The following is a 144,179-nucleotide window of genomic DNA, read 5'->3' on the forward strand; positions in this document are numbered from 1 at the left end:
CAAACTAGCTATGCAGAATACAGGAAGAGGGGGAGGAGGATGAGGAGGAGGGGGGAGAGAGAGAGAGAGGTGTAGTGCTGAGTGGTCTTGACGGAAGGTTAAGCCCTCTAAGATGGAGGTCCAGCCCTAGCAACTGTCCAGTCCAGCCCCCCGAGGGGAGGGGTCAGGGAGGGTAAAGTCCTTTAAAGGACACATGGATGTCAAAGCCTCGGGGGGGATGCTGTGCGGGAAAGGAACATGATAATGTTTCATCTAACAAGTCTTCTTCAGAATCCTGTCACTCAGGCTGAGGGCCGGACAGTTAGCTGAACCGTCTGGGCACCCAGGCTGCTGAGCCAGCCTGACGGTGTGCCACGGGTTCGACTTCCGATCCTGATGGCCTTTGCCGCGTGTCTCTCCCCCCCCCCCCATCTCTCTCTCCCCATTTCCTGTCAGATTACTTATATATATATATCAATAAAGGCAGAAAAAGCCAAAAAATATATATCTGAAAGAAAGAAAGAAAGAAAGAAAGAAAGAAAGAAAGAAAGAAAGAAAGGGCTGACTGAGAGACATGCCAATGCATCTCAGACCAACAGTATAGTTGGAGGTGTGAGTTATAAGTGAGATGAGGAGGACAAAAATGAACAATGTAGTAGGCTATGTTTCCTGTGATCAACAACCCACCACACCAATCCTCCTACCCATAGCCCTAATGGGGATGAACTTCCTTAATTGGGCGATTTGATTCCGGTTCAATAGTTTGGCCTGATATCAATCCTATAAACTGAGAACTGACCAACTGTCTCTATACCTAAAACACAGGGCAACAGTTATCCAGTTGTACACAAGGCAGACTCATTCATGAAGGTGTTGCTTTACGTCGTTAAAAAAATGCAAGTCATCCATCCAGATCATGTAAGTTGATATTATTTTCTTCAGGGAAAGAAAATATTTCTTTAAATTCATCTGTGGAGCAAAGAAGCTCCCCGTTCTTAAATAATAATGGAGCCTATTGCTCCACCATGTGGTCATGTTGCACAGTACAACTCCTGTCTGCAGGTCTTCTAAATGTTTCTATGTTAGTGGTTCTCAAACTATTACATGTCAAGGAGCCCCCAAATGAAAATGATATGTAATTCACCACTGACCCCCATCTGAAAATATGTTGTACCCCCCCCCAGAATCAAAGATATGAGCTAAAACATTCACTCTGAAAGCAATTAGCAATCGCTAGTGTGGTTGCCTCTTGCAATATACATTTGATCAGACTTTATATAAGTAAAAAGTTGCTGATGTTATATGTCATAATAATGGAAAATACCATATAGGCTACTGTAGACCAGGAGTTTTCAACTGATTTTGAGCCAGGGACTACCATCCTGACGAGGACTCGAAAGAAAGAAAGAAAGAAAGAAAGAAAGAAAGAAAGAAAGAAAGAAAGAAAGAAAGAAAGAAAGAAAGAAAGAAACAAACTGTAAATTCACATCAGCGTTCAATTCCAGAGCCAGAAACAGTTACTGAACATGTTTCCTTGCCACCCAGTCATTGGGTCCTAAAATGACAGTAATAGTACACCAGCTAGAATGAATCACACTAGTATACAACTATACACACAGCAACAACAACAACAACAAGCAGCAGCAATGAAGCAAAAAACAAAGTTCCTACCTTGAGCCATCTTCTACTTGACTTCATCAGTTGTGCAGGCCTAGTAAGACCCTAAGTGATTAAGGGTCAAACTTTGGAACCCATGGATAGAGAGATAGCCTCCGGCTCTCTCTTTTGTTCATGATGAGTCCTCCCGCGGTTGGCACCGACCAGCCTCATTCTCCTGGCTGCCATCTTCTGAATCTAGAGTTGCATTACCCTCCATTGACTCCCCACTCATCTTTTTTGGTTTGCGATCTGCTTGTCTTAAACGACGTTAAACTCACCAACATTGCAGCTGTAGTACAAGCTTGAATTATCCTCTTTCAATCTGCCGAGCTTGTTTTTCATAAAAATCCACCGTAGACATGTTATGAGTTACTTTCTGTCAAGACATCCTCTGCAAGTGATTATTTTTCCAAGTGCTGGAGTTTGGAAGCACTCGTCGTACGTCACTGAACGGCCCTGCGTGCCACCTGTTTCGAATTTGCACATAATGCAGGAGGCAGCAGCGCGACCCGTTAACAAAAACGAGTGCTTCCAAACTGCAACACTTAAAAAAAGAATCACTTGCAGAGGATGTCTTGACAGAAAGTAGCTCATAAGTTCTCTACGGTGGATTTTTATGAAAAACAAGCTCGGCAGATTGAAAGAGGACAATTCAAGCTTGGACTACAGCTGCAATGTTGGTGAGTTTAACGTCGTTTAAGACAAGCAGATCGTAAACCAAAAAAGATGAGTGGGGAGTCAATGGAGGGTATTGCAACTCTAAAAAAAATCTAGAGTTGCAAATTGCGGCTACTTCTCACTCAACCTTGGATGTTTATAGTAGCCTACTGCACATAGCGTTCTGAATGTCTGATGTAGTGCAGTCAGTGGTCAGGGATTTAGGGCAGGCCAGGCTCTATAGGGCCCAGCAGCATTCACGGCATGTCACAGGAGAATGGACTCATAGGGCTGAGAAGAAGCCGAGCTTGGTGGTCTGGGCAGGTGCAGTTGATAAAGCAGCCCATAAACTTGTCTACTAGCTCAGGCCTGGAGTATGCCACTCGGAGGGCCTGCTTCAAACCCTCAATCTTACATTCTGCATCGGTGGAGGCCGGGACTCTGGCAATTATCCATACTTTCAATCACCTCACCAAATTCATCCGCTGGGTCCATTGTGGTTGATTGGTTCTGTCACGGTGCCGGGCAGAGAAGGTGTAGGACCCATGAAGTGCAGACAGTAGCAGCGGAGGCAGAATTCAGGTGCAATTAAGATCCAGGTTGTATTAACAAATGGTGGGATAAAGTAGACCGGTCCTTAAGCAGTTACTATTATTATTACATTACTTGTAAGAGTGTGCATCCTAGCTGTGCTCAAGCAAGGTCACAGAAAGATTTCTGAAAAAGTAGAGACGTCAGAATTCTCCAGGCATGTGCTTAAGGGGCGCCCCGACCAACGGACTGATATATGATCGAATCTAATTTGTGATGTAACAGGTCGTATTTGCTTTCATCTATGATACTAAATACTACAGCATGCAGAGGAGAAGTCATAACAAAACCATCTAAATACTACAACATGCAGAGGAGAAGTCATAACAGAACCATCTAAATACTACAACTTGCAGAGGAGAAGTCATAACAGAACCATCTAAATACTACAACATGCAGAGGAGAAGTCATAACAGAACCATCTAAATACTACAACTTGCAGAGTAGAAGTCATAACAGAACCATCTAAATACTACAGCATGCAGAGGAGAAGTCATAACAGAGCCATCTAAACACTACAACATGCAGAGGAGAAGTCATAACAGAACCATCTAAATACTACAGCATGCAGAGGAGAAGTCATAACAGAACCATCTAAACACTACAACATGCAGAGGAGAAGTCATAACAGAACCATCTAAACACTACAACATGCAGAGGAGAAGTCATAACAGAACCATCTAAACACTACAGCATGCAGAGGAGAAGTCATAACAGAACCATCTAAATACTACAGCATGCAGAGGAGAAGTCATAACAGATATGTCTTTGCTGTTCATATGCATATCACATGGACCATTCATTTTGGGATAAGTATCCCGGGCAATCATTAAAATATGCCAGTTCTTATTATTCCATGACTTATGTTTACAGCCTGTTTATTGGACTATCAGATAACTCTCGAACGATAACGACGCATCACAATGCAACGGAACAGGCACGAGGAAACACAAGAAACTAATCATCGGATATATGCAAGCTCAAAAACAGGACTGAACACAGCGACAACGAATCAACAGAGAACGGAACACACAAGGGCATATAGATAGACAAGGGATAGACACAGGTGATCACCACTGATAATCAACACTGGGATAGGCTGGGGAACTAAGGGGACACAGGTGGAAACACTGGCAATCACAGGACTAGTGAGACAACACAGGAACAGAACTACAGGGGCAGAAAGGAAGGCACAAAACAAGACTACAAAATAAAGGTTCACAGTGTAAAGCAAAACTGCAACTACGAAACAAAGAAAATACATAGTCCAAAATCACAGAAACACAAAGAAGTAAAACACTAACTAACTAAAAACAAAGGAACACATGAAAATCCAAAACATGTCACGGAACATGACAATTTTATGCTACTTGTAACAAAGTTATTTTTTAATCAATTAAAAAAAACAAAATTACATGCATACAAAAAGTACATATATTGTGGCTTGAGTAAAAGTACGTTTTGAGCCCTGGTTAACCCATTAAAACCGGCAAAGTATATCTGTGTCATAAATAGATTACAAAAATATATATATATATAGCACAGCTCGACACAAAGAACTACTGATTTACAAGGCTGAGTAGTGTCAAGCCAAGAACACATAGAGTAAAACTACTACAGGCACTATGGCCAACTGCTAGTTTTAATAACACTAGACCTGGGGCCTATTTCACGAAACTTGGATTAACTAATCCAGGATTTAGGCCAAAACCAGGCTTTTTAAATCCTGATCTTTACAGCCTGGTTTATTCCGTTCCACTAAAGCCAAGCGAGGCTCAGAATTGGTGGATTTGGCGAGCCGGGATCAGCAAGCCTGGCTTAATAGACAGTCTGGCTTTTTGTCTCTAGACCCCTTATGTGGATCACAGATTTACTGATCCTTCTTCTTCATGCGGTATTATGGCAGTTTGCATCCTTAATAGTTGCATTACAGCCACCTTCTGTATATCTCATTATCTTTACTAATCTATTCAAGACTTACTGATACAAGGACTTAAGCTTCTAAAATAAATACTGCTGCTGTAATTAAAGAGAGAACATACTCTCAATAGTGGATAGACTGAATGATTAACTACCCCAAAAATATAGTTTACATTTTACCACTACTATTAACTTAAAACAGAATTCTTAATATTGTAAGCATAATGATATTGTCGCATTGTGATATTTGGCCATAACTCCCTCCTCTGAGGGAGCTACCTTTGGGGAAGGGGGTTGTTGTCCAGACAGGTCCGGGTCATGGGTTCATGTAGCATGCCAAAGTTTGTGCTATTGCCATTGAGAATGCATTGGGCGTTTAAGTTAAATAACTCAGAAACTACAAAACATTTCAAAGTAAAAGGTTCCAGCATGTGTCTCCACAGTAAGCTGAATTTTACAAAGTGTGAATGGAGTTTCTAGGTGAAAGTGATTTTTTTAAGTGCCACTATCTGCCTATAAATGTCTCAAATTTGAAAGCACTATATTTCTAAAACGATGAAACATTTCAAAGATTCCTTTTCAGGCACACATGTCCACCGTAGGATGAACCTAAATAGGTTTGAATGGGGTTTCTAGGTGTAAGTATGTAGGACTAGTAGTGGGTGAAACGTTACAATGGTAATATGTTGTAAAACAATGAGTAATGGTAATATTTAGTGGTTTTCACTTTTACAAAAAAAAAAATATATATAATAATATAATATAATATAATATAATATAATATAATATAATAATTCTTCTTAACCGTGCACTTGCACGACAGCAAACCTATTCATGGGGAACATTCACCAAAAGCAGCTGATCTACAAGCTCACAAGCTGTCATGATGTTGTGCAGCCGATATATTTTGGTTATTTGATTTTATATAGTGCTTAAATTAGTCCTTTAATGCAGACCGATACAAATATAAACCCATAATAATTGAATAAATCTGGAAAACATCATTGGTTTGTGATCAGTTTGACTGCTTAATGAACAGTAAAGACATCAGGATTAGGTTAAACCAGGCTGTTAGCCTGGTCCGGAGCAGGCTAAGTCCAAAGCATTAGTTTCCATGGTAACTTATGTAGCATCACTTTCATGAAACCGAATCAAGCCTCAACATATCCAGGTTAACTGGTTAAATTAATCTGGCAAGATCAACCAGCTTTCATGAAACCGGTTAAGCACTGATCCAGGATATATTAAGCCAGGATATGTGTTAAAGCCCGGCTTAATCTCTAATCCAAGTTTCGTGAAATAGGCCCCTGTACGTGCCCGTCGGCTACCGGCCTACTTGAGAACGATGCAACTTGGGAACCTAATAATACCCGTTGTCAACTTGTCATAGCACCCGTTTTAACTGTCTGTCTGTGTCCCACATGGAGATCTCTGTATCTGCCTGTCTGTCTGTGTCCCACATGGAGATCTCTGTATCTGCCTGTGTGTGAAGAGGGCCAACTGACTGACTGTGAAAAGTGGACTGGTTAAGTAGGCTAATAGGTGTGGGGTTGCCACATTGGCTGAGGCAGAGGCTGGACATTGCGCAGGTGAGGGGATTTAGGCTGATTAGGCCCACTGGCAGAGCCTGAGCAGAGCCTTTTTGTGGTGGTTCTGGAGAACCGTGGGTCCGACCGACTCGAGTCCGGGCACTGCACTCCCTGTGGGGGTGTGGAACGTGTGTGTTGAATATGAAGTCGGTGGGGCAAACGGTTCTCGAGTAACGTGCATTACTGTACACACACGCAGACACGCATGCACGCAAAATAGCCAATCTACAAGCTCAAAATGGGCAGTAATGGGACGCGTTGTGAGCTTGTAGATTGGCTATTTTCAAAGTATAAAATGGGATTAAAGTGGTAAAAATGTTCCATATTTTGCTGTGGACTGCCTGGAACTTCCTCAAGGACCCCTTGAGGTCCCCAGACCACACTTTAAGCATCATGCAGAAGGCGCTGTTTTTCCTTTATGTTTTCAGATTACACTTAAGAACAAAAGAGTGCTCCACAGTGTGCGTAGATTCTGTTCTTACCTACGAACAAATCACATTTGAGAAAACATTCTAAACTCGTCTTAGACCCACAATCTGGCAGAATGTGGGTCTAAGAACAGAATTTACTTTGCCGTTGCCGCATGAGGCCCATTGCACCTGCACTTGCATAAACAAAAAAACAATCACAATAAGTAAATAAAAATAAAACAAAACATTATTTTGTGTATATAATCCTTTGGTTTTCAGTTCTGTTTCCTTTCCTCTTAGATACTGGTCTGTATGCATTCATGTTTGTGTCCCATACTGAACGAAACCGTTCTGCGTACCTCTAACAATATACGCAAGTCTTTGCAGTCCAATACAATTCAAAATGTCCTGTTGCCTCATAATGTTGGAGCGTCTGTAGAAAGTTCTTTGGATATATTCCAAGTATACAGAGTTTCGCATTTAGAGAAACGTATAGTTCTAAACATTTCTGACAGACACGTTAGAACTTCATTCCAAAATATTTGTATCTTAGGACACTCCCACATACAATGAAATAGAGTATCTTTCTCTGTTAAACATTTAGTACAAACATCTGGAATACCTTTCTCTGTTAAACATTTAGTACAAACATCTGGAATACTAGCCAGTCAGCAGACATAATGATGAAGTAGCCTACATTCTCATTAACCATTTATATTGAAGTAGTTTGAAACTTGTGTTTATTGTCTATTTATGTTCTTTTAAACATGCCTGTTTCCACTCTGTCATCAATGTCTTCTTGGATGTCTAGTTTCCAAGCATATCATTTGTCAGTACTGTAATCAACTGTGAATCCTATAGTTCAAAACAAGCTCGTAAATTACAAAATATAGAACTAAATACTATTCTACTATACTATTGTCACATGCCAACTACATGTTATTGTTCCTAATGTACACTTTTGTACCTCTGTGATTATTCCAAAGCAGTTTAACTGTACCAATCATTTATAATAAAATATTGAAATATTTGATTATCCCAATCCACTTCAATGCAAATAGCTAAAAAAAAAAAAAAAACGAAACAAATTGTTATCACATACAAACTACATGTTATTGTTCCTAATGTACACATGTATCTCTGTGATTATTTCCAAGTTGTTTAACTGTGCCAATAATAATATTGAAGTATTTGATTATCCCCACAATAAGTGCAACCTCGTGCTTCTCGCCCTCAGGGCATCTTACTGCTTACTATTATAAAAATAAATGGGGGTAGGGGGTTGTAGAATTCATTGATCTCAAGTAGGTTAATAATACACTGTGTGTGTGTGTGTGTGTGTGTGTGTGTGTGTGTGTGTGTGTGTGTGTGTGTGTGTGTGTGTGTGTGCGTGTGTGTGTGTGTGCGTGTGTGCGTGTGTGCGTGTCTATTTCTGTGGTTGCAGCTATGTGTGTCTGTCTTTAGGAATGAGACCAGACTATATTACACCCCAGCTATAGTGGTCCCTCCCTCAGACACTGTGCAACAGCTGATGTCACTGCTGCTTAAACTTTAAAAAACACACACACACACACACACACACACACACACACACACACACACACACACACAACTAGGCCACACCCACACTACAACCTGACCCCCCCCCCCCCCCCCCACCATGTGTCTCTAGAGAGCAGGGCAAGGCAGCAGAGTAAGGGACTTCCACACACACCTTCTGGTCCCTGAGACGCATACGGCCACCAGCCTCCTGCAGCCTCAGAGCTTGGCCCCTATAAAGGGGGGGTCGCTCACCCTGCTCGCGGACCATGGAGCTTCCCTGTCTGCCCGCCGAGACCGCCAGCACCGCCAGCAGCTCCGCGACATCCACGGACGCCCTGTACGACAACTACTGCCCACCTTTCGCCCCCCACCACCACAACACCAGGGGGGGGCAACGGGAGAGGGACCACCCGTCGTGCCTCCTCGCTGCAACCGGACCCCTCCCTGCGACACCCTGCGACAACCCCGGGGCGGCTGCCGCCGCTGGCCGGGCCCCAACTGGGCCTGAGGTTCCCACCACAGTGCAGGGCCAGGGGCCCGGTGGGGGGCCCGGTGGGGGGAGAGGAGCAGGACCTGGCTTCTGGCCAGATCACAGCTACTGCAGCTGGGGAGGAGGAGGAGGCCTGGGAACCATGCAGGGCTGCTGGGATGCAGAGCTACGGATAAACAGAAGGGGAGGGGGGCGGATAGATGGAGGACTACAGGGGAGAGAGAGGAGCGCCCCCAGCCCGTCGCCGCAAAGCGACAAGCACCAGAGCGCTCTGTCCGTCTATGACAACCTCCACGACGCTAGCATCGTCACCCCAGACGACCTGGACGAGGAGGAGGAGGAGGAGGAGGAGGAGGGCATCGCCATGGAAACATGCAGCTTCCAGGAGGATGGTACGCGGCGGCGTCATCATGTCACGGGTCACATGCAGCAGATGATGACGATGACGACGGTGGAGGCCGAGGACGGGGCGGCCAGCGGAGGAGAGAGCAGCACGTGGTCGTCCTGTGAGATCCTCCTGGGAGGAGAGAGCGCTGACAGGACGCAGGAGGAAGTGGTCCCAGAGCAGAAGATCCCAGAGCCGGACAACATGGAGGTTCCTCCGAGTCCTAGGCTATCTCACCACCTCCCGTCGACATCAGCAGCAGCCGGTCCTCCTCCTCCTCCTCCTCCTCCTCAAGCGGGGCCCTTACCGCCGTCGGCCCCCCACCACCCAGAGGAGCTCCCCGTGCCCAGGGTCCCTCCTCCCGTGCCCTTGGCCGACCCCTTGTCCAGCGCCCTCCGCAGCATACTCACCAGCCTCACGCAGCAGATCGGCAGGCAGAGGGAGGATTATGAGATACGAATATATAGGTAATAATGTTCGTTTCGCATGCTGCATGCCCCTCCAACCCAAACGCACGCACGCACGCACACGCACAGTAAACAACATCCTGTGGCCTGTCTTGGCAAGCTTGAGAGTTGTTGAGTTTATAATAACGAGTGTGGACGTGGTAACACAAACTGATTCACCTGAACCAATTCACATGATCATAAGAGTATAACTAAAATGAATTGGACAGCCAACTATAGTGCTGCACGATTCTTGCTCAAATTTAGGCATTGAGATTGTGTATAGGTGTCCAGGAATCTATAGATCTCTGAATTTTTTTCGATTAATTGTGCAGCACTAAAACAGCATAAATGTAACTACAAGAGCAAAAGGGTGAGAGGCATACTATGGTCCGACGGAGCAGTGGTTCGACATGCGTCCGCACCTCGGTCTAGCGCCTGCTCCCGTGCTTGCGGTTATGGTTAGGTTAGGGTTTGAGGTGGGTTGTCGTTTTTCGGACCAATGACTAGTCGGACCAAACACATGCACCCATGTGCGTGTGTTCTATTGATAGGTAACCTGAACATCTAGTTTCAGGTCCTGAGTGAGTCTTGGATTGATCTAGGTCAGTGTTTCCCAAACGCTGGGTGACTGGGTCGGTAGTACCCATGTTAAGGTTGCGACACATTTTTCTGTCAAAAACTTTATACATTTTCAAAAATCAAAACAAATACCTTTATAAAGAAAGTAGTGAAAATAGCATACCTACAAGCTCACAACAGTAAACCAATAGTTATAGGGTTAAAAGGATTGGCTATGTCCACTATATTTGGGTCCTGGGGAGACAAACATTTTCTCTTTTGAGTAACTAAAATGTTTTGGTCAAATCACTGATCATCCATCTAACCCAGCGTCTAGTTGATGAAGCTGTACAACCCTATTGATACTATAGGAAAACCTCCAGTTTAGTGAGACTGTAGTTATGTGCCCTGAGATATTCTGTGTTGACCCCAAACATCCTGTTTAATTCTCTGCTCAGAGAGCCATGGGATTCTGTACAGTTTCCTGTCACTGTCAGTGTTTTACATGCTTGTACAACTTGTCTTGTTATATAATATATCGTTACTGAAGAAACCTCATTACTCCATTTTTGAGGTTTTTGATTTTTGTGGCATAAATCAATGCTATATTGAACACCCTTTATTATTGAACAAATGTGTTGTTTTGAAAATATTTAACCAATGGAAAGTAGTGAAAAAGTGCTTTGGACAAAACACCATTGGACCCTCAAAATGTCTGCTAAAGCAACCAACTCCACCTCTCCCCCTCTCATGGAAGTCATGACACCAACTTTGATGAGGCTGTATTGCTTTGTTTTCAAAATACAAGGTTTTCTTAAAAATATATATTTTTCATTTCCTGAAAAATGAACATTTTGGAGTTATGAGGTTTCCTCCCGACAGCAGAGATGTTGTAAATAGCAGTGGATTCCCATACTGTAGGTTCATATGATTTTTAATTTGGCTTATTTTATCTTGCGTTGCACTTGCAGTCAACAGATCCCTGTATCTGTTGACTGTCCGTTATGGGGCGTGTCCTATTCATGTATTTAAAACACATCGTCAAACTGTTTACAAAGTTTGTCTTACACTGGTTAAAGGACCACTTCACCACTTTTCAACCTATCTTCATATAATTGGTTTTAAGTTAACTGCCTATAACGATGATATCACTGGTGGACGCGGTTTCTCTACTGCCCACAGGCAGCCCTCCTATATGAGACACAGACTGAGTAGAAAAACATTGTGGTATTTTATCATGAACATTAGTGAGGACCAATTAAATGAAGATAGGTTGAAAAGTGGTCCTTGGGGTGGGTTAGGGTTTAGGATAAGTGGTTTTCTTGGTAAGAAACGAGCACGGTCCGAGAGGGGCTGACCTATAGAAATAGTTCCTCTGAGCAGCGTTGGAAATAAGAGCTAAATAAAGGTGCAATGCCGCTGACCTCGACGAACACATACCACACTTATTACTGATATAGATAGAGAGCAAGTCTCCTTCAAAGGTCATGCACTGCTCTGGACCAGGTTGGTATACTGTAGTACAGTGTGTGTGTGTGTGTGTGTGTGTGCGTGTGCGTGCGTGCGTGCATGTGTGTATGCATCGGTGTGAAAAGCCTAGTCTGGTTGCTGAATGCGTTTATTCAAAATGTTAGTCAGTCAACAGATTTCCCATGCAGACACTTATTTATACCCCACAGAGTATCTGCGGTGCACACATGCTCCACTTGCTGGTTTTCATGCGGCGCTGTACACAATCTGGCAGATCAGACTCCTTCCTCGCCAAGGACTCTGCCTAGATTCCTATCCAAGCCTCAGTCAGTCACCACAATGAAAAACAATTAAAATAAATAGTTAAAAAAATAGCAAGAAGAAATAAAAAGGAAAATAAAAAAAAGAAAGAAATCCAAGCATATCCGAAAAGAAGTGAGAAGAAGTAAAAACTCTCCCACCCCCTCTATAACTGTAATTACTCGCTGGATTCTGTGCCAGTTAAGCTGCTCTTCAAGAGTAATACTAGTATACCTATAAACATATGTACACCCATATACTTACACACACATGCATCCATATTATACATATCCAAAAATTGTCTATTCTATTGTCTATATTCGTTGGTCTGCTGGGCTGGCATGCTCAACCAAAACCCTATGACATGACCCAAAATTAAAACTCCCCAAATGACATATGTACAATTAATGCAACCAAGGGCATAGCACTCCCTTACCGTACGATATGATGCACACGCACACCTGAGACCTGACTTACACCCCCCAACTATGCACCATGCATGGACGAGTCGGAGCAGTGGCGTGCACAGATAGACACTAGGGGGTGCTAGAGCACCCCCTGCCCTTTTGGCAATTTTGCTCTTAACATTTGACATTGATCAAATCTTGATAGAAAACGCTTCTACTTTGGGGCACGGTGGCAGAGTTGGTAGTGCTGTCGCCTCACAGCTAGAAGGTCCTGGGTTCGATTCCCGCTCGGGACACTGTGGGTGCTGGCGGCGTGTTTCCTCCTCCGCGTCATCAGTGCCCATACCCGAAGGCGGGGTTGGCGAAAGGGCCTTTTCGTTTGCATGTTCTCCCCGTGTCCCCTAGGGTAGATACCCTCACAAAAACATGCAGTAATCCTGGTCTCTAAACTGCCTCCCCCTGGCCAGCCGGGGCGCCTGATGGAGGGGAAAGGAACTGGTTGGAATAACGTGTTCCTTCCACGCGCTACGTCCAACCAGGGAAACTCCCCCCCTGTCAGGTGTAAAGGAGCAACTTGGACACTCAGGCATGAAGGAAGCATGAGTTAAGTCCGTTGCTCTCCCCAGGTTGGTGGAGGGTGTGTAGAGCCCAGGATCACATTAGATGATTGACACAGGGGTGAAAAATGGGTTACAAAATCGTGGGATAAAAAATATATAAAAAAAAAAAAGAAAACGCTTCTACTATATTATTTAGGCCCCCCACAATCTAAAGCTATGTCAGTGGTTCTTCGATAAAAAAAAGAAATAGCAGACCTACAAGCTCGTAGCGCGCCACTCGGTGGCGCGCTATGAGCTTGTAGATCTGCTATTTTTCAATAGCTAAAGCACCAAAATGCGCTGCACAAGGTGCCCTTTTTTTCACTTGAGCACCTGCCCCTCTAAATGTCTGTGCACGCCACTGAGTCGGAGAGTGCATTGAAAGGGCTATAATTATCGTATATTAATGGAACTGAGGGGATAGTGTGAGGATAGAAAGAAATTCGACTAAAATGAGAATGACATTTATCAGCTCTGTACGTGACTGCATGGTGCCCGCTGGTCTAGTGGTCCAGTTCTGTACGTGACTGCATGGTGCCCGCTGGTCTAGTGGTCCAGTTCTGTACGTGACTGCATGGTGCTCTCTGGTCTAGTGGTCCAGGCGCATGGCACATTATAGGCTCTGGGCATGACAGCACGTCGTGTGTTCGAGTCCCGTTCATGACGACCTTTGCTGCATACTGTATCTCTATCTCGCCCCATATCCCTCTCTTTCCTGTCATTCTTTACTTGGATATATCAATAATAATAAAGGCAGAAAAGCAAAAAAAAAAAAAAAAACTGTTCTGGGCACAATGTGTTTTCCTTTTCATTGTATTGATATCAAATACGTGTATGCCCCTAATGCATTGTTTTCTTTCTGACCTGCATGTTTAGATGGGCCATATCTTACGCCACTTACCCCACTTATCTCTAAACTTATTTGCCATTTTTTTACTATTTTGAAAAACCCTTTAAAATCTCCATCTTCCATGGTTACTGACTCGGCGCTCTACAGCCAGGCACCGGTCTATAGTCTATCTATAAATGCACGTCTGTGGCCCTTGCCCAGGCTCCGGACCCGGCCCAAATTAGCCAATTATTGATCACACCTGATCACCCCTAGATCTCCATATATGGAGCTGGCCTGTTCTGACATCACAATGTTGTTGTGACATCTGCATTGACTGCATATTTGGGCATATGCCTGACAAAGAACACAATATATGCGGTACATGTTATGATGTTAAGGGTGGGAACCCCTTTTGGTGTTAGCATTATGTTATGCTTTAGCTATTGAAAAATAGCAGATCTACAAGCTCATAGCGTGCCACGAGCTTGTAGGTCTGCTATTTTTGAAAAATCGAAGAACCACTGACATAGAAACATAGCTTTTTCAGAAAACTGTCAGGATGTACAAGACATTTTTGTCTCCACCAGGCCGAAGGCATGGAGGGAGAGTATGTTTTGCACTCCGTCCGTCCGTCCGTGTGTCCGTGAGCAGCTAATCTCCGGCACCGTTAACCCGGTCGATGCCAAATTTTGCACACACACTCCCTGGATGCCAACGATGAACCTCTGCCCCAAAATTTCCAGAACGGCCTGTTATAGCGCCACCAGGAGGCCGCTTTGTGCAAAACAAGTTTTTGCACAGTACACCTACAGATTTTGTCCAAACATCGCGCAAATTGGTACACAGTCTCTCTAGTTCACATCTGGCTTTTAGAGCGCCACCAGGAGGCCGACTTTTGTAAAACACATTTTTGGATATTACTCCTCCGGATTTTGTCCAAAAATCCCGCAAATCGTTACACAGTATCTCCATAGTCATGTGCTCAAGATGGATGTGTCTGATATTTCATATTCCATCCTAATTGGCTAACATTGGCTTTCAAATTTTGCAGGATTGGCCTGTTTTGATCAAAAAGCCTCAAATCATGAACGCAGCATGCAATTTGACGTGAAATCTTTCACGCACTTTCCTACTAGGCTGAGGAATATAGCCCACCCATTTCACATTGGCCTGTTATAGCGCCACCAACAGGTGGATTGTGCATGTGTGCGATCAACACGGATCTGCACCATTTCCCATATTCCATTCCCATATTCCATTGGCAAAGATTGGAACAAACAAACAAAAAACATGTTTATATTACTCCTAAACATTCCTATCCTCCTGGTGGAGACCTGTGCCCAGAAGGTTATAATCTGATCTCAGGCCAGAATGGGTTAAAACTAACATAGAATACCCAAGGATTTACAGTACATTCTAGCGTCCTCACCAGTCCCCTCTCCTGTGTCGTCCTGAAGCCTGGAGCAGAGGAACGAGGAGCTGCTGATGGAGGTGGTGGGCCTGCGGGCCAACCTGGCCCAGCAGAAGCGCTGGTACCAGGCCGTCCAGGCCCGGATCGAAGAGTCCGAGGAGGCCCGGGCCACGGCGGAGCTGCACAACGCCGCGCTGCAGAGGGAGCTGGAGCAGGTCTTTGACACGTTCGGAGAACTCAACAGCGAAGCCATGAAGACCGAGTCCATCGTCAGGAGCTTCTGACTTAACCTGACTCTGCCAGATGGGGGCGGTATTGAGTAACCATGTTCCGCTGTGAAACAAATGTGTGTAGCAAGCTTCTTGGATCTGGCAGCGTCAGGTTACTTCTGAGTGTGTGTGGACATTAGGGGTGCAACGATATAGTAACTTAAAAAAAAAAAAATTCAAGAATCTAAGTGTATCGAAATGTTACCGGCAACATACTGTATCGTGTCGTTTGACTTTGTATCGTATCGTTTTGCAATGCAAATGATCTGTGTCAAATCGTTTTGCAATGCAAATAAACCGCGTCGAATCGTTTTGCAATGCAAATAATCAATTGTATCAAATACTATCAATACTAAGTACTTGTATTTAGCAATTTTAAGAAGAAAAAAGAAAAAGAGGGATTTAATTACTTATCCATTCAATATTGCTATACTTACCGTAGTCTATCGATACATTATGTGTATTCTCTGTGCTCATGTCAAGGTATGGCTTTGTCCATAATGTGTTCAAATATAATGTCTATGTATTTGCCAGAGAATCACTGTGTTTACTTATTTATATCCATCCATATTCATACATTTTCATTGCTAAATAGTTACTGTATCGATTCTAAATCATTGAATCGTGTGGCCATAATGAACCAATATCATACCATCAACCATGTATCACGATACGTATCGTATCGCTGTTAAACTGTATCGTTGCACCCCTAGTGGACATGGTATGAAGTGCAAAGATAATAGAACGTTCAACGGTCTAATTAGGGCTAGAGATGATTTGGACATTGGAATTAAAGAGCTATTTGCTGGCATTTTGTGTAGGCCTGTTTTTACATAACCAACTTCTTTTCCATTTGTAAATTACCCAATCTGTGTCCACTTTAATGATGCTTTATACAACTTATGTGAAATCTATGAACCAGTATTATTAATACATGCAAATAAAACTAATCCTTGGAGATGTCCACTTTATTTCTTGAGGAAGGGCAATAAATGAAGACCAAATGTCATTACGGTCATTGCAATCGGATGGGACACATTTTTTAAAATGACATAACAAACGGGAACAATTAACCGAACAAAATAGAGATGTACGGCGTACAGACAATGAAGCCCTGAGCACACCAATGCTCAGTCCTTATCTGACAGGATTTCAGGAGGCCAGCGGTGGTGGCCTGCCTCTCTGGTCATTTAAGGCATGATTGGATGAATAAGGTTGCCATGGTTTTGTTAAAAAAAAAAAAGCAAAACATAAAAACACGGTGCTTAAAGTCCTCATTTTGACTCCATAGTGTCGTTTTTCCATTATGTCCATCACACTATGCAATCCATCTGCCCAGAGGCAGAAGATCCACTTCTTCATCACGATTCACGGGACCACACTCTGCTGCATCATGGGGCCCACACTCTGCTGCATCATGGGGCCCACACTCTGCTGCATCATGAGGCCCACACTCTGCTGCATCACAGGCCCACACTCTGCTGCATCATGGGGCCCACACTCTGCTGCATTACAGGCCCACACTCTGCTGCATTACAGGCCCACACTCTGCTGCATCATGGGGCCCACACTCTGCTGCATCATGGGGCCCACACTCTGCTGCATCACAGGCCCACACTCTGCTGCATCACAGGCCCACACTCTGCTGCATCATGGGGCCCACACTCTGCTGCATCATGGGGCCCACACTCTGCTGCATCACAGGCCCACACTCTGCTGCATCATGGGGCCCACACTCTGCTGCATCATGGGTCCCACACTCTGCTGCATCATGGGGCCCACACTCTGCTGCATCACAGGCCCACACTCTGCTGCATCATGGGGCCCACACTCTGCTGCATCATGGGGCCCACACTCTGGTGCATTACAGGCCCACACTCTGGTCTGGTGCATCACAGGCCCACACTCTGGTCTGCTGCATCACAGGCCCACACTCTGGTCTGCTGCATCATGGGGCCCACACTCTGCTGCATCACAGGCCCACACTCTGCTGCATCACAGGCCCACACTCTGCTGCATCACAGGCCCACACTCTGCTGCATCACAGGCCCACACTCTGCTGCATCACAGGCCCACACTCTGCTGCATCATGGGGCCCACACTCTGCTGCATCATGGGGCCCACACTCTGCTGCATCACAGGCCCACACTCTGCTGCATCATGGGGCCCACACTCTGCTGCATCATGGGGCCCACACTCTGCTGCATCACAGGCCCACACTCTGCTGCATCATGGGGCCCACACTCTGCTGCATCACAGGCCCACACTCTGCTGCATCATGGGGCCCACACTCTGCTGCATCACAGGCCCACACTCTGCTGCATCACAGGCCCATACTCTCCACCGCTCTCCGCACTGCTTTGCCTTTTACAATCAGGGCAACTGCTGCTGTCTTTAGAACAAACAATTCAAGGAGAAAATGAGGGAGAAAGAGCTGCACTTTGATAAACCATCACACACACACACACACGCGCACACTCGCACGCACACACACACACACACACACACACACACACACACAAGAAAACAAAACAAATAGGCTTTCAGAACGGAGAACACAGCACTGAAGTTGAAGGAAAATAATTGACCTGAACGGAGGTTCACTTTACAACAAGAACGGCCCTAAAAAGGTGTCAGAAAGATCATTTTATGCCACCATGCAAGTTAAAAGTCATTACCAATATGTTTTACTGCCTGTAGATGTGATTGGAGTCTTAATCTCGTTGTTCCAGCACGTCTAATGGAATGGTTTCAGAGTAATAGCAGCCCATATGCATGTCAATGAAATATACGTTGAACCTTGATTTTCATGGGCTTCAATAAAACATCATTAATTAATCGTGTGCAACACTTTGCAAAATAAAATAAAATAAAAACGAAAAAAATAAATACAATTACATGGATCCATTTCCTCCCCCACAATGTACAGGATTATGATGTTAATAATACACATTGATAGTACCGTATGTCTGTCACATGGGGGTGATTGCATGATATTGTGATTCTACGCTACGGGTACACTGGATTTCCAAAGAAAAACACATGTACTGTGATTTTTTTCTTTTTCTTTTCCGCGATTAAAGGGACACTTCACCCTTTTTGCAAAAAAATATATGTTAATGACGTTTAGAAGCTTTAGATCACTTTCCTGGGGGTATTTATGTGTGTAATATGTGGTTTTAGTTATTTTAGATTGTAGCAGTGAGCCTGTTTTCTCTGATGTCATGGACACTGGTCTCACTACCTTCCTGGACTACAATTCCCATAATTCTTTGGTGCACTGCTCCTCCTTGTGGATAGGGGGAGAGCTGTCTTACTGAGACAACATGTAGTCCAGGAAGGAAGTGAGCCCAGTGTCCATGACATCAGAGACAACAGGCTCACTGCTACAATCTAAAATATCTAAAACCACATATTACACACATAAATACCCCCAGGAAAGTGTTCTAAAGCTTCTAAACGTCATTAACATATATTTTTTTGCAAAAAGGGTGAAGTGTCCCTTTAAAGGGGTTCTACTTACTTACACTATGGGCATCTGACCGACATCATGCCTGTAGTTTACATACAGTACATTATTACAGGGAATAAAAATGGTAACACTGCCGAAACCACGGCTTTCTATAGCTGTCGGGAGTAAAAGCTCAAAGACACTCAAGCCATTCATTAAAAAAAGAACACTGTCACAACTCAGGGGGAGCCTCACAATACAGCTAGCTTAAAAAGAAAATACTCTTGGATTAGTGATGAGGATTGTTGATTGTTGACATAGTCAAAATTTTGAGTAAAATTAATTTCATTTATTCGTAGTCATATTTTTTCAGTCATCTGAAATGTCTTAGTCTAGTTTTAGTTGACTAAATATCATGGTCGACTACAAATTCAGTTGATTCAGTCGTCTAAAATATATTTTGGCGGGCCTTGGTGGCGTCACCACTACACTTGTCACTACACTTGGTTGCATGCTGAAAATAGCCGATCTACAACCTCTGAAAATAGCAGATCTACAAGCTCACAACGTGTCGTACTGCGACGTGTTGTGAGCTTGTAGATCTGCTATTTTCAGAGCACAACACCCCGAGCGCAACCATAAACATTAAAAGACTTATAGTTCTACTGGATCTCTTCCCCACTAGTCCCTCCCTAACATTTTTAGTCTAGTTATCGTTTGTTGACTAAATTGGCAGATACATTTTTAGTCTCAGTTTTAGTCATCATAAGCTTACCATTTAAGCTTGGTTTTTATTTAGTTTTCGTCAGTGAAAATAGGTAGTCAAGGGGTCAGCCAACGAGGTCGGTCAAAGTGTAAGCTGTATTTGTTCAGGTTTGCTGTAACATGCAAAAAAGCCAGAATTAATCCAACGCGGGTGTAGACTCCTACTCCTGATAATTTGAGAAAGTAAAATGGATGAATACTGTGCATTTCAGTATACTTGATCAAGGTGGAGAATCTCCACGGAGGTGATAATATAAGAGCAATAAACCGATATTAAACCTTTGAGTTGACATAACAGTCAGTGACACGTGCACGGTACATAACAAGAGGACCACGCGCAAACAAACAAAAATAGAAAAATAGACCTATCTGTTGACGTTGGCAGGGGAAGACGCAACAACACTAATGACCCCAATGACCGAGAGAGAGAGAAATAAAAGATGGCCATCTGCTGTTGAATGGAAAATGACGGAAGAGAAACGAGCCTAATTTATACTACTACTACTTTAGCGTATAAATGAAGCGACAGTGGGACAGACAGACAGACAGACAGACAGACAGACAGACAGACAGACAGACAGACAGACAGGCGTTCATTGGCTCTCGTCCAGGGCTCCGGTCAGCGTGTCGATGCTGCTGCTGTCCGTATCGGAGGCCAGCGTCTGCTCCGTGGACATGGACGAGATGTCATTGGCCGAGGACGACTGGGAGGCGGAGCCAGACACCGCATCTGTCAATCAAACAATCACGATCAGACTGGGAGGCCGAGCCAGACACCGCATCTGTCAATCAAACAATCACGATCAGACTGGGAGGCCGAGCCAGACACCGCATCCGTCAATCAAACAATCACGATCAGACTGGGAGGCGGAGCCAGACACCGCATCCGTCAATCAAACAATTACAATCAGACTGGGAGGCGGAGCCAGACACCGCATATGTCAATCAAACAATCAAATTCAAACTGGGATCCTGAACCGGACACCGCAACCGTCACAAAATATGAAATATGAAAACTTTAGTTACTTTGTAGATTTAGATTATTATTAAAAAACATACATTAACCACTTCAGTCCTCTATATACATTTTGGCCGACCTACAAGCTCTCAATGCGTCACGATGCGACACATTGTGAGGTTTTCAAATTATTTTTATACATTTGAAAACCTATGAAATTCTGCACAATGTCTTAAAAGTAAGGGCCGATTCATACTCCTATTTTAGAGCCGAATAAAAGTCGGTTCGGCGCTGTAGAGCCTAATGTGACGTCATTTGAGGTTCGGGGGGGGGGGGGGGGGCGGGTATACCGTCCTAAAGTCGTCTCTTCGGTGCTACTGAAAATCTCTGACGAGACGAAATCATTTCGCCGAAACAGCGATAAAATAGGAGTATGAATCGGCCCTCAAAGTGTTGCTTTTACTTTTGGTACTTTAAGTACACTTTGATGACAATACTTGTGTACTTTTTTACCCAAGTACATTTGTAATTCTGGACTTTTACTTGTAACAAAGTATGTCTACATTTGCAGTACGGATACTTTTATTTAAGTAAAAAGAAAAATGTGATTACTACACCTGAACAGTCCTCTTTCATCACTCCATTCTTGCTCCTCTCCTCCCAGTCAATCAACTCTTCATAAATGAGTTCTGTGGAGTCAAAAGGTGTTCAGAGTCATCAGTGCAATGGTCTCTAATTAAGACAGTGTCTACTGTCTAGTATTGCTGTCTCAATGTCTAATAACCTTTTTCTTGTTGTCCAATAACCTTTGTTTAAATATATCCATATATAGACATTGCCCGGTAAAACTTAAAGATTTAGGAAATCCTCTATAGAGGGTATGCACGTGATCGTCATCATTCCCGGAGGTTATGCCGGAACGCTGACGGAGTGGTAAAAACAACCTACTCTCTGGCCTCGACAGCCCACATCCACACAGGAAACGGATCGTATTAAACGTTAAAAGACCTTAAACTGAGTCACTTTGCTACTCACTTTTCCACTCACTTTATGCATGTGCATACCCTCTATAGAGCGTCGCAGTCCCGCCCCGTTTCAGAACAACGAGTGGCCCAGGAAATGATTCTCCATTCATTTTCTCCATAGGCTTTTCAAAAAGTATTTATATAAAGACGGTTACGCCGCGGACAAAGCCAACTCGAGTCGTGACAACTCATGACAACAAACACAATATTTTGGACCAAACAAATAATTATAAAGAAGAAAAACAACCTGCCGTTTCTTTCTTCTTTCTAATTATTTGTTCGGCCCAAAAAATGGTGTTTGTTGTCATGATTTGTCACGACAAGAGTTGACTTTGTCCGCGGCGTAAACGTCTTTAAATAAATACTTTTTGAAATGTCTATGAGGAAAATGAACGGAGAATCATTTCTCGGGCCCTGGTAGGGGGTGGGACTGCGACGCTCTATAGCCATTATAGCTACAAGACTTTCTTTCATACTGTATGTTGTGTGAACATACTGTACAGTATAGTCATAGTGCAAACTGAAATTATTTCTCTGCATTCCATTCCTCCAGCAGAGGGCGCTGTGGCCTACCTTTCCATTGCTCAATGCTGTGCTCCCTCTCCTCCAGCTGTTTGTCTGAGATCTGGGGAGGAGGCTGGGAGATAAACACAAGGTCATGTCATTATGAAGAACTTGTGGAGACATTCCCCACCATAGATATCAAAATGAATAGATGCTTCATTGGAGCGACGGGTCTCCATTGAAGGCAGGGAGGAAGTGGTGCTGAAGGAAATTGGCTGAAGGCATGCTGCATTGCATTGTAGTCTTTTGTATCGTAGTCTTTTGTATTTTTCTGTATTTTAATCTGCTTAATCAATGACCCCCCCCCCCCGAACTGTCTGAAATGGCGCGGCCCACTTACTGCGTCCGCCTCCCCGGGGTCGTACCACACGTGGATGTAGGGGTGGTTGAGGGCCTCCTCCACGGAGATGCGGCTCTCCGGGTCGATCACCAGCATCTTGGACAGCAGGTCTCGTGCTTGGCCCGCTGGGATCATGGCAAACAAATAGTTAATCCATTTTGGGTGTTTTAAGCATTCTGTTCTACTTTAGCTATTGAAAAATAGCAGATCTACAAGCTCATAGTGGCGCGCTATGAGCTTGTAGGTCTGCTATTTTTGAAAAGTCGTGAAAATGTGGCACAAATCTTTGAATATATATTTCAGAGCGAACATTTTTAACTAAAATATTGACTTCTGGGGGATCCCTGGAACAACATATTTTGAGATGGGGGTCCGTGGCCCAATAGAGATAATTCTGGGGGTCGTTCTCTTCCTTCAGTGGTTGAGCACCACTGACATAAAAACATGAATATTTTAGGATTTAAAAGCCTTTTTTTATCGACCTCAGTCCAAAATGGGTAAACAGATGAGGTGTGTTTGTATAGCATTAATACAGGGATGTCACGATTACACATTTAAGTTGATTCATAAGTTGACAATTGATTAAAGCTGCTATATAAGCAATAATATGTCAAAATGTTAATGTATTAAATTAAACTTTTGGTATTCAGACAGCCAGCAATGGGTAGAACGCTCCCCAAAAACATTTAGTCTCTGTGACGCATCTATAGGGGCCGCAATCTGCGTTCAAAGATTGTCCTAGAAGCTTGTTATTGGTCGATTTTCCTGTCTGCTTCCGGATTGGTTAGTCATTGCGACCGGGGTTTTTTTGGACCAATGACAAAGCTTCTAGGATTGATTCTAGGATCTAGATTGCGGCCCCCTAGATGTGTCACAGAGACTACATTGTTGGCTGTCTGAATACCAACAAAAAAAGAAAGTTGTTAAAATGTTGACATATTGCTTATAGCAGCTTTAATTGTCACAGGAATACAGCACCAAAGTCCTGACGTAACTCGCTCATCCCTTCGATTCCCCTGGTTCGCGGAAGTAATTTCTCTATGGAGAATAACATGGGGTGATCTTAATATCGTCTACTATAAGCGTTGTGGTCCAAAAATAAACAAGCTGTCTCTGCGTTATTGTCAGGGAGGTGTCTCTGTATCGTTTGCAACAGTCAGTCACTCATATATGATACAGTCTGCTTCTAGCGAAAATCTAACTAATTCAGCAGCAGTAACATTAGCGTTTTCTCTCAGTCAGTTGATTCTTCATATCCATATGAGTGAAACAGCCGGGATGACATGTTTATTTTTCAAACACAGTTCTTATATGAAGCAATCTAAAAATCCTCCTATGGCGATTTCAATGCAACTAAAAAAATACATGAACCTGGGGACTGACGCCCTCTACTGAAAGTGACGTCAGACTTCGGTGCTCTATAATTGTGATTATTAGCAATTTAAATTTTGGCATTGGAAATCGGAATGTTATGAATAGAAATGACATTTCTGTTTGCCTTTTAGTCTTCGTTATTACAAATAACTGAAATATACCAATAAGTTACTGGCATTACTGGCCTGTATGCCTATACAACATAATACTTCATCAGAGCTGGAAATAACAAAGCTTTTGTCCTTTGACAGAAATGTACAAATTATGTTCATGTATGCATTTTTGTCCTTTGACAAAACACTTGTGGTCCCCGGACCACTGGTTGAAAACCACTGTTATAAAGCACTACGACATATATCATCATAATGAATGAAAGCTTCCATAATACCGTTATTATTATTATTATTATTGAGTTTATATTTACTCTTGATCCTGTCGTGTTCCGAGTCGGAGGGGAAGGCCCAGTCGGGGAAGAGCTCAGCGAAGTTGACCCCGGGATACTGTGGTTTGTTCATCACGTAGTTCCTCACCGTCTCCATGAGGCGGTTCATAAACTCCAGATTAGGCGTTCCCAACACCTCAATGACTTTATTCCACTGGTCGATGTCTGGACGCACGCTTGTTGTCAAGGCCCAACAACACACATGAAATCAAGGCAAAGGCATTAAGTAATACAAAAAGGTGTGACTCATCTACCCACACCATAGTTTTATTGGGGTTACGTTTAGGAATAAGGTTAGGCTTAAAGGTATATTCAGTGTTTTCATTTAATGTTTTGGTGTGATAATCCTCCCTACTATAGAGTGTGCTGACCATATAAGGAGTTCCTCCCTGTCCCCAGTTAACCCCTGGGGTCAAAAAAACCCTGTAGGTTTCGTTTTTGGCTTAGTCCAGACTTAATGACACGCATGTTGTCTTTCTACTGAACCACGCACACACACACACACACACACACACACACACACACACACACACACACACACACACACACACAACATTAACAGATGCAAACGTTTCCAGTAGTCAAACATGTACATCTTTAAAAATCTGCCATTTTTCTATTGTATTAATAAGCTAAAATGCTATGACGAACAAGACGTTTGCATGCCCAAATTATGTTTTGTACCATGAAAAAAAAGAAAACAGAAATACAGTTACTCGGCTGTTAGAAACCGTGTGTTACAGAAACAAACAGCTGCGGTGCAAGTAGTCCGTTCTCAAAATAAAGCTCTTTCTAAACGGTGAGGTGCCGACGGACAGAGCCAGGTGAAATAACCAATATAAATGCAAATGATGCAAAAAGAAGCATGAGTTCAAGTCCGTTGCTCTCCCCTTGTCCCCCATATATGGGGACTAGGTTGGTCTCCCCTTGTCCCCCATATATGGGGACTAGGTTGGTGGAGGGTGTGTAGAGCCCAGGATCACATTAGATGATTGACACAGGGGTGAAAAATGGGTTACAGAATCGTGGGATAAAAAAATTAAGTAAAATAAATGCAAATGACTCGAGTCACTCCAATGGGATATAATCCCCTCTATCCATCAAGGTGCTAAATAGATACACATTCACAGAGGCCCTCGATGCCTCATGTTCAAGGTGCTAAATAGATACCCATTCACAGAGGCCCTCATTGCCTCATGTTCAAGGTGCTAAATAGATACCCATTCACAGAGGCCCTCGATGCCTCATGTTCAAGGTGCTAAATAGATACCCATTCACAGAGGCCCTCGATGCCTCGTGTTAAATAGATACCCATTCACAGAGGCCCTCGATGCCTCGTGTTCAAATCTGGGTTCATAGAACCGTATTCAATAGATACGACACTGATGGAGCTGTACAATAAGACTGCTGAGCAGTGATGGAAAGTAACCAAGTACCTGTACTCACGTACTGTACTTAACCCATTTAGGCCTGACGTCGAAATAATTAAAAAAAAGTCTTCTGAAAGAATATATGTTCAAAGATTTGTGCCGCATTTTCACGATTTTTTCAAAAATAGCAGACCTACAAGCTCGTAGCGAGCTTGTAGATCTGCTATTTTTCAATAGTTAAAACACCAAAAGGGGTTCCCGTACAGAATGGGTTAAAGTACAATTTTGAGGTATTTTACTTTACAATTTCAAATACCTTTTATATAGTACCTTTACTCCACTACAAAAGCTTGAACAGTTTAGTTACTACCGGTAGTTACTTTGTCAGCCACTTAATTATGGCCATTTGAAAATGTGTCGCGTGTAGATCTTCTATTTTCAAAAGATATTTATGTTTTTATTCATCCTGCATAATGAAAATGCCTTCTAAATCCTGACCTAAGTTTTAAATCCTGACCCAATTTTAAATGTTGCTATATACTGCAAAGTAAAAAGTAAGCCTTGCCGAGCCTCATGGATATCTCCTCTCCCGTTTCTGTAGCGTGAGGCAGCTACAGTGGTTGAACACCCCCTGGACATGACGCTAGTATGTGAGGACCTTGCCCTACAGCAGTACGCCATCGGCAAGCTGAGTCATCGCAGAACAGTTGCAGCAACATCGAACCCCCAACCTCCCAGTCCCAGGGTGGACACTCCAACCACAAGGCCACTGAGCTGGTCGATTATATACTGTACAGTGTACTGTACATAGCCTCAACCACCCTACAAGAGGGGTTACAGTCTTGAAGAAAGGGGTTCCCGTCCCAAATGGGTTAAATACATTTTAATACCAATCCTTTTGTAATTTACAGTAAGTAAACAGACAGACAGACACTCAGTGCAAGGATACGATCCGTTCCCTGGAATATGACGGCACCCTTCACCATTTCTCCCATGATGCACCCCACCGACCAGATGTCCACTGAGAACAGAGAGAACACACACACACACACACACACACACACACACACACCCTCACACACACACACACACACACACACACACACACACACACACACACACACACACACACACACACACACACACACACACAGTACAAAAAGTCTTCAGAGGAATCAAACATGATCTGTGAGACATGAAGACAGACACAATGGTGGGAACACCTCATGCTTTTACAGTGAATGACAATAAGACAAACCTGGTAATAGTGGATGTGTACCTCCATGTGTACCTCCACAGGTGTATTTAGTTTTCTCTCACTGATAAGACGCTGCTTATCAGTGTGTGACTGTGTGTGTGTGTGTGTGTTTGTGTGGTGTGTGTGTGTGTGTGTGTGTGTGTGTGTGTGTGTGTGCGCGCGGTACAGTAAAATGCAAGTGTGAATGTTAGCGTTTGCTAAACTACTAGTACCCGCTTCCCTCTATCTCGGTTTCATTGATTAAAACAAGTCATCGCTTTTGCACGAAGGCCCCCAAAACACTTCCCCAAACACTTTATCTGTAGGCAGCACCCACAGGCGTGTCACACAGCGTGACAGGAAGGTAGCTTTGACAGCTGTTACGGTGGTGTTTGTTGTTGTTATATCATATAAGTGTCCTGTTCTACGCTGCAGTCTGCTGGGGAGGCACGTGTGATGTACACGGCTGAACAAACTGGTGAAGAAGGCTGGCTCAGTACTGGGGGAGAGGCCGGACTCACTGGAGTCTGTACTGGGGGAGAGGACGGACTCACTGGAGTCTGTTGTGGAGAGAGAGATGCACACACAATAAGATGTGTGCCATAATGGACAATGTGAGTCATCCTCTCCACAAAACCTTTGGCAGAGCAGAAAAGGGGTCGCAAGAACCTGTTTCGTTCTGTGACATCAGGCTCTTTAACTCGCTAGCTTTTAGTTTTTAGTTATTTATGGGTCTACGTGCGAAATATCTAGTGACACCTTTTAAATTGTTTTTAATGCTTGTTCATAATAGATTTTTAATATATTTGTCTTTCTTTTTAACCCGTGCCCCCCCTTTTTGTTCTGTATTTTTAACCTTATTGTATGCCTGTATGAGCTGTGGGACCATCTGAATTTCCCCTCGGGGATCAATAAAGTATCTATCTATCTATCTATCTATCTATCTATCGGGACACTGCCAGAACTCTGCCATTGCCCACGGAGGCTTGGATCGCTGTCCTCTCATACTGAGTCACCCGAGTCACCTACAACTAATTCTTTTTGTTATGCCAAGACGGCCGATATGGCACATTGTTGTTTTTTTAATGTTTTTTTTGTGGCTTTCGCCTTTACTTCATATTTTTTATGGAGGTACAGACAGTAGGCTGACAGGAAATGGGGGAGAGAGATGGGGGGAAGACATGCAGTAAGTAAAGGCCGTCAGGATCGGGAGTCGAACCCGCGGCACACTGCCAGACTGGATTTACCAGCCAAGGTGCCTGGACCGCTGAGCCACGGCCCAGGCCAGATATGGCACATTGTTTGATCAACTTTAGAAAAAACAGGACAGGATTTTAGAACACCAACGATTTATCAGGGCCAATGTTTTTTTTACTCTCAAATTATGACAGGTAATTCCTGCTGTCAAAATATGACCCCCCCAGTCAAAAAACACTTTGTTTGAAATATCCTACCCTAGGGGACAGGAGGAGAACATGCCAACTCCACACAGAAAGATCCCTTTTGCCAACCCCGCCTATAGGGTATGGGCACTGATGACACGGAGGAGGAGAGAACACGCCCCCCACAGCGCTCCCAGCGGGAATCAAACATTCTATAGCGGGATCGTCGTTCCTTACCGTTCTCCTTGTACTTCATGCCCAGAATGACCTCCGGAGCTCGGTAGTATCTGGTCACCACGTAGGGCGTCATCATGAAGTTCGTGCACGCCGTCCGGGCCAGGCCGAAGTCCAGGATCTTTAACGTGCAGTCCGACTTCACCACGATGTTACTGGGCTTCAGGTCCTGGAAGCCAGGGGGAGAAGATGACTTTACATCTAGTTAGTTTAGCCCATTTTGGGGCGGGAACCCCTTTTGGTGTTGTATGTTATGCATACACCACAGAGTGGCGTGCTACGAGCTTGTAGGTCTGCTATTTCTTTTTTTATCGAAGAACCACTGACATAGAAACACAGCTTTTTCAGAAAACTGTCAGGATGTAGAAGACTTTTTTTTTAATCTGATCTCAGGTCAGAATGGGGTAGATTATGTTAGAATGAATGAAGCCCTCATATCCCATAGGCAGCAGGGGTCCTTGTCCAGGGACTGTAATCCCATAAGAGGGCACTTTTGGACAAGAATAACGAAAATAGCAGATCTACAAGCTCTCAATAGTAGATGAGCTATTTTCGGGGCGCAACCCAGCACTCTTTAGCTAGTGGATGTGCGGTGTGTATGACACGGATTTCTAAACATATTTGTTCAGCGCAAAATGCTGCGTTCAAGTTCAGGAGACTTCGGGGGGGGGGGGAGCAATTCTTCTGAATGGAAAGGAGTGGCATTTTGCATTTCTTTCACCATGTAGTAAAATGCTGCATTTGTGGTCTGGAGAGGGCAGTTGTTTTACAGACGGACGGGTAAAAGGACAGGGGCTGAAGCCCCCTTTGGACGTCTGTGTGTGCACGTCAAGCCCCCAGTAAGGATGTCCAACGTTGAAGCTGCCACTACCTACTGGCCAAATGTGGAATTGCAGCACTTTCATGGAGGTGGACGGACGTTCATGACGTCACGTGTGTCAGCCCCGGACCTCAAAATTGAGGTCATCGACTAGGCTAGGCTAAACTTCCGCTCGCTCGAGCCACTGAGCGCTCCGGTTCGGTCTCTATCCTTTTATTAGTCTATGGTGCACGTCCCCGTCCTTGTCTCACCCTGTGGATGATGCCCCTGACGCTGTCTCACGTCCCTGACCCTGTCTCACGTCCCTGACCCTGTCTCACGTCCCTGACCCTGTCTCACGTCCCTGACCCTGTCTCACGTCCCTGACCCTGTCTCACGTCCCTGACCCTGTCTCACGTCCCTGACCCTGTCTCACGTCCCTGACCCTGTCTCACGTCCCTGACCCTGTCTCACGTCCCTGACCCTGTCTCACGTCCCTGACCCTGTCTCACGTCCCTGACCCTGTCTCACGTCCCTGACGCCGTCTCTCTCACCCTGTGGATGATGCCCATGACCCTGTCTCACGTCCCTGACCCTGTCTCACGTCCCTGACGCCGTCTCTCTCACCCTGTGGATGATGCCCATGACCCTGTCTCACGTCCCTGACCCTGTCTCACGTCCCTGACGCCGTCTCTCTCACCCTGTGGATGATGCCCATGACCCTGTCTCACGTCCCTGACGCCGTCTCTCTCACCCTGTGGATGATGCCCCTGCCCCCGTCTCACGTCCCTGACCCCGTCTCTCTCACCCTGTGGATGATGCCCATGACCCTGTCTCACGTCCCTGACCCCGTCTCTCTCACCCTGTGGATGATGCCGGCAGAGTGCAGGTGTCTGATCCCACAGAGGATCTGGTAGAGCAGGTAGGACATCCTCTCATGGTCCAGGTCCATGTGGATCACCTGGCACAGACTGGCGTCCATCAGCTCCATCACCAGATATCTGGAGGAGAGGTAGACAACCACAGTTACATCATGTTCCATCAGCTCCATCACCAGATATCTGGAGGAGTAGACAACCACAGTTACATCATGTTCCATCAGCTCCATCACCAGATATCTGGAGAGGTAGACAACCACAGTTACATCATGCAGAAACATACATGTTTTTGTTATCATGTCCATGAAAGATTTAATAAATGTATTTACAAGATGTATTTATATCAGTCTTAACAAGCCACGGAAGTCCCCTAACCTCATATCAGTCTTAACCGGCCTGTAAGTCCCCTAACCTCATATCAGACTTAACCGGCCACGTAAGTCCCCTAACCTCATATCAGTCTTAACCAGCCACAGAAGTCCCCTAACCTCATATCAGTCTTAACCGGCCATGTAAGTCCCCTAACCTCATATCAGTCTTAACCGGCCACGTAAGTCCCCTAACCTCATATCAGTCTTAACCAGCCACAGAAGTCCCCTAACCTCATATCAGTCTTAACCGGCCACGTAAGTCCCCTAACCTCATATAGGTCTTAACCAGCCACGGAAGTCCCCTAACCTCATATCAGTCTTAACCGGCCACGTAAGTCCCCTAACCTCATATCAGTCTTAACCGGCCACGTAAGTCCCCTAACCTCATATCAGTCTTAACCAGCCACGTAAGTCCCCTAACCTCATATCAGTCTTAACCGGCCACGTAAGTCCCCTAACCTCATATCAGTCTTAACCGGCCACGCAAGTCCCCTAACCTCATATCAGTCTTAACCGGCCACGCAAGTCCCCTAACCTCATATCAGTCTTAACCGGCCACGTAAGTCCCCTAACCTCATATCAGTCTTAACCGGCCACGTAAGTCCCCTAACCTCATATCAGTCTTAACCGGCCACGGAAGTCCCCAAAACCTCATATCAGTCTTAACCAGCCACGGAAGTCCCCTAACCTCATATCAGTCCTAACCGGCCACGTAAGTCCCCTAACCTCATATCAGTCTTAACCGGCCACGTAAGTCCCCTAACCTCATATCAGTCTTAACCAGCCACGTAAGTCCCCTAACCTCATATCAGTCTTAACCGGCCACGTAAGTCCCCTAACCTCATATCAGTCTTAACCGGCCACGTAAGTCCCCTAACCTCATATCAGTCTTAACCGGCCACGCAAGTCCCCTAACCTCATATCAGTCTTAACCGGCCACGTAAGTCCCCTAACCTCATATCAGTCTTAACCGGCCACGTAAGTCCCCTAACCTCATATCAGTCTTAACCGGCTACGGAAGTCCCCAAAACCTCATATCAGTCTTAACCGGCCACGTAAGTCCCCTAACCTCATATCAGTCTTAACCAGCCACGTAAGTCCCCTAACCTCATATCAGTCTTAACCGGCCACGTAAAGTCCCCTAACCTCATATCAGTCTTAACCAGCCACGTCAAGTTGGTTTCTTCACTTCTGTGTGTCCTAATCGCAGCCAGTAGGCTCCAGGCGAGCCTGACGGCTCGATTGCATCCGAGTGATAAGTGACCTACTGGTGATGATGGGTTGATAGCATTGGAAGCCGGTGCACAGGGAGTCAGGGACACATTACTGCTACTCACAGGGAGTCAGGGACACATTACTGCTACTCACAGGGAGTCAGGGACACATTACTGCTACTCACAGGGAGTCAGGGACACATTACTGCTACTCACAGGGAGTCAGGGACACATTACTGCTACTCTCAGGGAGTCAGGGACACATTACTGCTACTCACAGGGAGACAGGGACACATTACTGCTACTCACAGGGAGTCAGGGACACATTACTGCTACTCACAGGGAGTCAGGGACACATTACTGCTACTCACAGGGAGTCAGGGACACATTACTGCTACTCACAGGGAGTCAGGGACACATTACTGCTACTCACAGGGAGTCAGGGACACATTACTGCTACTCACAGGGAGTCAGGGACACATTACTGCTACTCACAGGGAGTCAGGGACACATTACTGCTACTCACAGGGAGTCACAGGGACACATTACTGCTACTCACAGGGAGTCAGGGACACATTACTGCTACTCACAGGGAGTCAGGGACACATTACTGCTACTCACAGGGAGTCAGGGACACATTACTGCTACTCACAGGGAGTCAGGGACACATTACTGCTACTCACAGGGAGTCAGGGACACATTACTGCTACTCACAGGGAGTCAGGGACACATTACTGCTACTCACAGGGAGTCAGGGACACATTACTGCTACTCACAGGGAGTCACAGGGACACATTACTGCTACTCACAGGGAGTCAGGGACACATTACTGCTACTCACAGGGAGTCAGGGACACATTACTGCTACTCACAGGGAGTCAGGGACACATTACTGCTACTCACAGGGAGTCAGGACACATTACTGCTACTCACAGGGAGTCAGGGTCACATTACTGCTACTCACAGGGAGTCAGGGACACATTACTGCTACTCACAGGGAGTCAGGGACACATTACTGCTACTCACAGGGAGTCAGGGACACATTACTGCTACTCACAGGGAGTCAGAGACACATTACTGCTACTCACAGGGAGTCAGGGACACATTACTGCTACTCACAGGGAGTCAGGGACACATTACTGCTACTCACAGGGAGTCAGGGACACATTACTGCTACTCACAGGGAGTCAGGGACACATTACTGCTACTCACAGGGAGTCAGGGACACATTACTGCTACTCACAGGGAGTCAGGGACACATTACTGCTACTCACAGGGAGTCAGGGACACATTACTGCTACTCACAGGGAGTCAGGGACACATTACTGCTACTCACAGGGAGTCAGGGACACATTACTGCTACTCTCAGGGAGTCAGGGACACATTACTGCTACTCACAGGGAGTCAGGGACACATTACTGCTACTCACAGGGAGTCAGGGACACATTACTGCTACTCACAGGGAGTCAGGGACACATTACTGCTACTCACAGGGAGTCACAGGGACACATTACTGCTACTCACAGGGAGTCAGGGACACATTACTGCTACTCACAGGTCCTGGAACTCTTCCAGAGACTTCTGGGGCGTGAAGACATTGATGAGACGGATGATCTGGGGGGGGCAGAGAGAGCGACAGACCATTAGTCCACGACGGAGAGGCAGCAGACTGTGGGGTGAAAGCGAAGTGGCCTGCAGGGTTCTGGAAATCATATTTGAAATGCGACAAGCTGAAACTCTCTCCTTCCTCAAATCAGCCCCATCCATTTGTCTATTTTAACCCATTTTGGCCTGACCTCGAAATTTAAATCTAAATTTAAATCTGCTAAATCCGAGAAAAATAGCAGACCTACAAGCTCATAGCGCGCCACTCGGTGGCGCGCTATGAGCTTGTAGGTCTGCTATTTTTCAATAACATAATGTATGTAACCATCAAAAGGGGTTCCCGCTCAAAATGGGTTAATAAACCTTTGTTTTCACGACTAAAAGGAGTAAGTTGGCCAGGATATTGAGATAATTATTTTATGATTGTTACTGTATGTCATTGTCCCCTACATTGTCTTCAGAATCACCTTGTGTAACGTTTGTTTTTGACTTATGGTTGCGTTCACTGTCAAATGTCTGTCTAAGTAATTGAGATGAGACACATATCTGCTTTCTTATCTTGAAGTCTTGTATTCAGTGCTGCCAGATGTACGAAAATTATCATATTTGTTACGATACTTTTAACCTCTGTACGGTGTAGGATCAATAATTCCAAAAAGGCCCAACATTTATCACCATATCACAAAAGAAAGTGTGAATTTACTAAATAACCTGGCTGCTGATTTGGGATTCAAAATAAATCAGGAAATCAGTCAATCTGACCCTAGATTTGCACTTAATTAAAAACACTGGTCTTTCCAGTCCAGTTTCAGGCTTTTATTTGTGTAAGATCCAGGAAGTTGCCTCTGCTTCCACGCAGCATACTGTACGTGATGCATTCTTGTCTCGTAGGAGTCTCAAACATGGTTTTCTCTAACACTAAATAATGATTATTTTCAGTGAAATTAGATATTTTGTAATCTCTGGATCCCCTTGCAAACGAGATGATTCATCTCAAGGGGCTATTCCCAATAAATCATTTCCATATATATTTAAATGTGAGATTTCTCTTTTTTTTTTGGGCTGTGTACGATAGTTGTCTTTCAAATATGACAAGTTTTAAGCCTCCGCTACGATGATTCGACGTTTCCCAATGCCTTAAACAAGCAGAAAAGGCTCCTTACGTTTTTGTGGTTGACACATTTGAGCAGCACCAGCTCCCTGTAGGCCCGCTTAGCATGCGTCTGGTTCTGAAATGGCCGACACAGCTTTTTCACCGCCACCGGTATACCTAGAACGGAATCTAGAGCGGAACTGGAGGGGAGGGGCACGGGGACACAGACAGACAGACAGACAGACAGACAGACAGACAGAGAGACAGACAGACAGACAGACAGACAGACAGACAGACAGACAGACAGACAGACAGACAGAGGGGAGAGGCACGGGGACACAGACAGACAGACAGACAGACAGACAGACAGACAGACAGACAGACAGACAGACAGACAGACAGACAGACAGACAGACAGACAGACAGACAGACAGACAGACAGACAGACAGACAGACAGACAGACAGACAGACAGACAGACAGACAGACAGACAGACAGACAGACAGACAGACAGACAGACAGACAGACAGACAGACAGACAGACAGACAGACAGACAGACAGACAGACAGACAGACAGACAGACAGACAGACAGACAGACAGACAGACAGACAGACAGACAGACAGACAGACAGACAGACAGACAGACAGACAGACAGACAGACAGACAGACAGACAGACAGACAGACAGACAGACAGACAGACAGACAGACAGACAGACAGACAGACAGACAGACAGACAGACAGACAGACAGACAGACAGACAGACAGACAGACAGACAGACAGACAGACAGACAGACAGACAGACAGACAGACAGACAGACAGACAGACAGACAGACAGACAGACAGACAGACAGACAGACAGACAGACAGACAGACAGACAGACAGACAGACAGACAGACAGACAGACAGACAGACAGACAGACAGACAGACAGACAGACAGACAGACAGACAGACAGACAGACAGACAGACAGACAGACAGACAGACAGACAGACAGACAGACAGACAGACAGACAGACAGACAGACAGACAGACAGACAGACAGACAGACAGACAGACAGACAGACAGACAGACAGACAGACAGACAGACAGACAGACAGACAGACAGACAGACAGACAGACAGACAGACAGACAGACAGACAGACAGACAGACAGACAGACAGACAGACAGACAGACAGACAGACAGACAGACAGACAGACAGACAGACAGACAGACAGACAGACAGACAGACAGACAGACAGACAGACAGACAGACAGACAGACAGACAGACAGACAGACAGACAGACAGACAGACAGACAGACAGACAGACAGACAGACAGACAGACAGAGGGGAGAGGCATGAGGACACAGACAGACAGACAGAGAGGGGACAGGCATGAGGACACAGACAGACAGACAGACAGACAGACAGACAGACAGACAGAGAGAGGGGAGAGGCATGAGGACACAGACAGACAGAGAGACAGACAGACAGACAGACAGAGAGAGGGGAGAGGCACGGGGACACACACAGACAGACAGAGAGAGAGACAGAGAGAGAGACAGACAGACAGACAGACAGACAGACAGACAGACAGACAGACAGACAGACAGACAGACAGACAGACAGACAGACAGACAGACAGACAGACAGACAGACAGACAGACAGACAGACAGACAGACAGACAGACAGACAGACAGAGAGGGGGGAGAGGCACGGGGACACACACAGACAGACAGACAGAGAGAGAGACAGACAGACAGACAGACAGACAGACAGACAGACAGACAGACAGACAGACAGACAGACAGACAGACAGACAGACAGACAGACAGACAGACAGACAGACAGACAGACAGACAGACAGACAGACAGACAGACAGACAGACAGACAGACAGACAGACAGACAGACAGACAGACAGACAGACAGACAGACAGACAGACAGACAGACAGACAGACAGACAGAGAGGGGGGAGAGGCAACGGGGACACAGACAGACAGACAGACAGACAGACAGACAGACAGACAGACAGACAGAGAGACAGACAGACAGACAGACAGACAGACAGACAGACAGACAGACAGAGAGACAGAGAGACAGACAGAGAGAGAGGGGAGAGGAAACCGGGCGACATGATAAGATAATGAGGAGGAAAATAGATCCACATCCTATAGCTAGCTCTGGTTTATGCGTTTTATCTTTTAAAAAAGGAGGGTCTTTCTTCATGTACAGAAGGAGAAGCTGAGCGAGGGTTGCATGTTATAACGCTGGGCTATAGGATGAATTCCTAGTGTTTATGTGTAGCCCCTGGAGGTGTTGCACAACAGGCAATAACATACTGTACCCGCTGCATGCGGTGATGTCATCAGATGCACTGCAGCAGCATGCACTCAAACCCCATAGAAACCTACAGTCGATAAGATTCACAAGTAGTACAATGGTTTTAGCCACTCGGATAGCATTTGGATGCAGGGGGATTTTGGGAAGAAACTTCCTACAATTAAATCAGTGTGGACTTGTGGAACAACGTGATTGACAGAAAAGTACCTGGCTGGGCCAACTGGTCAAAGACTCATAGTCTGTCTGGTAAAATGTCGGAATAAATGCCTATTTTGTCAGAAAATGTAAAGCGCCTTGGCATTGACCTTGAAGTCGGTGACAACAGAAGCACTGAATTGCTCTCCTCAAACATGTACTGTATATATCCTTTTTTCAACAACTTTTCCAGAATATTTAACCCAGTTTCCAGGCCTTCCAGGCCTTGGTATCTGCCCTGGGGTCTCCTCCCAGTGCGACATGCCTCGAGGACCTCCCTGGGGAGATGCCCGAGAGGCATCCTAACCAGCCTAAGCTGGCTCTTTTCCAGGCGGAGAAGCAGCGACTCTACTCCGAGTCTCTCTCGGGTCACTGAACTTCTCACCCTATCTCTAAGGGAGATGCCAGCCACCCGTCGAAGAAAACTCATTTCGGCCGCTTGTATACTATTGTTTCTGTCATGACCTAGCCTGGTTTCCAGCCCATAGACGCCGCCCACTCGACTGAGCTGAAATCTTTTTTTTCCAGGAACTTTGATAAATTCCAAACCTTTTACCAGTAGTGTTTTTTTTTTTTCAAATTTCAAAATATTTCCAGGAATTTCATGTCCTTTCATGTTCGTGTCTACTTGTACTGTAAAGGCCTATTCGTAGTCTGGATTTTCGGTGGTGAGGTGACCACCGCTCCGGTGGTCACCTCACCACCGGAGCTGAAATAACGTTGAGCGGTGGTGAGTAAAAACAGAGAGAAGGGCTGGAGTGGTGGCGGTGGTTTGCTCTTCACCGCGGCTCAGTGACGTCATGTTGTAGTTCGGTGGTCACCCCACCACCGAAAGTCCAGACTATGTATGAGCCTTAACAGTAACACTCACCAGACGATGCCTTGGGCCCCGGAGCCGATGGCGCGGAGCTGCTGGTATCTCTTCAGCACGGTGAAGGTGGAGTCGCCCACCTGGACGCTGTAGAACTGACCCTCCGCCTCACTCATCCTGCCCCAAAGTCAGGATCTGAAAGGCAGTGGAAACACAACACAACACAACATGTACGGGTGAAGTCTGCATGACAGTTTGGAATGATAGTTTGGCATTGAGGTTTTTAAACAAATTCTGACCTGAGATCAGATTCTACAAATGTCTTCTATACATCCTGACAGTTTTCTGAAAAAGCTATGTTAATATGTCAGTCGTTCTTCGATTTTTCAAAAATAGCAGACCTACAAGCTCGTAGCGCGCCACTCAGTGGCGCGCTATGAGCTTGTAGATCTGCTATTTTTGTCAATAGCTAAAGCATAACATAATGCTAACACCAAAAGGGGTTCCCGCCCCAAAATGGTTTAATGTAATGGGACCCAGGGGTGGTCTTTTAGATGGGTCCCATCCAGGGACATTTTATGAGTCCTACTTCAACGACATTAGAGTACAGTACAGTACTGAGTTCATGTGGTGACATGATTGCATCCTTTTTCAATGTAGTGAGTCTAAAGATGCAGGATGCAGGCTATTTGCATCACTTGACGACAGAGTACAGCAACTTGCAACGGGCCTTGTCTACAGTACACGATACACTACACCACTAAAGATACCCACTTTATTGTCAAAGTACTTCCTTAACCCATTCTGACCTGAGATCAGATTCATACGAGGTTTCCGCCGGACACACACCGGTCTGATGAACCCATTCTGACCTGAGATCAGATTCTAAAAATGTCAGTCGTTCTTCGATTTTTCAAAAATAGCAGACCTACAAGCTCGTAGCGCGCCACTCGGTGGCGCGCTACGAGCTTGTAGATCTGCTGTTTTTCAATAGCTAAAGCATAACATGATGCCAACACCAAAATGGGTGCCCGTTCAGAATGGGTTAATGTCAACAACGTGCAGAATCACAACACCAGAGGGTAGTTCAACAAACCACGTGCAACCCAGATTAGGCTCAAAACATGGGACTAAATTAATTTCGCTCCTATGCCACAAAAATGTGGAACGCCCCATCAACAGCCAAGGCAGCCGCAGAAGGTCAATGCCAACAGCCGTAGAGAAATGTGCATCCCTGAACTCCTTAATCAAAACCACTTAATACGGGCGGCTGCAATTCAAAACTGGCCCCTGTATTTCTTTTTTTGCATAGAAGTGTATACTTGTACGTCTTTAAATTGTTCTAATGAATTGAAAATGGAGGACCCTGAAGTAAACAAGACGTAGTGGTTTTTCTGGTGTTATCCTCTTTGTATAGACCTGCACTTTTGTTGAAATGTACCCATTCTATAAACAGTTATAAAAATGTCCAATCAATCAAATTAATCGAACCCATAAAATTAAATCGACAGCACTGCAGTTGAACTTGAAACACAACGTTTTTTTTTACAAGGACGATAACACCGGCAGAATTAAGCACAACAAGTCACAGCACATCGCGAGCCCCGGCAGTGCATTCTCAGGAAAACATTCGGTTGCACAAGAAGCAAGCTTCTAAAAGAAAAGTTTAAATGCTGACAGACACCGTCAGCGCCCCACACACTTCAATGCCAACGTCTATTCACACTTAACAGTAGTGCCTAATATGGGTGCCATCTGTCAGTACGACGTTCCATACCTTCATTTTCAAATTTCAACGCCATTTGATGGGGGGCAAATTTAGCGTAACCCGTCGCTCCAACATTACGCTGTGTGGCCCCCTGGTTTGTTCATTTAGCGGCACCGATGATGAAAGCACGTGGGCTGGAAGTTGGAACCGAGGTCACTCACACTCTCACAGCTGTCGGTGTTCTCCCCCGTGCGTGTCCATTGTGTACGCTGTGAAGAACAGACGCTGTGAAAGTAAGAGCGCTCTCGGCTCTCGTCTAAACTCTGCTGGGCTAAACTCTGCTGCTCAACACAGTGGTTCCCAAACCTTTTCATGTCAAGGACACCGACAATGACACTCATTAGCCCGCGGACCCCCATTAAAAAAAGATATGCCAGGGACTCCCATAAGAGAAGATTTGAACAGCTCTAGCAGTGATTTTCTTTTCAGCTGTTTTCATTTCAAGGACCCCCTGTTTGACATGCAGCAACAGGACCATGACCATAGGTGACTCCCATTTAATGGCATTTCTATCTCTGAGACCCCAATTTATATTATAAAATCAATGTTTATTCAACTCTCAGAGTCACAGACCCATAAGGGTCCATTTGGTTCCAAACTATCATTTAGCTGGGGACCCCCTGGAACTCCCTCCAGGACCCCTAGGGGTCCCCGCCCCGGACCCCACTTTGTGAACCAATGGCTTAACACACGCACACAGACACACACACACACACACGCACGCACACACACACAGCCATGACTTCCCGAGCAGCGCCCTGTGGCATGTAGCCAGTCGCTCACACGCAGTCACTGACATTCTGCGTACATTTTCAACGCGTGGTAAATAATTGCATGATATATCAAGTGGATGCTGACGCGTGGCCGTGCATACATTACACACACTGAATACATCAAGGTGAGTCAGATCATGGTAATTTATGCTGATAGATACTGCCTCACTGAGATAATGGCCGTGTTATTAAGTGTCGGAACTGGATAGCTGTAACTCTTCCTCTAGCTGGAGAGGGGACTGTGTGTGTGTGTGTGTGTGTGTGTGTGTGTGTTCAGTGCGTGCTCAAAGCATTGGTTCTCAAAGTGGGGTCCCCAGGGTCCCTGCAGCACTTCTATTTTCTATATTGCTGCCGGTTGAACTTGGATCAATCATGAGACTCTCTGAATGCCAAATATTGTTCAAAGTAACATTCAATACTAGTACCCTAATGTTTTGCCCAGCCATGTATAAAGAGTCCGCACACACACACACACACACACACACACACACACACACACACAGTCAGTCACACGCACACACGCCTGTGGAGGAAAATGGTAGAGGAGGTGGTGATGACCACACCAGATGACTCAGATGAAAAATGAACCCTTCATCCTCCTCTGTTCTCTCTCTGCCTCTCCTCTCCTCTCCTCTCCTCTCCTCTCCTCTCCTCTCCTCTCCTCTCCTCTCCTCTCCTCTCCTCTCCCCTCCCCTCCCCTCCCCTCCCCTCCCCTCTCCTCTCCTCTCCTCTCCTCTCCTCACACCCAGCTGGCCGTCTCACTGCATCTTTACTCCTCTCTAGTACACTTCCATCCTCTATCCCCACCCCCCCCCCCCCAGCTTTCCCTTCCTTTGTCATTCTTTTGTTCTTTTCGTCATCCTCTCATTCCTCCGTCCTTTCAGGCTTATACGTGTTATATACAATGATAAAACATGATGTTATATACATACAATGATAAAACACATGTCTGTCCAGTCACGATGCAGAAGGAATTACAACGGCAACGACACCAAGTAATATAAAGTCCAATTGGATGAAATGATCACAAGCAGCAGAGTGTATTTATGACTAAAACAATGAGTAGCAGCAATATGTTAATAACCACAACCACACACACACACACACACACACACACACACACACACACACACACACACACACACACACACACACACACACACACACACACACACACACACACACACACACACACACACACACACACACACACACACACACACACACACTCTCTCTCTCTCTCTCTCTCTCTTGAGAGCGCGAAAGGGAACATTAATCACAACCTGAACCTAAATCTGTAATGTCTCCTTGGCAGGCAATTTATTTTTGCCAACGGCTGATTCGGTCTGGTTTATTAACCAGGCTACCGTGGACCACTGGTGGTTCCGTGAAGGTATTGCATGTGGACCTTGACCTTGCATTTAGTATGTAGGAAGGTATTATGTAGGCGTATGATGATATAATGTTGTCAGTTACTGGGAAGTCAGCCGTCAAGAAAAAGGTCATATAGGAAGTATTAGTAGTAAATGGACCATTGGTTGAGAAACAAAAGGGATGCATAGCATCTTAGCCAATATCCATCCATTCCCCTCCCAACAAAACAATATATCCATCCATTCCCCTTCCAACAACACAATATATTATCCATCCATTCCCCTCCCAACAACACAATATATCCATCCATTCCCCTCCCAACAACACAATATATCCATCCATTCCCCTCCCAACAACACAATATATCCATCCATTCCCCTCCCAACAAAACAATATATCCATCCATTCCCCTCCCAACAACACAATATATCCATCCATTCCCCTCCCAACAACACAATATATCCATCCATTCCCCTCCCAACAACACAATATATCCATCCATTCCCCTCCCAACAACACAATATATCCATCCATTCCCCTCCCAACAACACAATATATCCATCCATTCCCCTCCCAACAACACAATATATCCCTCCATTCCCCTCCCAACAAAACAATATATCCATCCATTCCCCTCCCAACAACACAATATATCCATCCATTCCCCTCCCAACAACACAATATATCCATCCATTCCCCTCCCAACAACACAATATATCCATCCATTCCCCTCCCAACAACACAATATATCCATCCATTCCCCTCCCAACAACACAATATATCCATCCATTCCCCTCCCAACAACACAATATATCCATCCATTCCCCTCCCAACAACACAATATATCCCTCCATTCCCCTCCCAACAACACAATATATCCATCCATTCCCCTCCCAACAACACAATATATCCATCCAGACAAACATTTCCGTGCACGTGCGGACGCGTGCATGTGCGCTCCTGGCCAGGCCCATCCTAGACGGCCGCTCTGGCTTCGCCACTGACACACAGACACACACCACTGACACGCACACAGACACACCCCACTGACACGCACACAGACACACCCCACTGACACGCACACAAACACACACCACTGACACGCACACACAGACACACCACTGACACGCAGCACACACACCACTGACACGCAGCACACACACACACACACACACACACACACCACTGACACGCACACAGACACACACCACTGACACGCACACACAGACACACACCACTGACACTGACACACACACAGACAGACTGGGGAGGAATGGGAGCAGCCTTAATCGCCACTGGCCATTCTGAAGAAACTGTATTGATTTGGAACAAGGAGGGCGGGAGGGAGGGTAAGCTGCTCTCCCTTTGCCTTCTCATTTAAACCCATTATGAATCAAGATGAGCCGAGTTAGAACGCCCTCGTTCACCCCTCCGTCTAGCAGGCTGTGTCCTCGCCGAGCGCCAGTCAACAGCCTCTGTGAACGGGCCTGTGGTGGTGGTGGTCGAGGTTCTGTCATTCTGTTCTGTGTGAGTCAGTGATTAGCCCTATATAGAGGTGTTCACTTCCCCTCACAGTTCAATTCCCTCACGATTCACCAGGTATTGATTCGATTGTATTGTACGATCGATGCATCGCAACCATCAGGGGGGGGGGGGCAGTCAGACAGATATTTTGTGAAGCCACTAAGGAAATCGAGACTTCCTGACTTCTAATGTCCATATTATTTTTACAGTCTATGATCGCAACGCATCACACTGTTCTATATTACTGCACACAACATGGCAAATGTTTCATCGGTCAATGCAAGCGGTCAGATATCTGTCATCGGTCAATACAAGCGGTCAGATATCTGTCATCGGTCAATACAAGCGGTCAGATATACTGAACAACAATTATTAGATTAATTATTAGACATCATTGCTGTTGGGAGGAAACCACCTAACTCCATATTTTTTTGCATAAATCAGTGCTATTGTATTGAACAACACCCTTTACGTCTGTGTGTTGATTAAAAAAAATAGTGAACCCCCCCCCCCCCCCCCAGAAGCAAATATTTTAGTTAAAAATGTTCGCTCTGAAATATATATTCGAAGATTTGCGCCACATTTTAACGATTTTTGCTAAAATAGCAGACCTACAAGCTCGTATCGCGCCACTCGGTGGCGCGCTATGAGCTTGTAGATCTGCTATTTTTTCAATAGCTAAAGTATAACGTAATGCTTAAAACACCAAAAGGGGTTCCCGCCCCCAAAATGGGTTGACTCTTCCTACTTCCGGGGCCGCTATAATTCCTTCACAGGTGTTGCCGATGATACTATAATTTATAAGACTCCGTCCTCCGTTCCGTTTAAGTGTGCAGTGGTTCTCAATCTTTTTGAGTGGTGCAACCACTCCTACATCCAGCTTGCAATGTCCGTGTACCTGTGTACCTGTGTACCTGTGTACCTGTGTACCTGTGTACCTGTAACTATGAGCACGAGTATGTGACTTATTTATAACAGTAGGGGGCGCCAGAAACAGAGAGAGGGTAGGTGCTGTGTCTCTAATGAGAGAGAGAGAGAGAGAGAGAGAGAGAGAGAGAGAGGGGGGGGGGTGAATTTTTTAATTTCAAGGACCCCCATAATAACTCTGAGAGTGTACGAAAAAAATGGAACAATTTGAGGCCATTTGGAACCCACTCAAGGACGCTTTGAGACCCACTGGTTGTAGCAGAGTGTGAGCCAACGATATGCACAGCGAGCCAACATGTACAAGCAGCACCCTGTGCTGAGCTTTACAAGCGCGCCTCCCCGACTTCGCCAATTCACCCCCGGGGGGGACGGGGCGTGGAATCGTGTATCTCGTCGGCGCCTTGCCCGGCCAGACACTTTGAGGCCCCTTTTCCACCGGTTGGTTCCAACCAGGTTCAGTTCTTTTTGGTTCTTAGTCCATGAGCCAGAGTTCCAAAATTGGAACGTTAATTATGTATTGAGTGGGCAAAACCATACCTATATTAGATTGTTATCACCATTAAAACTTCCCCAATAGAGTACTTACACAAAGACAATGGCTCATTGTATAACACATTTTAAATGATTCGATATGCAAATAAGGCATTATGTAGGAAAATATGCAAAATAATTGAAAATATGAAAAAGCGACTACTGTGGAAGGGTTATCATGTATTGATCCTATAAACAATTTAATATATGTCTAGTTTTTCCCACCAATTTAGGAGCTCTGGCTCATGGACTAAGAACCACAAAGAACTGAACCGGTTCCCATCGGGAACCAACCGGTGGAAAAGGGGGTCTTTGAGACCCACTGGTGTAGCAGAGTGTTTCCAGTGTAGAGCCAACATGCACAACAGCAGCACCCTGACTCTGTTTGACCAGGAATGGAACAGAGCCTTCATTAGTATCAGCGGTAAATAAACACCTGTGAAGGAAATAAGGAAGTAGGGAAGTGGCCCAAGTTCTTTCCAAAATGGAGTGTGCATAGAGCCATTTTGGGCGGGAACCCCTTTTGGTGTTAGCATCATGTTATGCTTTAGCTATTGAAAAATAGCAGATCTACAAGCTCATAGCGCGCCACCAAGTGGCCACTGAGTGGCGCGCTACGAGCTTGTATAGGTCTGCTAGTTTTGAAAAATCAAATGGGGGTCAGTGGGGACTAATAAGTGTCTAATTTGGGGGTCCTCGACATGAAAAGGTTTGGGGACCAGGACCACTGCTTTAAGGTCAGGGCTTCTCAACCTTTTAGGCTGGGGACCCCCAGGAAATGCTTTGGCCATGTCGCGCGACGTCATGTCTTCACACATGCAGATACAAAGCTACAGTCTATACCATTCATTTTCAATGGAAGTCAGCGACGTGAAGCTACAAAGCAAAGCTGACGTTTGTAGCTGCTGCAAAAGATACAAAAAGGTATAAATAAGTTCAACTGGCTACAACTTCAGATGCAAAGATACAAAGCGACAAATATGCTGTGAATCTTTGCATCTGCCAATGTGAATGCAGCATCAGGTCTCAGAGGCACTTGCCTGTCGGGCAAGTACAGGTCATGTTCGACTTGCTCAAAGGTCATTGATGGATATTTTCTTTGGTATTTGTTCACATCTTATTACTATGTTAAAAATGACCTTGTATTGGGTGTACAGGACTGCCCTGTCACCCAGTGATGTTATATCCATATTTGCATGATATTAATCCTATTATCAGCTCTCATCCACTCCAGATGGAAAAATGTGACGCATGACCTGACAAACAACTTTGCTCTAAAGATGAGCATATAAACACCCTCTCACCCCCTGAGATAAAGAGTCAAACAACAGAAATCCTAATCACGGACGTGATTAAGTCAAAAAGAGGATTCAGACAATCAGACGCTCATGACACTGTACTCTGATTACCACATATCGACCTAATGTGACAACTGAATTCTGTATCTATGATATGATTGCCAGTATAAATGTATGTGCAAAATGATGTAACGGGGTTCTGAACACTTACAGTACGGAGAATTCTCTCTCCTACTGGCTTGACATTTCTTGTAACAACAGCCTGAACCGAAGACTTTACTAAAGATCTGATTGCTTTACACGGTTTCCTGTTCAGAGTCTCTTCCTCTCTGCTTTTCCCAGAGAGAAATACTTTTGGTTGAATACTTTTGGGTGTCTTGGTTGATGGAGGTTTCTCACTAATCCAGGAAGAATAGTTAAAGTGGAGTTACCATTTTAACCCTAACAGTCATGCCCACTTGCCCAAAAAGTGAATCGTACATTATAAAATGATAGGTAAAATTTGAATAACCATAACCATATAGTCATACCTCAATTTGTATGCCAAATATCTATACATAGCTATATGAATATAACTATGGGTTCACACTTATATTTTTAAGTGTGACAACAGTGAACAGCACATTGCGTCCCCTCTCAAACAAGCATTTGCCCCGTTGGGCAACCTGAAAGCAAACTCTACCTGCTTTTATTTTCCTGCTAGGGGCAGGTGGGCATCCTCTTAAAGCTCATTCATAGTCTGGATTCTCGGTGGTGAGGTGACCACCGCTCCGGTGGTGAGGTGACCACCGCTCCGGTGGTGAGGTGACCACCGGAGCTGAAATAACATTGAGTGGTGGCGAGTAAAAACAGAGAGAAGGGCTCATGACGTCATGTTGTAGTTCGGTGGTCACCTAACCACCGAAAATCCAGACTATGTATGAGCCTTAAGTGTCCATGCCTGCTGGTTAGTATTTGTAAAAACACACAAAAAGTCACTTGGCGTGACATCATATTGTAGTTTTACCACCTTATCACCAAAATTTTAGGTCCTAAAACTTCTTATTGCAATTACAAGTAGGTAAGTAGCTAGACTATACAATTAGATATGCACGGCTTCCCAAGCCGTGCATATCCAGGCTATAATGACAGGATGTTGCAATAATGTGCATTAGAAACATAGCTCTGGTGAAGTCCTTAACGCCATGGACCAGAGCTGATTGAAACATACCGGTAGGTAGCACAAGAAGTGATCAAATGTGTGTACATACATGACATGTGTGTGCAGATGGCATTAAGGTTGTGCATATTTTGCAGTGTAAGATAATAACATACTGATTGATGAGGCTATGGCAATGTAAAAGTGTCATGTCAAGTCTTTTTTTGTTGTTTGTTGTTGTTGATTAGTATTACAATGTGATATATTTTTTCTCCAAATGCAGCATGGCTGTGTGTCTCTCTCTCTCTCTCTCTCACACACACACACACACACACACACACACACACACACACACACACACACACACACACACGCGCGCGCAGGGATGAAGTCATCGGTCTCACCGGGGTCTATGATGACATGTTGTTGCATGGCGAGCTAGACTATCTAGGGGGGCATGGTCCAGACAAACCGAACCACTTCGCATTAGACAAGAAGACATAACGGTCTAAAAGAGAAACCATTCATTTGACATTTATAACCTGACGGACCACCGAGAGGCCTGCAGTGCCCTACACTAATACAACACTCCCTCTTTTCCTTTCCTACTGTCGGTCTGTCGGAAGGGAAGGCAATGCGGTAACTGTTTAACAGAACTCCAAAGAAAGCACGACGTACTCTCTGTACGTCTCTGGCCACACAAAAAAAAAAGATCTACAAGCTAAACGTGTCGCGTCGCTACGTTATCTCTAGCTAGGTTGTTTAGCTTGTAGATCAGTTCTTTCTGGCCACCCAGCCCCGGCACCGACAGACACCCTCGCGGTTGGAGGAGGACTCAACCAGGCAGGCGAACTGAGAGACCCCGGCTGCCGCGGGGAGACGGACTGACCGGAGCCGGGGGTCTCTCAGTTCGGCTGGAACACCTTACCTTCTCCCGTCGCTGCTGCTCCCTGCAGTCCCAGAGGACACTCCCATGCATCGGTGAAAAACACAGGATGAAACGCCACCACAAGTATCCTTCCCTCACTCACTCAGTCTCAGTCTATCGGTGGTGCGTGGAGCCAAGAATCAATAAAGTTTAGGAGAACACACACAACCTCCAAGGCCAAGGCTGTCAGAGTGAGAGCAGGAGCAGAATAAGCCAGAGCTTCCTGGATCTAGTGCGTCCAGCACGGTTGGAATGGACAGGACGGGGTGCGGAGGGCTGGAGGAGGAGACGGGGTGAGACGGCTCTACACATGACGACATCGCGCAACGTTCTGTCGTTCGCTCAAACTTTTCCCCCCAACTTGTGGGCACAACGTTAATAGGCTGCTAATAATAATAATAATCATAATAATAACAACATTATTATTATTATTATTATTAATAATAATAATAATCATAATAATAATCATAATGATGATGATGATAATAATACAAATAATTTCATAATAATTTCATCAAAAAAAATCATATTAGCCTACACTGAATTCTCCAATCAATCAGTAAATCAAAAGCATGCTACAGTATAACCTCAGAGCCCATGGGTTATATCTTGCGTGCCCCTTATCTCTAAACGCTTAAATTGCCATGTTTAACTATTTTCAAAAAACATTTTAAAATAGTTAAAATAGCTGATCTACAAGATCACAACATCAGCAAGTTAAACTATTTCAAAATGTTTTTCAAAATAGTCAAATATTATGGCCATATTTTACTATTTTGAAAAACATTTTTAAATAGCTATATGGCTATGCTATACCCAAGTTAAACTTGGGTATAGCATGAGCAGCGCAAGATAGGGCCCTCTACAGTATATCCCCACCAGACTGGGGTGCCTAGCCAGAGCTGTGTCAGTTGTGGGATACTGTACTATCAAAGATTATTAATTTATATAGATGGTCGAACTTCATTGGAGCCGCTATAGTATAGGAGTGATTTTCAGTCATAACATTTGAACACTTGAAGAAACTACTACAGAAAACTGGAAACACCGCCAATGTGGCGCACTGCATCCTATCCGTAGGAATGAACAATCGACAGCAGGTGACAACAGAAACAGGACGGAAGACAATGAGGGCGGACACAAGTGTGGCCTACATGGGTCACATATAATTCGCCCAGCTGGTACCCACTTAAGGCCCAATCAGATCCCAGTTCAAACCCATATAGGCAAACACAGGTGGCGCACACATATGGTTCTGAAATAAAATGGCCCATTTGGATACCACCTAAGATCCAGTTAGAAACCCACGTAAGCCCATATGGGGCGGGCGGGCGGGCCCTTTGTGAAAACTGGGTGCACGGCCCACTTGGAACCCATGCCCATAGCCCATGTCAAAACCCAATTTGGCCCAGATGGACATGTTAGCTGGGCAGTGAGCTGTGGCGTTCCTCAAGGAAGCATACTAGGGCCTTTACTGTTCCTAATATATACTGTATGTAAACGACATGACATCAGCTTGTGACTGCAACTTGTTCCTGTTCGCAGATGACTCGGAACTGCTAGTCTCGGACAGGAACAAACTGCAGGTTGAAAAGGCCCTCAGCTCTGAACTCGGTAGAATCTGCACCTGGCTCGTTGATAACAAACTATCTTTACAGTTTACACCTGTGAAAAACTGAATCCATTCTCTTTGGATCTAATAGTAATCTCAGCAAGGCAAATGGCTTCTTGGTTAGAGTTGGTGACAATGTTATCACACTTAAAGATGAAATTACCTACCTAGGTTCCATCCTGGAGGCCAATCTTTCCCGTGATAAAATGGCCACCAACGTAATACAAAAAGTCAAGGATCTCCTCACTGGTCAACAAAAACACCTTGAAGACCTTAACAGGAGCCCTCGTACAAGGTTTATTTAACTATGCATGCACCTCCTGGTACCACAGCACCTCAAAGGCCCTTTAAAGGCCCAAAACAAACTGGTCAGGCTACTACTTGGCCTCACCCCCAGAACCCACCTCACTCCTGCCCACTTTGACAGGCTGGAATGGTTTAGGGTCGACGACAGAGTACAGCATCTTGCAATGGGTCTGGTCCACAAGATTCGATACACCACCAAGATACCCATGTAACTGTCTAGATACTTCCTTAATGTTAACGAAGTCCACACCCACAACACCAGAGGGAGTGCAACAAACCATGTACAACCCAGATTCGGCACAAACAAGGGAGTAAATTAATTTCGCTCCTACTTGCCACCAAAATGTGGAACGCCCTACCAACAGTCATTAAGACATGCAAATCCCTTGACTCCTTCAAAACCACTCTCAAAGGGCACCTACGGACGGCTGCAATTCGAAACTGGCCCCCGTAAAATCTGAATTCCCCCCCCCCCCTGTCCTTTGACTATATAGAAGTGTCTATTTGTACGTCTCTAAATGTTTTGATGAATTAAACATGGTGGACCCTCTTGTAAACAAGTGTAATGCTTAATTGGGTCGTCCACTCACAGTTAACAGTCTTTGTATTGAGTTTGTGCTTGAAATGTACTGTAAGTTCGTGCCTCTTGGGTAGGCCTACTATGCAGTATGCAGCCAAGCATTTCTGTAACTTTATGTATTTGTGGTGCCCCCTATGGGCAGAAGGAGGTGTGCTCTAGTGCAGTGGTTCCCAAAGTGGGGTCCGGGGACCCCCAGGGGTACTTGAGGGAGTTCCAGGGGGTACCCAGCTAAATTATAATTTGGAACCATTTGGTTCCATTTGTACGCTCTCAGAGTTAAATTAGGGGTCTGTAGACTATAATGCATGTCAAACTGGGGGTCCTTGAAATTAATCGGGTTGAAAATCACTGCTAGTAGACATAAAGAATCTTCTCTTATTGGGGTCCCTGGCATAACTTTTCAAACGGGGGTCCGCGGGGCTAATTAGTGTCAATCTGGGGGTCCTTTGACATGAAAAGGTTTAAGAACCACTGCTCTAGTGGTCTGGGTAGAAGCCCCTCAATGGGTCATTCCAATTTGGCTTGTATCGTTTTCGTCGTTGTTGTAACAAAATGGGCCCTACATGCTTAACCTGACTCCGCCAGCAGGGGGAGTGGTTCATGTTCATTAAAAGGTAGTTGATGAAACATTTCCACCATAGTTTTAGTCAAATCAAATTAACACAGTTTCAAAAAATTGACATTACAAGTTTCCTAAAGTAGGCTTTGTCTATTTATTGATTGATAGTCTCTGGTTGCTATAAAACATTACAGTACAAAATACAATCATTGTTACAGAAATAAACCGACCCCCTGTTTTCTTTCCCCCCCATAAAATAATCAGATAAATACAGTACATATTTATAATAGATAACCCTATACAAAAGACTGCCAAAATAAAAACTATTATTTGTAAAACTTGGTACGTGATTCCTTCACTGTATGAATGTTCTTCATTCAATATGTTTCTTAGTGTCTGTGATAAATATAACGATGTAATGAAATGTGTTTTATTTGACCCTCGACGTCGGTGACTGTATGAATTGCCTTTGGGCAGACATGCATGCTAAAGTAAAAATAGCAATAAGGCAAAAGCAGGAAAGCACCACATAAAAGATTATTAGAAGTATATGTTCTATAGCATTTTGTTTAATCCGTTAATGGGATCTGATAGAATGTTCCACACGTTTTAGTTTTCTTCCATATTATTATAAAAGTGCAGATAAAGCTTACAAATTGTGCAAAAACACAGAAATATGAAAATAGTAGAATATACGCGCGGTACATTTGAAAGTTGTTAAACCTCAAAATGAAGAAGCTGAGAAAAAGCCAATCATAGTCTGCTATCCCACGCCTCATCACTCAGTTACTAGATTAAGGATGATGAGTTCTAATAACATTACGTTATCCTAAAACTGCCGTTTGTTACATCGAGTGGATTTTTCAACATTTAATCTTCGTGTGATGTGAAAAAGAAAGAAAAAAAAAACTACAGTATTTCCTTGATTTGCACACTTTGATGTTTACCTACTTGAGGTACATTCTAGCAGACCCTGCGTTGACTAAACAAACAGTTTATGTCCATGATGAGTTGATGTTGATAGAAAAGAAGATGGCATAATATCAAATGTCACCGTTGTGTAAGTTGTCAGAACACCAGGCACAGTGATGGTTTTGAATGTGCAACAAAAAAATAATAATATATATATATATATATATATAAAAACGAGATTTCCTTTCATATAATCCTCTGGAATGACAAAAAAAAAAGAAAAAAAAAAACCCCACCCACTTACAGTATGTAATAATTCCTACATTTCCCACAATCCAAAGAAGTGAAACATCATCACTGGGCATAATAAAGACATTATGAAACAGGAAGAGAGTGAATCACTGGTTGGTTGGTGTGCGTACATTCACAATGTGGAATTGGTCCTTTATTGCACAGCCGCTGCAGACCCCTTCAATATACCATGGCAATTACATCATCTAATTAAGGCTGTTGCACAATTAATGAGCTCACTCACACCAATATGAATAAAAGGCATAAATTGGCGTTATTGCTTTGGAATGTGTCATTTTTTTTGCATTCGTTCATAGATTGTTCTGCATTGGTCCTGTAGCTCCACAGTGTCTCAAAAAAGACTTCACATTTCTCCGCTATAAAAACGACATAGTTTGTACCGTACCATGCACATACCTCCCCCTTCCTCCTCTCTCTCTCTCTTGCTTGCTTTACAGTAGTTTTAACAGCGGGCGAACAGCGGCGAGCGACTATGGGCGGTAAAAATCTCCTAGTGGGCGTTCCTGCTGTCATTACCGCACGTAATGTAAACGTATCACCGCGTAAACAAAGCAACAACATGAATTTGATTGGCTATCGCCGGATGATGTCGTCCAAAAGATACAGTATTTCAGTTTGTTTTTGAACGACGTTCCTCCGCCCACTTTTCCCACTTCGCCTGCTGTCGCCAGTAGTTGCCGCTCGTCCCACAGAAAATTAACGCACTTCCGAAGAATAAGACAGTCTGTCGTCCGCTGTTAAAACATACCGTTACTCTCCCATACCCCGCACGCACACACACACACACACAGACACACACACACACACACACACACACACACACACACACACACACAATTGCACTTTAAATGTGTAGGCCTCTCCAGTCTCCTCTGGTCTTCTGGGCTTTGTAGACTGTAATTATTCGACAGTCACAGATTTGGCGAGGTTTCTGGGACAGTCCACCTGGAGACGGAGGAGAGACCAGTGTTAATCAACGGTGTCATACACACACACACACACACACACACACAGCTCACTGTAGGATAATAAGGATATGTATCACAACATGTGAGTAAAGACACATTATCTGTCGAGCACAGGGGAGGGAAAATTATTTTATTTATGCTTTATTATACTATACATCTCTGCTGTCTGGAGGAAACAAACTCTAAAATGGTAATTTTTTCGGAAATGATAAAACATTTTTTTGGGTCGAAGTGCTTGCTTTTGCATACGGTACTTTTCATCGGCTCAATTTTTTTCTTTTTTAACCAACACACAACTCAAAAATTGAGTTGAAGTCTTCCGGACTGCAGCAACGATATGCTTAACCCATTCTGGGTGGGAACCCCTTTTGGTGTTAGCATTACGTTATGCTTTAGCTATTTGAAAAATAGCAGATCTACAAGCTCATAGCGCGCCACCGAGTGGCGCGCTATGAGCTTGTAGATCTGCTATTTTAGAAAAATCGAAGAACGACTGACATAGAAACATAGCTTTTTCAGAAAACTGGATATAGAAGACAATTTAGAAGACAATTTTAGAATCTGATCTCAGGTCAGAATGGGTGTAAATGTATGTACAAAATAGATGTAAGTGTGAGTGTATAGTACAGTATACGCACGTCGTATCCCCGGAGCACGGCCAGGTGGAAGGACATGAGCTGCAGGGGGATGACGCTCAGGATGCCCTGCAGACAGTCCACCGTGTGGGGCAGCTCGATGGTCTTGTAGGCGTTCTTGGTGATCTCCACGTCGCCCCGGCAGCACAGGATGATGGGCCGGCCCTGCATGGAGGAGGAGAAAGACGTTAGTGTCAGTCACTGTACTTACTACTGTAATTAATGTATCCTCCTTGCTAACATGTTTGTTGCACCATTGGTGAGATGCGAAAATACTTTTCGCTGTGCTGTGCTGTACTTGTACTGTACATGGACAATACATTGAATCTCATCTCATCTCATCTCAATCTCATCTCAGTCGATCACTCGTAGCTTTGTTCACAACCATGTGGTTTTCGTCTACTTAAAGATCTGCTATTTTTGAAAACAATCGTGAAAATGTGTGCGCAAATCTTTGAATATAATCTTTCAGAGTGAACGTTTTAAACTCAAATCTCTTCTTCTGGGAGGTCCCTGGATGGAACAACATATTTTCAGATGGGGGGTCGGCGGCCAATTACATAATATCTTTGGGGGTTCTATTGACATGAAAATGTTTGAGGACCCCCTGACATAGAAACATGATGTCATGATTTAGAAGACATTTTGTAGAATGGTCCTCAGGTTCTAAATGGGTCCACAGAGGCAGAACGTACCGATCGGGCGGTGACCTGCTCCAGGGCGTTCTGGCACTTCTGGTAGCAGGCGTCCCTCATGATGATCATGATGACGGGCATGTGTTTGTCTATGAGGGCCAGAGGGCCGTGCTTCAGCTCCCCGGCCAGGATCCCCTCTGAGTGCATGTACGTGATCTCCTTGATTTTCTGTGCATTAGGAAGAATGATTGAGAATCAATACATTATCCAGTGAATGACAAGACATAGAGCAGTGGGTTTTTCAACCCGAGGTGGCTCCAGGTGGTCCACGGCTAAATGATTGGTAAGCTTAAAGGTATATTCAGTGATTTCACTCAATTCAAATATCACTTATTTTTTTGTTTTGTTGTGATAATCTTCTCTACTATAGTGTGCTGACCATATAAGGAGTTCCTCCCTGTCCCCAGTTAACCCCTGGGGGTCAAAAAACCTTAGGTTTCGTTTTTGACTCTCTATCCTGATTGGACGAAAGGCTTGGGTCCCAGCCAAAAACGAAACCTAAGGTTTTTTTTTGTTAAATCACTGAATATACCTTTAACCAAATGGACCTTTATAGATCTTTAACTCTTGAGAGTGTAAAATGAAACCAAACAGTCAGAGTAAAAAAAAAAACATGTTTTTGTGTATAGTTACCATGGACAAAGAATACATTTTGATTTTGTGGAATCTGTATGGTTTATGGTAGAGCATGTTAATACAATTTAACGTATACAATTGGGATGGTTGTAATTTTGTCTCCCTGCTCTTCTATTGAGACATTTAGATTGTGTCAAAGGTCGTGTCTCACCTATAGACACGCCATCTGACACGAATTGTGACCTGAAGGTCAAAAGTCTATTTATCCCCTGAGCAAGCAGGCAGGCAGGCTAAAAAAAAAAAACAGTACTTGTGCGCAGGAAACCGGGTTCAAATCCAGGGTAGAATACATGTATACTAGTGCAGCTTTAAGCACAAGACAATAAAAGCCATTCAAAAAGTGCAGTATTCTTTGCAAATGACTCACCAGTGCCCCCTCCAGGCAGGTTGCGTAGTTGAAGCCGCGGCCCATGACCAACAGAGACCTCTGCTCGTACAGCTCGTCTGCGATGGCCTTGATCTTGTTGTCCAGAGCCAGAACCTCCTTTATTAGCTCTGTGGAGATAACAGAGACAACACCTTCTTTATTAACTCTGTGGAAACAACAGAGACAACACCTTCTTTATTAACTCTGTGGAAACAACAGACAGAACATTCTTTATTAGCTCTGTGGAAAGAACAGAGACAACACCTCCTTTATTAGCTCTGTGGAAAGGTGGAGGTGGAAGGATGGCTGGACTGGCCACAGGTCGTACCGGGCATATTTTTGACAGGCAGGCAGGCCAATAGGCGGCAGGCCACCAGGAAAGGTCCGGGCGTGCTGCCATTCTGCCATCATGATAATTTCACTGTACCTGTATCAGTGAGTGACAAATAAACCCTCTACAAAGGGTTGTGTAGTTGTCTGTTGGTTTGTATCATTTATGTTGTTCTGTAAAAGTGGTGGTATTAGGGCTTGTTTGTTTGTGTGTGCCTCGACGAAGCGGGCGGTAGAATTTCTGCTATCTGCGCGCTGGTTGTGGTGGGCCGGTCTGGGCCAAATTCACGCGAAAATGACCGGGCCGAATTTTTGTCCCAGTCCAGCCCTGGTGGAAGGAGAGGTGGAGGGTGAGTCATGTACAGTACACTGGGGGTTTAAACACTTCTTACCAGGCAGATCCTTGAGGCCTTGGATGATCTCCCCTCGTCTCTTCTGGAGTGAGACTCTGTCCTCGCTCACCATCAGGCCGAACATGATGAGAGACACAAACTGACTGGTGTATGCCTGGATAGATACACACACACACACACGGTCATTAACTCATGTAAATGTCTTATCTTCAAAGTGTGTGCACAGTATTTGACAGTATTCAAAAGCCTTATGTTCTATGCTCTATGTATTCGGCACAAACCACGAGTCACTGATGAAGACTGGATAGCCGAAACGTCTCTCAGTTATATCGGAGATAAAAGATAATTGATAATGTACTTGTGTTCGTGTCACTGTGTTCGATCCAGCGAGTACCTTTTGTTATTCATCATGATGTTATTTTGAGTGCATAATAAATGTCGCACCAGAAGTCAGAGCGCGATGACCACAACAAAAGTCCTACCTTGGTGCTGGCCACCCCGATCTCGGGTCCGGCGTTGATGTGGACGCCGCAGTCCGTGTCTCTGGAGATGGAACTGCCCACCGTGTTGGTGATGCCCACGGTCAGCGCCCCGTTGCGCTTACAATACCGCAACGCCATCAAGGTGTCCGCTGTCTCACCTGGGAGGGGGGGGAGCGTCATTTGGAACTGTTAAATCAGTAGTACGCCCAGCGATTTGCAGCTTCAGAGCCCATTTCAAGGTGACACAGACTCCATCGTGGTTGTGCGAGATAGCATAGCATCGTTAGCATGTAGCCAAATGGCAATGATGGCAGCGGTCTGCATAAGGTCTATTATATGGTGCTAACCGTTACCTGACTGGCTGATGAAGAAGCATACGTCATCCCTGAACACGGGCGTGTTGCGATCCAGGAAGTCACTGGCCAGCTCCACCATGACGGGCAGCTCCGTTAGTTCCTCCAGGATCTGTCTGGTCTGAGGGGCACAGGGGGGGAGGAGGAGAGGGTTAGGGGCAGGAGGAGAGGGGCACAGGGGGGACAGGAGAGGCAGAACACCGTCACCAATCCGTCTTCAACTACGTCACTGGTTGAAAATGACAGTTTTCTGACAAAGCTATGTTTCTATATGTCAGTCGTTCTTCGATTTGTCAAAAATAGCAGACCTACAAGCTCGTAGCACGCCACTCGGTGGCGCGCTATGAGCTTGTAGATCTGCTATTTTTTCAATCGCTAAAGCATAACATAATGCTAACACCAAAAGGGGTTCCCGCCCCAAAATGGGTTAACCTTATTCACATCCAAGGCCCATTATTTATCCGGCATTTGAGCCACGGACCACCGTCTGATGAGATTTTGCCTCTCCAGACCCAAAACTAAAGAATATGTTGATATCGTTGGATTAAGATTTGGTCCCACAATTCCATGGTTTATTGATGTGGCGCTTGTACCATAGGTACGTTGAAACCAAATGGACCCTTTCATTTTACACTCTCAAGAGTTATAGGTCTATAAGGGTCCATTTGGTTGCAAACTCTCCATCATTTAGCTGGGGACCACCTGGTCCCCAGCTAAATGACCTGGATGTATCCATCCATCCATTCAGTCAGTGACTACATGCTCTTGGGACTACTCACCGCCACAGCGGCGTGGAAGCTGGTGCCACAGCCAATCATGATGAGGCGTCTGCAACGCTTGATCTCCTTCAGGTGGTCCTTCAGGCCTCCGAGCACCACTGAGGAGGACATGGAGTTAGTATCATTTAATCCAGATCCGTCTAACAGTAGAATATCTGTACAGTCAGTGAAGCTATGAGTATATACATTAACATTATATAGTGATATGTCTACTCTACATACAATGCTATCTAAGTTACATAAGTTGAGGTTTGCATACGCCTGTAAGGTCGTCGAGGCTAGTGCTAAAGTGCTAAACGGCAAGTGCTACGGGGCTAAGATGGAGTCTGAAGAGGTGGGTTTCTAGACTACGGCGGAAGATTGAGTCTGCAGTTCTGATTGCAATGGGAAGTTCACTCCATAGTTTGGGAGCCAGAAGGGAGAAGAGTCTGTAGCACACACTATTAGCACACAAATCAACCACTTAAAACCCTCTATTCTCTATAAAACGGACCAGAGAGTTACAGTACTGTACTTAGACAAAAATAGTATTGGCTATTTTTTGGAAAATGTTCCCCCCCACAATCAGCATGCTGGGGTTCAAGAACTAGTTGTTAAAGAACAAAAGGAAAACCTTTTTTTCGTGTTTGTTTTTTGTTTTCATTAGACACAAACCGGATAATGTACAGTAGGCAGGGGATATAAGAACACACGCATACGCATTACGTGCGCGCGCACACACACACACACACACACACACACACACACACACACACACACACAGCTAATATTGATTCTTGCGGGGTGCCGCCACCCACATCCTGGTTAGCTTAGCGGTTTGGAACAGGATATGACATCATCATGCAGCGTGCTCATGTCCGTGTCGAAGACGATGCGTCCTCTCATGGTGTTCACCACGGACTAGGTCATAGGTCATATAGGTTATAGGTCATACCTGTGTCCGTGTCGAAGACGATGCGTCCTCTCATGGTGTTCACCACGGACTCCGGCTGCTCGAAGATCTCCTTCTGCATGAAGGCCTCGAAGTTACCTGACAAAGGGAGAACGAAGAAACAAGACCAACACCATGAATTCAACGTGCCCTGCTTAAAACCCATTCTGGGCACAGGAACTACCCTTTGGTGTTTTAATGCATTATGTTATGTTATGTTATGAAAAATCGTGAAAATGTGGCACAAATCTTTGAATATACATTCTTTCAGAGCGAACGTTTTTAACTGAAATATTTGCTGCTGGGGGGGTCCCTGGAACAACATATGGGTGTCGGCGGCCAATTACATATATTTTTGGGGGTCCTTGACATGAAAATTTTTGAGAACGACTGAGGAAACTGTCAGGATTTAGAAGGCATTTGTAGAATCGTCCTCGAGGTCTAAATGGGTTAACTATTTACCCATTATGTAAAATAAATTAGGGCTGTCCCCGACTAAGGATTTGTACAGTCGAGTCTGACTGGCCAATATTGGTGTCTATAGTGGACTGGTAGACTTCTCTGGTCTACCTGGTGAGAAACATGGATCAGTTCAGAGTTGTCATGACATAACTGCACCAGCAGATGGAGCAATTTCTCTGGTTGGGACAGCCGGCATAATGCATCTTTATAGGAATACAATATAATACCGTCCATAACTGAGAGTAAATACGTCAACCATCTGATTTCCATTAATATCTTACAATATGCAGCTGTTTAATCAGTAATGCCTTCTTGCTCAGAACAAAACAGCATTATTTAACACAAGCTAATCATGTCGCAACAAGTGACTAATATCTGGATGCGGGTGTTCAGTTAAACACTCCATCTGTGGTTCTCAAGCTCAAACTGATTTTTCATTCAGAGAATGAAATAAATCAACAAATCATGTCCATCAGTCGACTTTGAGGCTTAATCTTACGTTTTTGGCCAGGACTAGCCTGAGCTGTGGACATTGCTCTGTGCCCTTATGTTATGTCTCCATGTATGCAACTGTATTTATATTCCTGTTTTCGTGTCATGTCAAATATGTGTATATGTGTTGCATACAAGGCCGCTGGACCGCAAGACAAATTTCAGTGTGAACTGACGATAAGGTACTATATCATAATCATACTATAAGAACTGGTCAAACATTGGCAAAATTGTCAAATAATATAAGAAAGAGGCAAATGTTGTGAAAATACTAGCCAACCTACAAGCTCACCAACGTCTCAACAACCTTGTAGATGTGGATTGTTGTTGTGTTGATGTCAATGTGAAGACTGAATTGTACTTTGTGTTGTATCGTATTGTATTGTTGTGTTGAATGTATGAATGGTGTATTGTCTTAAGTAATGACATGAAAATCTTTGGTTTTGAGACCCCAGGAAGAGTAGCTGCTGTCATGTACAGCAAGCTAATGGGGATCTAATGAATAAATCAAAAATGTGTCGAAGTGTCCTTTTGAGCAAGACTCTGCATAATTGCTCCTGATGTGCAGGTTGGTGCCTTGCATCATTTCCTTCGGCATCGGTGTGAATGTGTGTGTGTGTGTGTGTGTGTGTGTGTGTGTGTGTGTGCACAATCTCTGTAAAGTGCCTTGGATAAAAGGTGCTATATAAATGCACCATTCAACCCCTTTTGGTGTTAGCATTATGTCATGCTTTAGCTATTTAAAAATTGCAGACCTACAAGCTCGTAGCGCGCCACTCGGTGGCGCGCTACGAGCTTGTAGATCTGCTATTTTTGAAGAATCGTGAAAAGTGACATGAAAATGTTTGAGAACGACTGACATAGAAAAACTGCTTTTTTCAAGAAAACAGTCAGGATTTTTAGAAGACATTTTTTAGAATCAGATCTCAGGTCAGAATGGGTTAACCAACCAACTAACTGACTGACTGTACCTTTCATGATCTGCTGCAGCTCCATCTGCAGGGTCTGTATGAGCCTGACGGGGTCCTCGCCCGCCTGCCGTTTGATGCGGTGGATGGAGAGCTTCCCGTTGGTCACGATGGCCACGTCGTCGTCCTCCATGTACAGCACCTTGTTGGTGTGCTCGATGATGGCGCTGCGCGGACGGACGGACGGAACACACAGGAGAGTCATATACTAATAGATTTTTTATCCCACGATTTTGTAACCTATTTTTCACCCCTGTGTCAATCATCTAATGTGATCCTGGGCTCTAGTACACACCCTCCGCCCACCTAGTGCCCATATATGGGGGACAAGGGGAGAGCAACGGACTTGAACTCATGCTTCCTTCATGCCTGAGTGTCCAAGTTGCTCCTTTTACACCTGACAGGGGGGAGTTTCCCTGGTTGGACGTCGTAGCGCGTGGAAGGAACACGTTATTCCAACCAGTTCCTTTCCCCTCCATCAGGCGCCCCGGCTGGCCAGGGGGAGGCAGTTTAGAGACCAGGATTACTGCATGTTTTTGTGAGGGTCAGGAGAGTCATATATATATATATATATATATCCCATTTTAGACGGGAACCCATTTTGGTGTTAGCATTATGTTATGCTTTAGCTATTTAAAAATAGCAGATCTACAAGCTCATAGCGCGCCACCGAGTGGCGCGCTACGAGCTTGTAGGTCTGCTATTTTTGAAAATTCGACATTTTTAGAATCTGATCTCAGGTCAGAATGGGTTAATCAGACCAGTGTGTGTCCAGTGGAAACCTCGTATGAATCTGATCTCAGGTCAGAATGGGATATATATACCCAACCACTGACGTGCACACATAGACATCAAAGGGGGATGCCCCTTTTACCCGTCTGTAAAACAACGGCCCTTTTCTCCAGACCACGGATTCAGAATTTACGACAGTGGAAAGAATGCAAAATGCCGCTCCTTTCCTTTCCATGACATACTGTCTGGAAGGCAGCATTCAGGAGAATAGTATTATTTTTCTCACCGAAGTCTCTGAACTTGAACACAGTATTTTTGCGCTGAACAAAATGTGTTTAGAAATCCATGTCGCCCCAAATACGGGTCCATTTGGTTTCATTTTATGCTCTCAAGAGTTAAAGATCTATTAAGGGGTCCATTTGGTTAGCAACTCTCCGTCATTTAGCTGGGGACCACCTGGGAAGGTAACAAGATGACTCGCCCCGTTTCTGTTTTCCTCCCAGAATTTTCCCCAGTGAGGGGTGGGAGAGGCTGGACAGCAGACGGCTGGACTTTGAATTTCTCTAACTATAAACTTTCATGACAGCCCAAGTACAAATATAATTCATGAAAAGCTACTACAGTGAAGTCTGTTCACAGAAGTTGTTGTAGGATATGTGGGGATTATCTGACGAGGTACCTTGAGTGTGCAAAACCTTACATATACTAAATAATACTAAATTGTTTATAGGGTCAATATAAGTCAAATAATATAGCCTTTCCACAGGACTGACAGGAGTATCTTTTTATATTTTTCCGGGAGGAAAAATGGGCAAGCACCGGGGCGAGTCATCCAGTATTCCCTGGGGAACCCCCCCCCCCCTCGAGGACCACCAGTGGTCCGCGCTGCGTATGATGACAGTCATAGGGCCGTCAGTCACGATTACACATTTTAAGTTTTGGCGATTAAATGTCACGCAAATAATCACGATTGCGACGATTTAATTGTGTTTTGTTGAACGTTGGAACTTTGCATTTCGTAATTGGCTTCGTAATCAAAATGTGCACTTGGAAGACATGACAAGTACCTTAACGAAATAGTGTAAATGGCTGATCTACAAGTAGATCAATCAAGTATAGGCTATAATTTAAGTGTTTATGTTTGTCGTCATGGTGACCTGGCTGCCAGGGGAAACCCGTGCCCAGTGTGGCCGGCCGGACGCTCTCCATTACAACGGGTTCTTTTGTTCTTTTTCTTTGGGATGACCAAAGCTATTTATTTTATTCTCATGTGCATAAACTGTTCTCCTCCATAGTGTAACATACAGTGGAATGCTTGAACTTTGCACATTACGAAATACAATGATATTGTCATTGTTACACAGAGCTCCTCCTCTGTCTTTCTTACTTACAGTCGACTCTATGAAATATATTTATACGTTTATTTAGTTTTAGTTTTAACCCATTCTGATCTGAGATCAGATTCATACGAGGTTTCCGCCGGACACACACTTGTCTGATGAACCCATTCTGACCCGAGATCAGATTCTAAAAATGTCAGTCGTTCTTCGATTTTTTTCAAAAATAGCAGACCTACAAGCTCGTATCGCACCACTCGGTGGCGCGATATGAGCTTGTAGATCTGCTATTTTTAAATAGCTAAAGCATAACATGATGCTGACACCAAAATGGGTGCCCGGTCAGAATGGGTTAATTTCCCCCTTTTGTGGCCCCGGAAAAACTACTACAAAAGACATAAATGTTCATAATCTACAGCCTGGTACGCTGCAGAAAAACCAACACGCCAACGTAGCCAACGCAAGATGTATGCTTATCATACAACAGATAAATATCGGCTACTGCCATCGGATAATGTCATATATTTTTTATGTTTTATTTGCAGATGCTGATATTGACCGATAATAGAAAATATCTGACGATACCGATATGTGGCCGCTACATTGGCGATACATCCCTAAATGAAACACATGCCAACGAGGACATATCGGTTACTGTGAAGTGCCTAACGCGCACGCACACATGCACACACTTAACACACACGCATGCACATGCTGTGACACGTGTGCACACACACACACACACACACACACACACACACACACACACTCACCTGGCGTCGGAAGCGAAGTAGTACTCCACAGCCTTGCCGCCTCCCACTGCGTCCGGGCGGTTATGGATGTTCTTCTCCTGGACGCCTTCCTTGAAGAGCGCTGCGAGGGGTCAGAGGTCAAGACACTTAAGGGTCACTCAACGGAAACCCAACGCCTGATTTATGTCAGGTCGCACGGCGTCGGCGTGTCGCACAACGAAAACGAGCCGATCTCCAAGCTTCACGACGTGTTGCGTGACAACGCGCCGTGAGCTTGTAGATCTGGCGCCGTTTCAGCGAGAGACACTTCTGCCACGCGACTAACGTACAACGAGGTCGTGCCGGCTCAATCAATCAAGATGTGCAATTTCAACTTGAAAGACTTTCAGATGTTCTACTAACTAGAGATCCGGCTGCTGAAAGAGCTTCTATAATTCACTAACCTCAAGGCAAAAGAAAAGGAGATTACCGAAACCTCAGGCAAATCTGGGAGAAATGTATCAGATTGCTTTAAAGATAGTCAGTGTGGAGAGAGAGAGAGAGAGAGAGAGAGAGAAGTGGGAACCGGTGTGACTGGAACATTGCCCCGTGGGGAATCATTTCATGGTGTTCACTGAGGAAGTCGACGTTAATTAACGATCAGTAACAGTGGAGAAAACTGTTATCGGTATTGATTATTTGATTCCTTCAAAAGGTGGTGGTTTTTTTTTTCAGTCACCTGTGTAACCAACCATACTATACTGAGGATAACTAGAACAGACCACAGATCAGTTTGTGTAACCAACCATACTATACTGAGGATAACTAGAACAGACCACAGATCAGTTTGTGTAACCAACCATACTATACTGAGGATAACTAGAACAGACCACAGATCAGTTTGTGTAACCAACCATACTATACTGAGGTCGTGGAAGGATAACTAGAACAGACCACAGATCAGTTTGTGTAACCAACCATACTATACTGAGGTCGTGGAAGGATAACTAGAACAGACCACAGATCAGTTTGTGTAACCAACCATACTATACTGAGGTCGTGGAAGGATAACTAGAACAGACCACAGATCAGTTTGTGTAACCAACCATACTATACTGAGGTCGTGGAAGGATAACTAGAACAGACCACAGATCAGTTTGTCTAACCAACCATACTATACTGAGGTCGTGGAAGGATAACTAGAACAGACCACAGCTCAGTTTCTGCTTCCCTGGCCTTCCTACGAGGAAGTGTAACAAAATATATAACTATACAAAATGTGTCACTTTTATTCTGGGAAGAATTGTGCATCGTTTACGAGCAGGACCCGGAAGGGGAATTTAGACTTTGGAATGAAACCTCTTTTAAACATAAAAGAGCCCTGCCCAGTCTAGTCCTCACTCGGGCCAAAATCCCACAACACCCTTCCTCTCAACAAAACAAAGATCTGGAGCACATGGCATGGGAGAGACTGTGAGTGCATTCTCCGGCCCTGGCGTCGCCGCCAACTGCCCATAGTAGCCAAAGCCCTACCCCTAACCTCAGAGGGAAGCCACGAGGTGATGTGTAACCAGCCACGCTGACGCCCTACCCCAAACCCTACCCCTAACCTCAGAGGGAAGCCACGAGGTGATGTTTAACCTGCCACGCTGACGCCCTACCCCAAACCCTACCCCTAACCTCAGAGGGAAGCCACGAGGTGATGTTTAACCTGCCACGCTGACGCCCTACCCCAAACCCTACCCCTAACCTCAGAGGGAAGCCACGAGGTGATGTTTAACCAGCCACGCTGACGCCCTACCCCAAACCCTACCCCTAACCTCAGAGGGAAGCCACGAGGTGATGTTTAACCTGCCACGCTGACGCCCTACCCCAAACCCTACCCCTAACCTCAGAGGGAAGCCACGAGGTGATGTTTAACCTGCCACGCTGACGCCCTACCCCAAACCCTACCCCTAACCTCAGAGGGAAGCCACGAGGTGATGTTTAACCAGCCACGCTGACGCCCTACCCCAAACCCTACCCCTAACCTCAGAGGGAAGCCACGAGGTGATGTTTAACCAGCCACGCTGACGCCCTACCCCAAACCCTACCCCTAACCTCAGAGGGAAGCCACGAGGTGATGTTTAACCAGCCACGCTGACGCCCTACCCCAAACCCTAACCTCAGAGGGAAGCTACGAGTGAGTTTTAACCTGCCACGCTGACGCCCTACCCCAAACCCTACCCCTAACCTCAGGCAACGCATGTCGGGAGCCGCGGTACACTGCTGCGGGGCTGTCATCAGCAGTTGCGGCGTCCACAATCATAACGGAGCTCACACTTCCTTCAATGCATGAGGAGTGAGCAGGCAGTTTCTTATCCGGACGTATCGCGTGGAATAAGGATTCTAAGGAACACGTTATTCTTTCCAACCGGTTCCTTTCCCCTTCCATCAGGTGCCTCCGGCTGACCAGGGGAAGGCAGTTTAGAGGCCGGTATTACTGCATGTTTATTGCGAGGGTACCCATATACCCATACAGCTTTTTACTCATCCTTATAATAGGTTTTTAATGTGTGAACTCCCTCAAGTTTCAACCATTTTCTATTCATTCTCTCGCCCCTCTCTCTCTGCCTTGGACTTTAGCCTGAACCCACAGCAGAGCCATAAATCTGTATCTCCGATAAAGCAAAGATACAAAGCGACATACAGTCCGTACCCTGAAGAGACACAAACAAGAAAACACAAAGCCGCGTTGGAAAAACCAAACTCGAATTCTACAAATCAATGTTCACTTTGTGGTCATGCATCCTTGAAATGATACTAGAGAAGCTTGGGAGCTCAAACTCTAGCCTGAAACCACAGTCTGTGGACAATGGGGCAGAGAGCAGCATTCTTTACATAAAGGATTTGAATGAGTTTCCATGAGCATGACACCACAAAAACCAGGCAAAGTTATGCACAGAATGCCCTCGGAATAACAGGAGAAGGCATCTCAGGGTCATAAATGTAATATGGCATGGACAACAGATTAGTGGTATCTGAGAAAAGCTGATTGGATAGACACATAGACATTATGATGTTAGCTTAGGTTAGATTGGGTTAGGTTAGATTGAAGCATCCATTTAGAGAAGCAAGAGAGTATGCCGTAACATTTTGATTAGGAAGACTACAGGATAAAGTCTATATGATCACTGATTCATAAGGAATGAGGCTTCTGAAGTTCTGGGGTTGTATTAAGAATAAATACATACAGGTAGGGGATTTCTTTGGGTTAAAAGGCAACATTTGTATTGCTCTAAAGTTTGCTCAGTAATGAGGTCTCTCCCCCCCATCTCTCCTCCTCCATCTCTTTAAACAGAAAATAAGGGTTGATTATGGAAAAATGAATGGCCGATGTTTCTGGGGAACCAGAAAACCACAGCTGACTCGGTAGAGTGGTAGAAATATCTCTATATCTCCCCTGACTAGGCAGGGGCAGGGCCTTATTGGCAGAGTGGTAGAAATATCTCTATATCTCCCCTGACTAGGCAGGGGCAGGGCCTTATTGTTTGGCAGAGTGGTAGAAATATCTCTATATCTCCCCTGACTAGGCAGGGGCAGGGCCTTATTGGCAGAGTGGTAGAAATATCTCTAAATCTCCCCTGACTAGGCCGGGGCAGGGCCTTATTGTTTGGCAGAGTGGTAGAAATATCTCTAAATCTCCCCTGACTAGGCCGGGGCAGGGCCTTATTGTTTGGCAGAGTGGTAGAAATATCTCTATATCTCCCCTGACTAGGCAGGGGCAGGGCTTTATTGGAAGAGTGGTAGAAATATCCAAGTTCAAGGATTGCAGCTTTAATTAGTACAACTGCAGAAAATCAATAGACCCCTGGCATTGACATTATTTTGATGTTGTAATTTTGATCTTTTAAAAATAAATAAAATAAAAAATATATACTGTATGTGTATAAATGTCAATGATGTTAAAATGTTCAGAAGCCTCATCCACCAGAGATTTGCCTTGATAAATATCTCTACTGGGGAAGGAGGCCCACCTGTGGGCTCCGTGGACCCCTCGGCCCCCTGTGGGGTACCTGGGTCGTCCCTCAGGACTGAGTAGTACGGTGCTACAGAAAGACAGACACACAGACACAAATACAATAGCTTATCGCGTACAGATTATGGTCGAGCTACTGTAAAATATCGGTAATATCCAGACACAGCTGCAGAGAGAGACGTGTACTCAGATATGAGGAGATTAGCTGTAGTGGGGGACAAGATTCTATTAACCGTATAGTTAGTAGTGAGATGTGTGAGTCAGACAGTTGGCCGATGCAAGGTTAATGGTTAATGCTATTTATGTTTTTTGCCTCATGTACTCATGAGTACCTTGTTGTTGAAACGAGCTATAGAAATAAACTTGCCTAAATTGCCTTGGGAGGTCTGTTCTTTTCGGGGGGGGCGAGTGACACCGCCATGCAATGGAACATAAACTGAGCTCAAGGCTAAACGAAGCATTAGCATCTTCACACTTGTACTATGATGACAGACAATTCTCTAGCCTGCAGTGTGTGTGTGTGTGTGTGTGCGCGTGTGTGTGCTTTGCGTGCATGTGTGTGTGTGGAAGAGAGCGACGGAGATTAGTGTGTCGTGTAAGTGGATAATGTCAGTTAGTTAGGAGAGGAACAGAGCTTACCACTGTTGTACTGGATGGGGATGTGTTCGGCAGACAGCTCCGACTCGCTCCGAACGCCAATGAGCAACGGGCTTCCTCTCCTGGAGGAGAGAGAGAGAGAGAGAGAGAGAGAGAGAGAGAGAGAGAGGGAGAGAGAGAGAGAGGGGGATGATAGAAAGAAAAGCAAGAGATTAGGTGACACAGGATATGAGATAATTTCGCCGTCGGAAATATCCGCATGCACGCTATCACACGTACGGTACACACACACACACACACACACACACACACACACACACAAGCGCATAGACACACGCACAAGATACACATATGACCCTGGTAGAATGACGTAATGTGTGCTGCTCTGGAGAGGAACCCGATATCGGCCGGTGGTTGGATCACCTCTCCCATCCCTGGGGATCACCTCTCCCCATCCCATCCCTGGCGGTGGAGTGACTTCTTTCTATTGTGTTCTAGTCAACTATAGTTGAGCCCCCAGAGAGCTTTGTCTTCACTTTTCCTCTCTGTGACTTTATTCTCTATGGCTTTTCTTTTCTGGCAGGTCAGATTTCCTCTCACTTATGCATGTCCCCCCCCCCCCCCCCCCTGTCCCCTAGGGTAGGTACAGTACAGTACAGTACAGTAAGTAATCCTGGTATTAGCCCATTCTGACCTGAGATCAGATTAATACGAGGTTTCCACTGGACACACACTGGTCCGATTAACCCCATTCTGACCCGAGATCAGATTCTAAAAAATGTCAGTCGTTCTTCGATTTTTCAAAAAATAGCAGACCTACAAGCTCGTAGCGTGCCACTCGGTGGCGCGATATGAGCTTGTAGATCTGCTATTTTTCAATAGCTAAAGCATAACATGATGCCAACACCAAAATGGGTTCCCGGTCAGAATGGGTTAGAGACCAGGATTACTGCCTGATTACTGCCTCCCCCTGGCCAGCCGGGGCGCCTGACGGAGAGGAAAGGAACTGGTTGGAATAACGTGTTCCTTCCACGCTCTACGATGTCCTACCTGGGGGGGAAACTCCCCCCCCCCTGCCAGGTGAAAAGAAGCGGCTTATATTTATATTTGTCTCTGAGATATAGCGGATGTACAAGTACAAATATTGAAATACTCCAGTACAATAAATGTACCTCAAAAGTACAGTACTTAAGTAAGTAAATGTAATTAGTTACTTTACACCACTGATAACAACATCTGTGGTAATGACCAGCACCATGCTTTCCATTTGATGTATTTTATTTTATCACGTTGTGCTACATTAGTGGTCTCATGCATAGCTGTGATTTTGATTATCCTCGTTTCACACACAAAGTCCATTACTTTCTCTGGATGGAAAAAAATGAAATCCATAGTGTAGGTGCCGAGTGTTAACCCATTCTGAACGGGAACCCATTTTGGTGTTTGGCATCATGTTATGCTTTAGCTATTGAAAAATAGCAGATCTACAAGCTCGTAGCGCGCCACCGAGTGGCGCGCTACGAGCTTGTAGGTCTGCTATTTTTGAAAAATCGAAGAACGACTGACATTTTTAGAATCTGATCTCGGGTCTCAGGAATGGGTTCATCAGACCAGTGTGTGTCCAGTGGAAACCTCGTATGAATCTGATCTCAGGTCAGAATGGGTTAACCCGACTCCGCCAGATGGTGGCAGTATTGAGTTCACATGGTTCCCTCCTCCTCCTGCCTGCATCGGGGCTCTCTCCATGAACCCGGAAGCAACAGGACAAAAATCTGATATCTCCATAATAATAATAGTTGTAGTCTTGTTAATAATAATAGTTGTAGTCTTGTTAATAATAATAGTTGTAGTCTTGTTAATAATAATAGTTGTAGTCTTGTTAATAATAATAGTTGTAGTCTTGTTAGCTTGCGTTTACATTTGCGCTGTGGCACAGCTACAATACGTCACCGGCCTCACGTTGTTGTTGTGAGTTGATTTGGATCAGCTCTACATGCATCATTGCGCCTTTGCAACGTCATGCCGCTGGCTTCCTTTTACAATGAACGCTAGACTGCATCTGCGATCTTTCCCCCCCCGTGTGAATGCGACATTATACTGTACTGCGTCGCTAATTTAGGCAGCGGTGGCCGAACGGTTTGCGGAGCGGTCTTGATATCGTGAAGGTCGCTATAGTTCGTATCCCCGGACCGGCACGTTAGAATTACCACCGCTGAAGTGCCCTTGAGCAAGGCATTGAACCCCTACCATGAAATGTTCTATGAGCAGGGCCTGCAGGCTGTAAACAAGTTCTTGAGCTTAGTCCAGTTACCCCTGGGTAAACATAGTACCTTTCCTTTCTTTACCACATCGCTGCGTCATTATCAGAGCTACAGTTGTATCTTTGCATCTGGAAGTTCAACCCGGCTCAGCTAAATGACTAATTAATTAATTACTAAAAAAACAATGGGAGTGGGAGTAAGTTTGAGTAGGAGCGGAATGGGATCGGGAGTGGGACGGGGTGGGATTATTCTTTTTACTCTGGTCCGGGATGGGGACGAACGGGACAGGAGTGAGAATCCACTCCCGTGTCCATGCGGTCTCTAGTGTGAGCGCAGAGACTCCACTAGTGTGCACCACGTGCTACGTACAGTACGTGGGCTCCGCTCAATGGGCGACGACGAAAAGGTAAAGGGGTGTGAGAGAGAGAGGAGACGGCTATAGGCGTGGCCCGGGGCGAGTCGTGCAAGGAGGAGGAGAAGGCCTTAAAATAGATCAAAGGCTTCACATACCGTTCTAGTGCAAACAGCCTTTTTTCTGTGAAGAAAGGCTCTGAATGACACGTTACTCATTACGGACGTGAAGACTCTCTAGGAATGAGGAGCGGAGCGGACGGACGGACCACGTACTCGCTCACGGTGTTCAGCTCTTGTTGTTTTCCCCACTTCCTTTTCTTTTGACACCGTCCCATTCTCTGGGGTTTGGCCCCATTGACGTAAAGCCGCTGTTCTCTCTTTGACACCGTCCCATTCTCTGGGGTTTGGCCCCATTGACGTAAAGCCGCTGTTCTCTCTTTGACACCGTCCCATTCTCTGGGGTTTGGCCCCATTGACGTAAAGCCGCTGTTCTCTCTTTGACACCGTCCCATTCTCTGGGGTTTGGCCCCATTGACGTAAAGCCGCTGTTCTCTCTTTGACACCGTCCCATTCTCTGGGGTTTGGCCCCATTGACGTAAAGCCGCTGTTCTCTTTTCTTTTTTTAAGGGTGTGGACTGGAGCATGAAAACAGAAACATGTGGTCCCCGACGCTAACCCACACACGGGGGAGAGACAGAGAGAGAGAGAGAGAGAGAGAGAGAGAGACAGAGAGACAGAGAGAGAGAGAGAGAGAGACAGAGAGAGAGAGACAGAGAGACAGAGAGAGAGAGAGAGACACAGAGAGACAGAGAGACAGAGACACAGAGAGACAGAGAGACAGAGACAGAGAGAGAGAGAGACACAGAGAGACAGAGAGAGAGAGAGAGAGAGAGAGAGAGAGACACAGAGAGACAGAGAGAGAGAGAGACAGAGAGACAGAGAGACAGAGAGACAGAGAGACAGAGAGACAGAGAGAGAGAGAGAGAGAGACAGAGAGAGAGAGAGAGAGAGACAGAGAGACAGAGAGAGAGGGGACAGAGACAGAGAGACAGAGAGACAGAGTGACAGAGACAGAGACAGAGAGACAGAGAGAGAGAGAGAGAGAGAGAGAGAGAGACAGAGACAGAGAGACAGAGAGAGAGAGAGAGAGAGAGAGAGAGACAGAGACAGAGACAGAGACAGAGACAGAGAGACGGAGAGACAGAGAGGGGACAGAGACAGAGAGACAGAGAGACAGAGTGACAGAGACAGAGACAGAGAGACAGAGAGAGAGAGAGAGAGAGAGAGAGAGAGACAGAGACAGAGAGACAGAGAGAGACAGAGAGAGAGAGAGAGAGAGAGAGAGACAGAGACAGAGACAGAGACAGAGAGACAGAGAGAGGGGGGACAGGAATGAAAGAGACGGAGTGAGAATGACAGCGAGACATTAGTCAGAAAATAAAGAAAGACGCAGAACAACTGAACGAATCAGGAAAGAATTGGACTAAGAAGGAACTATAGGGAACCTTAAGTGCCCCCCCCCCCCCACACCCAATTTACCAGGGGAAGGGAGGGAAGAGAGACTTCAGCATCACTGGGTAATTCCAAACATCTCTCTCTCTCTCTCTCTCTCTCCACCCACAGCACACCAACCACAAACCCAATTATTTAGTCTCTCTCTCTATGATAATGAGAATACTTGATTGTCATCGTGGCACAGCAGTTAGAATGGAAAACTATAGCAATGGTCACTCAGGGCTGGGGGCTATTAGAGCAGTGTGCTGGAACATGGACTCAAATGTCTTTGAGTCCATTTTCGTAAGAGTATCAATACTACAATATACTCTAGTTACAATTAAGTAAAAGTCCAGAATTCAAAATGCACTTGAGTAAAAGTGCAAAAGTATTGGCAATTTAATTTGGCAAGTTGACTGAGTCGAGTCAACATGCAGCGTGCACCGACCATAAACACCTCATGTCATACGAGCCCAGTTCTGACGTGAGTCACAGACAAAGTCAGAGAGAGAGAGAGAGAGAGAGAGAGAGAGAGAGAGAGAGAGAGAGAAGGATGAGGCTGGCCAGGGCACTGCGTCAGGCAGCCTGAACTAGAGGCAAGATCATTTACTCTATGGGAGCCAACCCTGGGCAGAGCCGGGAGGGGAAAGCAGCGATACACCACCTACGTAGACGCACTGCGGTCGCGACAGCTTCGCTGACAACTAAATATATATATATACTGTATATATATATATATATATATATATATATTCCCTCTACCTCACTCGAACAGAAGAGAAGGCATCAGGTTCAACGATTGCGAGATGAGCAGTGATGAACTGAGCCGGGTGGTATTGTATTGTATTGCTTTGGTGGGTTCGGTTCGGGGCATTTCCCCACCGGCTTGAAACGGGAAACTCTCTAAGAAGTCCTCTCCATTAATGAGTGTCAGAGAGGCAGGCGGGCGGAGGGCCAGCGCACCCAGAGGTCTGCTCTGCTGCAGAGAGGCAGAGAGGCAGAGAGGCAGGCGGGCGGAGGGCCAGTGGACCCAGAGGTCTGCTCTGCTGCAGAGAGGCAGAGAGGCAGGCGGGCGGAGGGCCAGTGGACCCAGAGGTCTGCTCTGCTGCAGAGAGGCAGGCGGGCGGAGGGCCAGTGGCCCCAGAGGTCTGCTGTGCTGCAGAGTGGCAGAGAGGCAGGCGGAGGGCCAGCAGACCCAGAGGTCTGCTCTGCTGCAGAGAGAGGCCCAGGACAGAGAAGGGGAACCTGGACTCAACCTCTGCTCCTCTGCTGCCTCCCTCCAGATGCATCATGGCTCTGAACGTAATCCACTGATAACGCTGACATTTTACAAGGAAGCAGCGCCAGATGGGATGAACACACACACACACTCACACACACACAGTAGCCACGTGTGCACACACTTCACACACACACACGGCACATTACACACACGTAAACGGCACGCACACTCCCACCCATTACTGTAAGTGTTGCAAGTCGCACTGCGTCAGTCAGAGAGTCATAATACGTGACACATGTAATCAGCGTTAGAGAGCCCCACACATACAGTGAATCAGCTCTTGGAATCAGACTTGTTATTGCCTTTTAGTAGTTAATAATAATAACAGAAATGACTCATTTCCAGCGAGGTCCGTCTGGGACATGACTGAGCTGCGGTGGACATGTGTTTCGACTTAATGCTTTCATGATGTAAAGTGAAAACTCGGAAGAAAGTGTGTGTAGTGTGTGTGTGTGTGTGTGTGCGTGCATGCGTGCGCGTGCGTGAGTGTTTATATATGTTGGTACTAACCTGGTGGCCACGGCTTCTCCAGGGAAATGGCGGCTTTTAAACACCAGAGCGAACGCCCCCTCCTGAGAGAGACAGAAGAACACACAGCTTACATTAAGCAACGATGAAAGACTGGAATAATATATATATATACCACCAAACTATGACACTGCCAGACAATACGATATAGAGATATATATATATATATATATATATATATATATATATATATATATATATATATATATATATATATATATACACACAGGAAAGCAAGACATTCAATGCTAATCGTGGCTTAGCGTGGTTTTGGTAACCTTAAACACGGAACGTTTAACACTTGGCCACTTCTTTGCACACAGACACTTCCTCTGTGGAGGAGCATCCTCGTGGGGGTTTGCTGTGGTCATGGTGGGGGTCCGAGGGGGGGGGGGGGGGGTCAGTGAGGAGGTGGGGGTTTGTTGTACGGCTGGCGGCGGCGGGGGATGGCTAACAGAAATAAGACCCCCATTGTGTAACATCAGCGTTTGCTCTGCTGGCTGGCTGTGCTCGCCCAGGGTGGTTGGGAGAAGAGAGAGAGAGAGAGAGAGAGAGAGAGAGAGAGAGAGAGGTAAAGAAGGAGTGATGTGGTCTTAAGGCTGTAGGGGGTCCGTCTAAACTGTCTGGCTCCTATTATAGTCCAACTCCAAACCCAGAAACGTTGCTCAGCTTTCTCCTTCCTTCTGAAAAGAGGGCAGACATTTGAGGCCTGGGAACAAACTACAGCCCAGAGCCATGGCGTTCTGGGAACTACAGCCCCCATGAGCCGAGTACGGAACTACAGCCCCCATGAGTACGGAACTATAGCCCCCATGAGCTGAGTAAGGAACTATATCCCCCATGAGCTAAGTAAGGAAGCTGCCATTTTTTTTCTTCTGCTAAGCAACAAGCTATATATGCTTATTTGATTTCTATTTATATTAGAATAAATTTGCGCGACTGTATTTGGAGACGGTAAATGAACTAAGGTGATAAGAAGCAGAAACAGGGTTAGTTGGGCATCAATGAACCTGTTGGACGTCCTCATTCAAACATACTATCCTGTGGTGGCTCAGAATGAAGGAACCAGACTGGTTTGACTGGTTGTGTCATCATGTAAAATCCATATTCATGAGGCACTGGGTTTGAAATGCCCAAGAAATACCACCATTTTACCATGTGACCAGGAACTGAAAAAAGGTGATACATTATACTAACATACTGTACAATACAATGACACCAAGCAATGCCTCATTACCACTGACGACAACGCATTGTGAGCTTGTAGATCTGCTATTTTCATATGGCTAAAATGTATATTAGGTTGATTGGTTAATTTATGTTTTATAATAATAATAATTATCAAAACCTACCGAGTAACTAGTAAAAGTGTGTAAAAGTACAATATTTGTAGCGGAGTAGAAGTAAAAGTATTCATAAAATAAGTACAAATACTTAAAATACGAAAAATGAACTTGGTTACTTCCCAGCACTGCTTTTGGTTCAGCCTCTGACCTCGGGGTCAGGGGGTCAGGCTGTGGAACAGGAGCCCATATTTCTGATTTTTAGGCCCTTGGGGCAGACCTGACAGGCCGTTTCTTCTTTTACCTTTTACTCCAAAGCATGTCACAACAAAGCTTTGGTCAGGTTGCAGTGTGAATCGCAATGCATTTGTCCCATAGGCTTTTCTTAAAGTATTTATTTAAAGACGGTTACGCCACGGACAAAGCCAACTCTGATCGTGACAAATCATGACAATGAACAAAAACAAAACAAATAGTGTTGTCTCCTGCCTTTATTTTCTTCTTTCTAATGATTTGATCGGCCCAAAATATTGTGTTCATTGTCATGATTTGTCACGATCCGAGTTGGCTTTGTCCGCGGCGTAACCGTCTTTAAATAAATACTTTAAGAAAAGCCTATGGGCAAAATGCATTGGGATTCATTTCCTGGGCCACTCGTCGTTCTGAAAGGGGGAGGGACTGCGACGCTCTATAGGACCGTCACAGTTATTACATAATTAGCCCTTCACTAAGTCCCTCCCCAACCCATCCTTGTCCAATAGGCACGTTAGCAGCGAAGAAAGCTTGACCTGGCATAGCAACCGTTGCTAAACTATTTGGTTTGTGAAGGGCTAATTTGTCTAATTGCAATTATTTTATCGTCATAGTCGTAAAAAAACCAAAAAAAAACAGAAAGAAAACAGAAATAGCAGAACTACAAGCTTACACTTGATCGTGACGTTGAAATTACATTTTCATTCATCTCAAAGTTTCCCAATGTTCAATGCCAAAAACACAATTAAATGTATTCGTGTGCCAATTAACCCATTTTGGGGCGGGAACCCATTTTGGTGGTAGCATCATGTCTTTAGCTATTGAAAAATAGCAGATCTACAAGCTCATACGAGCTTGTAGGTCTGCTATTTTTGAAAAATCGAAGAACGACACGACAACGAAACATAGCTTTTTCAGAAAACTGTCAGGATGTAGAAGAAATTTTTTAGAATCTGATCTGTCAAAAATGGGTTAACTCTTTGATCTAGTGGTTGGAGTAGGAATGCCACCATAGCCCTTAAACCCTTATTCTGTATATACAGTATAGGCAATATATATAGTGCCGTCACCAAATTTGGTGCACTGGTATTGGTTAGCGTAATACAAGGAAGTGCAGGGCTTCCTTCCAATGGGTTCCCCCAGGGCTTTCATTTCTGAGCCGAATGCTAACAGAAATCAAAGCCTGGGTATAGCGAGTAGCTACTAGTGGTGTGTTTTATTAACGAAGCTTCTCACCAGCTGCTGGATGACCCTCTCCACCAGCGTGGAGAAGGAGATGGTGTCTCTCTCGCGGTTGTCGTAGACGTACTTGGTGAGCTTCGGGATGACCTCCGTGTCCGTCTCAGACTCAAACTCATAGCCTTTAGAGTTCTGAAGAGAAGAGCAGTGAAAAAAAATGGTAAAAATGTTAAACGGTGCATTTATATAATAGCGCCTTTATCCAAGGCGCTGTACAGACATTCACCCCCACTGACCCCAGAGCCATGGGGCTGTATTTTGCGTGTCTTATAAGTACCAGGTCTTATTACTTAACTTAAGACCTGGAGGCGTGGTCAATGCTCTTTGGACACTCAGAATAGCCAAATGGCATTGGTCACGCCTCCAGGTCTTAAGTTAAGTAATAAGACCTTCATATTTAATCTTTTTTTCCGCACGATAGGTTTGGATGCCAAGTCCACAAAAGACTGAATGTCCACGCAGAGCACTATGAGCTGCTATGGGTTCAGCATTCAGTGGAACGGAACAGAACACAACACTAGAGATACTAGTGAGAAATACAGCCCTAAAGGTGAACAGAACAGAACACAACACTAGAGATACTAGTGAGAAATACAGCCCTAAAGGTGAACAGAACAGAACACAACACTAGAGATACTAGTGAGAAATACAACCCTAAAGGTGAACAGAACAGAACACAACGCTAGAGATACTAGTGAGAAATACAACCCTAAAGGTGAACAGAACAGAACACAACACTAGAGATACTAGTGAGAAATACAACCCTAAAGGTGAACAGAACAGAACACAACACTAGAGATACTAGTGAGAAATACAACCCTAAAGGTGAACAGAACAGAACACAACACTAGAGATACTAGTGAGAAATACAGCCCTAAAGGTGAACAGAACAGAACACAACACTAGAGATACTAGTGAGAAATACAACCCTAAAGGTGAACAGAACAGAACACAACACTAGAGATACTAGTGAGAAATACAACCCTAAAGGTGAACAGAACAGAACACAACACTAGAGATACTAGTGAGAAATACAACCCTAAAGGTGAACAGAACAGAACACAACACTAGAGATACTAGTGAGAAATACAGCCCTAAAGGTGAACAGAACAGAACACAACACTAGAGATACTAGTGATAAATACAACCCTAAAAGGTGAACAGAACAGAACACAACGCTAGAGATACTAGTGAGAAATACAACCCTAAAGGTGAACAGAACAGAACACAACACTAGAGATACTAGTGAGAAATACAACCCTAAAGGTGAACAGAACAGAACACAACACTAGAGATACTAGTGAGAAATACAACCCTAAAGGTGAACAGAACAGAACACAACACTAGAGATACTAGTGAGAAATACAACCCTAAAGGTGAACAGAACAGAACACAACGCTAGAGATACTAGTGAGAAATACAACCCTAAAGGTGAACAGAACAGAACACAACACTAGAGATACTAGTGAGAAATACAACCCTAAAGGTGAACAGAACAGAACACAACACTAGAGATACTAGTGAGAAATACAGCCCTAAAGGTGAACAGAACAGAACACAACACTAGAGATACTAGTGAGAAATACAACCCTAAAGGTGAACAGAACAGAACACAACACTAGAGATACTAGTGAGAAATACAACCCTAAAGGTGAACAGAACAGAACACAACGCCAGAGATACTAGTGAGAAATACAACCCTAAAGGTGGGACCTGTTCAACATGCCTCTCCCTCTAAAGGTATATTGTAACACAACTAAGAGCTCTCCATATAAGATAAGATAAGCACAGCTGTAGTAACAACAACAGTGACAATCAAACAGACGAGAGGAGATTACAGGTCAAGAGTAAGAGTCCAGAACTAAACCAAGATAAATATAAGAATAAAAAACTAACGATAAAAACACAATGTTGAGCTGCTATAGGCCCCATCAGCACTGGATCTCTCTATGATGCACGCATGCACGCACACACACACACACACACACACGAATAAATAATATATATGCACACGGCACAGACTATATCAACAGAATATTGGAATGAATAAACATACAGTGCGGGCCGACCTTCACCAGTGAGTATCTGGATGAATTATGTGCCGTGTCTGTTACTGTCACTGTTATCTATCAAACGGCCTCTCTCAACGCTTATCCTCAACAGGCATCTGTCAACGTTTTGGCAATGGAACATCCTACTAGTTCATGTGCAAGTGAGCCAAAGTCCATGATGCAGCCATCATGGCCGTATAGAGCAAAACTCAATATCAGTAAATAGACAGGACCGGTCTTAAAGAGGTGTCATATGGGGATGGTTCTGGAGTCTGTCGGCTACTGGCACAAAGGTGAGAGCACTAGCCGTACGGTATACTAGGACCAGGTGGTGTGTATATATATATATATATTTATTACACAGCTTGGTTTAATGCTCGATTCCGATTGGTCAATCGCCAAATTCAGCGGTGAGTTATGTGTTGATAACAGACCGCTCCGCTCTATAACAGACCTCTGCCTAATAATCAAACCCTCTGAGCACCAGCTGCGCGGCTTTCGCCACCGCTTGATTCACTGCCGTTTCCAACATGACAGCCGTGTAAACGCACACACACACACACACACACACACACACACACACACTAGTGACACACAATGTCATTTACAGCTAAACGTTGCTCTCAAAAATGTTTTTGAAAACATTTGAGCGAGAAATAGACGAAGCAGTTTAAACCCGAAAATGTATTCTATTTGATCAACTCACTTCATTGTTTTTTTCCGACAGTGCTGCAGCCCTGCAGCTGGCCAGACGCAGCCAGCGCCAACTTATGGAATACTTTTTTTGTTGAGTCAATGTGTTCATTTATGTTAGGTAGCCATGTAATAAGCGGGATAATATCTGGCTAGGTGGTCATTGTCGGGAGATAATTCACCTTCGGCTTCGCCTCATGTGGTTAACCCATTCTGAACGGGAACCTATTTTGGCATCATGTTATGCTTTAGCTATTGAAAAATAGCAGATCTACAAGCTCATAGCGCGCCACCGAGTGGCGCGCTATGAGCTTGTAGGTCTGCTACGACTGACATTTTTAGAATCTGATCTCGGGTCAGAATGGGTTAATCAGACCAGTGTGTGTCCAGTGGAAACCTCGTATGAATCTGATCTCAGGTCAGAATGGGTTAAACTCCCTGTCGGTGAATTATCTCCTGACAATGACCACCTAGCCAGATATTATCCCTTACTTAACATAAGGTCACTTACCAGGTACTTTTTCAGCTCTTTGTAGTTGGTGATGATGCCATTGTGGACGACAACAAATTCTGAAAAGATAGGATGAAACAAATGAATTAATTAATTAATAAAAAGCTACAATGGGTTTGTATAGGAAGGGGGCGGGGCAACTAAAATTAGTATGAAATATGTAATTACTGAATCAAGCAACTTAAAAACTGTCTGGGGTGTTTGTTCACATAAGCCCGAGTAGACGATGAAATGACCAAAAGCTTTTTTTAAAGTGAAATATCCCTTTAAGTCAAGGTTATGCAGTGACATTGTGAGTGGGTGAAACCGGCCAGTAAATTTGCATATTTACCCATTCTGAACGGGAACCCATTTTGATGTTAGCATCATGTTATGCTTTAGCTATTGAAAAATAGCAGATCTACAAGCTCATAGCGCGCCACCGAGTGGCGCGCTACGAGCTTGTAGGTCTGCTATTTTTGAAAAATCGAAGAACGACTGACATTTTTAGAATCTGATCTCAGGTCAGAATGGGTTAATCAGACCAGTGTGTGTCCAGTGGAAACCTCGTATGAATCTGATCTCAGATCAGAATGGGTTAACCACATGACACTTTATAGTGCCATGTGCTGATGGACAATTTAGGCATTTAGCAGACGTTCATAAATAAATACTTTCTGAAAAGTCTATGAGGAAAATGAACAGGGATTTATTTTCCGGGGTCTCTCGAGGGTGCGGGACAGGGCCCTGGTGTCTGTCTACTCTTACAGAACATGCCATTTAAATGTCATTTTAAAGGGGGGGTGTCCTTTCCTTTCACGCTCCTCCACATTCCTTACATTACATTTAAATGTCATTTAAAGCCGGGGGATGTCCTTTCACGCTCCTTCACATTCCTTACGTTGACAATTATCACGTGACAGCAGATACCAATGACTTTGCAGTTGTGTGTGTGTGTGTATGTTTTTAATGCTTCGTTTCCTAATTCCTATGTAAGGTACTGTTTGCTTGTTCTGTTTTATGTTTTTTTTTAATGTGGGGATTTGTTCTAAATCCGGTGCAATTACATTACATTTGCACAAAGACAGTGGTGTTGTTGTAGACGTGTCTTGTGCATTGGTGTGATATTAAAGGCCTTCCTGCAAACTAAACGTGGCAAAGACGCAGCCCATGCTCATAGATCTTTGGTGCAGGATCTCTGCTCCTCACACTGGCAGATGCAAAAGATTCAAAGACACAGAGCTGCGCAGAGAATTTGTATAGCTTTGTATTTTGTAGCTGAAGTTGAAGCTATAGCCCAACTTTTGTGTATAGCTTTGTAGCCGATTGAGCTTTCGCGGCAGCTACAAACAGTCAGATGTATATGCATTGAAAATGAACGGTAGTCTGTATCTTTGCATCTGCCCGTGTGAACGATGCAGCACCAGAACACTATACTACCGTCAAGGAGCAGATGATAGACGAAGTATCAAAATGACCGTTCTACCTTCATGAAATGTCGACAATCCTTTTCTAGTTTTGTTTTGTTCCAAAGTGTTTTGTTCCAAAATGTTAATAACACTCTATTATCTGCTGTGGGTATACCTATCTTTTTTTTTTGGTCTACTACGGTAATTAGAAGCCTAAAGTAAGTTGTAAAGGTTTACGTCACGACTCTCCTCGCCAGGCTTGGAAAATGTCTGAGTGATCATGTACCAGAATAGGTCGTCTGCCACCCCTGCCCTATATATTGGTGCAAACACACACAGTATGGGCTCCATTTCCGTCACCTCTGAACCCGTTATCCCTAAACCTCTTTACCTTTTCTTACTATTTTGAAAGACATTTTTTGAATAGTTTAACTAGCCAATCTACATTGACACGTTGTGAGCTTGTAGACTGGCCATTTTATCTATTAACCCATTCTGGGTTGGGAACCCATTTTGGTGTTAGCATCATGTTATGCTTTAGCTATTGAAAAATAGCAGATCTACAAGCCACCGAGTGGCGCGCTACGAGCTTGTAGGTCTGCTATTTTTGAAAAATCGAAGAACGACTGACATAGAAACGTAGCTTTTTCAGAAAACTGTCAGGATGTAGAAGACATTTTTAGAATCTGATCTCAGGTCAGAATGGGTTAGTTACCGTTGTCCTTGTCTGACCGGTGCGGGTGGCAGTTAACGGCGCTGGGTTCTCCGTGCGTCGCCCAGCGTGTGTGAGCCAGACCAAAGTGTGTGGACAGCACCACGTCCAGGTCCAAGTCCGAGTCTTTTTCTGATTGGGGAAAAACACAGAAAAAAAAAAACGATGCTTGCATTTAGACCCGTCACAATTGTTACATAAAATCGTTGCAATCATTTGAGATAATCGCAATTATTTGTTTTTCGCATAATTGTCAATCGTTTCCATGTTGGAAAAGGTCAATACATTTTCAAAAAAATAATCTTTTTTTCAGGTGAAACCTGACATACAACAGTCCCGCTTTTAATAACGACCTAGTCATCAATGGGAGTCGCCCCCCCCATGCCACCTAAGCCAATGGGAGCCGCCAAAACGCTGCCTAAGCCAATGGGAGCCGCCTAAACGCCGCCAGCCAATCGCGTAGTAGCGACCTAGTCATGATTGGCTGCCTCCAGTCCTAAGCTAAGACACGGGCACGGCAGAAGTGCAATGCCCAGACCACACTCTCAACCATAGGCATATATAAACACTTCAGCGGAGCGCCTGATAACACTGCCTAATGTTATGAGCAAACTGGAGAGCAGGATGGGTGCACAACGGAGACAGCGTTTGTTTCACCTGACAAAAATGTCTTGTTTTTTATAAAAAATCATTAAATGTGTCAGTGATTTAAAGTTTTAGATTTAAGTTATTTATTTGTCATATCTGCCCCTGTGCAATTTGTGATTATGAACGCTAAAAGGCAAACACAAATAGTAACGTTTAAATGCGTAAAAAACAATGAAATCGTGAATCGCAATTATTTGTGGTGGTCAGCTTAATAACCCATTTTGGGGCGGGAACCCCTTTTGGTGTTAGCATTATGTTATGCTTTAGCTATTAAAAAATAGCAGATCTACAAGCTCATAGCGCGCCACCGAGTGGCGCGCTACGAGCTTGTAGGTCTGCTATTTTAGAAAAATCGAAGAACCACTGACATAGAAACTGATCTCAGGTCAAAATGGGTTTGTAATGGTGACTTACATTAGCCGACTAACTGGCTACAAAGACATAACGGTGGCTTAACTATAGTACAATCCTGTTACAAACAAAATAAGTAATATTATCATGGAATGTAATGGGCTCGGTGTTAACATCAATAAATAGTACAGTATATAGTACCGTACTGTAATATCCATAAACTTACTGTATAGCTCCTCATCTAGATTCTTCACCTTTCCTCTCTTCTTGATCAGACAGATGCTGTTGTTGTTGTTGTCTTTGTTGTTTTTAGGACCGTCCACAGCCACGCCTAGAAAACAAACAAACAATTATTATTTAAATTATTCACTCACGACGACTGTATCAGTAACAGTGGGTTTGTTTGACCCACGACCCACATTATGCCCCATTTCATGTTTTCAAATGTATATACACATATTCTGAAAATAGCAGATCTACAAGCTCACAATGCCATTTCAAATGCCCGGTGGTAAAACAAAATGTATGTTTTGTCATAATAATACAAATCTACAAAGTAACTATACCGGTAGTACGTTGTGAAATGATTGTAGTGTAGTAAAAGTACAATATTTGTGCGTTATACTAATATAATATATTTATGAACTGGAGCTAAAAACAGGGTCAGATTACTGTAATGTCAGAGAGGTGAATGTCTTTGCCTCCGACGCTGAGCTCACTGAATATCAACTGGCAGGTAAAGAAGGTATACTACAGCTTGTGAGTGCGTGTGTGTGTGCATGCACACGTGTGTGAGTGTGGCTGTGTGTGTGTGTGTGTGTGTGTGACTGTGTGTGTGTGTGTGTGTGTGTGTGTATCACACAGAGTTCTAAGGGCTATGAAAGAAGCTTTTATAGTAATGGCTTCATCCTGCTGACTAGGATGAACAAATATAGAGCTGTGTTTGCATAATGTGTGTGTGTGTGTGTGTGTGTGTGTGTGTGTGTGTGTGTGTGTGTGTGTGTGTGCGTGTGCATGTTTGTAAGCATACATGTATGCAAGTGTACAGTGTGTGTGCATGCGTGAGTGCGTGCGCGCGCGCGCACATGTACAGTATGTGTGTGTGAACTCTGGCATGGAGACATAAATATCAATCAGTTAAAAGGGATTGGTAAAAGCATAATGGTTCAGAGGTTATAAGGACTGTACTCTACACTGTAGACTATAGAGGATAGAGTCTATCCTCTGTACCTATTGTTAGCATGTTAGCATATTAGTATCTATCCCCGACTGTACTTGACTGCAAAACTGTAAACATAGAATCAAACCGTTTTTTCCATCATGACAAAGAGAGATGCAAAAAAAAAAAAAAAAAAAGGTGTAATGAAGTTGTAAAGTTGGTATTTACAGCCTATCATAAATACTAATGAAGGAAAGCTCACATGCGCGTCACTAAATAGTTAACCAGAAAGGAACATGTGTATTAGAGATACACATGTTTACTTTTAAATAATACATTGAGAACCGTGCCACGTTGCGAGCTTGTACATTTGTTTTTTCACTAGTTTGGGTCTCTCTTGGGTCTTGAGCTAAAAAGAAAAATCGTGAAAACGTGTGCAAATCTTTGAATACAGTATATATATATATATATATTCTTTCACAGCTAACGTTTTAATTTTAAACTCAAATCTTTGCTTATAGGGAGGTCCCTGGTACAACATATTTTCAGATGGGGGTCCGCGGCCATTTACATAAAAGTGTTGGGGTCCTTGACATGAAAAAGTTTGAGCACGACTAATATAAAAACATAGGTTTCTCAGAAAAGATTTAGAAGGCATTAAATTGTAGAATCTGGTCTAAATGGGCCAATGTGTGATGACCCTGTGCCCTACAGTTAGGGCCCCTAACTAGATAATCTCAAGCACCCAGTGAGGCTCTCCAACGTTGAGGCGCTCGGGCCCTAGTGGCAGACCCGTGGAGTTAAGACCAAGGAAGCTCTGAGAAGGAAGTGAAGTGGTCACGTGACTGGGCTGCGCCATGACACTTTCATGGACACTTTCATGGGAGCCAAACTACCCGGAAGTTTGGCAGAATGCATTGGAGTCAATGAGAGCTCAGTGACCAGCTCATGAACAAAACATTATTTATGAACAATTGAGACCTTTTGTAAAGAAATCACTTCTGGAAAATAACAGAAGACAATAAGACATGTAACACATTATTGTCTGCTGTGTTGTTATTCGACGTGTACACTGTGTAATTTTTATAGAGGTATGGTATCTCTATAAAAATAGTAAAAAGTACATTTCTGAACGCACCAAGTATCGTGAGACTTCCCACCATTTCCTGTCTGGCAGCCAAATATCGCGATACTTCGGAGCCAGAAACGATACCTGCTGCTGTTTAGATCCTCAGATAAAATTATATACTGTGCACTCTGTGCACATCGAAAAGTAAGTGATTAGAAAACAACCTGTGATATGTCTTCTGTTATTTTCCAGAAGTGATTACTTTTCAAAAGGTCACAATTGTTCATGAATAATGTTTGTTATGAGCTGGTCCAGCCGGCTCCATTCATTGCCATGTATTCATTGCACTTCCTGTGTGAGTTTGGCTCCCATGAAAGTGTCCATGAAAGTGTCATGGCGCAGCCCAGTCACGTGACCACTTCCCTTCCTTCTCAGAGCTTCCTTGGTTAAGACGAGGCAACCCCCGTGCCACCAAATGTTTGGTGTCCAAATTAAAGAAATGCGGAAGTAGACGGTTCATGGTTCAGTCCCTATCCTTTTAATACTCTATGGGTGAAACATTCCAGGCATGACTGTGTACTGTTCTGTTCTTAGGACTGAACAGGTCTGACAACCTGACTGAACTCCTCTGGCCTGACCTGTCCTGTCAGACACATCATTCTTCCATACATGTAAATTACACCATGCAGTGTATAGTCACTTAGGCAAGAATGTGGTAGGACGGTATCTGCATCTGACATAAAACGTACTAACTCCACATACTCTCTTCTTTTCTTTGATATTGTTAAGTACTTTCTATCACTATTCCACTGTTGTCATGGTCTATGCAGCTGCATTGTCTGGAGGGAAGCCAAACCAAGATATGTTTTACTCTTATGCACCGGCACGTACACCAGATGGAACTGACACAGCTGATCCTCTGGCAACTGTAAGTGTGTGTGTGTGCGCGTGTGTGTGTGTGTGTGTGTGTGTGCGTGCGCGTGTGTGTGTGTGTGTGTGTGTGTGTGTGTGAGAGTGTGAGTGTGAGTGTATGCCTACACTACTTGTGCCCATGGAATGCTGGATGACATTCTTGTTGTATCGTGACGGAGGACATATTCCTTGATTTTGTGGATGTAACTTTGCTGTACCCGAACTATTTATGTCCTTGTATGCAATTTCCTCTGTGTGGACATAAATAAATTGTTAAAGTGTGTGTGTGTGTGTGTGTGCGTGTGCGCGTGTGTGAGTGTGAGTGCGTGTGTGTGTGTGTGTGTGTGTGTGTGTGTGCGCGTGTGCATGCGTGCGCTCTTGTGTGTGTTAGTGCTGCACAATTAATCAAAAAAAGATCTTGATCTAGATTCAGACACCTATGAGATCTCATTTCTAAATTGGAGCAAGAATCGTGCAGCACTAGTGTGTGTGTGTGTGTGTGTGCGTGTGCATACGTGTGTGTGTGCGTGTGTGTGTGCGTGTGTAAGGTTCAGCATTTTACCTGCTGAATCGTAGCCTCTGTATTCCAGTCTCTGCAGGCCCTTCACCAGCGTCTCAAATATCTCCTTCCTGGTGCGAGGCACTTGGTAATTCAGGTAAGCAAAGATCCCTTTTAGAGAGACAGAAGGAAACAGAAAAATAAAACCTCAATAAGCCTCTCTCGGATGGACGGTCAACTCCCTGTAGGCCAAGCTTACATCATTCAAAAGAATGCACGTATAGCAGCCGCAGCCAGCATTATCTTTCTCCAGCTCTGACCCTAAAACATTATACATTGTCTCCGACAGGCAGGCCGGAACGGCCAGGAGGCGGATATTATGTTTTCTATTATTGCCGTCTTCAAACCACTCCATTAGCAAAGGAAAGTAAAAGCCTGATCAGTTGCTGCCTGCGCTGCTATAGGACTGAACAAAACATGAATATTATATCGATATTGTGATATTGGACTTGATGTATGCTACAGTATATCCTGCCCTTTACCCATTTGCCTTTTTTACGCGTCGATGTATATCGGCTAGTTGAACTATTTTAAAATGTTTTTCAAAATAGTAAAAAGAAAAAAACTCACATTCACAACTGTGTGAAGTGAGGGGCACATTCTTATCATCATACATCATTAGATTCCGTGCTCAGCCAATCAAATCATCACATTCCATGCATGCTACAAACACATGTTCCGTGCTCATACACACAAATATAAATAGTGCATTTTATATAAAATGGTAAATGGTGCATTTTATATAGCGCCTTTATCCAAGGTGCTTTACATAGTGCATTATACATTCACCCATTCACACACAACACACATACACCGATTGCGGTGGAAGCCATGCAAGGTACCAACCAGCACATCAGGAGCAATTTGGGGTTCAGTGTCTTGCCCAAGGACACGTGGACATGTGGACAGGAGGAGGAGCCGGGATTCGAACCGCCGACCCACGGATCATTGGACGACCTGCTCTACCTCCTGAGCCACAGTCGCCCCAAACACACAAAGCTGTGCATATAGGAGGGGCTATAGCGCCCCTCAAAAATGGTAAAATCTACACTGCCGGCCATAAGAGCGAGCGAGCGAACGATGAACTGTCATCATATTCATATACCATATTATCAGTACAGTTTTTCGTGTGATATAGCCGTCGGAACACCCGCTCCTTGCCTGTGTTGAGGTGTGCAAACTGTGCAAGGGGTGACGCAAGATAGGGCCCATATTGTCTGGGGTTAACTTGTAATGTTGTCTTTTCCTGATTTTAAAGGCTGCATGGTATATATGTTAACTTGTCTGATTGTTAGCTGTTCCACTATATAGGCAATATTTGCCTTTATAATATATACCCACTTAGTTATTATACAGGCATTACTGAGGATTATGTATCAGAAACATCATTGTGTCAACATTTGTTTTAATTCCCACAATATGATAATACGATATTGACATTCGGGTATTTGGACAAAGGTATCGTGTGCATGCACTTACGCACGCACGCACACACACCAGGCCCGGCGCCAGGATGAAATGACAGAGGGGGCAATCGGGGGCAGGTATTGGACATGAAGACAATGCGCCACATTTGCATATCTATAGAGGGCAGAGGCGCACGATTTCGTTGGCTTCCTTCGGAAATGTACCATTGTTTTGTCTGTAACTATTTTATCTAAGGGGGCAAAGAGGTTGATTTAGGGGGGCAAACACCCCCTTTGCCCCCCCGTGGCGCCGGGCCTGACACACACACACACACACACACACAACCGGCCCAATTAAACTCTCCCACCGAGTGCCCCCCCCCCCCCATCTCTCTCTCTCTTCTCCCGTGTACAGCAGCCTACGTGCGCGATGGAATGTTCCAAAAAGTCAGAGGAGCTGAGTTGACCGGGGGGCTAGACGGGTTAGTATCGTACTAGTAGGCTACTGAGCAACACACAGGTGGCCATTGACAGTCTAATGAGTCTATAGGCGGTGAATGTCCATTTGCACATTGGCCCCTGCATGCCTATACGTGCGGACTCTGTGGAGGAATTAAGGGAAGGGCTGCTTAAAGCTCTCTTTCTCGTCGAGGAGGACAGAACAAGCAGTCTTGGGACGGGACATTAATAACACTATACCCTGTGGCGTGCACAGATAGACACTAGGGGGTGCTAGAGCACCTCCTGCCCCTTTGGCAATTTCGCTCTTAAAAATGTGTAGTGTGTGGACCATATGGTGACATTGATCAAATCTTGATAAAAAAACGCTTCTACTATATTATCTTTAGGCCCCCCACAATCTAAAGCTATGTTTCTATGTCAGTGGTTCTTCGATTAAAGAAAAATAGCAGACCTACAAGCTCGTAGCGCGCCACTCGGTGGCGCGCTATGAGCTTGTAGATCTGCTATTTTTCAATAGCTAAAGCACCAAAATGGGTTCCCGCCCCAAAATGCGCTGCACAAGGTGCCCTTTTTTTCACTTGAGCACCTGCCCCTCTAAATGTCTGTGCACGCCACTGACTAATAGACTATACCATTTATTTGCATTACGTTTCCATATATTCCGCGCATCCCCAATAACTCATCCCCACCCCGACCCAGCAGCTGACCCAGCCACATGCAGACAGTGCGTGCCTATATTATAGCTGGTGGTGAGCCCATTTCGGGACCCTCTGCATGGTTACCTTAAACCGACGTCCCAAAATACAGAAAAGGTAACCAAGAGAGTCCCGAAAGGGATGATCATGTGCATGTAGCCTACTATCCCCCCATTCTTTTCCGTGTGATGATGATGGTGGTAAACTGATATCACTGACCTGTCGTCAACACCCAGAAACACACACACACACACACACACACACACACACACGCACGCACGTTGACACGTAGCAGCGCCACACACACGCGCACACACACAAACAAACACACACTCACACACGCACACATGTAGAGTTTAACCCCTACAGCCAGGGAACCAACCAACCGGGACCAACCCGTCATAAACTGAGAGAAAGTTGTGCCAGATCAGCACAAGTAAAAAGTAGCCTCTACAATTTAGGCTTTTAGACGCTCTTAATTATAATCCAGAGCAACAGTCAGTAACAACACACATGGTAAATTAATACATCAAATAGGCGCTACATATTAATTAAAACATTGTCATCAAGAATCACAAGGAAGTTAAAAGATTATAAGAACGCACAGCATCTGTCTAATAACAGTAGAAACTGTAGCCTACAGTGAAGCTATGAGTATACACAGAGTGCTATATGTCTACATAAAAAAAATTACCTACTGCCTAAATTACAATTAAGCCTATATATATATTATATACTATGAATGTGGATAATTTTGAACACTAGGGAAATCACACGAGGGATGATGAGAGATGTGTCATCCTCTTAAAACGTAATCTAAATCTGTGTAGCCTACGTACCGGTATCTTAAACTAAAAGTGATGCCTTTTTATGTTTGCACTCGGCTGATGTAATGGTCGGCTGGCTTTTTACGCCAAAACGCCAGCATTCCAACGAGTTGTATAGGCTGGTTTAACTACTGGCAAAAAAAAACATATACAACACTGTCGTGGAGCAGGACAGCAGATGATAGCCTCCCGGCTGTCAAGGCATTTTCCGTGCGTATAATTTCGCACTCATAAATAATCATAACACCAAAACACAACGAAAACTAAAGTAGGCTATAATAATAATAATACCCTCTTATTTAGGCTACTTACCACACATGGCTCTGCTTTTGCTGTCGGTTTTCTGGGGGGGGGGTGAGTTTTCTGTCTGCGTGGAAATGTGCAATGGAAGGAAGGAGGGAAAAGGTTCCAAAATACTGCGATGCTGTCCTGTCCCCGTGTTAACCCGTCAGAACTAAGGAGCAGCACTGTGTCCCTGTGCATTTAAACAGCAGCCAACTTCCTGGAGGGGGAGAGAGAGACAGAGAGAGAGAGAGAGCTCCTCCCATTATCTTCGGGACGCCAAGCCCTCCCTTCTTCGATCTATTCACACACTGTCTACCTCAGTGGTTCCCAAAGTGGGGTCCGGGGACCCCCAGGGCCAGGGGTACTTGAGGGAGTTCCAGGGGGGACCCAGCTAAATAATCATTTTGTAACCAAATGGACCCTTATGGGTCTGTAACTCAGAGAGTGTACAAATGGAACCAGAGTTACATTAACAGTGGTTTTACAATATAAATTGGGGTACCAGAGATAGAAATGCCATTACATCGGGGGGTCCGTTGCATAATGCGTGTGAAACATGGGGGGGTCCTTGAAATTAATATGTTTCGGAATCACTGCTGGAGCCGTAAAAATCCTCCCTTATCGACGGGGTCACTGTCATATGTTTTCAAATGGGGGGTCCGTGGCCTAATAAATGTTGATTTGGGAACCACTGGTCTATCTGGCTATTAGGAGCGAAGGGAGGAAAGTGGGTCTGATATCACAGATAGATAGCTGCAGGCTGTATATTTCTTTTACCAGGCCCTTTAATACGTCAATAAAAGACTTTGGCGTAGCTTTATTAGAAAACTATAACAGCTCAATGTCCACGTAGAAAAGAGAACCAGGCATGTATGAATTAACCCATTCTGACCTGAGATCAGATTCATACGAGGTTTCCACTGGACACACACTGGTCTGATGAACCCATTCTGACCTGAGATCAGATTCTAAAAATGTCAGTCGCTCTTCGATTTTTCAAAAATAGCAGACCTACAAGCTCGTATCGCGCCACTCGGTGGCGCGATATGAGCTTGTAGATCTGATATTTTTAAATAGCTAAAGCATAACATGATGCCGACACCAAAATGGGTGCCCGGTCAGAATGGGTTGGACCCCGATGGAAACAAGCAACAGGCTTTCTGGGGTTTTCTTAGCAGTACAATACAAGATCTTATAGCAGACCTTGTATTTTCTGCAATCTGTTAATAAAGTATTCAAGCAATCAAAAGTCAATCAGTGGGAAACCGCTGAAAACCACTTAAAATAACAGAAAACGTCTGCTTTTGCTTACTTTTCCATTGTAATATACTGAATGTTAAAAGTTCAGGGTTTTGTTTTGGGTGCAATTGATCTCAGAAAACCTAAAAACAAATTAAGAAAAATTACAAAGACCTTTTTTTAATGTCACAATCCCTTTAAAGCCTTAAAACAGCCGTAAAACCGCCGTATTTACAAAATGTGTGACCTCCGACCTGTGTTATGCGTTGTGAATCTTGTGTAACATTTTTTCACTTTTTCACAGTGAACGGATGTCATGTCTGTGTGTGTGCACAGTCACTCCTTCCTTTGGTCTTACTTCTCAGTTACAGAGACCCTGTCACCTCACGATTTATTTAATATCAGTTACAAAGCAACATGCAAGAGTCCCTGTCACCTCACTGTATTTAACCCATTCTGACCTGAGATCAGATTCTAACAATGTCTTCTACATCCTGACAGTTTTCTGAAAAAGCTATGTTTCTATGTCAGTCGTTCTTCGATTTTTCAAAAATAGCAGACCTACAAGCTCTTAGCGCGCCACTCGGTGGCGCGCTATGAGCTTGTAGATCTGCTATTTTCCAATAGTTAAAGAATAACATAATGCTTACACCAAAAGGGGTTCCTGCACTATCAGTGATTTATCTCTGATTTGTAAACCATGCAGGTGTAGCAGTGGTTCAGAACCTCATGCCTGATGGTCTCAAAAGTCTAATATCTCCCCCAGTCCATATAAGGGATATCCCTTTGGTCTAGTGGTTAAGATGTTGGACCCGAGCTCGAGTCCAGGGACCACCACACCCACCCTGGCAAAGGAATCAACCTGGGGTGGTGGACCACTGTTGTGCTGGGAGGGGATATATGGGCCAAGATCAGTGCTTTGGCAATCTGAGAACCCATCGGCAAAAAATAAAGGAAAAAAACACCACCCTCTTTTCCTTTGAATTTGCTTGTGAAGTCAACAGTCTGTCTCGAGAGACTTGTGCTTTGGTGGTCTCTCAATGGGTTCTCAGATGACAGATTGGTGCTTTGGTAATACTTTGCTATAATACATCCCATGTCTATATATATGCTGTTTCTCAACCAATAATCAGGCCTGTTGGTGGTCCATGGGAATTGATTTTTAAATATATTAAAAAAAAATATATAATAATAATAATATAAGTCCATCAAATGGATCAAGCTAAAATAATGTTAAACGCTTCATTTAATTTGTTGCACAATACTATACTTGCAACAAATTGTATCAAGCCGAGGCATTATTTGACTGAAATATACGAGTGGAAGAGCTAAAACATAAAATGAAATATCTATTCCTATCCCACCGTTACCCCTTATTCCATTCTCTTACTTTACCGAACCTTCCATTAAACTCACGTTAACTGATATATTGATTTGTATCTCATGTATGAGTGAGCCGACACACGTGATTATACGGGCACACATCCGAATAGGCCTAATGATGACCCAATGAGGCAATCTGGAAAACATCCCCTTCTTTGAGATTCTAACTCCCTTTTCTGTGGACTTTCTTGACCTCTGACTTCCCAGTAACTGACAGCGTCGTTGACTCTTGTCTTGTGTAAACTCTGGACAGAATGGGATGGATATGAAAGGGAAGTGGGAAGAGGGAGTATACGGAGGGAAGAAAGGAAGATTGGTGCTCAGAAAGCCTGACGACTTCTCGTAAAGATTTACGAGAAAAGTGAGGTCAATGTAATGGTCCAATAAACAAATAAACATTTTAGGGCCCTGTGATCGTGACCTCCAAGATAATAAATGTTTTATAAAAAAATCACACCCGTGTGAAGCTCTTATCATCATACATCATCATACATCATCTATTGTGGCCAATCACAATTTGTGTCCTCACTTTTGTCTTCAATGTTTGTGTTTACCTATGCCCTTTTTGAGGGGCGCTTTTATAAGTAAAGCAAAGCAAAGTTAAAGCAAAGGTACTATGTTTACCCAGGGTAACTGGACTAAGCTCAAGAACATGGTAGGGGTTCAATGCCTTGCTCAAGGGCACTTCAGCAGTGGTAATTTTAACGTGCCGGTCCGGGGATACGATCTAGCAACCTTCCGATATCAAGACCGCTCCGCAAACCGTTCGGCCACCGCTGCCCCTGTATCATCATACATTATCTCATTCTGGCCAAACACAATTTGCATCCTCACTTTTGTCTTCAATGTTTTTGCTTTATACACAGACCCTCAAAGCTGGACATAGGAGGGGCTAGCGCCCCTCAAAAGCAAAAAAACGAAAATGTCAATCAATAAACAGTACACGCATTAACAATGAAATGTAATTGTAATCTTTGTATTGTAACGACCCTGCAAAAGACCCGGCCGTAGTTAAAATGAATTGCCTAGGATGGAGGATTTTAAATTGTGATGGGTTCATCTCCTAAATGTATTTATATTGTAGCCAAATCTTTCTGGTTGCTGTTTGTGGACCAAAACAGAGAGAGATCCCCCATAGCCTTTTAGTCTGTCTGCTGTAAAGTTGACCTGATGAGTTGTGTTGTACGTATAGCTATATGTGAACTGCTTCTTCTGGTGTATTCATTCATTTCAAATCATTGCTCTTCTGCATGGGTTTTGGTCAGAGATCAAGTCAGGTTCCAGTTATCAGAGGAAGTAGTTTCAGGGGAGCGGTAAGGCATGTGGAAACCACAATCCGATGTTAGACAAGACAAACTGGTATAAGATCACGGTATGGTATCTGGGTGGCAGACAGTCACCGATCCAACGAACAACAACACACAATGGCTGAATAACCTGAATATCCACTGGATCATTTACATTCTTCTGCACTTTGCTAAATGGTAATTGTATTAATACAGCACTTTACAAATTTACATATATTGTGCATTACATTCACACACGCACGCACGCACGCACGCACGCACGCACGCACGCACGCACGCGCTTCTTTAGGGATAAGGGGTATAGTATAGCATGGTGAAAAAATATAGGGCCCAAATGTAAATCTCATCAAATGATGGTCTGTGGCTCAAATGCCCCAAAAAGAATGGTCCTTGATGTGAAAAGGGTTGAAAACCACTGATCTGGAGGAAAACAAGAATAATGTGTGCTCTCTGCAGATGACCTATTAATAAATTGGTCAAAGGAAAATATAATCCAATTTCTACGGTGGAACAATCTTCTACCGCACTCTATCAGTGCATAGAGAGAGAGAGGGACGAAACAAGACCCGGCCTCCTCACAATCAGTCCTCTGCATGAACAAATGCTACGCACCATCAAGTTCATGGCTATTTAGATACTGCGTATAAGTATAAACGTACGTGTGTGTGTGTGTGTGTGTGTGTGTGTGTGTGTGTGTGTGTGTGTGTGTGTGTGCCTGCCTGCCTGTGTGCCTGCCTGCCTGTGTGCCTGCCTGTGTGCCTGCCTGCCTGCGTGCCTGCCTGCGGGCCTGCCTGCCTGTGTGCCTGCCTGCCTGCCTGCCTGCCTGCCTGTGTGCCTGCCTGCCTGTGTGCCTGCCTGCCTGTGTGCCTGCCTGCCTGCCTGTGTGCCTGCCTGCCTGCCTGTGTGCCTGCCTGCCTGTGTGCCTGCCTGCCTGTGTGCCTGCCTGCCTGCGTGCCTGCCTGCGGGCCTGCCTGCCTGCCTGCCTGCCTGCCTGCGTGCCTGCGTGCGTGCGCGCGTTTGTTTTGTGTGCACTGTGGATCAGTGACAGCATGAGATCTGAATTCCTCTCCTGGATTAAAGGATTAAATTAGTTTTTAATGATGCGTTTTCACTAGCTGTGTCTCGTTAACGGACGAGCTACAAACCCAGAGATCAAAGGTTCCTTAATCGCTACAGTGATATGAAATGATGGGCATGAATCAGTGCTTCAGCAAATTGGACAAGGAAGGTCAGTGTGTTTGTGCGGTTTCACCGTTTCACCCGATTCCCCATCCAAAACCTACTTCTCTGTGTGGTTTCACCCATCCCCATCCAAAACCTACTTCTCTGTGTGGTTTCACCCATCCCCATCCAAAACCTACTTCTCTGTGTGGTTTCACCCATCCCCATCCAAAACCTACTTCTCTGTGTGGTTTCACCCATCCCCATCCAAAACCTACTTCTCTGTGTGGTTTCACCCATCCCCATCCAAAACCCACTTCTCTGTGTGGTTTCACCCATCCCCACCCAAAACCCACTTCTCTCTGTGTGTGTGTGTGTGTGTGTGTGTGTGTGTGTGTGTGTGTGTGTGTGTGTGTGTGTGTGTGTGTGTGTGTGTGTGTGTGTGTGTGTGTGTGTGCGTGCGTGTGCTCACTGTGCTGTGATGAAGGTCCAGGGCTGCGGCAGAATACTTTGATAATATTTAGAATTTGTCAATATCTAATCTTTATATCTAATATTTAAACCAGTTTAAACCCTCTATAATTAGTGAGACGGACCTCGCCGAACATCTTCACCCCAAAATAGCCAATCTACACGTTGTGACGTGTTGTGAGCTTGTATAGATCTGCAATTTTTGGTGAATGTTCCCCCCCAGAATAGAGACGCCGAGTAAAAGTATGACGTTAAAATCTCTTCATTTTCTCCTACGTTTTCCTTGTGACACGTACACTGTATCTTAGGGGGGAAGATTCACAGATCTATACATAACCGTAATATGACAGTCACAATATTGTACGTTTCTATCTAGAGTTGTTCCGATACTGGTATCGGTTACTCGGGCCCATACCACCCTCAAGTACTCTAAAACATCCAATTGACACTATAGGCTGAACGTATACTGGGGCGGGCCGCGGGCACCTGGGAGTACAGAAGCGCTATCCTCCCAGAGGAGGATTAAAAAGGGTTAAAATAATTAGAAAGGGAAAAAAGAGGCCCAAACAGCTATTATATTAAAGGCTATAGCTATTAAGAAGGAAAGTGACCTAAGTTTCACTATGAAAATCTCAACCCAAACACCCTTTCCGAATAGGCCTAAATATCCCGGAAAACTGGTTCCCACTGAAACACCATTTAGCACAAAAAACAGGCTCATCATATCAGGACATCAGCCAATTGTCTGTACTTACTGTCTTTTACAATGGGTGTCTCTCTGTCTCTCTATCACACACTCACACGTGCGCACACACACGCACGCATCATGCAAAGTAACGCTATAGGGTCTAACACAGCCTACAGTACCCTGAAACAATGCCTTAACACTGATAAACAACGGTGCATGCAATGTCCTGCTAGTCTGTGCATGTTAGTCTGTGGTCATTTACTGTCCTTCGCCCTGTAATAACACATACCTACCTACCCCCCTGTAATAAAACATAGCACAATCTTAATCTTAATCACAGCCTGTTGCCTGTCTACCTATTGTACTCACACATACATCAACACGCAACTGTGCAAACATAATATTCGTGCACACTTCCACATTTATTAAGGCAGGTCTAACACACACACACACACACACACGCATGCTTACAATTTACAATTTAGGCATTTAGCAGACGCTCTTAATCCAGAGCGACTTACATTTAAGCAAGAACAAAAGCATGGGAATACATCACATAAAAGCATTTATCATGAAACATGCGTAAGCTAAGAAGGTAACAGTGGAATATCTATAAGATGAAACTATACATACACTATACATAATAAACTATACATATTCACTACTATGCTATACATATGTACTATGGCGTGCTATGACTATATACAATACAATTATAGTGCTGTCTAGTGCTTGACGCTTGAACACGCACTCAGGCACGTATGCACGCCCTCACGCATGCATGCAGTGCATTATACACACTTCACACAACACATTTATTGATTTACATATTTACTCACTCACTCTACATTTTTATCCCACAATTCTGTAACCCCCTATTTTCACCCAGTGCCAATTGCTGCAACTGTAATCCTGCAGGTGCTACTCTGCCAACCTGGGGAGAGCCCCGAACTGAGCTCGTGCCTCCTTCAACGCATGGGGAGTGAGCAGGCCGCTTTTTATCACCTGGCAGAGGGGGGGGGGGGGGGGGGGTTCCCCGGTAGAACGTAGTGTGTGGAAGGAGCGCGTTATTCCAACCAGTTCCTTTCCCCTCCATCAGGTGACACGGCTGACCTGCAGGATGCAGTATAGAGACCAGGATTACTGCATGTTTTTGTGAGGGTATACCTACCCTAGGGCATTGGTTCCCAAAGTGGGGTCCGGGGAGTTTCAGGGGGTCCCCAGCTAAATGATAATATTAGGAAACAAATGGACCCTTATGTGTCTGTAACACGTTATTTTGCTCCCGATCTGATTCCGATCATTTGATTTTGAGTATCTGAAGATACAGAGTTTTCCAGATCCGATATTTATATTTCATAGAACACGTTTATGCCATATATCACAATAGTACAATATCCCAAATCACAGACAATTTCCATGTCTAATATCATAACATCATGATATGGATATGATATGGATGGAAATGATTAAACGTTGTGCCTGGAGGCCTGGGCCGTGGCTCAGCGGTCCAGGCACCTTGGCTGCTAATCCAGTCTGGCAGTGTGCCAGAAAGGCGAAAGCCACAAAAGAAAAAAAAAACATTAAAAAGGTTGTGCCTCGAATCTTGAATCATATTCTTGCATCATGTCTAATAAGGCGTTGTGCACTTTGGACAGTTCACGTGCTTTGTCCATTTGTTCTCTAGCAATATCTCCAGGATGCACGATAATTATGAGTCATCTCCAAACATGTGCACAGTGCACACACACACACACACACACCCCCACCCTTGGTGCAATAATATCCCATGTTGACACTATGATATGGTGGAAATTAAAGAGCTCTGTTTCCCGGTGCACGCTCTCTTTGTTATCAGCCCTATTTATTTCATATTAATAATAATGTTTATAACCTCTATATTAGCTATAAAAAAAAAATACATACCCAAAAAAAAGGGGACACCCATTTGAAAGCGATCGGTTTTACTAGGTTGGTAGGTATAGGTACTTTGGTGAGTGTGTGCGTGCGTGCGTGCGCCTGCGTGTCCTCACATGCAGGTCCAGAATCTGGCTCTGGACTGTGGAGTGGAGAGTTTAAGCACCCCCCCAGCAGACTCGGCTCTATTCACACCACACCGTAGGAGCTAGCTAGGGGATCTCCCCTCTACAACATCTGCTTCACGTTAGGGTCTCTGGGCTGGGGGGTGTATATGAAGAAGAGCCTGACAGAATGTTTTTTTTCTCCTTCTCCTGCTCAGTGGGGGGGCGAGGGGGATGAACACCAGACACTCACCGCTTCCTTCATGCCGTGACGCTTCTAGAACTCTCTCTCTCTCTCTCCAAACATGCACATTACTTATTCATGCCATTCATGCACTGTTGAAATTATACGTCATTCGTGATGCAGGGATATTTGTATAAACACCACCAGTTTATTGGAAGTTGCGTTTAATTTGAGTGCCAACGTGTATTGCAATTGACAGTGCTGCTGATTTTAATACCCGTTGTTGTATCATCAGTTTTGGAAAAAAGTACTAAAGGGTTCTACTAATAAATGAAAGTACCAATACTGCAATATAGGAATACACCGCGGTATAAGCCCCGGGCTTCAAAATGTATACTTGAATAAAAAGTACAAAAAGTACTCTTTATGCAGAATGTCCCATTTCAAATGTTTTCGAATGTATAAGAATCTTTTGAAAATAGCAGATCTACAAGCTCACAATGCGTCGTCAGGGAAGCTGGATGTACCTTCGCTAAACACGTGTGGACAGCGCTCCACACGTCCCAAACTCTTCTCCCTTCTGGCTCCAAAACTATGGAATGAACTTCCCATTGCAGTCAGAACTGCACTCACTTCCAATCTTCCGCTGTAGTCTGAAAACCCACCTCTTCAGACTCCACCTTAGCCCGTAGCACTTGCCCTAGGCTCGAATGCAAGGCCTAACTAAATGCACCTTAGTTACCTTCCACCACTGATAAACACCAGTTATTGGATGTTGCATTTTAAGTTTATTTTAGAGCCAACATGGTCAGTCATTTTATGTTAGAGCCAACATGGTCAGTCATTTTATGTTAGAGCCAACATGGTCAGTCATCTGTTGCTGACGGTGCTGCTGATTTCCCCGTTGCTGTTATATAGGCATGTCTTACATGTCAACCTGACTGTAGAAAGTAACAGTACAGTAAAGAACTGGGGGTCATTATTGATTCTGAATTGCCCATTTGTCTTTGGACGATGCAAAAACGCTAATCCACGCCTTTGATTTTTCTCGGCTTGATTACTGCAATGCACTTTTTTCAGGACTGCCTAAGAAAACAACTGACAGATTACAACTTGTCCAAAATGCAGCAGCCAGAGTTTTAACTAGAACTAAGATGAGAGAACATATTACTCCAGTTTTGGCTTCACTGCACTGGCTTCCGGTTGTTTTTAGGATTGATTTTAAAATTATTTTACTTGTGTATAAAGCTCTCAATGGTCTCGCACCTTCCTACCTACATGACTGCCTGCCTAAATATGTCCCAAACCGCCCCCTAAGGTCTTCCACTGCTGGCCTGCTCGCTTTGCCTAAAAAAATGGCAACAAAAAAATACGGGGAAGCAGCTTTTTGCTTCTACGGGCCGTCGGCATGGAACAAGCTCCCACTGTACCTTCGTCAGGCAGCCTCTGTAGACATTTTTTAAAGCACAGCTCAAGACCCACTTCTACAACATTGCTTTTAATTGATCTTTTATTTTTTGTTATTCATGTCCTCACTGTATTGCATTACTGCTTGTTTTTTAATGTCGTTGCCATGCTTTTCTTTTTTTTTCTCCATAGCTCTGTAAAGCACTTTGAGCTGCATTTCATGTCATGAAAGGTGCTATACAAATAAAGTTTTATTATTATTATTATTACACGCCTTTAGTTGACACTCATGTCAAGAATTATACATGTACTATAGTGGTAGGTGCGCCTGTATGTATACGCACGCACACACTTGACGCACACACAGGCTATAATACAGTGACCATTCAACCCCCACCTAATTAATCAGCTATACAGAAACAGACAGACCCTTATTACATAACACCAAAGTTGATTAGTGTGTGTGACCTACATCCCCATGGTGTCGTGGCCCTAGTCCTGCCCCGGAGCAGAGAGGGCTTCGTTCTCATTGTGACTTTGACAGACTGCTGTACCTGATGAGATTGTTGTGTAAGCTTGCTTTACACCCTAGAGCAGCAGACGTGGGTGGGGAGTATAACGCGTTTAACTTTACTTTTCGAAATGGGGAGGAAAGTAAAGTTAAAGTAAAGTTAGGAAGAGTATAGTGTTAATGCAACACACCTTTCACTTTTTACACTTTTTCGCTCACATTTTCACATTTAGACCGTGGTTTGTCATTTACCGTTTTAATTTATTTTTAATAATTATTTTTGATTTTGTGAGGAGGAGGGGGGGGGGGGGGGGGGGGGGGGCTGGAGCTGGAGGAGGTTTGTTTCCAAAAAATAATTATTAAAAAAATAAATCAAAGCAGTCAATGAGTTCTAGGATCTTCTAGCTGTGTTCTGTTCTGTTCTGGGCCTTGGCGTGGCTGGGGTCACCACCAGGCCAGCCCACTGCGGTATTATCAGCACCAGATGTTTGTTCTGAAGTCAGAGGATGGCGTACATGTACAGTATGGTCCGTCGAACAGCAGACGTCACAGAGGGCCCCCTCAGAGTCACCGTGTCACCCTCTGCCAATGAACAGCTTCATCTGCTCTGAGCAAAACAACATGCTTATTTATGCCCCATTGTGCAAACACGGTTTCCACCTTGAACATGATACATTTCATATTGCCTAGATCAGGGTGTTCCCCACCTGGGGGGGGGGGGGGGGGGGTCGCCAAATTATTTTGAGATTATTAAAGAAATCACACCCGTGTGAACTGAGTGGTGCAACTCCCCCCCCCCCCCCCCCCCATCTCTCTCATTAGCAGGCAACAGTGCAGCACTCTCTCTCTCTCTCTCTGTCTCTGGCACCACAGCGCCCCTACTGGTACTAATAGTCATACTCGTGCTCACAGTCACATAGGTGGGTGGGTTAACGTCACATAGATAGGCGGACACGGACATTGCTGTTCCTTGGAGTGGTTGCACTACTCAAAAAAAAAAGATAATGGAAAATGGAAATTAAGAGTTTACATATAGTACAAATAGTACATGCATAAACGTTCCTTAATGATTATATCCGGTTTCATTATTTATTTACGAGACATCACATGGCCAATGCATTTTCCGGGGGTCCCCAGCCAAAAACTTTGAGAACCCCTGGCCCCGATAGAAGAAGACGACCATGAATGAAGTTTGATCCACATAGAAGGTGTTAGTCTGTCTTGAAGGAGATGTTCTGATTATCTCCAGATCTGTGTTTTGAGCTTCTAGATTTCCTTTTTTTTGTTTTTGTTTTGTGAGCATTTCTCATTTAGTATTTCTCAACAGTGGGGGAAAACCTGCATAGAAAGGTTTGGTAACCCCTGGTTATAGGCTATAGTATGTACGTATTATATTATGTAGCCTGTAGGTCAGTTATCAGCCTTGTTTATCACAATAACAACTCATTCCAGAATCCAGAATCCAGTTGCTTCTGTTCAGATGCAACAGATCCTCTTTCAAACAATTAGCACACACGCACCGCACGCACGCACGCACGCACGTGTAAAAAACATAGAATAAGGTCTGAAAAACATTAGTGTGGCTGTCTGTAGGCCAGGCCTAGATATACCAGATTGTGACATAGTCCAGTCAGGAGGAGTAAAAGTCTGCTTTGAGAAGCGGAGACTGCAGGCTGCATGTGTGTGTTGTGGTTGTTAAGGAAGAAGAAGGAAACATACAGAAGAGTCAGTGAAACTGCTGGTGACGACCATAGTGTTCCAGACCAGACGAAGGGAGGGAGGGAGGGCCTTTTTATTTGGATGATGAGTGGACTCTGGTGGTGTGAGGAGGCCAGAGTCTCATGGGTGGGTGGGGGTCGGGTCGGTTAGGGTGGGTGTGGTCGCTTTGCTGCAGCACTATACGTCATGCAGAGAGAGAGAGAGAGAGAGAGAGGGGGGGGGGGGGGGGGAGGGGGGGGGCTGTATTATGTCATGACGGATGACGCCCTTTCAGTGGTGGAAAGTAACTTTTAACTCTTGAAATGAAACCAAATGGACCCGTACGGGTTTTATTTTACGTCCTCAGTAGCCTACCATCCTACCATCAGTAGCCTACCATCCTATACCATCAGTAGCCTACCATCCTACCATCAGTAGCCTACCATCCTACCATCAGTAGCCTACCATCCTACCATCAGTAGCCTACCATCCTACCATCAGCGTAAAATGAAACCAACGACGCATTGTGTGCTTGTAGATCTGCATATTTTCAAATGATTTCAATACATTTGAAAACTTGACATGGGACATTCTGCACAATGAGTATAGCCTACTTTAACTTTTGGTACTTTTGGTACATTAAGTACATTTTGAAGCCAATACTTTTGTACATTTGTACCGTTACATTTTTAATTCCGGACTTTTATACTTTGCAGTATTGATACTTTTACTTAAGTAAATTACGTGAGTACTTTTTCCACCACTGTTCCCTTCTCCCTCCAGGTCTCTCCTCTCTCTCTCTCTCTCTCTCTCTCTCTCTACCTCCAACACCCCCCCCCCCCCCCCTCTCTCCTAGGCAGATCTACATGGTGCAGTGTTAGCGTAAGCTTGTAGATCTGCAATTCAGAGCCGGGACACCCTCGTACAACGCAATGCATAAATCAGGCTCTTCGGTCGTATACTGGAACACTCGCCTCAAAACAGTCGCCCCGGGCGTACGTATACAGCCTGGTATTCCTAATGTACGCCCAGTAAAACTATACGCTTAAACGGTTAAACCTATAACCCGATTCCTAAACGTAACCCCAGTAAAACTATGCCTAACTCTAAAACCGAGAGGTCGGTCGGCGTGAGGTTGGGGAGAAAGGAAACGAGAGTGCACGTGATTCTGGATACCCTTATAGGTCATGCGTCAAAGTGGAACTAATAAGCCTTAATTAGACTTATCCCTTAACTGTTATTCATCCTCGTGTCTTTTTCATTCCTTTATTTTCCCCCTTAGTCCAGTAGCCAGAATGTGAACCCGGACATGTTGAGCACACCAACGTGTTATGTTATAAATGTCGAGTATGGGTCCCCAGCATGTAGAAACTGTCTGCCGGATGCTAACTTGCATTATGTTGAGCAATTTTCATAATCGGCATAATAATCTCTCATTGGGCTAAACACGGCCGTTGCCGTCATCACAAATGTGATGATGTCAGCACAATTGGGCAAAGTGGGCCCATTTTGGACGGGAAACCCTTTTGGTGTTAGCATTATGCTATGCTTTAGCTATTGAAAAATAGCAGATCTACAAGCTCATAGCGCAGAGCTTGTAGGTCTGCTATTTTTGAAAGATCGAAGAACGACTGACACATAGAAACATAGCTTTTTCAGAAAACTGTCAGGATGTGGAAGACATTTTTGGAATCTGATCTCAGGTCAAAAATGGACTAGACTACCTAACGGTGGTCCAGCGGAACCAGAACCGTCAGCGTGGGATCAACAGCCCTCTCTGTCCACACTTGTCGGTCTCATTAGACGTAACACCTGAAAAGCGGTGCCTTACGGGCTGTCATTAGTCTTTCCTTGACGAAACGGCAGGGCAATCTAACCAATGATTGAGGGCCTAAGGTCAAAGGTCACGACGGGGAAGACAGCAATGTTAATTCGTCCTGCCTTGAGCAGAGGACCGCAGTGGTGTAAAAAGTAAGTGTTTCACTTAAATAAACGTATAAATACCGCAATATAGAAATACTCTGTTACAAGTAACAGTGCAGAATTCAAAATGCACATGAGTAAAAGTACACACGTATAGCAGTCCCGCCCCCATGCGAGGGCACCAGGAAATAATTCCCCATTTGTTTTCCCCATAGACGTTTCAAAAAGTATTTATTTAAAGCCTCGGACAGACAAAGCCAACTCAAGACAATAAACACATTTTTTGGGGCCGAACAGATACTTAGAAAGAAGAAAAAAAGGGCAGGATTCAACACTTTTTTTAGTTGTTTTCCTTATATACAATCTTTTTGAAAATTAAGTGAGCTTGTAGATCTTCAATTTTCAAATGACCGAAATCTACAGTGCTGAAGTGGTCAGTGTATGTTTTGTGGTAATACTCAACATCTACAAAGTAACTAGTAAATAAAGTTTTCAAATAAATGCAGTGAAGTAAATGTACAATATTTGTACCAGAGATGTAGTGGAGTAGAGGTAAAAGTATTGGAAACTGGAAATACACAAGTAAAGTACAAATACCCTCACAATTGTACTTAAGTAAATGTACTTAGTTACTTTACACCACTGATGGTCTGAACCCACAGATAAAAACTACTGGCAGCTATGAATGGGTTCCTGACCCACATTGGTGTACAATAATGAGAGTAAAACATACATCTACCGCGTATATGTGTATATCTATGACGACTATTATATTGTTTGAGCATCCCACGTTGAGGTTATGATTGAATTGTGGACTCTTGGGAAAAGCAACTAACTTTTTTTTCCAACAAACCTTAATTTAGTGACACAGCAGGCAGGACTCTCCCGCCTGCTGTGTCGCTAAATAAACGTTTTTTGGGAGCATTACAAAGTGAGTTGGCGGAGCCCCTGCTTTTTCCCTACGTTGTCTGTTTTAACAGTTTGGCTCAGCACCAACTAAGGAGCTAGGATGTGCGTTTCAAATCTTATTTTGTGTTGTGTTGCCTCTTGCCATGCACTGTTGAGTCAGAACAATTTTATTTTAATGTTATAGTTATAGTTAATCATGTTTGGTGTGGGGGCGGCTCATAAGACTTATATTAGTTTTAAAGTGGAAACACGATGAAGGCAGGACACACTCCCAGTAATAAATATAGGCCTACTACAAACGCACGCGCGCGCATGCATGCAAGCAAGTGTATTCGTAGAAAGAATAGTGTCATTTTGAGTATATCCAGATCTATTACTATTACCATGAATGGATCAATAACGCTTCCAATCAGGTAGTGTTCAAGTCGACGGTTGACAATGAATGGACAGCTTTGAGTGTTTGTGTAAACACAGACATTGTAGACGAAGGTGAGGACGCAAATTGTGAATGAGATGATGTAAAAGTCTGAATACCCACCACCCCGTTTCCCCTCACTTGTATGGGCTAAATCTTAACCCTTATGCCTAATTATTATTATTTGCCATTTTTTACTATTTTATAAAACCTTTTAAATTTGTTCCAATAGCTGATCTACAAGCTCACAACGTGTAGATGTAGGTGTCGATTTTAAAAAGATTTTCAAATCTTTGGCAAATAAGTTTAGGGATAAGGCAAGATGAAGCCCGTATATATTTTTTCCCTTTTTTACCTCCTTTTATGATGATTTCCTGTTTTTGGTTATATAGAAGTGTATATTTGTACGTCTCTACTTGTTCTGATGAATTGAAAAGGATGGACCCTATTGTAAACAAGTGTAATGCTTTATGGTGTTGTCCCACAGTTAACAGTTTGTATTGAGTTGTGCTTGAAATGTACTGTATTTCTCCAAACTGTTAATAAATACAATGTATGATGATAAGAACACCACTCACTTCACATGTCACATGCATTTTCTATTTCCAGGTTGACAGGCCGGGAGGTGGAGATGAGGTTTTCACAGTCCATATTCTACAAATCTACAGTATGCGCAGCTAATTTCACAGCATCAGACTTGTATTGCACATTCTCAGCAGGCCAAGGTGGACCCTCCACCGATTAAAACAATTACAATAATTACTTCACTCTCCATATACAGTAGGTCACACCCAAAAGAATTATAATAATGAATTCACTCCCCATATAGGCCACATACTGTACATACATTCCCGCCTACCATTTTTCTTCAAAACACACTTTCTGCTACCATTCCTACAGATTCCAAAACTGTTCTCACAATGTCTATTTATCAAATTCTACTATACATGTGGGGACATTTGGCCCCCACAAGTACTGTGCACATTGCACATATGCACACGCGCACGCACACGCACACGCACACACACACACACACACACACACACACACACACACACACAGTCACATACGCTGTTGAGAGCTTTAACAAGGTTGTAAAAGCATCTGAGCCTGAGGGGGAGGCCTCTCCTCTCCTCCGCTCTGCTCTCTTCATGACAGGGTGGTTCCCTCCCAGCGTGAACTCAGCGGGTCGATCCGCTCCAAACCTTCAGCTGTTTCTACTGTAGGGGTTTTATTGTAAGCAGTAGGCCTATTGCCTGAGTTATGATTCATAACTAGCCCATTCTGACCTGAGATCAGATTCATACGAGGTTTCCACTGGACACACACTGGTCTGATTAACCCATAACTGACCTGAGATCAGATTCTAAAAATGTCAGTCGTTCTTCGATTTTTTTTTAAATAGCAGACCTACAAGCTCGTAGCGCGCCACTCGGTGGCGCGCTATGAGCTTGTAGATCTGCTATTTTTCAATAGCTAAAGCATAACATGATGCTGACACCAAAATGGGTTCCTGTTCAGAATGGGCTAGGGATGGAGCTCGATAACCGATACCCAAGAAAGGCCGATAACAAAGCTTATTGAAACTATTACCAATGAGAGACCAATGGGACACTTGCTTTGGCAATGTAAACGTATACGTTTTCTCATGCCAATGAAGCTCCTTTGAATTGAACTGAGTACCTGTTATCAATAAGCTTTGGGCTTATCAAGCCTGTTATCAAGCATAGCAGCCCCATGTTTAAACAATCAAGACGAGAGGCCAGAGGCGATCAAGAAATACATTTAATCATCCATGCCTGGCACAAACATGGCGGTCTAAAAGTATATTGATACTTGCCAACAGCGCTGACCGGGTAAACAAAATATATATTAACTAGTTAACCACTTTCCTTAATATTATTATATTGGTAAAGAAAAGTCAGTCTGTTAGAAAAGCACTGTATTTGAAGGCCCTAGTAAAAGATACTGGTTCTGTTCAAAATGTATTGTCTTTCCACAAAATAATATAAATTGCTCGATAGTGGGCTCGATAAGAACCCGGCTCGATAAGCTTGATCGATAAGGTGCTCGTTATCAATAAAAATTAATGAGCTCTATCCCTATTCATAACACAGCCAATGCCATACTGTCCATACTGTCTGTAGACTGCACTGGTGGAAAAAGTACTCAATTGTTTTACGTAAGTAATAGCATAAATACTGGCAGTATTTATGCTATAAGTATTATACTGTAATGTAGAACCTACTCCATTACAAGTAAAAGACCAGAATTCAAAGTATACTTGAGTAAAAGTACAAAAGTATTGATTTTGCACCAATTTGAATGAAGTTGTGTTTTTTCTGTGTTTGGATATTTCGAAACATGAATTTGAATGACCGTGCAGAATGTCAGGTCTTCCCGGACTACAATGGACTACAAAGCCCATGTTTCTAGCTGCAGTTCAAGTCACACTGGCCCCTCCAGTCAATCGTCTTGTTTGTTTGTTGCTAGTTTGGCTTTTGTTTTGAGTTTCTTCAGTTCTTTATGTACAGTATTTGTTTTAACCTATGCTAGAATAGTAATTTGTAAAAGTTATTGTGGGAGTGTCATGGTGCAGCCGAAAACGTCTTGACATCAGCTGGTTAGAACTACAGCAAACATGCAGTCCATGTAGTCCAAGGAGGATATACTTTAAGGATAGTTAGTATGTTAGCACCGGATGTTTGGTGAAATAACATTGGAATCTATGAGAGCCGGCTGGACCAGCTTATGAGCAAACACTATTTTGGCGACCTTTGTCATATACTGTAGGCCTAATTGGTGCAGTAATATTAACCCATTCTGTACGGGAACCCCCTTTGGTGTTTTACAAGCTCATAGCACGCCACCGAGTGGCGTGCTACGAGCTTGTAGGTCTGCTATTTTTGAAAAATCGTGAAAATGCGGCACAAATCTTTGATAAATATATATATATTCTTTCAGAGAACTTTTTATTTATTTATTTCGACGTCAGGCCTAAATGGGTTTTCTAATCACTGTTGTTTTTTTTTTTGTACAAGTTTATCGAGCCATTTGGTTGTCATAATTTCAGACTAGCTGGCAACGATGGTGGACAGTCTCGCGATACTTTATTGGCACGTTCATAAACATCCGGTACTTTTTCCTCTTTAGATACCTCTATAAAATGATACAGTCTGCACATCGAAAAGCAACACAGCAGAACAATGTCTGATATGTCTTATATATATCGTTATAGTTATTTTCACTAGGTTGGTGATGGGTGTGGGCACTGGGCACCGCGTTAATATTATCTGTACCAGCTCACTCTAATATAAGGCTGCTTGAACTTGGAGGCGGGGTGAGCTGGGAGCGATACACTTTGTTGACCGCACTCGCACTTTATTTGAGTAAAAGTAGGCTACATTGGTAGTATTGGTATAAAAATGTACTTGAAGTACCAAAAGTAAGAAAGTATACTCATAATGCGGAAATGTCCCATTTCAGTACTTGAGTAAATGTACCTAGATACTTTCCACCACTCCCTGGTCACATGATGCAGCCACTTCTTTTCAGCAGAAACTGAGGAGTTTCAGTGGCGTGGCGAACTGGACCGGGCGGTCCCACCCGGCTGAACCGTGTCGTTAAACCAGTTAACATTCAGGGCGGGAACCCCTTTTGGTGTTTATAGCATTATGTTATTCTTTAGCTATTGGAAGAATAGCAGATCTACAAGCTCATAGCGCGGCACCGAGAGCCGCGCTACGAGCTTGTAGAACTGCTATTTTGGAAGAATCGTGAAAATGTGGCGCAAATCTTTGAATATATATTCTTTCAGAGCGAACGTTTTCAACTCAAATCTTTGCTTCTGGGGGGTTCCCTATGCTGGAACTACATATTTTCAGATGGGGGGTCGGCAGCCAATTACATAATAATAATCTTGGGGGTCCTCGACATGAAGAGGTTTGAGAACGACTGATATAGAAACATGGGTTGTTCAGAAAGCTATCAGGATTCAGAAGACATTTGTAGAATTGTCCTACATGGGTTAAGGAATCCGAGGACAAGGACACCATCCCCTGCCAGCTTCCCACCCTGGTCTGGAACACTGCCCATTTTGGTTTGTTGGGAGCGCCTGCCAAGCCCAAAGCACTGCTCTCATGAACTGACCCCGGTCCTCTGCAAACACTGCTCTACCTCCACTACACCACTACAAATTAGGAAGAAAAAAAAATACAAATAAATTAAATTTAAAAAACATCACACCCGTGTGAAATGAGGGGCGCTCTTGTCATCGTACATCAATCTGTGTTAGCGGACATTTGACATTGCTATACATAAGCGCTCCCACCAACATGTGATTGGTTGGCCGATTTGCTCGTTTACATATGACGTAAGTTTTCCATTCAATGTCAATGCGGCGTTTAATGTTTTTAATGTTTAATTTACGTCATATTTAGCGGAATTCTGATGTCATTTCTCCGCTGATCGTCAATGGCAAAACTTGAGACGGGCGGGGACAAAATTTAGGCTAGCGGACATTTTGTCCGGAATTCTCCTACCGTGGTCAATGGCAAATCTTGAGACAAAAGCTGTTTATAGAAGGGGCAAGCGACCCTTAAAAAAAGAAATAATAATAAAGGGGGCAAGATATTATCATGAGAAAAGAATCAAAAGATCCCCCATAAGGACTATTTGTCCTCTCGAGTCCTCTCTTTTTAATACATCAGCACCACAATTAGCCTACATTCATTAAATCATTTTGTTAGTCTAAAGTTACTTTAGAAAACTATGAGCAATTGTTTAATTTAACAATATATACACCTATATACTAATACTTTACTATGCTTTATAATTTGGTCCTGTGATGCTTACACAAATTCTCTCATGATTTACACATGAGAGCAACAATGTATTCATTCTCACAAAAGTTGAGCTTATCGCCGAATTTGCGATTTGCGCCTGCATGGGAATCACTTGACAAAAACACAAGATGACAAGGTATCACAATATCCCGGATTTATAGATAGTGATATACTGTACAAGTGGTAACAATACCACTTGAAACAACCGAAAGAATAAAACTCAAAATTACAATTTATTCTTCCAGCTGGCGCTATAGCCTCGGGCCACAGTCAAACCACAATGGAAACAAGTCCCCGGCCCCCGGGACATATTTGGGTTATCCTTTTTAGCTCAGCTATAGTGCTTGAGGATTTATTCTATACTATACTGTGTGCTGTTTACATTTCTGAATTCTGACTAATAAAGTGTTCGATCAATCAAAAATCCCACCCTCCTTTCATTTCATTTAATCTCCAATGACATTCAATGCATCCCAAAGCACAATAGATGTTTATTCACCCTCTCTCCTTTCATTGGAGAAGGTGGTAGAAATAGAACATGATAACAAGCATGACCGGCCCCGAGATTCAACCCGTGTATGTAGGAGTTAATCCGCTCCCTTCATTCAGAGACACTCTCCTCTTAGTCGGGGGTTTATATTAATAACACCTGGGAATACAGTCCTTCCCAATACATTTCTTCACCAATGTGTTTGTAAAAGGTGTCTATTAGTAACACATCTCACAAATACTGAACTTCAGTTATGCAGGAACGCCTACTGCAAAAAACTACTTTCTGGCCTTGACAGCCCATACATCTAAACAGAAAAGTCCTATCTGATTGCATTAAACAACATTAAACAATGTTAAACTCACTTTGCATGTTGCTTTGCCACTCGATGTGCCATTCACTTTAAGCATGCGCATACCCTCTATAGGAGAATCTGTGACAGCTGTTGAAAGTTGTACCATTAATGGTAAGATGTCACTGTTGGTCCGTCCTCCCGTTACTCAGACCATTACTGACACACATCGCAAACCCTAACCTGACCCTGACCTCACAGGAAGCCACGGGTGACTTCTAGCTTTTAACCCACAGCACGGGTGAGTCTTAAAGGGACACGCCGGTCTGACTAACAGGATGTCCGACTTCCCATTAACAATCTATGTACATGCAGGCTAAAGTGACAAAATGTGATTCTTCTTTAGGTAAGCATGTGACGGGTCAAACTAGGGGTTTTTCATGATTGCGAATCCATAGCAAAAGCATTTGTCTCGCACAAGAAACACTTGTGTGGTCGATAGTTAATGGTACCCCAACTTTCAGCCACTGACACTGATAGAAACTGGATTTCAATCTTTGTGCGATGTGTTGCTAGACACCTTTACAAAGACTGTTGGCGAAGATATTTATTGGTAAGGAATGTATTCCTAGATTGGACATTGTTCTGATAATATTATTCCCTGACTATCTGCCCCTTCATCATCTGGGGTGCATTTCGTTGACGCACTAACAGTCGGACACGCAATAGTCCGACACCCTACCCCGAACCTTCACCTAACCGCATGCGGAAGGAAGCCACGTATGTGTCTTAACTGGCAACGCATGTCGGAGCCACGCGTGAGTGTTAATCGGCCACGTATGTGTCTTCCGACATCATCTGTTCCTCGTTAAGAAGACCATCCAGGGTCCATCGAGGGTGCACCGAATAGCAATTCAAATACATGACGAATGGCCTCCGAGTAGTTCCAGCAGACGACGGGGAGGATGACCAGGACTGCTACTAAGGTAGAAATAGCTGCACGGCTGCGTCTTGTATTCATCCCCATGACCCAGACAACCACCCAATAGACAAACGCCAGGAGATAAAGCACAGCCAGCAGCATCTTACTGCCGAGACTGTTCCACAACGTGCTGTTCTCCAAGGCCTCGAGCTGCAGCGCTTGCTTCTGGTGCTGCCGCTTCAGTTTCTCCGAGGCCTCCAGGACCGTACGGTTGACCCTGGCTTGTACGTTACACTGGCTGTCCATTTTCTCCTCCACGCTGGCGAGCTCCTGTTTCGAGTCATCGACCTGCTTCTCGAGGCTGCCCAGTTCCCGTTTCAAGTTGTGGATTTCATTTTCATTTTTCAAGTCATGGTTTTCCTTTTTCACTTTTATGTCATTTTCACACCGGTGTCTGTCCTCCTGCATGGCTTCCAACACCGTCGAGTAGTCCCTCTCGGAGTGAGACTTTAGGTTTTCAAAGGCTACCTCCAGTCGACACTGGTTGTCCCGTAGCTTTTGGATCTCACAGAGCACAGCGTCAAAGTCCGAAATCTGTCCGCTTTCAAACGCGCTTTTTCCCTTGGAGCGGGGTGGGCCTCGGGGGGCTTCTGTGGTGCTGTTGGCCCCGACGGTACCAAACGCAGCGCTGGCGCCGTCGTCCTTACTGCAATGGGGGCATTCGGCACGCACAAACCTCTTCCGGATGAGGGAGGCAATCTCTCTGCGCTTGGATACCACGGCGTCCGCTGCAGAATGAGAGAACGTAGAGAGGCCGCCCGTCACCTTGGCTCCGACGTCTTTGAGGCCCCGGTGCACGTCCTGGAAGACGTCTTTGGGGTGCCGCGGTACGCCGGCGTCGTGCTCCTCCATGCCGAGCTTACAGTGGCAGTGCTCCAGCCGCCTCTGCAGCCGATGGACGGTCTGGGCCGACACCTGGTTGGTCTTCTCAAAGGCCTGCTTGATGCACGAGCGCTGCTGTTTGTTTGAGTTGTTATTGACCAGTTGGAGGTATTCCACCACGTTGTCGTGACAAGCACTCTGTTCCATTTTGAGTTGCTCGGAGAGCTTGAGGATCTTGTGTTGGAGTTGGAGTTGGGTGTGGGAAATGGCGTGCTTAGTTCGCTGGGCGCTCGGGATTCCGCTGGCTACATGAACGCCATAACCCTCCTCGGTGCCATCTTGTTCTAGATGTTTTACGATGACTGACATCCTGTATGGTTACAACTTCTGTGTAAACCAGAGGAAACAATCTTAATTCTTCTCGTGTAAAATGTGCTTTTAAGCTGTACAGTTCGTTGCGCCATTTGATGACATCACCCCTTCGACGTACTCTGATTGGACAGTGATCAGTCGGACATGATTCAGTGTTTGCTAGCCGGCATTTTCGGCATGTTGTGTCACATTTTTTGAGGGGCCCACCACTATAGGAGGGCCCCTCAAAAAATGTGACACAACATGCCGAAAACATGTCTGTAGATTCTTGTCCTAACACAAACATTAAACATTAAAAAAACATTCAATTAACAATGAATGGAGAATTTAAGTCATATGTGTCTGAGCAAATCAGCTATTTTTGTGCTAACACAAACATTAAATGCCATTGACAATGAATAGAGAATTGACATCAAATGTAGACGAGCAAATCGGCTATTTTGTCATAACACAAAGACCAGCAGACCTTATTAACTTAATATCTATTTTCATATTTTTACTAGTTTTACATCATGAAGATGTATGATGATATGCCCATGTAAGGAGAACCCTGATGTCACCAATATGATGTCATTAGTGCTGACATCATAAGCTTGCCTCCAGGTACTATGATGCACTTATTCTGACAACGGGTACAACAGGTACTCTGACCAGGACAATGTGTACTCTGAAAACTGGTACAACGGGTGGGCCTATATTGCATAAGGGGAGGGAGGGTCAGAAAGAGTAAAAATGTGAGACGGTCGCAGGAGATAAGAACAGAAAGAAAGAAAGAAAGTGTTTGAGAACACGCTAGCCCTTCCTCTATTCAGCTATAGCAATTATTTTTTCCCAAGGGTAAAATGAGAAACAGAAAATATTGTGGAGGGCCGGGCCAAAAGGCTGAAATTTTATTTCTATATAAAAAGCAGTAAATGGCATTGATTTGACAAGCTGGTAAGAGTATTATGTTATTAGTATTACCTTTGACTTCAGTAAATACATTTTGGCATGAGTGGACATTTGAGGGGGGACAAGGAAGTTAACAGGTTGTTACACATATGGACAAAGCGTTCTCCAGGTCTGATATGGACGTAAGATGAAGCCTGTCAGTCCTTGAATTGTAAATCGCCATCTTTCTAGATCCGTTTGGGCCCAGCTGGCCATTGGCTGGCCCAGACAACGAGGCAGGACTTCCCCCCTTCTTCTTCGTTGGTTTTTATTTTGACTCGAACGGGGGGGGGGGGGGGGGTGGCTCCCGATCATAGACTGTAACGGTAGCCACGCCCCTCAGAACATACTCGACTTGGTCATGGTCATTTTTTAAATAAATGGGACCATAATTTTCCAAAAAGAATATTATGACATGAGAAATGAGACTTTAAACTAGTGACTGGAAGCAGAAAGTATTCATGCCCATGTTTATTAAGGTAATACAGTCTAGGTGAAGTTGGGCCCAAATACATGGACCTCTATGGAGATATGGGGTTTTTTGGGCCCAATGACAGCGCCACAACAGGCCATTATATGAACTTTCAGGAAGTCCCGATTTCCTTAGTGGCTTCACAAAATATCTGTCTGACTGCCCCCCCCCCCCCCTGGTTGTACATCACACGCAATTCACAGCAGGTAACAGGCTTCAAAATAAAAGCAATGCTGTTTTAGTCCACACACATAATCGTTTGCCCCACTAACTTCATATTCGACACACGCGGTCCACACCCCTGCAGGGAGTGCACTATAGTGCCCGGTATCGAGTCGGTTGGTTCTCCAGAACCACCACAAAAGGCTCTGCTGAGGCTTTGCCAGTGGGCCTATAAATCAGCCTAAATCCCCCTCACCTGCGCAATTTCCAGCCTCCGCCTCAGCCAATTGATTGACATGGCAACCCCACATCTGACAATTGATTAGCCTACTTAACCACTCGTAGGCCAGTAGCCGACGGGCACATACAGGTCTAGTAAGGTGAAATTAGGAAGTACGTTTTATTTTCTAAATTTCCAAGTCACGGTTAATGCCCAGGTCTGGTGTAGATCTTGTCCTACACAAACATTAAATGCCATTGACAAGGAGTTGAGAATTTACGTCTGAGCAAATCGACATGAATACGTGATGATGTACGATGATAAGAGCGCCCCTCACTTCACACGGGTGTGATTTTTTTGTATAGGAAGTTCGGCAACTCGGTTTGGCGCCTCACCTTTCTTAGCCCATTCTGAACGGGCACCCATTTTGGTGTCGGCATCATGTTATGCTTTAGCTATTTAAAAATAGCAGATCTACAAGCTCATATCGCGCCACCGAGTGGCGCGATACGAGCTTGTAGGTCTGCTATTTTTGAAAAATCGAAGAACGACTGACATTTTTAGAATCTGATCTCAGGTCAGAATGGGTTCATCAGACCAGTGTGTGTCCGGCGGAAACCTCGTATGAATCTGATCTCAGGTCAGAATGGGTTAGTCAACTTTCTCCTGGGTGCTTCTGTGTTTATCCCCACTAACAACACCACCATGTTTAATGCAATGGCACTGACAGAGAGAAACACACTGTATTTGTGGGTAGACCACTGCCATCTTGTGGCTGTTTGGTGTCCATACAAAAGAAAACGGCATCACTAATTCCTATAGACCGATTCACAGAGGGGTGCCCTGGGCGCGGCCATTACTGAGGGGTAATCCATTGAGCAGGTGCTGCATAGGCCAGGTGAAGCTAATCAGTGCTGCTGCACTCAATGGTACACCTCAGTAATGGCCGCACCCAGGAAACCCTCTGTGAATCGGTCTATAGGGAGGCATACTATGGTCCGACGGAGCATTACACTACCTATTCTTTCAAGTGCCCAGATTTATGAAGAATTAAAAACTAAAATTTCTACATGCCAGAAAAAGTGCTAGCCTGTTGCTTGCTCTCTCCACAAAACCTACATTCCAGAAGTGACATCCATCACTGAACCAGGATGACATCCTGGTACATTCAGCACTTATGCATGTCTTTTTCATCAACATATAAAAATGTAAACAATTATTAATTTCCTGTTTGTAGTGTCCAAGCCCTATGCTTGAACACTGGTTAACTGATGGCAAGGAGGTTGTTCAGACGTGTTGATCAAATGAACTGAAGTCAAAACGTTGTCCGTTGAGTTAATACAATATATGTATTTACGCCGTTGTCCTATACTTCGGCACAATAAATACAATAAATAAACGGTCAAACGCTACACAATACACATACTCAGACCACAGCTCCAAAGAGCACAGTTGAAAACTGTGTGCCTCTGCCAATCAGCAACACCTGTGCTCAATCAGGGACTAGGCTTAAATACCCTGGGTAACCATGGCAACTTTGGCCTCGCCCATGCCCTGCTGTGATGTCATCAATATATATACACCATTTAAAATCAGTAGACATCGTATGGCTCTTACACCAACCAGCCCCTTATATATATTATATATATAGTAGTAGTAGTAGTCAGAGGAACTTTATTATCTCTGCTGTCCCAGTCAACAACACGACAAAATTAAGACACGTTTCGGCCTTCATCATCACCTGATGAAGGCCGTTCACGGCAGGGACGGATTAACCCCCGCGAGGGCCCCTGGGCCCATAATATTTGCAGGGCCCCCATAGCGTGCATGTGCACGATATTTTCGTGTTTTTCCGTGTTTTTATCATCTTTTTAACCTAAATTTGACTAAATCAACAGCCAATGAAGGGCCCCAGGAGCCCTTTTCAGGGTGTCAAACCTAGTACATCACAGTCTAATTTCCCCAAAGGGCCCCTGAGAGCCAAGGGCCCCTGGGTCACGGCCCCACTGGCCCATTGGAAAATTTGTCCCTGGTTCACAGCCGAAACGTTGTGTCTTAATTTAATGGTGTTTTAACACAAATAAACACTATTGGAGCAAAGCCTGTGTGCGGACCACTTCTTCACTGTATGTATCTATCTACCTTTTCCAGCACCAGCCAAGAACTGGATGTGTGCAAGCCACCTGCTTTTTAAACCTTTTAAATGTTACCATAGAAAAATAAACTAATACAACTAAAATATGAAATTGTAAAGATTGAGATCTCACAATTGCAATTTTAGTTTCTATTTAAAAAGAAGTGCTGCCTAAAGATAGCCTATTTAAAATGTTTAATATATTTTTTTAAAGGCATTCCACAGTTTATCCTTTCACTGATGAGACTGAAATGGACCAGAAGTAATTCATATCTGTATTGTACTCATCTAAGTACTTAGCAGCAGTGGAAAATGTAATCTGGTAGTAGATTTCATGATTGCATGCAAGGTACCGTATAAGGGGTATTGCTTTCCATTGCTTTCATTGCATTCGACTTTAATCTAAGCCTTGACTGAGTCTGTCTGTCATGTCTGATATTGTCTTCTTTTTTTTAAATTTAATTGCCAATGCTGAGAATATCTTCTACGTTCTATGCCTATGTATGAGTAGTACTACTAGGGCCTTTACTGTTCCTAATATATGTTAACGACATGACATCAGCTCGTGACTGCAACTTGTTCCTGTTCGCAGATGACTCGGCACTGCTAATCTCGGACAGGAACAAACTGCAGGTTGAAAAGGCCCTCAGCTCTGAACTCTGTAGAATCTGCACCTGGCTCGCTGATAACAAACTATCTTTACACCTGGGAAAAACTGAATCCATTCTCTTTGGATCTAATAGTAATCTCAGCAAGGCAAATGGCTTCTTGGTTAGAGTGGGTGACAATGTTATCACACTTAAAGATTAAATTACCTACCTAGGTTCCATCCTGGAGGCTAATCTTTCCGGTGATAAAATGGCCACCAACGTAATAAAAAAACCCAAAGAACAACATTCCTTTACAGGATCTCCTTACTGGTCAACAAAAACACAGGAGCCCTCGTACAAGGTTTATTTGACTATGCATGCACCTCCTGGTACCACAGCACCTCAAAGGCCCTTAAAACTAGGCTCCAGACTTCCCAAAACAAACTGGTCAGGCTACTACTTGGCCTCACCCCCCGAACCCACCTCATCACCCCTGCCCACTTTGACAGTATGGAATGGCTTAGGGTCGACGACAGAGTACAGCATCTTGCAATGTGTCTGGTCCACAAGATTCGATACACCACCAAGATACCCATGTACCTGTCTAGATACTTCCTTAATGTTAACGAAGTCCACACCCACAACTCCAGAGGGAGTGCAACGAACCAAGTACAACCCAGATTCTGCACAAACAAGGGACTAAATTAATTTCGCTCCTATGCCACCAAAATATGGAACGCCCTACCAACAGTCATTAAGACATGCAATCCCTTGACTCCTTCAAAACCACTCTCAAAGTGCACCTACGGACAGCTGCAATTCAAAGCTGGCCCCCGTAAAATCTGAATCCCCCCCACCCCTTTTTCCCCTCACTGTATACGTTTCTTTTCCCTTTTTACCTCCTTTATGATGAATTCCTGTTCTGTTCTTTGACTATATAGAAGTGTCTATTTGTATGTCTCTGACTCTCTAAATGTTTTGATGAATTGAACAAGGTGGACCCTCTTGTAAACAAGTGTAATGCTTAATTGGGTCGTCCACTCACTGTTAACAGTCTTTGTATTGAGTTTGTGCTTGAAATGTACTGTAATTCTGTTAATAAATATTTCAATCAATCAATCAAAGTCAGATGAGAGCTGATCCAGCCTAGTTTGCTGATTAAATAAATGAAATGGTACTATAGTGCTGCTGCGTAAAACATAAAACTCACACAAAACTAAGTAACACCCCCCACACACACTACAAAATAATCAAACTGCACAGACAGACACAGAGACTACAGCGAGCCACAATGAGAGATCAGATTACAGACTGCAGCCAGCACCATTGCACACGCACGACAACAACTAGACCAACACACAGTCACTGCTAGTACTCTACATGTTTATTTACCTGGTTGCAGTGTTGCAGTTGCCGCAGTTCACGCTGATGCGTCATCAATATACACCTCACCAGCCATAGGTTACTTAAGTTCGACTGCACCGCTGCTATTGTTGTTAATGAAGCCTACTCTGCCACCTTGTGTACAATTTTGGTATTGGTGAAGTTGGAGCTGGCTTGACTCACAAATTCCCAAAGTATAAATGTCCCATAATAATACCGTCGTTTGCAGCAGCACAGGAGGTGAGATGCACACCATTTTGCTTCCTAAATGCATTTACAGTGAGGAAAACTAATTTCTTATCAATGTTATCAACCCACTGTTATACATGCTTGGGTGCTTCTCAACCTTTTCAGGCTGCGACCAGCCCAAAATAATCATACCGGTATTTGAACACCTGACAAGCACTTGGAATGTAGCAGTTGAGCCATTCAATTTTGTTTGACTCGGCTCCACAGATGAATATTGTGAAAATAGCAGATTTACAACTTCACGGCAACTTTAATAGTTTTTATAGTAGCCTAGTGCCCAAGTTTGTTGATTACTTTTGATGCAGTAATGTATTTTTTCAAAACGGTCTTAAAAGTCCTTAAATTTCACTGTCCACCCTGGGGGTCCGACAGACTAATGTGGGGAATCCGAATTTCAACTGGACTGCATTTATATAGCCCTTTTTTCCAACGCGCTTACATTACAATGTACTTTACATTCACCCAGTTAACCATGCAAGGCACCAACCTGTTCATTGGGAGCAGTTATGGGTTCAGAGTCTTGCTCAAAGACACGTTGCCAGGACAAGCCGGGAATCGTACCTTAAACTTTCGCATTCCAAATAATGGCAGCGTCTTGTTATATATATTTAGGTTCTCTATTTTACTGCTAGGATATTCCAGCAGACAGTGAGGTTGGAAACATATTCAATAAAAGGGAAGAGGCTTTGCTCTGTTGTGTCCGATTTATTTACACATGTCAGTGGGACAAACTCCTTTGTGCAAGTAAGGATCTGTAGTCATCAACATTTTGCAAAACAATAGCAATTGACTGTTGAATAGAGGTATGTAAAAACCTAAACGGAAACAAAAAGCGAAATTCAAAAGCATAATTTCAATACTTGAGCCATTTATAATATATTCTTGAAGCAGTGACAAGATGTAAAAATACATGCTACTGTAGCTAGTGTTTAGAATGAACAACATGGCTGTCTCACTGAGCTAATAAGAGCAGACCTGCTCACTTGGTTAGGGGAGACATTTTATTTGCAGCTTCAGGCAGTATCATCTTCACCCGTCAACCAGCCTGAGTCAGTGAACAGTCTGATATTGATATTGAATATTGCAGATGAGTGAATTGTCAATTTTTCTCAATTTAGCACCCCTGAAATTGCCATCAATATCAAAACGAGATCCTGAAGCTCGAAAAGAAGAGCAAACGTCTTCCCAGACCCCAGGATGTACATTCCTCAACAGAAGCACAGGGAGACCCCATACAACAACTGCAGTAGTTTTAGACATTTACTCTTGTCTAAAAGGTTTCATTAAAGTTCTCGATTGCAGCTTCATAGCAGAGAAAAAATGAAATCTAGCTGTTGAAATAAAATAAAAAGTAGTTTGCTATCCTGTCAATACAATTGAATTAACAAGTTCTTTCAAATTGAAAGAAATAATAATAATAATAAAAAAAAGGTCAAACTCCAGTGGTGAAAATGCCACAAGCAAACCAGTTGCAAGCTCACACCTTCTTTTAAGAAAACATTAATGCACACGAAGGAAAAGTACCACCCAATCTAGTACTGGATTGGATCAAAATGGCTGGTGGTTGTGTCATATAACGTTAGTGTGAGGACTTGAATGAAAACAAGACAACTAGCTGACGATCCATTCGCACTCATCGCTGACAAGGCATTAACAAGCCACAGCACCCATTACAAGATATTTAATAAAAAAAAGATTATAATTCATGAACACAAGCAAAACTGACAAAAGCAGTCACAGATATGCTTTGTGCTTTAAATTGGACCGAAGGGTTCAGGAGCTGTGCTAGGTAGAGGAGACGAGGGAATGGATGCCTAATTTATAGTCTATTCTGTCACACGACAGAATATATTCGCTATACTGAACTGATTCATTGGTCCGCTCTCGGTAAACTCCTAACTAAGCAATTATTTTAATCACAGCGACTGTCAAAGAAGCTCTAATTTGGTGGTGAAAAGGAGGTGGTCAGACGAGCTTGTGGGTCAAAAGGTACCTAGAATGTGCATGGATCCCTCACAGAGCCTACGGCACATGAGTTCAACATTTCACTGCAATTATACCTGACAAATAAACCCTTCTTGACTCTTCCGAGTTCCACTGCGGAACTTACACAAAAATGTAAATCCTGGAGTTCACTGGGCCGATCCACGACCAGAATCTTAAGAGCTGGAGTCAGCCACACAGAGAGGCAACAAATAACACATTATCATCAGTACTTATTGGAAGCATCTCCGTCATGCAGTAGTAGTATAAATAGAGCGTTCGTCCAGTTCTCCGTCTCTGGGAGGCAGAGGAGACAAGAGGATGGTGAGAGATCAGGTCGGCCTTACGGGGGACAATGGAAATGGTGGGAGGGTGGTGAGTATGGGAGGGATGGGATGTTCAGGTTGATCTTAGAAGCCAGAAGGCGTCAGAAGATTCAAGTCTCTGGGTTTGAGTTTGTGAGGCCGCTGCGTCGGCGGCTGCAGCGGTTCCATGCCAGACATGCCCAGCTTGGGGGGCATGAAGTTGGCAGGGTCCTCGACCTTGAGGTGGACCTGAGGTTTGATAGTCTCCATGGTGCTGGACTTCTGCAGGCCAAAGTATGATTGCAGTGAGAAGCCTGAGAAGGAACATGACAAGACGCAGGAGTCAATATAATAATAGATATGAAACGGCAGGCTCTAATTCAGAAAGAGTGCGGTTATAATGTCGATGGACCGCAGGGAGGGAATAATACATAATATTGTACATATATCCTGTCACGTTAACTAGCGTCTTCTGAACTGAGGGAGTGAGGCTTCATTTTGGCAGAGGCGCAATGCAAACCTCCCATTATGTATTAATGTTTTTTATTCGTTTAGTTTTTAGTTTCTTTTCTTTTCTTGTAAGTTTGATTTTAGAATTGCCTGTCTGTGTAAGTGATGCGCTTGTTTTGTTTTTGTTTTGCCTTTTGTTACTTGGGGGATATTTGCATTTTGTTCTTTTTTTCTCTTGTTGCTATTTTTCCCCATCTGTCCTCAGTTTTGCCAATGTTATAAAATGAAAGCTAAATGAAAATATAAAATCATTAAAAAATAACAGTGGGGGAAACAAACACAGAGTACATACCTGTGCTGCTGTCGCAGCCCGGGTCCGTGGGGGACTTCTGGACCATGGAGCGCGTTCCAAATAAGCTCCACCTCTCCGACCCCCCTCCTCCTCCTCCTCCTCCTCCCTCGTTTCCTCCCATGTCTATGGCGTGGTGGTTGGCAGCGCTGAACTCCTCCGGGACGGTGAGGAAGGGTGCAGATCCAGGACTCAGGTTAAACCAGCTCCTGGATATATCCAAACGAGAAATTACGACATTATAGTCATATTTGTCAGGTTGTCTCCGCTGTGCATCTTTCCTGCTCTCGCTGCAGTGTGTGCACATAATATGTGCACACACTGCAGCGTGTTTTGGGTGAAGTCAGCTCTTCCTCGGTGCGTGCAAGGTTAATTAAATAAGGTTAGGAAGCGAAGACCGTACGGTGGACTCCATGTTGCTCCCTGGAAGGAAAGAAACATGCGCAATTGAGACCAAGGAAGCCGAACGCGGAAGTGTTGGCTGCATATAGCCCATTGCGCATGTTTCTTTCCTTCCAGGGAGCAACATGGAGTCCACCGTACGGTCTTCGCTTCCTGTCCTCTTTTAATAGTCCTTGGGTGTCATAGGCTAGCTTAGGAGGCAGCCAATCATGACTGGGTCACTACTACGTGATTAACTGGCGGCGTCTGACCAGTATGGGTCAGACAGTACTCCCTCTGGAGCGTATGTGCTCAAGGGAGGGCAAAACTTTCCCGAGATTCCTTGCGAAGCACTGCGGAAGCATGAGCGTGCATCACAGAGTGCATAGTTCCTGGAAAAGATGCGCTGTGATTGGCCAGTAATCACTTTAGTGGCAGGCAGCGTGACAATAACGTGCCTTCCACACTTCCGGCGTACTTCCTCCTCCAGTGTAAATTCTTGATTGATGACTCGGTCGCTTACGTCGACAAAATAAAACAATAACAGCAAATGAGGTTTCTACATTAACCTCATCTTATTGCTGGATGTCGCTGTTTTCTCCATATATGGAGCTCTAGGTGAAAGGCTGAAAGCCTTCGTTTGTTACGACTAGGACAGCCAAACTAAACGTTTACAGCAGCATTGTGACGATTCTCTCACGTACCTGCGGGTGACTAAAGGTGATGCGCGGGGACTGGCGGTGGGCGTGGCACAGGGGGTGCCGGATGGGGTGCCACAAGGGGTGGATTGAGCCGATGACGTAAGCCTGTCCTCCTTGAAGTCCCCGCTTGGCATTCTCAACCTCTGCATAGGCAAAAAGAAATAAACAAATCTCAATATCCATGAGCAAGGCAACAGTGCGGAGTCCTCACTTTGGACATGGAGACAGCATGCTAAGAGAGAGTGGGTTTTCAACCCTTTTTAATATCAAGGTCGGTCCATTATTAATTGGGCATTTGAAGATTTGGAACCATGGACCACCATTTGATGACATATAGCCTCTCGGACCCAGAACTACAGAATATGTTGCAGTCGTACGATAGGAGAGATAACAGGCAAACGTTGATAAAAAATAACAATTCTTCTACATTCTCTAATTGTGTCGATTTTTTGTAAATTAAGAAGTTTAATTATAATAAAACTCTTGAGCATAAAATGAAACCAAATGGACCCATACAGGTCCAGGTCCCCGGACCACCACTGAGCTAAGAGACATGTGACTTGGGCATGTCATTGTTTAAAGATTTTAACGGTGAGGGAAATAGCAGATCTACACAGGCTGCCTGCTTCATTGGTTAAATATGTGTGTGTGTGTGTGTGTGTGTGTGTGTGTGTGTGTGTGTGTGTGTGTGTGTGTGTGTGTGTGTGTGTAGGGTGGGCTGGTGGCCCATCGGAATAAACAAAGCGCACGAGACCTGGCTGCCACCAGACCCATGTCCTTCCCAGACACTGCAAAATTTGCACAATTACATTCGTGTTGCTAATAGCAGGGACATCAATGAAGGCTTTTTATGCTAGTCTACTCTCTATGATATTTTGACAATGAATCACAAACAAACAACCACGCTGTGTGAAGCACGTTGGAGAACATTCTTGTTTAAGACGTTAAACGAGTAAACGATGCGTTTCTTACTTCAGTGAGGAAAAAACACCAAACCCACCGGTCAACATTCTGTTAGACCTAGCTGTATACAGCTGCTACCGAGGACAAATATATTTATAAAGCCTTCATCGCCTCACATCAAACAAGACTTGTGTGTGATTGTGTTTAGTGGGTCTCCAACTCTCCCTTCATTGAGTGCAAACTCCCCCAGTGCCATCCAGCACACTCATCAAAGGCTTAGTGGGGGTCCTGCATTCTGTTCAGAATGCAGAGTCACAGTGCTAAATGATAACCTTTAGTCTAAACGCCAGCAACTGCATGGCTGCCCCTTTTTTTGGAATAGCTCAAACGCTGCTGACCTGCCCCTCCTACACAACCACCCCCCCCCCCCCAACCCAACCCCTTCATTGAAGGAATTCCAGGTGGTCTCCAGCTAAATGGAGAGTAACCAAATGGACCATTTATATAGATCTTAAACTCTTGAGTGTTAACATTTTCATACTCTCAAGAGTTACATTTTTGTTAAACATCTGCAGTACATAATTTACAAGAAGTCTACACAATTAGAAAATGTAGAAGAATTGTTATTTTGATCAACGGTTGCCTTGTTATCTCTCCTAATGGTACCACATCAATCCAGCATGGAATTGTGGACAAAATCTTATCCAATGACAACAAAATATTCCTCAGTTTGGGGTCTGAGAGGCTAAATCTCATCAAATGTTGGTCTGTGGCTCAAATGCCCAATAAATAATGACCCTGGATTGAAAAAAACACTGGTTTAGAGATGTTTGACTGTTATATAGGGCTACCAATGTCATGACACCTTGTTAAATTCGCATCCTCCATGTCGCTGCTTGACAACAAGCAAGCAGGACAGCAGGTAGGCTGAGGACAAGCTCCATGTTGCGCTGCAGTCTGTCTATGGTTAGCTTATAGCTTAGCCGTCGTATTCAACCTCCTCCACAGTTATTAAAACAAACACCGTGTCGTTACGCAGCGAAGCTAACGTGGTTACTAGTTAGCAAAAGATGTGGCTAGAAGCTAATTGAGGGACAAGTTCATTCAACAGCACAGAGATAGATCAAACAATGGCCAACTTAGCACGGTTAGCTTCAGTGCTACCGTTAGCCAACAGGCCCTGGCCTGAACTGGGTCTGGCCGGCTCGTCTCGACAAAAACAAGAGCATAGATATCATGTCATGTCAGGCCTACCTTTTTATGATTAGATTTCTTTTACTTTCCGCTCCGACTCGCTTTCCCACTGTATTCATATTTATATAGGTTATTTTTTTTTACAGAATCAAATAGTTAACGACGAAAGCACAAATTGTACAAACAAACCCCTACAAAAACAAACTGGTGCTTCTTACAAAAAAAAAAGTTGCTGTGTTAGAAGATCTGTGATTGGTCCTTCGTTAGACGTCCTGTGATTGGTCCCATTGGAGGTACGCGCGAGGGCGTTGTCTGTCAACTGCTTCAGCAGGGGACATATGACGCAATCTGTTTACCCAAATTTAACTACCAAAAATAATGAATGTATGTATGGATGAATGAATGGATAAATAAATAATATTCATGAGAGGCCACATTCAAATATTTAGATGTACCGGTATTACACCTCAATACTAATAGCCTACTAATACAATTGAACAATGTGGACCCTGTTGTAAACAAGTGTAATGCTTAATTGGGTCGTCCACTCACAGTTAACAGTCTTTGTATTGAGTTTGTGCTTGAAATGTACTGTAATTCTGCAAACTGCCCTGAGGCCCTAAAAGGCGAGGTCGTGCTGAAACCGCTCTCAAAGGGCACCTACGGACAGCTGCAATTCGAAACTGGCACCCCCACCGCCCACCCCTTTTCCCCCCCTCACTATATGTTTCTTTTCCCTTTTTACCTCCTTGATGATGAATTCCTGTTCTGTTCTTTGACTAGAAGTGTCTATTTGTACGTCTCTAAATGTTTTGATGAATTGAACAAGGTGGACCCTCTTGTAACCAAGTGTAATGCTTAATTGGGTCGTCCACTCACAGTTAACAGTCTTTGTATTGAGTTTGTGCTTGAAATGTACTGTAATTCGGCAAACTCTTAATAAATATTTCAATCAATCAATCAAACAACAGAGCTTCTTAATACGGCACAGTTAAGAAGCAGTAGTTAAACTATTAATCTACTACCAGTAGATTCCACTACCAACAACTGTAACGGACTGCGCTGTCCTTCTGATTATTGTGATTATTATTGTATTTGGTTAATTTGGGAATAATACTAACCTTAGAATGTCTGTGATATTAATAGTCTACAACATCATCATCATCATCATCATGTATGTAGTGGTGGAAAAAGTACTCAAATGTTTTACTTAAGTAAAAGTATCAATACTGTAATATAGATAGGGCTGAAGTGGTTAGTGAATGTATTTAGGGCTGAAGTTACTGTATGTTTTGTAATAACAATCAAAATCTACAAAGTAGCTAGTGAATTAAAGTTTTCAAATAAATGTAGTGGAGTACAAGTACAATATTTGCCTCTGGGATGTAGTAGAGTAGAAGTAAAATTACTGGAAATTGGAAATACTCAAGTAAAGTAGAAATAACTCAAGATTTTACTTAAGTACGGCACTTAAGTAAATGTACAGTAGCGAAATCTACATCTGTAAATCCCAGACAACATTTACACTTTGGCCCAAAGATTTAGGTCAAGGTCTTTTGCTTATTGGCAACAAGAAGTCCCTGTTGCTTTAGAGTAGGTCAAATAGTAAATTATTAATTAATGATGTGCTCATGGCGGCAGTCAAGGGCAGTCCATATTGTCTTCCGACCATCAAACTTTTCGTCGGAAAGCTCCGGTACAACTACAACATGACGTCACTCGCAACTTCTGAAACGCATTCCTCTGAATATTTGTTCTGAAAGCTGCACTCCCAGATGTTGTGACTCGCCGAACTCTACTTCGGAGAAAAAATTAAAGTCTGATCTTTCCGACGAAAAGTTCGGTGGTCGGAGACAGTATGGACTGGCCTTTAGTCAGTGGGGTCAGGAGGCGGCAGGAGAGACAGAGTGGCTGCTTGGGTTCCCGGTTCCATCCCTGTATGTCTCCCCCTGGAAAAGTGTCCTTGAGCAAGACCCTGAACCCTCAAACTGCTCCGAGCAGGTTGAAGGTGCGTTGCATGGTTTGCTGTACCGTAGTGTTGGAGGGTTGTGTGAATGTGTGGGGGAAAGAAAGCGTTTTGACCAACCGTAACACACTCCTACAAATAATTCTGATTCTGATCTGATTTTCTATATCACTCTGCATGAGACCACAGAATTATCAACTGCATTGTGAAATGTACATGTATGTATATATATGGTACTATACCATCCAGTGGTGGAAAAGGTATTCAATTGTACTCAAAAGTATCAATACTGCAATGTAGAACTACCCCGTTACAAGTAAAAGTACGGAATTAAAAACCTACTTGAGTAAAAGTACAAAAGTATTGGCATCAAAATGTACTTAAAGTACCAAAAGTAGAGAGTACTCACTATGCAAAATGTCCCGTTTCAAGTTTACAAATACTCAAATAATTGCCGATAATATTGATTTCATCATTTATTGATCTACATACCTATGCCACTACTTGTATGATACTTTGTATATTGCATATTGTATATATTTTCTTTCTAGCTCTTGTTAATCTTCTAATATTATGTATCACAGTATGGTACAGTAACAACTGTGCAGGACTTTTACAACAGCAGCTAAAATCATCGGCAGCACAGCATTACCTAGTCTACTCTCCATAACATCTACACCACCCGCTGAACGAAAGAATCAATGGACTACAATGACAACAACACTGTCCTATTGGTCCTGGAGGGGGTGGGACATTGTGGGCAGGAAAAATGGACAAAACGACAGAGGGAGCACAACCTTATCATACACACATACTAGTACAAGCACACTCATTTGCTCACATTAAGAACTCGTAAGGCTATTTCACTTCCCATTACTCCATCCATCCATCTTCAACCGCTTATCCGTAGTCGCGGGGGCAACAGCTCCAGCAGAGAGCAACATTAGTAACTTCCTCCTGGGGGATCCCGAGGCGTTCCAAGGCCAGTGAGTCGATGTGATCCCTCCACCGGTGCCTTGGTCTGCCAGGGGTCTCCTCCCAGTGCCTTGAAGACCTCCCTAGGGAGACGCCCTAGAGGTATCCTAACCAGATGCCCGAAAAACCTAAGCTGGACTATATTCCGAGTCTCTCTCGCGTGACTGAACTTCTCACAATATCTCTAAGGGAGATGTCAGCCAACCGTTGAAGAAAACTAATTTCGGTCGCTTGTATTCGCGACCTTATCCTCTCATGACCCACACTTCATGACCATAGGTGAGAGTAGGAACCAAGATTCTCCCCCACCCGTCCTTCCTCTTTGATGTCTCTGTTTTGTCTGATACCTGTCCATTCAAACAGGCCCACCCCAAAGTTATTAGTAGAGTTCTCAACAGGCCCAAAAATGTAGGCCCGGCCCTACCTGGGCCCTCATCAAACCCTGTACACTCAAGACACGCTCCATATATGGCCGACCTCATCAAAACCCTGTACACTCAAGACACTGCCCCCGCTGTCACCCTTAGATGTCCATATATGGAGCTGACCTGTTCGGACATTCCATATGTTGATCTGACCTCATCAAACCCTGTATACTCAAGACACGTTCCATATATGGCCAGTAAATAAGTCATTCCATATGTTGATCTGACCCCCCCATGCCAAAGCACCAGCGCTCGCCCAGCAGTCTGCGTGCACGCGGCATCGCCCTTTAGGACCTCAGGGCGCCCTCAGGGTGTCTTACAGTTGTTATTATATTATATTTAAATTGAACTTGAATTTTTGTTTTGCTGGTGAAAGTAGATGGTAAGCCCCCCTCCCCACTAACAGCTGACGCTCTTAAAGAGACAGAGACAGGCAGACTGGCTGCTCTGTGAGTTCAACGCCATTGACCTAGCCACATTACTATTGCGTCATAAATATTGGTGAAAATAATCAGGATTATTTTGAGATCGATTCCGATATGGCATTTCTATGGCCGATAAGGCCGATTTCGATACGCTACTGATTATATTGTGCATCACAATTGTTTTTTAATCTGGTGACGACAGCTTCTCATACTCACTGGCGTGCCTTCGGCCAGCCGATGGAAGTCAACCTCCTCACCGGAGAGGCCTTTGTGGGGGGAGTAAGTAGAAGCCTCTGTCAGCCTGGCCTGGTGCTCAAACTTCTGCAGGCTCTCATGGGTCTGCTCTATATGGCAAACAGAAAATGGGTTATAGTGTTATGCTTATTTTATACATCACATCATGTCGCATGCCCAAAAAAACGGATCGGAATCTGAAGTCAACAACCCATTGCGATGCAACAGAGTATAAACGTAGGGTTCAAATCAACCATTGTCTCCATATGATGCAGCTACTGTACATGCCCAGACTTGTGCAATAATGTGGTGTGTAGAAAAGCAACAAACTGTACAGTTGTATATCGATACACATTCAAACTAACTGATCAGTGCTGACAGGCAGAAACCTTTTACGGCCAAAACCTTTCAGGAAATGGAAAAATAACCTGTGTTATTATTTAGTAACAAGCTCTTGTTAGTAGTTTTTATTGGTTAAATATTTATATAAACCCAGAGACAGATTTAACCTTTTAAAAGTTAATTTTTTTAAGAATTGTTGTTTGACAAAATACAGAAATAATTTATGAAAAACAAAAACAAAGATGATATGAAGGTTTTTGCCTGACAGCAATGTTACATGTTTGTTCTATGTATGATTCTATGAATGAATGTATGGTATTTTCTCCAAATGTCGACCTTTGGTGACTTACTGATCATGAGCGTGCTCATCAGGGACGTGGCTTTAGCTTTCACCACAGGATGCTGTGAGTTAGCTGCTGAGGTTGTCTCGACCGCCACCTTCCCACCGCTGTTCTCTTCCTGGTCACACAAGTGAATTCTGTTATTATTACAGTAGTTCATAAACCATTCACATACATTTGGCAATTATTCTGAAAACCCATCCACCACCAAGATCACATTCCAAATGATGTAACAGATCATCTAACTGCAGGGCTGCCCAAAAGGTAGATCCTGATCGACCAGTAGATCACAAGTAAGACGCGCAAACGCGGGAAGCGAACGCAGCTTGTGTGTGTGTGTGTGTGTGTGTGTGTGTGTGTGTGTGTGTGTGTGTGTGTGCTACAGCTGCGCCCTGTGTGTGTGTGTGTGTGTGTGTGTGTGTGTGTGTGTGTGTGCTACAGCTGCGCCCTCTGGTGGCGGGCGGGTGGTGTAACAGCGTGACACACACACACACAGACATTTAGCCCTTGCTGTCATAGTAAGTGGCTCATTGCGTTCGCAACAAATGCTGTGCAGGTAGATCACATGACATTCCCCCTAAAAATATACTCTAAATTAAAAAAAACTGCCACTTGATTTAAGGTGACTTGATTGATTAACATAAAAAGGGCCTCTCAACTCTCAAACCCACAATGCAATAGTTTGTTTTCGTTGCACACAAACGTCAGTAGCATTACAAAGTTATATATAAAAAACCCTACCAATTCCATTTCCCATTCCAGGTGTGTTTGTCTTATACTAAAGGTTCATGCGCCTTCAGGTGTTTGCATCAAAGGGACCCCCGTCCTGATATGGATGTAATCATAATATGTAGCAACTAATTTAGGCCTGACGTCAAAATTTAGAAAATGTATTTTTAAAATGTCGTGAATATCTTTTTTCAATTTTTTTCAAAAATAGCAGATCTACAAGTTCATAGCGCGGCACTCGGTGCTGCGCTATGAGCTTGTAGCGTGTGTGTGTGTGTGTGTGTGTGTGTGTGTGTGTGTGTGTGTGTGTGTGTGTGTGTGTGTGTGTGTGTGTGTGCGTGCGTGCGTGCGTGCGTGTGCATATGTGCGTGCGTCTACCTGAGTACTAGATAGGTTGGACCTGTGCCGTGGTTTGACAGGGTCCTTCCAATTCCACATGTGATTGACACTCATGTCTAAAGGTTCAGAGATCATGGGGGCGCTTAAGTGGTCGTCGTAGCTGAAAGTGCGCCTCATTCCAACCGGAGAGGAATGGAGCCCAACTGGCATCCCAGACTCCAGTCCTGGACAGTGGAAACCAGGAGCCAATGAGTGAAGTATAGGCAGAGAATGTACATGTATGTCTACAGTTCAGTCAGACAACACTTACTATTTAGAATATATATTTATTGAGCATAACTATTTTGGCCTCAGTGTTCTGTCTCTATTCATTCCCGGTACTATATGAACATTTTAGTTAAGTTATGAGCCAAATAGAATTAGGCTAAACAGGGAATGAATTAAGACCCCGGGGGATCTAGAAACAGAGCCTACAGGTGGATTCTGGGGAGGCGGTGGGATTTGCAAAACGTTTGCCAAACTAGCAGCACGTGTCCCTACTTTGGCCATGATGACAGGTGTAAATGTACCAAAATGAAAAATCATCTACCAACATCACAAATGCATTGAGCTTGTAAATCTGATATTTTCCGATGTTGTAACTATATGGGGCTTAAAGGGGAATTTCACTTTGAAATATAGGATACTAAATATAGGATCTACAAGCTCATAGTGCGCCACCGAGTGGCGCGCTACGAGCTTGTAGGTCTGCTATTTTTGAAAAATTGAAGAACGACTGACATAGAAACATAGTTTTTTCTGAAAACTGTCAGGATGTAGAAGACATTTTTAGAATCTGATCTCAGGTCAGAATACTAATGTAAAGTTGCATGAAGCAGTCCTGATATTGGAAGGCCAATTATATCAGCCGCCAGTCACCAGAAACAGGGATTTGTGTTTTCGAGTCCAAGGTTAGGTTGGTTTGGTGAACCTCTCTGATCAAATGAATATCAAATGTTTAATATTGAATCAAGCAAATTAAAAACAGTCTGGGGTCCACACAAAGGCCTGAGTAGACAAATGCAATGCCCCCAAAAGTATTTTTAAAGTGAAATTCCCCTTCAAGTGGTTAACTAGAAGAGTACCATGCATTACGTGAATTGAATAGAAGGCAAAATGAGTTACCTGGCATGTCTCCCTTTCCGGAGGCCATTTTGCAGTCAGATCAGGCACTGGTGACTGGAGTCCAAGGTCCTCTCACTCTTGAACACCCAAAAAAGCGTATTCCTGTTGACCAATACACACAAACAATGTCACGCAAACCCCCACAACCTAAAGACCATAGGCTACTAATGAAACTGTGAGGTTAAATAAGACGTCATGCTCTCCGTTGTGGGTAAACACAGCAAAGGTACTGTTTGCGTAATACTGTTACAGCACTGCATGCTCCGAGCCCGTTTCTGAAATAGAACCAGGGAGAGAGGGCCATGGATGCCTAGCCTAGAGAGCCAAATGTCAGAGAAGTGTTTAGTCACTTTAGTGGACGAGTGGACGTCAGGCAGGAGTTTAGTCACACTCACATGCTAGACAGCTAGAGGGGGGCGGGGGGGGGGGGGGGGGGGTGGGCTGGGGGCGGGGGGAGAGAGAGAGAGGGGGGGGGGGGGGGAGAGAAAGAGAGGTTATTGTTCAAGAGGGAAAGTTTGTCTTTGGCACTTGGCCATAGTACAGTCCATTGCAAATTGTTTATGTGGATCTTGGGATCCACATAAGAACGATTCTGTTTACGAGATTAGCTCCGGGGGGACGGACGCAGACAGACAGACAGACAGACAGACAGACAGACAGACAGACAGACAGACAGACAGACAGACAGACAGACAGACAGACAGACAGACAGACAGACAGACAGACAGACAGACAGACAGACAGACAGACAGACAGACAGACAGACAGACAGACAGACAGACAGACAGACAGACAGACAGACAGACAGACAGACAGACAGACAGACAGACAGACAGACAGACAGACAGACAGACAGACAGACAGACAGACAGACAGACACACCCACCCACCCTGAGCCCTCTCATTGCCTCCCACGTCATAAAAGAAAAATATATAACTTCCAGGCGGGTTAGATTTTTGTACCTTGGCACAGACCTGATGACAGAGCCTTCAGGGTCATATTCAGAGAAGGGAGTTGTCCACATTGATTTCAGTTTCCTGTTTCATTATTTATATAGTCTATCTTCCCTATTTTGTGCGTTGCTGGCAAGCCTGCTTTTCAGCTGCACTGCTTGGTAGTGAAGACTGTAATTCCGTATCTGATTATGATCCCTGGGATGGTTGCAACTTTATCTGCACATGCAGGCTGCTCACTCCAAACATAGCCTAGACCTAGAAGTACTTTAAATAGTAACAGGAAAGGAGACTGGGCATCAATACATTCTGAGCAGTGGGCACTAAGGAAACCTGCATGGGCACCAAACATCAAGGAAAAGGAATAAACATCCACACACAATGAAGTTTACAGAGATTAGACTTACTTACAGGCAAATAATTGCTTTTTTTCCTTTTCCTTGATGTTTGCCTGGATGCCAGACGCAGCACCTGGCCTAAATATAGGCATTGAGATGTGCACACAATCTTCTCTGTGAACCATAAAGAGTGGGCCCAGTCTTAAAAAAAAAAAAAAGAAGAATGGTGCCCAGATTTCCTTTTCCTGTATTCCTTTAAATGTCTATCGAGGATCGAGGGGGACTCTGAAATTAAAATTGTGAAAATCTTGGTCTGTCCGATTGTCTGTCTCTATATCATGTATCTGTTGTCAACAGCATGTTTAGTTTTAGAAAGCATTATGCTGGATTCATGCTGGGGGCAAAATGCATAATTCTGAATGCAACTTAAATGTTGTGATGAATGCTAATCATGCACCTCATTGTTCATGACTCATGAGTTTAGAAATGGGTTCCAATTGGCATTCCAAAACAGTGCAGTTCTCCCCAAAAAGCCCTGTCCCCTGGTAGCCTATTGCCCTATTCACACTCACACAGCGTAATCTTATACTTTCCATTGGAGAGGGGAACTACTGAAAGCTATAATTCATCATCTCAGTGCAGTGCACTAAGAAGACACCCAGGGAGGGTGAGCCAGGGCCGAGGCATATCTTTTTCAAATATCATATAAAAAAGTATAATTCCGGCTTCAGGGTATACTCCTCTTGCCAGCCAGTGGCGCGTGCGTTTGTTTAAGAAAGAAAGAAAGAAAGAAATCTTTTCTGTCCTATTGACATTAGCACGGTCCAATGGGTCCATCATAAAATACATCCAACGTCAAACTTGCCACAAAGAACCATGTTATCGGCACAGACAGACAGCCCAGCAGAGTGTAGCCCTAAATCAGCTCTACACAGCGGACTGGATTTATGTGCGTATCAGTCAGGGCTCCAGGCTGCATGCGAGCTGCTGACACACACAGTGACACACACACACACACACACACACACACACACACACACACACACACACACACACACACACACACACACACACACACACACACACACACACACACACACACACACACAGTGACGTTGCAAAAAAGCGAATACAAAAATAATAATCTGTGCGAAACAATGCAGAGATGTAGTCGGCAGAAGAAGCCAATAAAACGTTGATCTCCTCCTGCGAACAATTAAAAATGCAAGTGTGTAATCCTACAAAGTACACTGTATTAATTGCTCCATAATTAACATTATTTTCAAGTCGGTTGCTTAAATGCTATGCGTGAATTATTAAAAGTAACATAGGCTAGATAATGTTTCATGATCACTGTGTTTCTGTGATATTAAATCGTGAACATAATATGATTTGCATAATAATTAAAAGTCGCATAAATAAATCGACTTACTTACCACACTGTAGGGCAGCCAGCTGCTTCTGTTGCAGCCTGCATCAACTTGCGGTCTCTTGCAGGTGATCCGTGGGTTGTTTTATTTTAGATTCTACGGGTCGTCTCAACAATCTCATCCATGACTTTGGGGCATTGAATCTGAATAGGATACTAGAGGACCATGCATGACCCCCAGTGGACGGTGGGAGGGAGTGACTCTGTCTAATCAAAATGTGAAGAGAACAGCAATTTATTATTTAATAGGCTACGTAGCCTATACTACGCTGTTGCGCTCGCTAAAAACAAGGTCCCGGTAGGGTAGTGAATCATGGACGGAATCATTTGCTTACACCAGTGGTTCCCAAACTTTTTCATGTCAACGTAAGGACCCCCAAATTGACACAATTTGGGGGTGCAACAAACCATGTACAACCCAGATTCGGCACAAACAAGGGACTAAATTCTTTTCGCTCCTATGCCACCAAAATGTGGAACGCCCTACCAACAGTCATTAAGACATGTGAATCCCTTGACTCCTTCAAAACCGCTCTCAAAGGGCACCTACGGATGGCTGCAATTCGAAACTGGCCTCTGTAAAATCTGAATCCCCCCCACCCCCCCACCCCATTTTCCCTCACTGTATATTGTATCTTTTCCCTTTTTTGCTTCCCATATGATGAATTTAGCTACATAGAAATGTCTATTTGTATGTCTCTAAATGTTTGTATGTCTTTAAATGTTTTGATGAATTGAACAATGTGGACCCTGTTGTAAACAAGTGTAATGCTTAATTGGGTCGTCCACTCACAGTTGACAGTCTTTGTATTGAGTTTGTGCTTAAAATGTACTGTAAATTCTACAAACTGTTAATAAATATTTCAATCAATCAATCAAAAACACTAATTAGCCCGCGGACCCCCCATTTGAAAACATATGCCAGGGACCCCCATAAGAGAAGATTTTTATTACGGTTCTATGCAGCACTTCTCAACCATTTTCATTTCAAGGACCCCCAGTTTGACATGCATTTCTACGGACCCCCCATTTAAAGGCATTTCTATCTCTGGGACCCCAATCACTGTTAATTTAACAGGGTCCATTTGGTTCCAAACAATATCATTTATAGCATGAGGACACCCTGTAAAGTTGATTGTGATATTGAGGCAACTCAGGCAACAACAACCAACCATGGAGGTCTATTACTTCAAATGAAGTAATCAAATGAAAAAGGCTATTTTAACTATAGGCTGCAGATTATGTGTGGAAACGCCTAAAGATTAGGTAGCCTATACATTTGTCAATGAGTCTATTGTTGATCTAGTTGATTTCATTTTTTTTATTGCATCTTTTTTTAATCAAAGATCCTTTCAATAGTTCAGCAGCTATTATAATGCACATATATGCATTCACATGTACTCAAATTATATGAATAATGTACAACCATCTGATGTGTCGACATTTAGCCTATATTATTTATTCCCATTATTATTATTTATTTATTTGTATTTATTACTTATTTTATTGTCATTTTCTAGGCTATTACCATGTAGTCTAGCCTATATGTAAATGTAATCTTGTCTGATTAAATTTATAATTATATTGGATTGTTTTATTGTAATTGCTTATTCTTTATTTCTATCATATGTTTTGTGATGTTTTCATAATTTTCCTATATTTTTGCTTTTACAGTCTGCCATCTGCAAGTAAGTTTATTTAGTCATGACAGGTGTAAAGTCAAATATCTTTACACCTGATATGACATTCTGGGCCAGAATGTCAGTGGTGGGTACATTTACTTAATACTTAAGTACAATTCTACGGTATTATTGTACTTTATTTGAGTGTTTCCAATTTCCAATACTTCTACTCCACTTCCACTACATCTCGGATCCAAATAAAGTATTGTACTTTTACTACATTATACATTTATTTGAAAACTTATAGTTATCTGCTTTGTAGATTTAGATTATTAAAAAACATAGTTAACCACATCATGCAGCCCTATCTACCCTAGCCCTATCTAGCCGATCTACATGCTCACAATGCGTCACTATGCAACACATTGTGAGCTTGTAGATCTGCTATTTTCAAAAGATGTTTAAACATTTGAAAACTTGAAATGGGACATTCTGCACGATGAGTACTTTCTACTTTTGGTATTTTAAGTACATTTTTATGCCAATACGTTTGTATTTTTAACTCAAGTACAATTTGAATTCCGGACTTTTATACTTGTATACTTGTATACTTGTATATACTTGTATATAGATTTATTGTACTTGTAACTATACATTTATATAGGCTATTGCAGTATTGATACTTACTTACTTATAGTACTTTTTCCACCACTGCATATTCATGTCCCTTCTGGAATTAGAGAAACAGAAACTTGTGAAATTGTAAAAACCTGTAAACCGGTCACTTAATGACCTTTATATTGGTACTGCATAAAGGTAATTATATAGGGTAATAATAATGAAAGGTAATATAATAATAATAATAGCCTAGGTGTCGGCCAGCTGTCTGGCTGGACTGAGCAGCAAAGCCACGCTGGTAAGTTGGGCTTTGCAGGTCAATTCAAAAGATGTGATGGTTTAATGGTCAAAAATTCAAATCCCAGACAGTCCACCTACATTTCATTGCTGGAGGATTTTGAAGGTAAACTACAGAAGATCCAACATGCAGGAAGCACGCACATTTCTCCAGAAATTCTACAGGTGCTGGTCAAAAATATACGTACAATGAAAAGGAAGGGATGTCCGCACACCGTTTCTCTGCTCCCAGGAAAATTCTTTAATCCATTCTGACCGGGCACCCATTTTGGTGTCAGCATCATGTTATGCTTTAGCTATTTAAAAATAGCAGATCTACAAGCTCATATCGCGCCACCGAGTGGCGCGATACGAGCTTGTAGGTCTGCTATTTTTGAAAAATCGAAGAACGACTGACATTTTTAGAATCTGATCTCAGGTCAGAATGGGTTCATCAGACCAGTGTGTGTCCGGCGGAAACCTCGTATGAATCTGATCTCAGGTCAGAATGGGTTGAACATATGACATCCCTTCCTTTTCAAACTAGAACAACTCAAAAGGCGCCTGCTGAGGGCGCATTGGTGTGGTGTGCTTTATCGGTTGCCGTTGCTTTACTGTTACATATGCGCATATTGCTTTTTCTATATTTCTGTATTATATGAGTCTTATAATAATACCACTACACCATCTGAGGATATAATAATGACTGAATGAATTATGTCACTGTACAACAAGGGCAATTTAGCCCATTTTACTACATTTTCTGTACCTGGGTTACATAATATTGTACAAACACTCCTTTACCTGCACAATCTTGATGCAGAGAAGAGAACAATATGAAACGGCGAGGAGCGTTGAGCGAGCAGTGGTGACTCAGCACAGAGATTCCATGTTCAAGTCCCAGGCCAGTCCTCCTATAGTTCAATGCTGGAGTGCTTCAACTACTAACGGAGCCCTTTTGTAACTTGTAATAAAGATAAGATTCAAAGGGAGATACAAGGAAATCCAATTATCTATTTCTCTGTCAGAGTATGGCGACAGATTATCACCTATGTATGTAAGAGACCTAAGGTCACTGCCATTCAGGCACGGACTGGCATAGACACACTGTCGCTTAACAAAGATGACAAATGCCACGAGCGGCAGGAGTCTCTTCCTGGTTTTCAGACAGCTGGTGGATGGAAAATGAAGCTTGCGTGCAGCTTTTTTTGGCTCAGCCCCGGCCCCATGACTGCCCAGCCCTTCTGGCATTTGCCAGAAGTGCCAGACTGTCCAATCCGGGCCTGCTGCCATTCATGATCATGAATTTGGTCCATCTAAGACCCGTCATAGCTGGCTCTGGTCATAGCAAATACTGGAGCAGGAGGCAAAGGTAAAAGGTGTAACAAAGGGACATTGAGTCAGGCCAAGGACAATCGACTAAGGATGTACTGAAGAACAACATAACATAAGTGTAAGGATCCTATGGGGTGTGGAGTCAGTAATCAGTGTGGATGTGTGAAACATAGTGTATGTAGTTAGTGTGTGGATGGAAAGCACAAGTCACACATAATGAACAGAATACATGATCTCTCAGAATGAATGCCATGGGCATGCAGGGCCAGGTATTTACAAGCGGGCCTGCATGCAGGTGCTCTCCGATGAGTAATTAGGGCTGGAATGCCCCACCCATGCTCACCTATGGGTAAGCAGGCACTCCCTAACCGTTCATGTGTGTGGGGCATCAAAACCTGGCATTATCAAGGTTTTAAGATTACTGGGTGAATTATTTAGAGATTTAGAGTCGTTTCAGCAGCTGCAGATGCTATTTAATCTCCCGAAGGAACATTTCTTTGGCTTTTCTGCAAATATGTCACTTTATTAAACTCATTGACTGCCAAATTTCTCTCTCTTATTTCGAAGACCGAAAACTCTCGGGCCGTGAACTGGAAGTGAAAATGCAAAGTTAGCCGTGGTCTTAATTTAATTCAGACTGGCTGAAACATACATTGTGTACATTGACCAGCGACGCTTTAGTTATGAGCCGTGAATAAAACTTGTCTTGATCAAATAGGCAATCTGGGGAAATAATCTGAGATAAATGGTTCTGCTGGAGGTGGACGCCCGGGCGGCTGACTTTTGACTTCCTGTTATTTCCCGATCAAAATTAATTAAATAAAAACCTATTGGTTTTTTAAGGCGAAAGTATGTGAGATGTGTTTGGAAATCATTACCTATGGGTCAACTCCTGTTTTATAACTATACATAAAGGTCACACACACACACACACAATTCACCTTATATTGTTATCAGCTGTTTCAGCTGCCAGGTTGCACTTAAACAGTGGCTCTGACAACATCTACATGCAACGCACACGCACACACACACACACACACACACACACACACACACACACACACACACACACACACACACACACGATGACTTCTATCAAGGGTTGCTACAGTACAATCCTACAACCTGGCTAAACTCACCACTATACTCTCAATGCAGTTGTTAAACAGAGACCCATGAGGCGCAATCATTGTACCTAGATATGATAAGGCCTATAGGGGATAATAATAATTTAAAAAAAAAGTTTGTATAAGTGTTCCCTCTTGTGGTTCAGATGCATATAACAGGCACACTGAACAACAATCCTGAAGGCTTTAGTTTATATATGTTGCCACAGGGACCTGGCAGTTTCCCTAGTAATTGTACCTCTCCGATTCTGAATACTAGACTCAAAGGTTTCTGTCCTTACGCCTATGTAGTCAGAATAGTGTCATTACTTGAAACTTAAAATAAAGGTTCTGAATCTCAATATCTTTAGAAGACTGAAATAAGTTTTGATAGGCCGAAAGGTTTCATCCACACATTTTCAGAGTTTCAAGTTTGTCACATATACACAGTTTCAGATTTGCATTTTGGCACTGTTTCCCCTTTGTTTCCATGTTTGAAACCTTGTAAAGTCCTAACTTAAAATAAAGGGTTCAAAAAGCTTGAAAAAATATTTGCATGTCTGAAACTATTTTTTCGTTTCGTTTTGAATCTCTGAAAAAAACATTTGAATCTTTGAAATAAGTTTTGATATGCCGAAAGAGATTTTCAAATCTCTGAAAAAAACATTTTACAGTGTTTCACCCATGCATTTTCAGAGTTTCCAGTTTGTAAGTTTGATTTTACAATATAGGCTACTGTACATTAGGGGTCCCAGTGATAGAAATGCCATTCGATATAGTCCAGATATCGGTACCACTTGAGGCGGCAAAACCTTACCTATAGCCTACTAAATTGTTTATAGGGTCAATATAAGTCAATTCAAATATGATAGACTTTTTATATATATTTTTTTTACATTTTATAATGTTCCTATATAGGCGGATTTTCATTAATTCCATAAAAGAACACAGACACTCAGACAGCACATTACAATATCACATATTCATATTCATATTAACACTCTTTTTGGACATTGCACTGCTCCTTTCTTTTGTGGCGCAACCACTCCATTAGGAGTAGTGCCGAAATGATTTTGGCTCGTCAGACATTTTCAGTAGCACCGAAGAGCCGACTTTAGGACGGTATACCCGCCCCCCCCGAACCTCAAATGACGTCACATTGTAGGCTCTACAGCGCCGAACCGACTTTTATTCAGCTCTAAAATAGGAGTATGAATCACAGCTATGTGTGTCCCTGGGTCTGTCGACCAAGCACGAAAATAGCTTGGTTGGTTTTCACCATTTCTCAACCGTTTCGGACACGGGGCGGCCCCCTGGGCGCATTCCTGGGTGTCTGGATGTTCCAGGGACCCAGGGACCCCCAAGGACCACCACACGGTAACTCTGTCATTTCTCCACCGTTTCGGACGCGGGGCGGCTCGTCGGAACCGGGCCAGCCCCCTGGGCACGTTCCTGGTGGTCTATGAATTGTAATGTGCAGTCTGTGTTCTATTATAGAATTAATAAAAATCCGCCTACAGTATATAGGAAAATTAGTAGTATATTGTAAAATGAATTAAAGGCACTGTAGGAAACAACATTCCTATCTGTGTGTGTGCGCACACACACACACACACTACCCCCCCCCCCTCTCTGACAGGTATCAAAGGTGCACGGGCGGACATCATATCAGTTTTAAGCGGCCATGTAAGTCCCCTACCCTCATATTTTTTTACCAGTAACGTAAGTCCCCTAACCTCATATCAGTCTTAACCGGCCACGTAGGCCTAAGTCAGTTTCACTTCTGTGTTTCCTAGTCGCAGCCAGTAGGCTCCAGTAAGTATAACCTACTGGTGATTATCGGTTGATAACATTCAAAGCCGTTTAGATTTTCATACATTTTAAAGTCTAACTCACACAATGTATAATATATACTACAAATGATAACAGAAGCAACAATACATTACAATACATCGTTTTTATTATTATATTTCCCTTCAGATGTGTTTAGAGGCTATGACAGATATTAAATGATTGTTCATTTTCCATTAAATAATATTAGTTGCTCTCAAATAAACAGTGTCATTCAACTTTTTGGAATGTCAGAACTTGTTGGGACTCAGAAGAAAGCAATATGAAAGCAAACATAATGCTCTCAGACAGATGGATATTCAGATCATGTAGATATAAATGTCAGCCAAGGAGTACATTTATTAACAAAATAGAACACAGCAAAATTACATTAAGCCATACCATAATTAACTGTAAAAGTTCAGAAACACAGTTCTACCTCAAACAATTCATAATGGTTTACTTATTAATTTATAACACAAATATATAACACCAAAATAATTTGCAATACATATTATATGACCATCCTCTCCTCTAGCCAAAAAATAAATCACCAAAAATGGCGAAAGAGTTGGAAAGTCTCCAAAGACAAACTCAGTCCTAATAGATGCCAATTTTGACAAGATCCGTAGAAATATCCATATTTTTGTATGTTTGTATGCTTGTATGTCCAACTGACTGCCAACGTACAGTGGTTTCATTTGATCCTCCCAGCGAGCTAATTTATAGTGGGTAAACTTTTGGGGTCTTCAAAATAAGATCTGTTCTGCTGGAGGCGGACGGCAGGTGGACTTTTCACTTCCGGTTAATTCCTGTTTACTAGATCACCTAGCAACCGTGAGGCTTTCAGAAGTTGAATACGAGCAAAATCTAACTTAATCAATATAAACCCTTAAATGATGGCATATTCCATCAATGACAGTGAACGGTTGGATTTGAAATGACGGAATGTGTTAACCGACTGACACTCTTGTCACACTGTTAACATCATGACTAGAGTTTTCTCCAGTGTGGACACACTGGTGTGTCCTCAGTGAACCTGAATGAGTGAAACTCTTGCCACAATGTTGACAATGTTAAGGCTTTCTCCAGTGTGGATACGCTGGTGTGTCTTCAGGCGACATGACAGACTGAAACTCTTGTCACAATGTTTACAATGGAAAGGTTTTTCTCCAGTGTGGACACGCTGGTGCGTCTTCAGATCATATGACCGGCTAAAACTCTTGTCACAATTTTTACAATGGAAAGGTTTTTCTCCAGTGTGGATATGCTGGTGTCTCTTTAAGTCAGCTGACAGACTGAAACTCTTGCCACAATGTTGACAATGGTAAGGCTTTTCTCCAGTGTGGATACGCTGGTGTGTCTTCAGGCGACTTGACAGACTGAAACTCTTGTCACAATGTTTACAATGGAAAGGT

General features: G+C 44.0%; 5 protein-coding genes across 7 annotated transcripts; 1 reads left to right on the plus strand and 4 right to left on the minus strand.

Annotated features, from left to right (window-relative positions):
• The first annotated feature begins 8,496 nt into the window (after positions 1–8,496).
• On the plus strand, positions 8,497–16,774 carry LOC310873980 (uncharacterized protein). The gene is made up of 2 exons (XM_083786617.1): positions 8,497–9,689; positions 15,295–16,774. The coding sequence occupies exons 1-2, from the start codon at positions 8,614–8,616 to the stop codon at positions 15,530–15,532; spliced, it is 1,314 nt and encodes a 437-aa protein (XP_083642743.1). The 5' UTR covers positions 8,497–8,613; the 3' UTR covers positions 15,533–16,774.
• Positions 16,775–19,619: 2,845 nt separating this feature from the next.
• On the minus strand, positions 19,620–48,449 carry mapk9 (mitogen-activated protein kinase 9). Its single transcript, XM_083786618.1, has 12 exons — positions 48,221–48,449; positions 38,020–38,154; positions 34,689–34,818; positions 33,476–33,534; positions 30,321–30,459; positions 28,663–28,828; positions 26,756–26,827; positions 24,419–24,601; positions 22,621–22,745; positions 22,290–22,353; positions 21,309–21,380; positions 19,620–20,463 (listed from the first exon to the last, which is right to left on the minus strand). The coding sequence occupies exons 2-12, from the start codon at positions 38,133–38,135 to the stop codon at positions 20,327–20,329; spliced, it is 1,263 nt and encodes a 420-aa protein (XP_083642744.1). The 5' UTR covers positions 38,136–38,154; positions 48,221–48,449; the 3' UTR covers positions 19,620–20,326.
• A 3,271-nt stretch (positions 48,450–51,720) lies between these two features.
• gfpt2 (glutamine-fructose-6-phosphate transaminase 2) lies at positions 51,721–90,951 on the minus strand. 2 transcript variants are annotated; one of them, XM_083786608.1, is made up of 20 exons: positions 90,816–90,866; positions 87,117–87,224; positions 83,641–83,745; positions 82,419–82,547; positions 80,316–80,374; positions 77,058–77,192; positions 74,269–74,330; positions 68,410–68,489; positions 67,769–67,840; positions 63,795–63,894; positions 60,956–61,119; positions 59,034–59,129; positions 58,100–58,197; positions 57,321–57,441; positions 56,968–57,125; positions 56,525–56,639; positions 55,803–55,930; positions 54,800–54,967; positions 54,108–54,269; positions 51,721–53,446 (listed from the first exon to the last, which is right to left on the minus strand). In XM_083786608.1, exons 1-20 carry the CDS (start codon positions 90,820–90,822, stop codon positions 53,402–53,404), a joined length of 2,112 nt encoding a protein of 703 aa, XP_083642734.1. In that variant the 5' UTR covers positions 90,823–90,866; the 3' UTR covers positions 51,721–53,401. The 2 variants fall into 2 exon arrangements, with proteins under 2 accessions (XP_083642734.1, XP_083642733.1); XM_083786607.1 differs by lacking the exon at positions 67,769–67,840 and having other exon boundaries at positions 90,816–90,951.
• Positions 90,952–112,599: 21,648 nt separating this feature from the next.
• On the minus strand, positions 112,600–113,904 carry LOC310873798 (transmembrane and coiled-coil domains protein 1-like; the record flags this gene model as incomplete). Its single annotated transcript, XM_083786349.1, has 1 exon — positions 112,600–113,904. The coding sequence occupies one exon, from the start codon at positions 113,902–113,904 to the stop codon at positions 112,600–112,602; it is 1,305 nt and encodes a 434-aa protein (XP_083642475.1).
• Positions 113,905–120,732: 6,828 nt separating this feature from the next.
• LOC310873985 (putative monooxygenase p33MONOX) lies at positions 120,733–136,107 on the minus strand. Of its 2 annotated transcripts, XM_083786626.1 has the most exons (8): positions 135,982–136,107; positions 133,254–133,355; positions 132,129–132,313; positions 131,031–131,139; positions 130,321–130,448; positions 124,220–124,359; positions 123,138–123,343; positions 120,733–122,649 (listed from the first exon to the last, which is right to left on the minus strand). In XM_083786626.1, exons 2-8 carry the CDS (start codon positions 133,279–133,281, stop codon positions 122,441–122,443), a joined length of 1,005 nt encoding a protein of 334 aa, XP_083642752.1. In that variant the 5' UTR covers positions 133,282–133,355; positions 135,982–136,107; the 3' UTR covers positions 120,733–122,440. The 2 variants fall into 2 exon arrangements, with proteins under 2 accessions (XP_083642752.1, XP_083642751.1); XM_083786625.1 differs by lacking the exon at positions 135,982–136,107 and having other exon boundaries at positions 133,254–133,525.
• Between the last annotated feature and the right edge of the window lie 8,072 nt (positions 136,108–144,179).

Source organism: Protomyctophum parallelum, assembly GCF_964188405.1.
Source record: "Protomyctophum parallelum genome assembly, chromosome: 16".
Lineage (NCBI taxonomy): Eukaryota > Metazoa > Chordata > Actinopteri > Myctophiformes > Myctophidae > Protomyctophum > Protomyctophum parallelum.

Coding starts and splice junctions, on each gene's coding strand:
- gfpt2 (XM_083786608.1), bottom strand. Junction 74,331..77,057: donor AGAGGGTCATCCAGCAGCTG/GTGAGAAGCTTC, acceptor TGTCTCTCTCAG/GAGGGGGCGTTCGCTCTGGT. Junction 57,442..58,099: donor GCTTCCACGCCGCTGTGGCG/GTGAGTAGTCCC, acceptor TGTGCCCCTCAG/ACCAGACAGATCCTGGAGGA.
- LOC310873985 (XM_083786626.1), bottom strand. CDS start 133,281: ATGGCCTCCGGAAAGGGAGACATGCCAG. Junction 131,140..132,128: donor CCAACCTATCTAGTACTCAG/GTAGACGCACGC, acceptor TTGTGTGACCAG/GAAGAGAACAGCGGTGGGAA. Junction 122,650..123,137: donor GGGCTGCGACAGCAGCACAG/GTATGTACTCTG, acceptor GTTCCTTCTCAG/GCTTCTCACTGCAATCATAC.
- mapk9 (XM_083786618.1), bottom strand. CDS start 38,135: ATGAGTGAGGCGGAGGGTCAGTTCTACAGCGTCCAGGTGGGCGACTCC. Junction 33,535..34,688: donor AATGTGTCAACCACAAAAAC/GTAAGGAGCCTT, acceptor TGCCCCCCCCAG/ATCATCCGTCTCATCAATGT. Junction 20,464..21,308: donor GATGAAAGAGGACTGTTCAG/GTGTAGTAATCA, acceptor TTTGATTGACAG/ATGCGGTGTCTGGCTCCGCC.
- LOC310873980 (XM_083786617.1), top strand. CDS start 8,614: ATGGAGCTTCCCTGTCTGCCCGCCGAGACCGCCAGCACCGCCAGCAGC. Junction 9,690..15,294: donor TATGAGATACGAATATATAG/GTAATAATGTTC, acceptor GTCGTCCTGAAG/CCTGGAGCAGAGGAACGAGG.